Below are 121,334 nucleotides of genomic sequence, written 5' to 3'. Positions count from 1 at the left end.
CTCTAGCAAACCTCTGAGGTCTTTAGAAAGTAGCTGTATTTTTTATTGAGATTAAAGCAAACATATCTCTGTTAACTGATGAGGTGAAGCGTGATTATGTTTATGGATAAGACTAGAATATAAATACCTGCAGCACATCTTAGATTTTTTATTATTTTTCTAAAGGAAACAATGTGTTGCATATCAAGTTGGTGGCTATAATGTGACAAAATATGAAAACAGTTAAGAGGTGTGGTTCATTTTGAAAGGATCTGTACATGTGGTAAAAGTAAATAAAAACAGAATTTCTGTTCTCAAGTTAAAAACTGCTACATTTTGTGTTTTTCCACCTTGGAAAAGGGTTAACAGCATCCATCAGGGCCCGAATGTGATCCACATCATGTGTGTCTTCCAACATTGGACACAGTGACATTAAGAAATTGGTTAAGGACAGATGGGTATGATGTCACCCTGATGCTGTCGTCATTCAATTAATTTCAGATGAGAAATGTGGAACTAAGTCTGTTCTTGAAGAAAGCAGCCTGGAGCGATGGGTGTTGTATGACACACTTCTTTGTTTCCAACTGTGCCTGACTTTAAAAGGGTGAAAAGAAATCAAGACTTTTCTTCACACAACAGATTCCCACAAAATAGTTTTTTTTTAATATTGTTATTCTAGTGGTGCACTGATTATCTCTAAATGAGACACACCTTTCTTTCTATTTGCATTGTGGTGAATAATTAACTGAAAATCAATTACCTTCCAGATGCTTTGAAAGAGTAAAGAAAATGTAAAACGGAGTAGAAACTCTCTGAAATTGTCCCCATTTTTCTAAATAAATTTGAAAAAATCAAGACCTTCTGTTCAAAGAAAGGCTTTGAACAGAAACATAGCAGAAAATGCAGAATCAACAGGGTTGTGACAGGAGAGCTTTCTTTCTCCAGAGGGGAAGATGGCAGCAGGGTTGCAGAGGGTGGCGTTATCGATTATGCTTTCTAATCTGGTTAATTGCCTTACAAATATAAAGGCTGACTGCAGAACAAGGGCACGCTCAGCACAATTATCTCAGTCACACGGCCTGTCCTTGTCAAGTCTGATCTTCACCTGAACATGCAGGAAAGATTTAATAAAAAAAGATTTCAATAAGAAATTGAGCCTGTGGACTTGATAAGAGACTATTATTTGGATATCTATGCTTTATTTCAGGACAGAACATAAGCACTGGAGGTGAAAAAGCATGAGAAGTGAAAAAAATACATTTTGTTCTTTGTTTCCAGTTCCTTTTTTTTTCTCTTCACTTGTTTTTTTCAGGGTCATTGGTGTTGAAAGGGTGGGGGGTGGGGTGATGAAGACTTTCCCAGCATGCACTGGCAGGAAGGTGGGAAAGTCATTAGGCTCTTAGAGTTGCCGTCCAAACGCTTTTTCATACCTGCAGGCCATTTAGAGTCCCCAGCCCACCATAGTGTAGGTGAGAACAAGCCTGCCTGACACAAACCAATCTGCGTTCTTTGTGTTTTCAGGGAAACAAACCACAGAGACACATTTACTTAATGACAATCTGTTCTTTTTAACTGATCCTGATTTTGAGCAAGCACACAAAGCAACCAACAGTTTTCAAGTAATTGTACTAGAGCACTCGCTTCAACATTCCCAGTGATTTAGTCTCTAAAGACATAAAGAATAATTTATTTCACCTAACAAACTCATGGGGCTTTTCTGAATCACATAATCACTCCCCCCATCCCTAACTTTTAAGTTTTCTCAACTTTTAAATTAGCTCCAGGATCAGTCTCAGCCTCAAGTAGATTAGACCCTCATATTTAGTAAACACAATATTGTCATGATGAAGGAAACATTAAGAAAATCCACCAAAAACGAAACCCTGGATTTACACTGCAGAGCTGCGCTGAGTGGAATCTATAGAGGTGATTCAAGTTAGTCAGAAATATACTTAAAACATTTATAATTCTGGGATAAAATGTGATTATTATAAATTAAATTATCTTTTATATGTTTACATTCAATTTTATTTAATTCCCAAAACAATCAAACTTATGTAAGTAAGTCGTACTTTACTAACTGTGTGAATTATAAGGTAAAATCTAAATTGCTGTGAGAAAAACCTCTTTTGAAAGAGTTGCATTTAAAACATATTTTAAAAATACCTTTTGTAGAATCAGTAATAGAGTTGTTTTCTGTGTAAATTTGAATAAAAAATACAGAAAAACCTGTTTGGATGAAACATGACCAAAAGCCCATACTGAATGACAGTGATCCTTTGGCTTTCAGGTGAAACTACATTAAAAACTGACATCATTCTTCAACAGAAAAAAAAAAATCCTCAGGCTCTAGACCGCCACACACACAAAAAAACAACACACACACAAACCACTTCACGGCAAATGATAAAAAAAAAACTGCCTCAGTTTCTGACTTACATTTCTGTCAAAACTGTAAAACTGAATCTGGTTCAGAAAATGCATTTATTTCATTACACTTTCTTGACATCTGTTGTATCTTTCTGTTAGTATTGTTGTTAGTAAATGCATGAAAGAAAAATTGCAAACTCTTCATGCCTCATGAAGAGTTTAAATGTATATTCAAATTTTTCTTCAAATGTGAATCAGACATTTTACAGAAAGCAAACTGTCCTTTAATCTGGACATATATTTCAATTCTTAAGTTATTTCAACAGAAACACTAAAAATACATCAGAAGAAGTAAGGATTTTTAAAAACTTTTTCAATTTCACAAATCTCAAAGTTTAATAAAAGATGCACAGAAGAAAAAAAAACCCTACTTTGTGTGTTTGTTTTACAACAAATTCTGGTTTGCAGCTTCAATAATTGTAAAAAAAAAAAAAAAAAAAAAGAGCCAATGTAGTGTTACTTTGTAGAAATGCTTTGGATAGAAAGGCACCTCGACCCTGAAAGGCACTTTACAGGAATTACAGAGGACGAGTAAGGAAGAGGGAAAGGAGACAATCCTTCAGAGTGCAGCAATAAGAGAATAAAGATGAGGAGGCGAGAGGACAAGCATCCATGAAATAATGGTGTGAAGTTAAAAAGGCAGGGACAAGTGAGGGATTTCCCCTCAGCCTTCTGAGCAAAATTTACCCTCACTGATTGAGACCATACGGTGGAATCAATCATTGTGTCACAGCTGAAGGCATCCCAAACAATCTGTTCATCTTTTTAACCTTTTGTGGACATCAGACATGTGGATCAAACTCTCCACTGAAAGCAGTGCATCAATTTTACACGTGACATCCTTGAAAGTTGACGTATCTGGGTGTTTGTTACTTACTAAGGAGTATTCTGGGCTGACAAATTCTCGCTGTCTACATGCTTGTTCTGCAGGTCATTTACCCTTTTGGTAATTTTTGTGTAGATTTGCAAAAAGAGATTTGCAATGAAAAAAAAGCAACGCCAAACTCATCCCACAATGAATGGCTCACCAGTAAGAATCTAATTACTTTTCCACCTCAACAACAACAGTTCCTCCGGGAAATCCTGAGAGGCAAATTATTTTGAGCTGAATGCGTCTCATTCAGCTCACTTTCCGTTTATTTCGCTAAAGAAACGTATCCTGTCGGCCACTCTTAGCGTCTCAGCAGTGGGTCGAGGTGAGTCCTGTTCAGCAACAGGTTATTTTCCAATCTTCACACTACCAGCTGTGCATTTTGTCTCAGAACGGGTAAATCTGTTTTGGCTGTGGTATGAAGAAGAATTGGGGTTAAAAAGATGCAAAAACTGGTGTTTGCTATTTGTATGTTTGGAAACTATTGGAAGCTGAGAATGAATCTTAACTTGAACATTTAAAAAAGCTAAAGACACTTTAGCTTTTTAATTATAATTGTGAGTTTTACAAAATCCGGCAGCCTCTGTAATGTCTAGCTCCTCTCCCCTCTTCCAACTTTAATGTCCAATTTTCTCTGATTTGTCTGTTTGATGGTCACTAGCGGCAGACTGAAGCACAGCTGCTCATTTTTATTGAAATTGTGAATAGCTGCTAAAATGATCTAATGAGAAACAAACTCCCAGCAGCTTGTTGTCTTTTGGAGAAGCAAACAGATCCCTTCATTTTGGACTGTGTGTTTCTGTAGCATTATTTTCTCTTCAAGCATCTAAAGAGTTAAAAAAAGAAGTCACAAAGTCTGTCTATTTGCACGGCTTTATGAAACATGTTCATTAAGAGGACTCTCCACAGCAGTCCAAGCTTTTCATACATCATCTAAAGCCAAGGCTTTGAAGAGGATCTTGTAGCATATTTCTCTTGATTAATCACTCTGGACTGTCGCCCGCTCCAAACCTGGAGGCGGGCCTCCTGAGTTGCAGCTCCAGGCTGTTGTGGTTCATGGGATTTCTCCTACTTTTCAAACCTGTTTATTTTCCCTGTAGTTCTCAGATCTGAAGGGAAGCCAGAGGCAAAAGGTTAAAAACAAACATTCACTTCTGTGAAATTACTTTATGTTCACGCACACTCTCTGGGCTGCATTTTATTTCTAATAAATGAGACTTGATTGTTGTCTCTTTGTCGACAGTTCACATCTTTGGCAGCTGATCATGAAACTCTTTTACTAAAAACATTCATTCTCTAATAAGAATCTATACTACTAATGTGTTTTCAAATTACTTTTCGTTTGAGCTGCAACTTGTTTTTTAGTGTCTGAGCCAAATGAAGTAGAATGTTTTGCCACTACTGATTGGATGTAAATATTTTAACTTCTCTACCCTTCTTCAGCTGTGTAGCATTAGCTAGAAGGACAAATAGAAATGCTTTGATAATCAAAATCTTTAGCAAATGAACATGTCAGAGTCAAGTGAATTAGGAAACAAAATAACTTTCTTTCTTTTGACATTTGGGAGGATACAAGAAACTGAAAGAGGCAACCTCCCTACAAGGCAAAGACTCTAAATATACGGCCAAGTCAAAGTTCAGAAATAAATATAACAGAAGCTGTAGCAAGAAAAAATAAAGTATGGTTCAAAGACAGTCTTAATCAAATCTGACTTATTTTACAAAGAATGGAGAAAAATGTTGGTGTCTGGCTTTGTAAGGCGATGAAAGGATGTTCATTTGTTATTTGTTAATTGTACATGTTGAAAATATGAGAACAAAAATATTTCTCTTCACAGTCATGCAGTTGCCTGTGTTGAAAGAAAAACAATTAAAATAGATAAAAGTTTAAGGTTTTATAGTCACAAAATGTGAAAAGGTTAAAGAAATCTCGGAAATCCTCTTTGAAAGATTCTTTGTTCCCTCAACACATTTCTTTCACTTTCATTACTTTCATATTATATAGCTGACATGTTATAAGCTGAATTGTATTACAAACATCATGGCTCTAGGTAAAAACAAAATCTAAGACGTGTTGCTTTTTAGCTTTTATAAGCTTTTTTTTTTTTTACCCATAAAAACCTCATATCATCCAAACAACACTGCTGACTGATCTGTAGTAATTTAATCTTGGTGTAATATAGATGCTTACTGATGATGCATAGTCAGAATCCCTTAAAACCTGATGGCCTGAAACACTGAGGCCTAACAGGAGTGAAGGAAATCTCTCTGCCCACAGCTCATTTATCATGATCACGGCTGCCTATAGGTTTTCTCTCACTCCATAAGGTCTCTGTGTTTCAACACTTTCCCAAATGTTTTTAATTGAGGTCTTGTGTGTGTGATCCCATTACTGTGCTTTACAGTACACACAAATAAAGTCGCACACTTGCATTTGTAAGCACACAAACACCATTTCCAAAAAGAAAGAAAAAAATTTTTGATCCAATTAAAAATTCATTCCTTTGCTTGTCGGAAAATAAAACAATTGCAAACTGAAATTTGCTAACTGAATAGAGACCAAGGGGAAAAAGTCAGTATATTAAAGCAGGTTGTGTAAAGTGTGAAAACTTCTCTGTCAGCAGACTGTCACATTCCAGCACAGACTCAAAATGTTTATATAGAAATGGTGACAAAACATATTTCTTCATCTCCCAGGGCAACGTTTGTCAGAATACATGATGCTGACATTTATTTTCTCACTATTATATAACGATGAGATAAATAATACATTACACAGACAAAATAGGCTTTACACTAAAGAGGAGAAATGCAGGTTTGGTCTGAATATAGTTGAAATATATTTTTTGGATGTAATTTTATGACTTATTCTGATGTTTTCTTTTGTGATTATTTTTGTATCTTGGTTGTTTGTTGGATTAATATTATTTTGTAATTTATCCTCACTGTTCCTCTTGTAGCCTTTGAGTTTCAATTTTCTAGGAAAATATTACATTTAAGATCACAATTATATTTGAGACCAAATAAAATTATATATAGAATCCTGGGTAAACACATTATAGTCCCTATTTGGTTTAACCTTTGGGAATGTTTTGAACTACATAAAATTTTCTTTTTTCTTTGAAATGAAATAAACATAATAAAATCATGATAGTTGATTCACATAGCATCATTTTACAGCACAATCGATTGAGGTAACTATATTAGGTAACTATGTTATACAAATGCTGTGTATATCAAAACTAACTTAGAAATAATCTAATTGCAAATTAGATTTTGTAATTTGACGCCTTGAAATTGGTCCTCCGTCTTTTTAAGAGGCTCCACACACTACCTTCAGAACATCATGATAACTTTTCTCCATTTTGTCGTTTCCAGTCATTCTTAGGAGCGTTGGACTGAGAAGTAAATTACACATTAAGCTCAACAAACTCGTAGCTCCACCAGGTGTTTGCTAATTGCTTCTCCAGCTGCTAGTCTTAAGGAGCTAAGAGTGAACAGTGAGGATGCTCTGTGAGGCAGAAACCCAGCTGGAGACTGCAGCTTCTAGCTTTATTAGGAAATAGCTTTAAAAAGTTTACTTTGCATAATACCCCCCCCTTAAAATAGAAGAACACTTATAAAGCTCCGTTCACTAGTTGAATCTTCAATAAACAATTAAACCATGTTTTCACATCTCAGGTTGGACTTTAACAAGATGTAAACCGTGTTTGCTTGAAGGCAGATGTTTAAGATTTTTGTTCTGCTGACAAATATCACATTCATCCCAATTGACCATAATGAGATTACAGTTTCTGTCTTCTTCTAATGGCTTGACTGTTTCAGTTCTGCCTCAATGAGCTCCAGCAGTGAGGAATCAGAGCGATCAGCAGGGCTGTTTTCATTCTCTGCCACAAAGCAGCATTTTACTACCACCAGCATGGTGATCAGAGCTCAGATCGACAGCTCTTCCTGCCTCATCACCGGAGCAAACCTTTTCTCTTCCCTCCTGGATGCAACGTGGAGGCCAGAGACATTTTCAATGACAGGAGTGATGACTAATCACTTTATTAGCAACAGATGAGCTGCTATCTGTGGCAGCTGATGCCTTATTGTATAAAAACATGAAAGTGGATCTAATTGGACACATATGCATATCAGTGCAGAAGCTAATTGGAACTTGCTTGATATAATTCATGAATAAATAAGATAAGTGACTAACTTTGGCTCAGTCATTATGCTTGACTGGGATACAGGCACAGCAGCATCCTGATACATCTGCATAATAAAGGTGAAGAAGATCCCAGACTGTTTTCTGGTTTCATAATAACAAGGTCAAACATGAGTCAATACATAATAGCTCAGTCAGGGAGAAAATATCTACAATATTTAAGAAAAAAAGAACAATCTTACGGAAATTGTTCCTGTTTTTAGCTTATATTTAACTAGCTTGTTTAATTCAGTAAATTTTATTTTTTGGTTGTTGTGTGTATTTGTGATCTTGTTTGTTTCATTAATTCAGTTCGCTCTTGTAAATGATATCTTGGATCTCAATGAGACAACCAGAAAAATAAGTAGAAATGTTTAAAACATTTGAATGTTTTGGTTTTCCCTCTTCAACGTTTGAGATTGCTTAGAGTTTCCTGTTGCCCTTAAAGTCCTGAGAGTACAAGAAATCCATCAGTATTGCTCATGTTTAAAACATTTAAAGCCTTAAATTTATGTTTTAAAAGTCACTATTTAAAGCTAAATCAACCTTTTTTTCTGCTTTACTTTGAGCTGAGAGAACAGTTTATGCACAGTGCAACTGTTTGCAAATAGATCAGTGAGTTATTGCTCATTTTCAGTGACTGCAAGTGAACGTAACATTAAACTTGCAATCTCCCTACTGATGCGTGCATCCATATGGACACGACTGCAAAAGAAATGAGCAAGTTGCAGAAATAATTCCCTTATTATTCATTATGGTCTCTTTATAAAACACAAAAGGACATCCTTGGATAATATGGCTTCTCGTTTAATAGCTTAACGCTGCAGCTCCATAAATGTATGTTTTACATTTTGTTGGCGCAAAGGATAATGGGGTGAAACTGGTGAAATGATTTATACATTGCAAGGCTTCCTCATGTCTGTGATTTGATTTATGAGAAGGTTGCATAAAAAACATCCATTTTACTGTGCACGACAAGATACTTTGTTGCTCATTACGTTAACATACAATTTGGGATAAATGGTTTTCAAAGATTACAAATGTTTTTGGTTTGTGAAAATGTATTTATAACCTGTAAATTTCATTTCTAAAACATTGCCTAGGAATCAGACTTTGAAGTTAATCTCCATGTTGAGAGCTACAGAGCATAACTGCACTTAATCTATCTAAAAAGCCAGACATGGAAACTAAACATTAAAAGCACCAAAAAGATAAAAATATAAAACTATCTTTGATTTAGTCACTCTCAAAAGCTTTCTGGTGATTTAAAAACAGCTACTAAAATTCTGATGAAACTCTTTTTGTTTATTAATTAATGCAGTTTATTTAAGTCATGAGTGATATGTAGTGATTACAGCCTTAAATGAGATTACAGACAGATTGTGCTGTGAAACATACTTGTGTTTTTATAACTTTTTTTTTTACCGAATAAATTGAAATAAACTCTAAAGAGGTTTGAAAATAGACATAAGTTATATAGGAAGTTGTGTAAATCTGAGAATTTATGTGCATGGTAGATGCTATGAGGTGCTAAAAAGCAAAAGCAAGATGAGATAATGGATAAATAAAAATACTGGGAGCAGCGTATACTCAAACCCTCAATGCTAAATATTATCGAGGTAGAAAAACTATCATTTAGACACCTGTAAGAGCAATATGGATACTTTTCTAAGTCAAAGGTTAAGGGAACAGAAAAATGTGAAAACTCAGCTGTTACCCAGTGTTTTAAGATAAAAGCAGCTAACTGGGTCAGACCTGACAGGATGGGTCAGATAAGACACTCCAGCCAGCTTGTTAGTTCTTACTGTCACACAGGCGTGAACACTAAGAGTATGGTTCCCTGGCTGAATATTGTTAGTAACATTATTAGTTAATGCAGTTTATTTAAGTCTGGATGAACATAATTAACATGAAGTGGTGTATGTATTCGGGACATGGATCGGTTATGTCATGTTATTGTTGCATGTATTGCATCACTTATGTATATATATAGGACAAAATATTGTGTCTGCTTTGACTTGATTCTTCAAATAAATCATCTGGACAGGAATCGGCTGATTTTTATTTTCCATAATTAAATTAATGTGAAAAATTTACAAAGTCTTAACATTTTATATTGTTTTATTTTTATAAACTGTCCTTTAAAATTTTCAGTCACCTGCTCACTTAGATCATTCCCATCACACCTCACAAAATTCAAACGCATGGAGATTAAAAACTGTTCTTTTAAACGCTATATGTTCAAGTTTTATTTTTGCAAAAAGTAATGTCGGTGCCTCCAAGAAGCTAGGTCAATTTTATTCTTCTTCACACTTCCCTTATGTAAAATGATGATATATTGGTGTTGATGAAACAAAAGGAACTGAGAAAAGAAACAACAATGATGTCTCTGGGGTGACTGAACAGCTCTGAGTGAACCCAGCGCTGCAATGTTATGCCTGATAATAACTTTACTACAGTTTAACTCTTTACCGTTGCATTCTCTCAGCTTCTATGCATCATCACAAGAGACTCTGGCTTGCATGCAGCAATGCAAATTGTTGCCACAGACTTACACAGAAGAAATCTGGGAGACACTAGTGTGATCTTGACATAAAGCTCCACCATTAAACTCAGATTTCATAAATGTGAGTTGAAGATTGAACTCTTACACAAAGTAATCTAGAAAGAAAACAGTGTGGAAAGACGTGGCCAAAGGTAATTTGCCACACAGTACAGTTCAGGATTCATTAATTAATTCATTATGCTACATGATGAGCAGAATAGTTGCTAGTGCTGCCAAAATTGTGAAAAGCTATTAATAAACTCATATATAGCTACAAGCTTAACTCAAGCGTCCCACTTCTGCGGCAACCATTTTGGTGCTCTCTACACTGTTTATTGTAGGTTAGAAAAGATCTACCAACTTCCATGACAATAAATTAAACAACTATGTATTTGTCATCAGGTTTTAATTGTTAGGAAAACAGTCTTGTTTTTGCTCTGTGTTTCTTTCCTCTATTCCTCCTCTGCCATCAGCTGATTCACACACACCTGTTCCTAATTAACAGGAAGTGCTCTTTAGCCACCGCTGTTTTACAAACCAAGTAGATGGATTGGACATGACACCATGAGGCTGCTGCACAGTCCCAGGACCTTTGTTAGCATATAAAGAAAAAACATCTTCATTTTTTTTAAACTAGGAAAGGGCCTGCTGTGAAAATTGTACAATTTGTTTCACAGCTGCGACTCATCTGTTCAGTTTAATGGAGGAGTGCCATTTATTCCTGTCTTCCCTGCGCTTTTCTCCACTTTCACTTGAGACTTATTTCAGGTGGGGGTTAAAATATTCCACAGAGAAATGGGACACTCCTGTGAGAAGCTGATATGTTTTCATTAATTCCATGTATGTGGACTAACAGTCTGTGGTTTATAGCTCATGTGTGTTTTGTAAACAAAATTCAGTCCTGCAGTAAAACTGCAATCATCTCTTTGCCTGGAAGAGCAAAATATTGGAGATAATAACATGCTGTCTTCTCGTTCTTCTGACAACTTACTTTTAAACTAAGAAAAATTGTTTTCTTTTGTTTTGTTTGCTTAGAAGACGTTAAAATATTAAGAAAATTAAGCTAGTGATGGCTGTAAAATATTTCAAACCAAGGTGTATGTTTTTACTGTCTTTTTATACTTGGAATCAGCATGAAAGTAATTATTGTAACATTAGATTAACCTAGAAAATTCTTCTAACGCTGCCCTTTTAGTGAAGAAAGGTCTGTAATGGTTCATGCAAAATGTACATTTCTGCAGAAGCAGCTCAGTTTCTTATTGTCCAGTAAGACCAGCAGATCTGCACAATTTCTTTCTTGTTTTATTCTTTTAAAACATGGTGCAAAATCTTTTTCAGTGTGTCAAAAATACAGCTGTTTTAGGATGCAGGGGACACTCCAGTTCAAAAGCTTCATACCTGTTGAAAAATCAGTCTGGACATATTCTTGGAAGTATGTATATCTGTTTCTTTTTAGATGGTTCAAACCTCACAAAATTGTATTATTATTATTATGAATGTTTCAGGCCACATAGCTTTAACTGACCGACTTGTGTTTAGAGGAAACCTATACATTCGGAGCATTCTGTAGCAGATTTTGGGAATCAAATTGTTTTGTGTGAAAAACCTTACATGTATTACTTTTGTTTCTGAGTTACTTTATTTTTCATAAATACAAAAGTTTCTGTTTAATAAAATGCAATAATTCTCTTTTTGTAATTATGTAATGGATTTCTGTCATAAAAACCCCAGAAATTGAAATGAAATTGTGATTTAATCATCTATCCATTCATTTTCTGCAGCTCCTTATTTCTGCAGAGTTGCAGGGAGGCTGGTGTCTATCTCCAGCAGTCCCTGACCGAGAGACCTTGGACAGATCGCAAAGCCATCCCAGGTGGCATCATATTTATATATATTCTATATAAAATAAGGAAAAATTTTTTTTTTCTTTTTTTTCATTTTTTACATAAACAGTTTTTTTTTTGGGGGGGGGGGAAAGGCTATGTGGGTTTGACAGTTCATAGAAAAAATTATCGGAAGTCTTTGTATTATAAAGCTAATTGACGGCTGATTTAAACATAATTTCTTGAGTTGTTTTCAGTCGTATTTCTATTCAACCTCTTCACTTCTGCAGCTAGATCAGTCAGATGCTCTTGAAAACTATATAGGTTGCTGCTTTCAGCTGGTTATCAAAATGCATGGTTCTTCTCCATATGCCAATGACAGACACATGGCCAGAAACTACTTCTGAAATAGGCTCTCATAGCTGGCACAGCCTTGTAGTGACAGGATGTAGAAGCACAGAACAACCAGATGATTACACCATGGGAGATGGGAAAAGCTGAGCAGGAGCTACCAGTCTACCAGCCTTTATCCTTACATCCATCTGTTTTTTAAAGACTCCATGACCTCCATAACCTTAGTTCATGATTGGCAGCTTTTCACTTCAGTACAAAATAAGGAAAAAGAAATGTGAGTGGTAGCAGGGAAAAAAAGGAAATATATGTGCCTAAGGACAGAGAATAAAGCAAGCAACAACAGGGATGGTATACATAAATGTTTAATCAGTGTGGTTCCCTAAAGAGATACAATTAGGCATGAAGCGATATAATGAGGCTATGCAGGGTTTTGGGTCCAAAAACAGGAAATGTAAGATTGGACTTCTGTTCTGGATTTTGACTACACACCTATTGTATCAGTAAAAGCCTTCATCCTGTTCAGATCCTGCTGTCTGTAGCCGCTATCATAGCATGTTCAAATGAAATGCCTCTGGGAAAATACTTCTAAAAATGAATAACAAATTAATTGTTTCATTTGCAATTTTGACTTTGACATGCTTCAGTTCTTGGCACTACCCAAAAAATGCATCCTTGCTAAATGTCCCAGGTGAATACAGTTAAGAAGTTAGTTTACAGCAAATGTATTTTCATATTTATATTCTACTTTATCTTGATCTTTTGCATGTAAAATCAATTTTGCAAAACACAAAAAGGAATCAAAAAGTGCCAAGAGTTTTTGTTAATTACAAACTACATTTTACTTACTGCTCTGGCTGATTCAATAAGAAGAGAAGTTGTAGCAGATCCTTAGTCAACTATACACCACTCAGAACACATTTTAAAAAATCTAACATTTTCACTGTTTGATGTTCCAGAGAAATGCCAGGAGAACTTCAATATCTGACTCTTCTCCTTTGACTTCATATCCCATCCTGAGCTGAATGCCAGAGTCTGAAGCATTAGCTGCTGCACAGTAAAGGGGAGTGGCATCATGTTGCCGTTCACCACCCATCGTTTGCACTCACTGTACCAGCCGGCAGTCAGAGATCAACCCCACTCTCTGATGGGTGGCTGCTGAGTCACCCTGCTGAGTGGAAAGCCTTAGATTCAAAACATTAGAATGTAAATCACGTTGTCATTTTCTTTTGTAAAGGAATTGCAGCTTAAGATTGCAAGACTCATATTCCCTCCAAAGCTGGAAGACAAGTGTGACTCAGAGACTCAGATATCTCCACATGGCCAGATCCCAGAAGAGGGAAAATACCACCTATTTAAACCGTGACTCATGCCTACAATGTGATCTTCTCCATCAACTTCTCTGTCTGTTGCTGTTTTCATTGCATTACCCGAGGACACTATGACTCAGGAGAGCAAGATGCATGCTCTATTTTTAGATGTGCATCGATATGAGATTAATATGACCCATCAGAGTGCTGAGACTTCAGCACAGATCATATACATAACAAAAGCTTTTTGATGTGTGTGCACTGTAACAAAAAGGTGAAGATAGATTATAACATAAAGATGCTATTAATCATAAGTTGAGTGTGGTTATCTCTTCATAAAATAACATTTGTGTAGTTTTCGGTGATTTAATTAATATTAATTAATTTAATGTTGCATATTTGCATTTGTAAGACCTAGCATTTGAAATAGTCTCTGTTTTTATGTAATTTTCTTCTTAAAAATATAGCAGTACACTGTTGGATTTTTGATATCATTAAATTTGCTTTCCATTGCACTAAATCTTCTTTGTGCTCAGCAAAAACTGTGAAAAAAGGAAGAATGGGAAGAGATACTTTGGTTCTTAAGATGCTATCATTTGCACCTCTTTCAACAGCTTTGCAGTGGAAAAACTGGCACTAATGCAAATAATGAGGAAAAGAGGCATTAATTATCGCACAGTAAGCTGCAAAGGTTGTAACACTGAGTAACGCTGTAGATTTCTTAATGCAATATTCATTTTGAGTGATAAAAAAACCATTAAGGGTCGATCATAAAGAAAACAAAGGTAACCATAAATTTAGGTAGCGTTTGCAAGATAAAGGAAATTTTGTTGGATGTGCTTTCAGCTGGCCTGAAGAAAAATCTCAGCATTGTATAATTAAGCAGCGCCCTCTTCTGGACAAACGAGACTGCAGTATGAATCTTCTTTTTTGTGTTTGTATCAACTTCTTACTTATTATGCTGATATATTGTGTACAAAAATAGAAAAATAGACAAACGCACATCTTAAATACTTACTTACTTTTTTATATGTAAATATATGAAAAAGTCAGGTGATTCTCCACCACAGTCTCAGGTCTTTTGAGGTCTCTGATGGGTTTTCTTTCAGGACTGAACAGTATTCAGCTCCATCCAACTTCCCAGAAACTCTGATCAGTGTCCCTGCCAAAGAAAAGTGTGACTATTGAATGTCCAGTATTATGTGCTGTGGTGCTTTTTCTACCACACATAGCATTTTGTGCACAGACCAAATATTTACTTTTGGTGTAATCTGATCAGAGCACCATCTTCCAACTTTTGCTAAGTCCCCCAATGACATTTGGCAAACTGCAGCCAAAATTTATATGGCTTTCTTATGGGAAGAAGTGTTTTTTTTCCCCCCACCACTCTTAAATAAATTATGTATTTCTGGAGTGCATGACAAGTACATCCACTTGTCATCCACCTCACCTCTGGATCACGATAGCTCACCCAGGCCTCTTGTTTTTTTTTTTGTGTCATTAATTTTACTCTGGACTTATTTATAGATACACATACTTGTTTTTATTTTTATTTTATCTTATATTTTTAGTTAGGTCCTATTTAAATTGCCTATACAATTATGTATATTTTTATAATTATTTTTACACTTATATTTTGGATCTTCCTTTAGGGTTGAATAAAGTATTGACATAACTGAACAATGCTGTGTGAGGTGTTCAAAGCTTAGGATACTGTTTAATAATCTCACTCTATTTTATCTTTGCTGTGGATTTATCCACAACGCTGACCTTTCATTGGTCTTTCTGATGCTGTACATCCGAAGGGAATTTAAGGCGCACTGGGCCTTTAAATCTGGACATTCAGTTTTCCTCCACGTTGGCCGCACATGCGCAGAGATCTTTGTCACCTGCTGAGAATCACAAACGAACAGGGAAGTCAGGCCCTCAGGACTGGATGTTGGGCTGAAAATATAAAACCAAGCAGTTCACTGGGATAGTTGACGTGTCCAGTTGCTCTCGGCGAGCCAAGATGTTTAAAAAACTTAAGCAGAAGATAAACGAGGAGCAGTCGCCGCAGAGGAATGCGCAGACACCACAGCAGCAGGCCCAGGTTAGTTGAGCTAACTTGGCTAATATCTGTTTATGTTACGGCTTGGTTGTCAGCTCAGAAACTACCTTTAGTGGTTTCTGATTTGAAGGAAGTCCTCTGTGATGTTCCAGTTAAATAACTTAATAAGCAGTCAACTTTACCGAACTTAAAATGTTAACGTTAGCATCCTGCTAAGACAGTGATTGAGATTAGCTGCTGAAGAGGTTGTTTAAACAAAACTTGAACTGGTAATTTTTGTTGTCCCGGGTGGAGAAAAATCCTTTAAAGAGTGAACCAGAGCTTGTTCTAGGAGAACGTACCAGCTTTTAGTTTCATAACACGTTGACAGGTTGGGCGTGTGGTGTTTGTTTTGGTTGCAGCCTGAACTCCGCTGGTCACTCCGGCTGACCCTCAGTAATCCTGCTGCTGTCAGACGCCCCCATTGTCTGATTATGCAGGCTGGCACATTGTCCTGCGTGCAATATTTTATTTAAAGACTCATCTTTAAATAAATAACATGACAAGTGGATGTACTTGTCATGCACTTCTGATGATTCACTATTTGAGCAATCATGTTCAATAGGGAGGATCTTCAAGGTGAGACACTTCCTTACTGCTAATCACTTTTTATGCCTAAAGTCTTTTGGGTCAAATGATCTTTCTAATCTGTCTTCATAAAATATCTAAAATCCAGAATTTAGTATTAAAAAATATATTTGCAAATTCCAAGAATGCATGATACATCTGCATTGACTGTTTTTGTTGGTCTAATATGAAAAGCTGATGTTTGTTGCAGTTTTTGTGTTTTGGGAAGGGACTGATTTGGACATGTAGTGATGCTGTTCAGGATTGTCGAGTGTTTAAATTCTATCAAAAGGGTAGAGAAGTATATAATACTGACAAATATTGGTTATTGGCCATTATAGTAATATTGTTACCTGTTATTAAATAGCCAAAACCTATTTTGTTCAACTAAGATGCCTTTTTAAGAAGAATATAATAACATTTTAGTAAACTTTAAAATTATTCTTACCTTCCTACTATGAGCTGTTATTGATTGTTTATGTTACTATTATCTCATAGCTAAGAGAAAATTAAGTGAGGTTACATTTCAAATGTTTTTCACCATTTTATATTAGCCATTAGTCCAGCGAACATCACGACTCCATGTATTGTGTAGAGAATATATACCCCTAATTTTAAGATTTCTGTATGGATTCCAACATCTTTTATGTCATTTTTAATGTACATGTGCAACTGGGTAAAAAAATGTTGTGTGATGGCTGTCATTTAATTCATGTGGGTTTGACATAAAACCCAAACCCTAACCTCAGCCTTTCTTTCACTACCTCAAAGATTGACTGATTGTTTCACCTTCTTGTAGGCAATATGATAGCTAAATGTAAGTAACAACATCCACGGGGTACAGCTGATACAGAGCTGTTTTTCCTCTGATGCCCCTCAGGGTTTCAATGATAATCCACGATCCATTAGCAAGTGGTATACACTATTATGTTACAAAGCAAAGACAGAAGCTGAAGCTCATTCTGGAATAACAACCACACATTATCACTTCATGATCCTTTAGTGTCCATCTGATCTGGAAAAAACGCTGATCCACATTGAATCTGACGCAGATAAATGAAAATTTGTCATAGCATATTTGCATACTTACAATATTATATTTAATACAAGTGGGGCTCATGGATTCCCTGTTCTTGCATTTCCCATTTTGTGTGACAGATTACTGGGTTACCTTGTTTTTTTTTTTGTTTTTTGTGGCTTATAAAGCAAAGAAATAGATATTTGTGCAACCGATTTCTTTTTCGGTGTGTTTTGCCACTTGTAACGCCCACTGCATGTCTGTAAAACCAGAGTGTCTGGATTATAGGATTTGAAGGTGAACACACTTGAGGTCGATGATGATTAAGAGTGCACTCAGTGCACAGCAGCAGTAGCATATTGATAATATATCACATCTCTGATCAATAACTTGTTTTTAAAATTAAAGATCCTAAAAACTGATCAATCTGTCCTAACAGATGGGCAGCGGAGAGCGGCGCAGCAGCCAGACACCGCCTGTCCATCATGACGGTTTGCCATCTCCCAGTGACAGACAGGTGAGTATGGAGCTGCTGTGTGACAGATCTGTTTGTCTGCAGTAAATGCACATCGTTTGTGCTTGAGTGGAAACAGCCAGCTTGACCCAGCTTATATACTGATTTTCTTTCTAGTGTCCCTAAAAGTCTGTCATTGGTTTTGCTTGTTGCTACCCCAGTAATGCACCGAGCTCTGCCCATTACTTTGCCAAGAGATAGAGAACAAAACAGCATATTATTATTACTATTATTATTATTATTATGAATAAATGTAGAACAACATAACCAACATACGGTTTCATTTAGGACTGCAGCCTGTATTTCACAGTGCTCATGAATAATGTATGTTCCTTGCTTTCAGGGTTTTTCTGTTTCTGGTGACTGCTTGTTTTGCTCCAGCAGATATGGGCTAGTCTGTGCAAGTATTTTTAGATAAATCTGAAGCGCTTTTGGATGCAGAGGCATCCTGACCATGAACGCAAGATGATGCAGCATATGTTTTGCGTGCCTCCTGACCAGATAATATGTGAATGTTTGCTGTCTAAAAATTTATCTTTTTTGCTTGTTCTTTAAAAAAAAGATGTGACTACTTATTAATGACACACACGCCACATGATAGGATAATAACATTGCCTTTTTAGTTAATATTCTGTGCATTAGTTTTCATAATTTCATGGAAAGTACAGTATGTTTTTTGCACTGTCATGTCAGCGTAGCACAGAAAGTTTTGGGAAGCAGCGCAACATTTTTTTTTCCATCTCACGTTTCTGTAACACTTTGACATCTTTGTCTCTTTTTGATTGTTTTATTTGGTTACTGGAAACCGAGTTGTCCAATATTCATGAAATTTTAAAGAGATGTCAAACTGTTGTTCATGACGTTGATGTTAATTAAATCTTTCACTTTTCAGCATTTCAAATTTTTTTTCTAGTTCACATTGTGTCTCTCCCTCTATCTCACTCTGTTCTCTCTCTTCCATCCATCCTTCCCTCTCTTGACCAGCTTACTTTGGATAGACCGGCTAAAATCCCCCCCTCCCAGTCCTCCCTCAGTGCTACTTCACTTTCATGGTGTTGTTTTTCTCATTGCTCTCTGTGTTCCTCTCCTTTCCCTACCTTTCGTTCCGTTTCTGCACTGACGGGGTCAGATGCTGGCCGGGATGATAGCAGAGCCCGCTTTTCTCTCTGAGTATACTATCTTTGCTCTGGACCATTCAAACCGACCCAAAACGGCCCAGGTAGCCAGTGTGGTGAGTCCGTCCTCACTTCCTGCCTCCTCCTCCTGCTCCTCCTTCTCCTCCTCGTCCTGTCCCGTTCCTTCCTCCCGTTTTCTGCGCGTTTGGGGAACCGTTAGAGGACTGTGGCTCGAGTAGGGACAGCTTGTTCCCTGGTCCTGTTTGCTTTGGATTTAGCATTAAGAAGGCATCTCACACAATAACATGACCCTACATCTAATGGGAGATGTGGTTTATATTGTGAGTTAGATTCTTCTGTGCGTTGTGCCCTGTGTTTGTTCATTGCCCAATCGTTGAGTTATCTTAACCTGGTGAAACATGAAATACTCCCCCAGTGTCTTTTAGTAGGCTTAGTTGCTTGTCTTTTAGGCTTCTTAACATCCTGCTATTTTGCCTTGTGGCCTTTGTCCCTTCTTTCTACAGGTCTGTTTATTTGGAGAATTGACATTTTCTGTAGAGGTATGAATGTTAAATTGAACAGAACTCTTCCAAATAAACAAACCCAGAGCAATATATTTATCACTTTTATTTAGTGTCAATACTTTGTTTTGTTCTTGTGTATGATCTTAGGAGGAATATAAGTAATTTAATCATCAGAAAACCTTTACCAGAACTCATGAGTTTGTTTGAAAAGTTGCGACTAAAATTGAAGGGTGCCTTACTTGTAAGATGACCCTCTTCTGTCTGAGTGACTCACAATATGTCAGTGTTTAATATTACATGCTAAGTTGGTCGACAAACAGTGCCTGGGATGTGTAAATGTGTATGAAGGGCAAATAATGAGCCAGCAGAAAGTTTAGTGTCAGCTGCTAGAGAGGACTGCAGTCCAATTAGAAGATAAGTTTTAAAAATGTCGCTTTAAAGTGGAATTATCTAAGATAAATGCCTGTTTTAAATAATGACCAGCATAGCAAACACCTGCTGTAAGTTACTCAAACTTATGCTGAATTTGAAAAATGACATTTTTCAAACTTGTCGATTTATGTGCTGCAGCAAATTGAGGACAGTTTTTTTTTAATCTGGCTTTGATTTGGTAATTCTGACTTTCATCTGATTACAATTTCTCTTTAATAATATATTTGACAGCAGTCAAAGTGAAAAAAAACAAAAACAAAACGTTGCACTCATCCTGCCCTAAACTGAGTTGAAATGTTCAGTGGTTGTTTTAGATATTTAGCTCTCCAAACTCTGGGATTTTAGTTGTGTTGATAACATTGTGACTTGTTGGAGTAAACAGAAAAATAGTCTGATTTCAGACTTGATTGATTTCGTGGTGCATTTCTACTTGACCTGGACAGTTCTTTCAGGGAATCAGATTAATTATGCAGCAATCGGGCTTTTGCTGAACAACACAAATTTGAAGCCTCGCCTAAAGACTTTTTTTTAAAGGGATTATTATATATAAAAAACATTTATGCAATCATTAACAGTTCAACCAAAGGCTGTACATCTGATGGGGATTTACTTTGTATTGTGTAGTTTGAAGCCTAGAGGTTTGATGCTCTGCAGTGACAGACATTACCTTCAGTTCATCTCATTGTTTCTGTCATATTACAACAACATTATGTTCCTACATAATGTTGACTTCTAAATCGCTTGCAGTTTACCATGAAATTATTTCACAAGATTTGGTTTTCTACCTTTTTTTTTAAGTTTGCTCTTACAAACCACACTTTGCAACTATGTTAGATATAGCCTCTCTATTAATAAGGATTTCAGCATTTTCCTACCTGATATGACGATGTGGTGATTTTTATTTTTGTTATTTTTGCTGAAGAAATGAGCTAGTGGAGTCTTTATGTATACACTACTTTTTGATGAGTCATTTTCTAGATTTTAACATGAACAGAAATGGGGAGCAAAAGACTAAAGAGAGATACATGAACATTACAAAACTATCTCCAAGAAAACATGAGTAAATATTTTTTTGTTCCTCTGTTTGACATATTAAAACTTTGTGTTTCATTTACTAGTTTACATGAGTTTTGTTGTCCTTGTTTTGCACCAAATTATTTCTCATAAAGTTCAGACCTGGATTGTTTACATCTTTAAGTCCCACAAAGTCTGATCTTCCAACTGGGACAGAAACCTTAAATAAAATAGATATATCTGGAGTCTTGTTATATTATGGTGGAACAGAAAAACATGTGTTTTGTTGTATTTCTAAAACATTTCAGTCACAAATTACTGACCATCACATGAGAAAAAGACTAAAACTAAGTAGGAATCAGGAACAAATGCATTTGTTTGCTCTGTAACCCAGAAGTGAGGGTATTTTGGAGCTGGACAAGTGAGGAGAAGACTTGCTTTTCTCTGAAGCTGCTGGTAACAAGTCGACCAAACCAACTCAGCTGCTAAATATTCACCTACTTCTGTTGTGCGATGTGCTCTTCTAATACAGCTTCACACAGCTCCGCTTTGCATCTTTGATTCAAATACTGGCCCGACTACTTGACTTTAACTGTGCGTTTGTCCTGAGCTCTTGGCTGTTCTCTATAGTAATGTTTTAACCGTTTTTTTAGTTTCTTGTACAGTAGAGATGCCTTCTTTTGTGTATTTAACCCCTCTGTTTTTCCAAATTGCATGAGGGTACCCATTGCCCCTGCATTGCTCCCAGCAATACTAATATTGCTCTCTTCAGAGTAATCAGGGAGAGCCCTGCTGGGTGTGGATGACTAATTGGCCCAGGATCATCACCATCACTTCTTCTCTGACTGTATCTTTATATTCTGCAGAATGCCTCCAGAGGAGTTGCAAGATCTCCCAGAGGCAGCATCAATGGAGATGGAAGTGTTTCTCCTCAGGTATGTTTATGCATCCAGTAAGACAAGGGAGTCCAAAGTGTGGCCCGAGGGTCATTTTTGGGGCGTGAAGTGGTTTTGTGCGGCCTTATTCAGGATTGATTAACATTTGACTGGTGGTTAAAGGTGATACCAACTTTTCCTTTTTAATCAATGTTCATAACATAATTTTATTATAATGGAAAATGTAAATTTCTTTACATAAATAAGCTTTTATAGTAAGTAAAACCGTGTCTATTCATGGATTTTTACTGAAAAGCCTACTGCTGTGGCTTTTATTTAATTTACCAAACTTGCCTAAATATAGCAAGTGTTTTGAAAGAAAGTGACCTAAATATTTTTCTTATAACAGAATACATTTGTTCTATCAAGTCCAAACAAATGTAAAAACTAAATGAGCTTTGTTTTAATACAAAAAACATGCAAAATCCTTTATAAGTTTTGCATTTCAACTACAACAGCAAAATTGGACTACTACTTGATTTTGTCTATTTGCTTTTGATTAATCTATTTTGGCTCATGTAGCAAAGTATGGACTTCCACCTCTAAGACTATCAGCTTATTTCAGAGAATTTGAGGCACGCTCCCTAATGTTTTCCCACGTACAGAAGGAGGAGTCGCAGTCATTTGCACAGAAGTTACAGCTGAAAGTTCCCTCAATGGAGTCGCTGATTCGTGGCGGTGCCACTCGAGCGGAAAGTCTGTTCCGCTCCTCATCTAAAGAAAACCTGGTTCGGAGCTCCTCCCGCGAATCGTTGACGCCTTTAGGAGAAAACGAGCCGTCTGGGCCCCCCGCGTACGATCCTCCCTCGGACATTGAGAGCGAAGCTGAGGAGCTGCCAGGAAACGCGGAGGCTCTTTCTAAAGAGCAGCTGGTGCATCGATTGCTTCAGGTGGAGAGGAGTTTGGGAAAGTACAGAGGGAAATACTCAGAGGTGAGAAACAGGAATGACTCCTAGGAGATTAAAACTCCTACACCGGAAAAACACAATGTCTTACTAAGGATTTATTTACAGTTTCTTGTACAAATATCTTAGTTTTGTCTTATTTCAAGTATACTAACACACAACTAACCTTATAGCACAATATGGGTTTTTAATTTAAGTAAATAATTTACGTATATTGATGAAAAAGTACCAGATATACAGTAAGTTAAAAAAAACTGCCAAAATGACTTGCTCCACTGGCGGATTATTTCACTTAAAACTAGTACTTTTTTCATCAAAGTTAGTGAATTACTGACTTAAAACAAGCTCCTCTATAGTGCTGAAAAGGTGGTTGTAATTTAGTTTAGTCTTACTCCAAGTGTACTAAGATATTTGCACTAAAAACAAACGAGAAACACTTTGCTAAGTTTTTGTAAGATCAGCAAATCTAACATTTTATGCTAATTTCTTTGTAGCTTGTTACTGCATATCGCACAGTGCAGCGAGAAAAAGAGAAAACACAGGTATTTCCAACTGAGACTATAATAATGGCTAATTTTTTTGTTTAGACACTAATCTGATGTTTTGTGTGTTTTTTTTCAGGCCATCCTCAGTCAGAGTCAAGATAAATCTCTGCGCAGAATAGGAGAGCTTCGTGAGGTAGCCTCTGTTATGAAGAATAGCTGATATCTGTTTGTTAGTATGAGCTTGTATGTGATATTTAACTTTATGGTTTATTTCTAGGAGCTTCAAATGGACCAGCAGGCCAAGAAACACCTGCAAGATGAGTTTGATGCTACGCTGGAGGAGAAGGACCAGATGATCACTGTCCTTCAAACACAAGTCAGTAACCTGTGAAAAACATCCAGATTAGAATAAATATTTTTATGTTGGGATAAAACTTCAAAACATGCCAAAATATAGCAGATAGTTTTCTTTTAAAAACATTTATTCTTCTGAACAACAGTCTATATGGAAACAACTTGATCAATATGTGAAATAAACTTTTTTTGTATAAGTAAATGCCTAATTCACACAAAGTTTCTATGAAAAAGAGTGAAAATAAAATATTTTGATGTCCTGGGAGAATTTTAATGACATTATTTTCCTTCCCTTTAAAAGGTTGCCTTGTTGAAAAAGCGAGTAAAGGGAGTTTCTGATGGTGTACTGCCCGCTGAGGGTGAAGCCCTTCATCCTGAAGCGTCTTCAGATTCTACTGCTGCTGCTCAGAGTCCATCAAAAGAACAAGAACTGGAACCAGAGACACCTGAGGGTCCGCAGAGCCTTGATTAATCATATCATGAGTTGTGTAGACAATGTTTGTTTTTGCCATTGATTCACTTCTGTTGCTAGCACATATGAGCCAACAATATCCCCCAGTGAGCATCTATATTTACAGTTTTTTTTTTCAGTCTAAAATTTCATTCAAGCGAGCATTAAAAAGTCTGACTTGAATCCTACAGACACCTTGCAGCAACATAAGAAGACAGCAAACATCTAGAAGACCTGGTTAGATGAGATCTAAATATTTAGACCAAAACATGTTGTGGGTTTGGTTCTCTTTAGCAGGTATTGTGAAGCTTCTCATATGAGACTTCCAGAGCAATCTAGAGCGACAACAATCTAGAGCGACAACACAATCATTTATCTACTTTATGATTGTAACATAATGAAATGTGACGTGGTTCTACGGGTATGAATGCTCATGCAGTGTCCTGCAGATTTTTCTGTGATTTTGACTGTGCGTTTGGTTTCTCTGGGCAGTAGAGGGCAACAATGATCCAACCAAACTCATGGAGGCTCTCCAGAAGAGGGTAAAGAGGCAAGAAAACCTGCTGCAGAAGTGCAAAGAAGTGATGCGCACACACAAGGAACGGAGTGTGCAGCTGAGCAGCGAGAACGAAGCTCTGCAGGAGCAGCTCCAGGAGAGACTTCAGGAGCTGGAGAAAATGAAGGTGCTCACACTGGGTTTTAAAGTGGTCTGATGAGTGAGAGACTAAATCACGTTGCAGTTAGTCAAACAGTTTTATAAAGTTATTATTATTATATACTGTACGGTTTTATACTTTAAGTCTGAACCCTGATAATTTAAAATGCGTTTTTGGAAACAGCTTACATTGGATTTTTATTTCTCTATAAAATGCTGTTTGGATTTAAATGAGGATTTAGCTGCAAACGACTGAGCTGTGTATAAATGTGTGTGTGTGCTTGAGTAATGAACGTCTGCCAGAGTCTTTTCGGTTCACTGATAATGTGACTCCATTATCTCAGTGACACAGCGGACAGCCGCTGCACTCTGTGTCCAAACATCCAAATTCCCTGGCCAAGCTCCATAGTGAGAGGTCGCATCATGTCAGCTTGACACAACTGAACTATTGTTTTCATTAAACTCAAAAACATTTTGTTTCAGTGGTATGTTTGGCTTCTGCAGCTTGTCCATATCTGCTACGATGCTTTGCTGCATCTGTTTGAAGCTGATGAGCAAATCTTAGAGACAGACAGCTAGTCAGTGATTGCATGTTGGTTGAATCTCATTTATTTAAACGATTTTTCCGTTTTCCAGAAAAGCAAAAGTTAACAGGTGCGAAGTTCTCTAAGGCAGCAGAGAAACAGGTCATAAAATAGAACATCTATTTCAGATTAAGCAGTTTTAGACTTGTTTTTCTCAGACCTTTAAAATGAATGCCTTTTCCAGCTTCAGTCAGTCCGCCTACCTCTGCAGCAGCCTCTGGTAAATCTGTGGTGATTGCTACATGTGGATACTGGGCTGTAATTTGGGTTTATTTTTTGGGTTTGCTGGGTTTATGTTAGGTGGTTTGTGGGCGAGCCAACCTGGGAGGTGAAGAAAACATCTTACTTTGACATTCTCTGACTAAAACCTGTACAGGAATTGAGCCAGAATATCAAATTTGCTATAAAGACAGGAATGTTATTCAAGTTATGCATGTGCAATGTATTTATCTGGAAATCTGTCGAATGGTTTGTGTTCTCAGGACCTGCACACGACAGAAAAGACGAAGTTGATCACTCAGCTGCGGGATGCCAAGAATCTCATTGAGCAACTGGAGCAGGACAAGGTGGCTTAGAAGCTTTTATAGCATCTGTCACATCTTGATTAAAGGCTCTGTGGGATGTGTTTCTCTGCCCTTGGCTAAAGAGGCAGGACACGGTGAAGCACCACGTTGTTTCTCTTAATCTTTGACTCTAGCTCCACGGGATGAAGAGCCACTTAGAAGTTCACTGTGATGGATGAAAGACAAATGCTATTAACAGCTTAAAATAGGTGTAAAATGCAGACACACTCAATGCATTACAGGTTTCGTATGGATGCTTGAAATCTTTGAAAATGCTTGAATTTCAATTGAGTGCTTTCAAGATTTGGAAAATTATTGATATCTATATGCAGTTATGGTTATTAAAAGTGCTTTATATTCAAACTGCACAAGTGCAATAGAATGTTTGATTGGAATCCTAAATTTGGAAAGCAGATATTTAAAAATAGTAAAAAGACATTTACACAATTTGATCATTGTCTCAAGTTAAATCAGTCCAAACCTCTTGTTTTAAGACAAATTTACAATAAATATTTATATTTGCGAAATCCCAGACATCTTACATTTGTTAGACTTTTTATAACTTTCTTTGACCAGTCTATAGGTTGTGTGTAAGAAACGTTTCAAACGTAAAATTTTGTTATATTTTACTTTACCTTTTTACCATTTTGTTGAACATAGATACTGTCACAAGATATTATTAAATTGTATAATAGCGGACAGCCGCTGCACTCTGTGTCCAAACATCCAAATTCAGGTTGATTGGACACAAATTCCTGTGTTCAGGTTTTTCCTGAATGCTGATTTTTAAAATCAATCAACTAATTCTGATTTTCACCAATGCAGATTCTTAATTCGTTTGTTTATTTTCTTCTTTCTTTTTTGAGTTGTAAGACATTTTTGCAATACAGACCCATTCAATGAACTTGAATATTATTGGAACTTCTATTAATTCATCACATTATATAGGTTAATTTCACATAGATGGATGTTTGAAAGCCTTTATTTCTGTTAATTATGATGATCTTATGCTTACAGTTAATGAAAGCGTGACATATAACGTTAGTGTTTTATGTCAGAAAATAAAAAAATTAAATACAGAAATGTAGCATTAGTAAAAAAAAAAAAGTTAATGTAATAGCTTCGTAAGAGTTTTCAACATTCAAAAGATCTGACAAACTAGCCTCATCAGATATTCTAATTTATTGAATGTGACTGTATTTGGTCTGCCGATGACCAGTCAAGGCAAATTTGGCTGACTTAATAATGGTGGTGCATCTTTACATATTTTTAATTAGTTTTGCATTTTTCTCAGGGAATGGTCATTGCTGAAACCAAGCGGCAGATGCATGAGACTCTTGAAATGAAAGAAGAGGAAGTCGCACAGTTACGCTCCAGACTCCAGCAGGCTGTCGCCCAGAAGGAAGAATTACAAGAGCAGAAAGAAAAGGCTGAGAAATCAGGTGAGTTCAAATCAAGTTTGAAGTCCTGCAGCAAGAAAAAAAATCCCACTTCACCTTCAGTGAAGGATAACAGACTTTGTTCCTGTCTTGCAGCGTTTGAAGAGCTTGAACGCGCTCTGGGTGTGGCGCAGAGGGCCGAGGAGGCCAGAAAACAGCTGCAGGTCCAGCTGGAGCAGCGAGTAGCAGAAGTGGAGAGAGCGAGTGAGGAGGAGAGGAAGAGTCTTCAGCAGGAGCTCACAAGAGTGAAACAGGAAGTCGTTACCATCATGAAGGTCAGAAAGTAACTCATTGATTTTATGTTCATACAAAGGAAGTCATTATACCACTAATGCTACCACTTTTATGCTCATCAATTGTCAATATTTGAACTATTCCAATATTTTTGGGAAATACTTTGCCAAATACATGTTTGTTTTTGTTGCTGTTGGTTTCAGAAATCATCAGAAGAAACTGTGGCTAATTTGGAAAAAGCCCACAGTGAAGCTTTAGCTGCTAAAGAAGAAGAAATGAAGGAAAGAATCAGCAAAGCAGTGGTCGGTGCCACCCTCTTCAATCATTCTTATAGAATATTGTCATAAATGGTCCAAATACAGATCTGATTTTTAAAATTCTTCTATTTTCCAGGAGCAATGCAAAGATGAGTTTCAGCAGTTGGCAAAGGAACGAGAGCAGCAGGCGTCTCTAGCTCTGGAGGACTCAGAGTTACAGAAGACGGCGATAAGGACAGAAGCTGACAATAAAGTGAAAGACATGCAGCTGGAGCTGGAGGCTGCAAGAACAGTGAGTTATGGTTTTCCTCTCTTTTCAAGCAATTAATTTACCTGATAAGTATAAGACACTGAATTTGATTTGCCAAAATCAAGTAAAACATAGAGATAAAAGTAAAATCTTAGACTTTAAAAATATGATTTATTTGACTCAAGGTTAAATTTACAAAAAAGTTTATATTTTCTTTATTTTATCTATCAGAGAAAATATTTTTAGATGTCTCATAAAATAACCAATAGTTAAATTGATCCTGTTTTTTAAATTTTGTTAGACTTTAGCGTTCACATTTCTAGTCTTAACAAGCAATAGTTCATTTTTCCTCCTTTTTTTTTTTCAATCCTCACATTTTACTATTCGATCAAAAATTTAAGACTTACCTAAAATTGTTTTCTTTCAAGTCTTTTTTTTCTTTCATTTTATTTATCATCTTGAAATATAATGACCTACAAGGTTTGATTACATTTAAACTTTATTGTCAGGCATTAGTAATATAGTTAAATGAATTAAAAACAATGCAAGTAGTATAAACCATAAACTAATATGTAAAATATGAAACCACAATATCAATAAATGCAAAATCTATATTTAAAAATGACAAAAGACAAATACTAAATGAAAAAAGTGCATAGAAATTAAATGGAATGAAATATATCTACTTAAAGTGCTCAGACTCTTTGTTACATTTGTCACTTTTCATGTGATTTCAGAGGATTTTGGAGATGGAGAGCTCTGTGAACAAGACCTCACAAGATGAATCCAGTTTATCTCAAGGTCTTTCCAGTCAGCTGCAGGAGCTGAAGAATAACCACAAAGAGCATATCGCTGCACTAGAAGCAAAACACCAAGAGGAGATGGAAAAGGACAAGGCGGCTCTGATCCATCAGCATGATGCTGCTTTAGAGGAAGTCAAGGAGAAACACAGATTGGAAATGGAGACTCTGCTGAAAGAAAAAGAGCTGCAGTTCCAGAGTCACGTTGAAGACATGAACCAGAAAACGCTGGAGAAACTGGATGGGAAGCAGGCAGAGCTGGAGGCACTTTCTGCTGAACTTTCAGAGGTTTTAAGCAGCAGGCAGACTCTGGAGGAGAAACTGGCAGCAGCTGAGGAGACTGCAAAGGCAACTCAACAAGAATGTGAGCAAAAGCTGCAGGATCAGGTATCAAAGCACAGAGTTGAGCTTGAAAATATCAAACTTGCGCATGAACAGTCTCTTGGAGGTGTAGAAAAAACGTTGAAGCAGGAGCTTAATGCACTAAAAATTGTTCTGAGGGAAAAGGAAAAAGAACTTGAAGACGTTCTTTTCAAAGAGAAAACCATACAGGAGAAAGCACATTCCACTGCACAAAACCTGGAAATCAAGATTAGAGAGGTTGAAGAGCTGCAGCAGAGTTTATTGCAAACTCGGCAAGAAATTATGAGCTTAAAGGAATCTAACACTCAGTTCAACACAACATCAGAGGATCTGGATCAATGTAGGAAAAGTTTGACAGATCTGAACAATCAGCTGGAAGTAGCAAACAACCAATGTGAGGAAAAAGAGAAGATGCTCCAAGCAATGAGGACTCAGTTAGAAAAAACCAAACAGGAGCTCCTAGAAAAGGAGAAGGCTTATGTAGCAGAACAGAAAAAAAATCAAGAGGAGCAAAAGTGCCTTAAGAAACAGCTGGATGATGAAAAAGCAGCTCATGAAATCAAACTAAAGAATACTATATCCGAGATGGAAGCAAAGGTGAAAAAACAGGAAACAAAGATGGAAAAGTTCAAGCAGAAGGCCAAAGAAATGCAGGAGAGCTTTAAGAAAAAGCTACAAGAGAATGAAGAAAATATAAAAAAGGAACTTGCAAAAAAAGAGGCGGAGCTTCAGCAGAAAGAGCAGCAAGTCCAAGAAAAAATTGTAGAGATGGCTCAGAAGAGTTCGCAGGGCCTCAGTAGTGCTGTGTCAGAACTGCAGGAAAACCATAAGAAGGAGCTAGAGAAGCTGCTCACAACCCGAGCAGAAGAGATGGAGGTGGTGGAGCGTCGCTGGCAGGAGAAACTGGCACAACAGGAGGAAGAACTCACAGAGAAACATTCAGCCATCCTCCAGGAGAAAGCTCAGGAATTGGAGGAAACATCTCAGCAGCTCAGCAGAAGCCGGGACGAGAACCAGCAATCGTCTCAGGAATTAAAGGACCTAAAAGAGGACCTGGCAATCCGGGAAACCACTGTGCAGAAGCTGCAGGAAGAACTGAACGAAGCAGCCGTTAAACTCGAAGGTTTGTCTCAGGGAGAAGCGTTGCTGAAGGAGCAAATGGAGTCGACGGAGAAGAACCTGAACCAGGCTCTAAATGAGAGAAACGTCCTTCAAGACCAGCTAAAGACGGCAGAAGAAGAAAGCAGAGCAAGCATAAAGACTCTGTCAGAAAAGTTGAACGAAGCAGAGAAGCAGCTTGAAGCATTGGAAAGCTCCAGATTGACAAACACTAAAGATCTGGAGAGTAAAATTGAGCAAACATCCACACAACTACAAGCCAAGGAAGCTGAATTCCAGCAGCAATTAGATATAATCCTCGACAAAATGGAGCGCTACTGTAAGGAGGTTAAGTCTAAAGTGGAGTCTTCCTCTGATGAACTCCAACAACGCGTTGAATGTCGCGTGAAAGAGCTGAACGGTAGACTGCTGTGCAGTCAGGAGAATGTGGGGCGCTTACAGAGCATTTTCCACACCAAGTTGGACAGAATTTGCACTTTAGAGGAGAATGTCCTCCACCACACACAGGAGAACAAGAATCTATGCATTTCATTAGAACAGGCGACTGCTCAGGTAGATGTTCACATGGAGCATATCAAAGCCTTAACACAAGAGAGGGAGAACAGCTCTCTTTCAATCAGCGAACAGCTTCAGAAAATACAGGAGCTGAACGAAACCAACAGAATCATGTCGGAAAGTCTGAAAGCCAATGAGCTTCTTGTCGCCGACTTGAAAAATCAGCTTGTACGTAATGTGGAAGACAAGGAGGAAGCCATAAATACACTGAAGCAGCAACATGAAGAGGAGAGACGAGAAGGAATGGAGAGGCTAGAGCAGGAGAGGAAGAGGGCGGAGGCAAAGGTCAACCAGGACGACGACACGATTAAATCTCTGCAGATGAGGCTAGAAGAGTTGGAGAAAGAAATCTCAGAGAAGAACGAATCTCTGCAGAAATTGGCAGCGAGCGTCGACAATCAGTCCATCAGCAAGTCTGAGATGGACCAGGTGTTGAGTGAAAAAGAGCAGAAAGTCAGCGACCTCGCCTCAGAGCTCGACGGCTGCATCGGCCGACTCTCGGAGCTGCAGGAGCGCTTCGAGGGGAAGACGAAAGAGTGCGAGCGTCTCGCCTCGGAGCTGAAACAGCAGCACATCAGCAGCGAGGACCAAAAGAAAGAGCTGGTGGAGCAGCTGCAGCAGATCCAGATGCAGCGCGATCAGAGTGGTCACATGGAACAAGAGCTGGGAGAAAAGCTGAGCTCCCTCCAGGAGGAGAACACGAAGTGTAAACTTGCGCTTGAAAGTCAAAGGGAGGAATTTGAAAGGATGAAAGACGAGATTAACAAGAGCAAAGAGGAGAGTCTCAAAGCGACTGAAGAGAGGTTATCTGCAGAGAGCACTCGGAAGATATCAGAGCTGAAGAAGAAAGCTGAGCAGAAAATTAGTCAGATTAGAAAACAGCTGACGGCTCAGCTCGAGGAAAAAGAGGAGACGGTTAAATCTCTCCAGAATAGCCTGGAGGAAAACAGAAGCAGCGAAACTTTGTGCAAAAAGCAAATAGAAACATTGGAGGAGAAAACAAAATCACTCGAAGAAGCTCTTGTGAAGCTTAAAGAAGAGCAGGAGAACAAGCTGGAGCAGATTGTGAGTAATGAGAGGCTAGAGAAAGAAAGATGTTTAGAAGAGCAGAAAGTCGCATATGAAGACAAGCTGATTTCTCTCCAGAAGGAGGCGGCACAACAGGTGGAGCTCCGAGAAACTGAAACAACGCTGCAACAACTCCAGGCAAGGCTAAAGGAAGTAGAGGAGCAAAATGAAAACCTCCTCTCAGAAATAAACTGTCTGAAAGCAGAAATCATTGAAAAAGATGCCCAGCTCACTCAGAGATCAATGACTCCTCCTTACAATGTCCATCGTTCGTCAGAAATGGAGGTGAAGGTGGAGTGTAGCAGTGTGCAGCAAACTATGAATGTGATGGGAAACGAGGTGGCAAATCATTCTCCTATGCACAAAGAAGAGGACGTCGATGGTGATTCTTTGCAAACTCTTAAAGACAAAGTGAGCCAGATGAAGAACGAGAAGGAGAAGATCCAGAAGGATTTCGCCAGGCTGCAGAAAGACATGAGGCAGCTGAGGAAGGAGCATGAACACGACCTGGAGTATGTGAAGAAAGAGCTGCTGGAGGAGAACGAGAAAAGGCTAAAGTAAGATTTTACTTCATCATTATAAACAATATGTTCAGTATTTTATTATGCTAATCTGGATTCATTTTTATATAGACTGGAGCTTGAAGACGTGGAAATGAAGCACAACTCTGCTATAAAGCAACTAATGAGAGAGTTCAACACACAAATGGCTCTGAAAGAGAGAGAGCTTGACTCCTCTGTGAAAGAGACAATAGGTGAGATAAAATAAATGGCCAGTTTAAGATCAGACCTAAAGAAATATTTTTGAAATAGAAATCAAAAACACAATGTTTCATTGAGCATGGGGGAAATGTTTTCATTTCATTTGCATTCCCTCGCAGTAAATTAGCAAATACACCCCTGCTCTATTTCGTAACCAGTCACAGTGATTACAAATTTCTGTTTAAAATTACATATAAGTAATTTGCTCCTTTAAGGATCCTCTGTGAAAGCGTGTTTATATGTTTAACTCCTTGGTGGAGAAACACGTTTAAAATTGATCCATTAATTTATGTTTGTTTTTGTGAGATGGAGATGGGACTCTGGATGAAACACTTTATTATTGCACAGTTAAAATAACTCAGAAATAGTCCAAATAGTTTTGTTGTATTTGCTTTCTTTCCTTCTTATGAATGTCTTATAAGGGATGGGAAGCCCATGTTTTGCTCTTTGCACGTTTGTGGTGAATTTATATCCTAAAGAGAACGATGTACAACTTGAAATATTAGATAAGATATTAACATACATGGGAAATCCTTTCAAAAACCTAATGTTGTACCAGGAAGACGTTCAATATTCAAGATGCCTCATGAACTGACTACTACATCATTGGGAGAGAATGCAAAAACTTTGCCAGTGAATGTAAAAGAAAATATTTCTCCCTGGTCTTCTAGAGGGGTTCCTACAGACTAAAGCTAAAGTTAGAAGGTAATTCTCTCTTACTTCTTCTGCTGTTTCCTCAGCCAAGGCCCAGGCTGTCGAGACTGAACTCATCAGCAGCCATCGAGATGAAGCCAGCCAGCTGAAGAAGCTCATTTCCCAGAAGGAAGACGATTTGCAAAGAACTGTGCAGAAATATGAGCAGGTTATACAGGTGAGTTGGATCCAAATGTTTGTGTTTCTTAAAGGCCACATTTTATTTATTTATTTATTTTTATTTTATTTTTTTCATTCATTTACAGTTTAAAATTGAACATAAAGCACATTACCATAAACAAATACAATCTTGTACAGTTTACTAAAGAAGTAACTATTAGGTGGGCTGATACAGTTAAGATGACACAGGAAGTGCTTCATTTATTTATTTATGTCATTGTTTTTAGAATCGCGAGGAGGAGATGGGAGACAGAGTGTGGCAGGTTCAGAAACAGCTGGAAGAGCTCCAGGCACGCTGTGAGATCGCCTCAGAGGTAAAGCTCTGCCTCAAGCAGCTGTGTCATAGTCCGCTGCTGCATTTGGGGCATTTTTAGTTTCACAGAAACGTTCGTAGCTGCAGCCAATATGCTGGATTATATATACACCTCTGGGAGTTCAGGCAGAGATAAAATTTCTATAGTAATGCTGTTCAAGTCATAAGTCACTCCTCTTGGCTCCCATAAACAGCAGAGGTCATATGAAGTTCTCGTATTCTCAGCTTTCCTTTGGGATAAGACCAGAGTCTGAAATAAGCATTGGCAGTTCTGAGTGACGGACGAAGCACCCATCTAGGTTAACGTGCAATTCAGTCGTCCCTGTTTTTCTTTGGGTTAAAACTTGATGTCAGGGACAACTGTGTTGGATAGTTTTCTTTGAGCAGCGTCTTGTGGCCGCTCTCCAAAGGGGGCCGGATGCTGCGAGACTGCGTTCGAGTCACCCAGGAATGCTCTCCTCACGAAACGGACCCTGGAAGGCAGCAGTCCCTGTTCTCAATTATCACAAGAGCTGCTTCCACAGCTTTACATTTATACTGCAGTGGTGCTCAGATACTCAAATTGGAAGGAGTCCAGTTATGGTTCCGCAGAGATTTCTCCAGGTGCTTTTGGAGGATTTTCTTTCTTTCACAAATGTTTGTTGAAAAATAAACAGAGTGTTTTACTGCTCTGACTGCTGCATTTTTCCCAGATGAGGTAATAACTTTATGGGGGACTCTGAGCCATTATCCCCATACAAACCTTGCTTTCTCCTTTTTTCACCAGACATCCATTATGCATCCATAATTTGTTCTCCAATTAACAAATGATGGATGATTAGTGTGTATTAATTATTTTTTCCACTCAACCATTCATCCATTTATATTCCCACAAAACTATTTATCCATCTGTATTTCTATTGTTGAATGATTTCCTTGCCTTTATTGGTGTTTGTATCCTTCTTGCCTACATTAAAGAAAGTTAACCAAGTTCTGATTATCTATTTTTGAATACTCTTCTGAACAATAAAACCCACCTTTTGGTTTTATTTTGGAATTGTGCTAAATATTTTCTGTGTTATCAGCATTTATTTTGTGTCTAGTTCACGTGTAGCTGGATATCTGGGAAAATTAATATTTTTTTATGTGTCTAATGTCACTAAAAGTGACTTACAAACTGACTAAAGTGGAGATATGAGGAAACTTTGTGTTTGCATGTCTACATGGAAAGTCAGAGTTCATCAGTCTGAGAGAAATAACATCCCATTATATCCACACACTTGCTTAGAAAATATTCCTAATTAGCATCTTCTTTGTGTTTTTAATAACTTTATATCCATTTATGTTGTTTAAAAGTAGTTCAACTTATCTTATTTGTCCATACAAATGAACATTCTGCTGCCATGTTTAAGTCCTAACAGGAAGTTGTAGTTGTTTTGCAGCAATTTTATTGGCTGTCTGGTTGTACCTTTCCGCTACGCTGCCCCCTATGGGTGTGGCATGTTTAAAACAACAATCAGTTGCATATTTGTGAGGGTTCATGTGGGTGAAAGATATTTGTTTTTATAAATGTGTGTACACAAAGGTTCAAAATAGGAAAAAAACTCACCAAAATCTTTTTGTATTTATCAATACAGGCAACCCCTGAGGACCTGAAGGTACGTATGTTGCTTTAATAATTCAAAAGAATTATTAAAACCAATATTACTGTAATACAAATCTTAAGTGTCTTATTTCTTTCCTCACGTACAAGTCCGGACATTTGTCTTCTGTCCCTTTGATTGCAGGCTCAGCTCGCTGAGAAGACGACTCTTCTGAGCGAGGCGAGGCTGAAGGAGCAGGAGTTCGTTGAGAGAGTAAGTGACAGAGCCTCTGTTTAATAACCGAAGAGCAGTGCGTGTTCCCAGAAACCTGTTGCCTCTGGCAGAAACAGTCACTGCCCTCCTGCTGCATCCATTCTAATTGCGCAACACATCTGTTTACATTTGGTTTAACCTTATAAACTGTCAGAGCACCACCTCCCACAGGTTTCATTTTTCAGCAAACCACCCCTAAGGATGGCATATGGGCATTTAATCCATGTATCCCATTTAACGGTAAAAGTGCAACAACTTCACCCACGGATATCAGAAAGTAATGCGTCCATGTCTGTGTCTTTATGCTTGTTAGATTCACTCACTTGAAGACAAGATCAAATTTCTCCACCGCAGCCCTGTTGTAACTCATCTTGGTGGGACATACAAAGGTAATCTTTGCATTAACATTTTGTTCTCCTTCCACAAGTTTACATTCACTCAACTTTAGCATGAATGTCATATTCATTTTGTCTTTTAAGGATGCATTTAATCTTTCCCAGGGTAAATCAATGACATCAGTCAACTTGAATAAATTTTAGATCCATGCTACTGAATAAAAGGCTACCACATATGTCATGCTTCATGTCAAACTTCTGACATTTAGGTGCTTTCCTGTGAATCATATTGTTAAAATCTTAAAATTAACTTGAACAAAGCTTGTAGGTATCTGCAAAATATTTTTAACAACATGTCAACAAGATAAGCAGAAACAGTAGAACAACAAAATCCAATTTCTGCTTTTTTTTCCCTAAATAAAATGCAAAAACACAGAAAATTAATACATTTTTTGAAGGTAGAGTCGGGAAACTACAACACAAAAACAGAAGAGAAGCTAAAATATCAATCTACCATGCTATTAATCCAATACCACTAATGACTTAGACCAATTAGACACAAATTTAAGACCTGTGATTAACATATTTTAAGGCCTTAATGAGTAAATTTAAGTCTTTTTAAGGACACGCAGACATCCTGCCAAGGTTGTTGTAATTGTGCCACAAAACAAGTCTCTTTGTGAGATATCTGATGGTTGTTGGTAACACAGTTGTAAATGAGGTTTAAACCTCCATTTCAATGAGGTTTAATTGCAAATGAGGTTTCGATCCCGTTCAGAATTGCAGCCGAGAAGTCCATATTAGCGTTGATGTGAAACCTCTGTGGGACCACAGTGTTCTTATCATGGACCCAATTGTATTTGCAGACATTGAGTCAGGTCTTCTGGTGCAATAAAGAAAATCGGCTGTCAGGGATTTTAGGGGTGATGAAGAAGCCACCTTTTTACCGTAATGGGTTTTGCAGACTCTGCTCAACATTACTGCTATTCACTCACTGACTTCTTAAATCCTCCCTTCTTGGAAAAGAAGTTTTATCTAACATACTTTAGTTTATGTGTGGGAGAATTACATCTGTGAAGCTTGCTTTTATTCTGCTAGGTTTCTGTTTAGCTTATTTAAAGCACCTAAAGTTGTGGTTGTAGGTTGACGATGTGAAAGCTGTTGATGGCTGGTTTCAAGTAGATGTGATTGGCCGGGTAGTCGCCTCACTGAGGGCAAGAAAAGGTCAGGAGGACAAAGGCTACAGGATTTATTGGTGACCCTTTAATCCATGTCAGAGATCAAAGAGATGTTTGGATGCCTCCTTCTCATTGACTCTTGTTTCAGAAAAGCAGCGGCATTTATTAAACTGAATGATAATTACGCTTAAGCACAAAGCATGTGAGTTATTCTCATCTAGCTTTTGGTGAGAAAAGCTGCAACCTAAGTGCTACCAGCTCCATCCAGATTGTAAGCATAGCTGTTCCCATACTGTTTGTAGCTTTGGGCAGAGAATTACAATGGTGACTGCTCTCATCATATGGTTTTAAAGTTCTCATGCTGAGACTCAATTATTTCCTGTTCTTGAGCTAAAGTTGAACCAGTACCTGCCCGTGCTCTGGTTCTGTCTGCAGGTATTGTTGCTAAATAAATACAGAAATGACCACCACTTTAAAATCTAGATGAAAATAGAAACTGCACACCAATGCTCTGTTACTCTGCTGCCGTTTTTCTTTTTTATATATATGGTGCAATAACTTAATGGAAAGCAAATAAAAAATGTGTTTAATTGATAAAGCTTATTGTTATAACTTCAGTGGTGTTTACAAAAGAGGAAACTTTTTTTTCTTGCGACAGATCCTGGGATAAATACCTCAGATTCTCTGTCGGAGTCTACAGAGATGGAGTACCTGAGGAAGGTGCTGTTTGAATACATGATGGGACGGGAAACAAAAGTAAGCTTTTCTTTATTTCATTAGTTATTTTACTCCCACAGTTAATAAAAAAAAAAAGAAAAAAAAGAGTTGAACGTTCAGACTGACTTAAATCATACAGATGGAAAAAGATGTGATCATATTTAAGTCGCTGCAGTGAATCAAACAGGGATTCATTGCTGCAGCTGTTGTGACTGGTTGTTAAGATCTAGCTGATTGAATTGATGTGTGGGTCAACAAATTAAAATTTATGCACAAAAATGAAAACAAATCGCAAAACAGCTTAAAATCAGAGACACTGGTTGATAGAATCACATTGCATGTTTAATATTTGCCTTTCTGTTTTGCCATATCCACCAGCTTTAATGCATTTTAAGGGATTTTATGTGAAGTTGAATGAAAATTATGTGATTTTCAACTTTTCTCACTAAACATTTTAAGTGTGTTGTGCACTTTTTAGTTCTTATAAAAGATTGGCATTTCATTCATGTCTGCATGTATTCAGCACCACATTTTTGCTCGTCTTGAGTCTGACATTTCTGCTTATTCTACTTTGAGCTCAAGTCCAGTTGGAAGGAGATGTAACAACTCTAGGTGTAGGTTTAGGGTCACTGTCATGCTAAAAGACAAAACTCTTCCCCCAGGTCCAAGTCTTTTGCCTTTCAGTAGATTTACTTCCATCCATCTTCTCACCTTTCAGTGATAAGAGAGTCACCATGACACGATCACTGTTCATTTTCCACCACAGCATTTTGCATCTCCTTTTGAAGCACATTAGTTCCACTGGATTTCACTTAGGGGTACCACAGTAAAAGGGGATAAATATATGCACTCTACATTTTTCAGAAAATGTATTTGTAAAACATGGGGTATGAATATGGAAAATGATGTGATCATATTTAAATCGCTGCAGTGAATCAATTCTTTTTCATTCTTTTGCATCCGTGAACATGCTTGCAAAGGTCACAAGTGACTCACATTAAGTTTGTATTTAACTTTTTATGTCAGATCCTGAATAATAATCATTGGTTTCTTGTTTTTTTTTTATTTTCTGGTTGACTGTTTTTAACACTTCCAAGGATTTCATTTAAATTACAAAATTTAATTGGTTTTAGGGCTAAAACCGGCAGCAGTGACTCAGGGATATTACTGCGTCACTGCTGTCTAAGGCCATTAACAACACGTCACACATGAACTTGTTTTGCTTTTAATCTATTTGCTGATGATTAACAGTGATCTCTTTAACCATCAGATCTGTTAACAGGGTCCTAAACTCGGCAGAATTTTCTCTGCTTCTCAACAAACACATTTTATAGGAACATGGCAGACCTCCCTGTGAGGAGGATGTCCTGCAGGCAGCCTGCAAGCACATGCATCCTGCATGACGCAGATTTGCCATTTAAAGCCATGCTGGCCTTGTTTAGAGCTGGTGGAGTGGTTGGGTTCAGGCACCGCTGTTACTGATTATCGCCTGCGTTTATAGGGAGACGCACGCTCTGTGGCAGATGGACCTGAAGTTGATTATAGAGATTATTTTCATTCTTCTTCCTTTGCCTTATTAGGATTTAATTGTTTCAGAGGAACTATAATCTGTTTTGTGATGTGTCAAAGGTAGCAGTGACTACAATGTGGTGTTTTTAGTTTATAAAAGATTTTTGTCGCTCTTTTCGTCTGCAGACGATGGCCAAAGTGATTACCTCCATGCTCAAGTTTCCTCCAGACCAAGCGCAAAAGGTTTTGGATAAAGAAGACTCCAAACCAATTGTAAGTATCCCATCAGTGTAACCTGATTCTGTAGCTCTAATCTGCATTTTTATCGATAATTAATTTCATATTTGCTCCTCCACAGCCATGGCTACGATGAGATTCTGTTTGAATTGGGAACTTCATGATGAACATCTGCTGCTGAAGGGGAAGTCTGCCATGGATTATTTGAAGTCCTTCCCAATGAATAATGTCTTTTTATGTGTACGTGTGTGTAAGGTTGTGTATCTGCGTGCACACTGTAGGACATCAGTGTGTGTGGGCGTGTGCGTGTGTGTGTGAAAATCTATAAATTTATGAGGGAATAGAAACACAAATCTTCCATAATCCAGTTCTACTTCAAGATTAAGTTAAATTTATGTTTTAAATAATGTTTTTGGGTTATTTTAGGATGTGTTTATATAAAAAAAAGGCTTGTGCAATAAATAATATCAAACACTAATGCTGACAGTCACTTGATTTATATGTTCCTGTGTAGTTCCTTCGTCTGATTGGCTTCCTCTGTAAAGCTGCAAACGACCCTTTAACTGTGCACTTGTACCACATGAAGACACTGACTGGTCTTTGGACCCGGTTTGTTCAATGCAGCATTTTTTACACTTTCTATTTTGACACTAACTGAGACGCTTCAAAACTCCACAAAATGTAAATTGTAAAGAAATAAAACAATGTAACATAGAGCCATGACTTTGCTTTACATTTTGAGGCTAACAAATTAAATCTTCTCTTCAAATCAGATTTTGTCCCTTTTTTTTCATGTTTTCTAATGTACAGTAGTAGAAATTGTTAATATTAGTGTCTGTTCATATATTTTTAAAGGATTCTGACAAAGTAGTATTTAAAAGAAAAAGACAGCTGGAACATGGAGATTGCAAAAATTCTGGGTTTATTCAGTTTTTCCCCTTCTTCAGCTAAATTGTTGAAAAGTTTGCACATGAGCTCACACCAAGAAGATGAAGTCACTATTGAATATAATTCCTCTTATTTATTTGAGATTCAGTAAGTCAGCAGGTGCAGTTTTTTGCTAACTATATTGGAGAAGCAGGGAGTTTCTTCAACCAGATGTTTTTCCAAGAACTTGTCAAAACTAACAGAAGCAGAAGCTGAAAATATTCTACAGTATTAAACGGGTTTTGACAGAATTACATTTTACTCCAGGTCTGCTAGAGGCTAATATATTAGGTCTGGACTTTAATTAGACCATTCTAACGCATACATTTGATTTGAAACATGTCATAATATCTTTGAGTTTTTATGATTGTGGTTTTGGCGAAAGGTGAGCTTTGAAACTCCGGAACAACTTTTTCCTTGTGTTCCTGCTTTGTTCATTGTCTTCCATGATGCTGTTTGTTCACTAACGTTCTCTAATAAACATCTGAGGTGGTCACTGAACATCTGGATTTATACTCGGATTAAAATACGGTCCTTAAAGATGTCATCTTAAGTGGTTGAAAATATTTAGGATTATGGCAGTGAATATGGCTGTAAAAGGGGACTGTACACATACAATGCTTTGCAGATCTATCTATATATGTGTGTGTGTGTGTGTGTGTGTGTGTGTATAATTTTCCTTCACAATAATCTGCTACTTTATGTTGGTCCATCACATTAAATGAAAAATCCTTTTAAAGTTTTTGGCTGTAATATGACAATCTATAAAAAATGTGTAGCGGATTTCATAAATTCAAGCATAAAGAACAGTAGAAACTGAACATTTTTCATATTTACTCAAGACATTTTCTTAATATGCCTGCTAAAAATTGAATGCACTTGATATTATCAGATAAGCTCTTGAACAAACGCCACTGGGTGCAAAGTGAAGAATGTTTGTGTTTTTGGCCTATAGGGGGCGCCAGTAAGCGCTCGTTTTTTTTTTCTCTTGAGCTTGAACCCCAATAAAGCTCATGGGTGTAATGTGACGCTGTGCGCCTCAAAACCATTCACTTCTTTGTATGACTCCCTCCACAATTAAAAAAAAAAAAACACATTATTTCCCGTCGACACCTTCACAATAAAGTACCGCATTCATATTAGCAGTTTGGCCAATCAGTTGAGAAACTCTGACGCTTTTACTTTGAGAATTCAAAAACGCCTCTTTATTTCCAGGCTACTTCCTACGGACATGACTGCTGCATTTATCAGATCGACAGGGAGCAACAACTTCCCCAGACTGACACAGAATGGAGAGAAGCTGACGCACGTTATTTACCGGACCGTTAACTTCCCTCCTCTGGACTTTGCTTGCGCTACCGCAGAATAAATGAGGCGCTAAACGAAGCGAGATCATCTTAAAGTTCATTTGCAAAACTTGGAACCAGTGGAGATCTAAGGATATATTCATACTTTGTGTATTTTCGTAGCTTTTGGACACGTTTACCGCGTTATTACGCACGACGCGCAAAGGGATGGCTCCTCCGCTAAAACACAGAACGAGCGTGCAGCAAAGTTTTTATGTCTTTCTCTCTATTTCGCTGGCTTGCTCTTACAATATTGACTTAGAACATCCTTTGGTGTTTCAAGGACCAAGTTCTAGCTTTTTTGGCTACTCTGTGTTGGAGCATTTTCATGACAACACACGCTGGTGAGTCCCAGAGTTCCTGGAAAATATATGTATTCTATCTTAATTATGCATTGGTTTTTTTTTGATATCAAGACATGTCTTTTAAACCTTATAAATGTGAACGTCGAAGACATTTTGATGTGCTCCATGTTCCGTTTTCTTTCATCCTTTTTGGAGACGAAGTTTCGCGATGCTCTCCCCTCTCTTTATGTGTGCAGGCTCATAGTGGGCGCACCGAAGGCAAACTCTACCTACAGCAGCTCGGTGCGCTCTCCCGGAGCTGTGTTCAAGTGCCGGGTCCACAGTAACCCCGAGCGGCGCTGCACAGAGATGGACCTGGGAAGAGGTCAGTCACCGCGACGCGACCGCTGCTGCGTTTTAGCGCAACTTCTCACATCCCCACTGCCGTATCTCTGCAACGCTTGATCCTAAATGTATTTCAAGTAAAAACTGCATCTGGTGCCACACAGTCCACATATCTCTCTCTCTCTCTCTCTTCTTTATTCTTTGCATGCACTCCCCTCTCAACCATCTGCTTTGTTTTATCAGAATAAAGCCGCCTTATATTCTGCTCTTAACGACCCTCAAGTTTTGTTTTTTAGCTCTCAAAACAAAGGAGTCATGTGTGGAGAACTTCATAAATATTTTGATTTATATGATTTATGGTCTTACTAATATTTTTCAAGCACATGAGCCAAGAAAGTTGCTATTTAGCACTCCCTTCTCCTTATAAAGCCCCCATCATGCTCTATTCTTCTGGTCAAGCCGCAGAGGGTGCACGCATGGCTTTAATATTTGCTCTGCTCTCTGCCAACGTGTAACTAAAACAAAACACAGCAGACAAGCAAAAACAGTCCCAGGGAAACACTAATATGTCATAACTCTGACCTTCGTGGAAATATCGCAGAAATGACTTAACTGCTATTCTCATTGTTTCTGAAACATTTACTCAACAATGGCAGTAAAGTATAAAAAAGGGACGCATACTGTGTTGAAAAGGGGCTTAGGTTCATTTAAAATACACACGTTTGTAGTTTAAATGATAGATGAGATTGCTCCAATATTAGTTAATACTTTAGAGAACCACTTTTCACTGTAATCACAGTTGTTTGGGGTTTTAACCAGCTTTGCATTTCAAAACCTTGCTGTAATTACTTGTTAATCATTTCGGATTTAGGTCTTGACTTTGACTACACCATTCAAATACTTGAATATACTTTGTTCTAAATCAGTCCTCGGTAATTGTGGCTATACATTTTGGGTTGTTTTTCTGCTTTTAACCTACCAACCCAATCTAAAGTTTTCAGTGGTCTCTAACAATTTTTCTTCTATTTTCATGTAATTAGCGCCCTATCAATCTAGTAAGAAGGCACAAGGTATAGAGATGGTAATGTCCAGATTGTAGGCCAAAAAAATTTACTTTGGCTTCTAAACAAAAATAATAATAATAATAATTAAAAAAAAAGAAAGTAGATAACAAATACATTCTGGTGCTCCATGTGTTTTTCAGTCTGTTTGATGGACTCTGATGTTCGTCCTTCGGAAGGAAGTAGTGAGAACAGATGAAGCCCAAGATGAGAGTGATTCCTCAGAATACATATTTCCTTTCTGGTTTGTCAGAGCAGATTTCTTTGCTGGACAGTCGTGGTGTGTCATTTATCTCTCCTCCGCACCACCCACTTCAGTTCAACTAGAAAACCACTTTGTGCAGCAGCAGGTCAAAAGTTTTCCGATTACAGATACAGATCCAGGGGGTGGATAAGATTACTTTAACTTCCTGAGGAAGAAAGGAAGAAGTATGCTGGTCTTTCCTCTCCAACTGAAACATGTTTGTGCTCTTATCAGATCAATTCGAGATGAAATACCACTTATTATTTCCTTGCTTTTGGAGATATTTAATTTCTGATTACATAATAATGACACAATTTTCTTAAGTACTGAACCTCTTCCATGTTGTCCATTACCAGACCTACTATGGTGCAATATTTTTTTAGTCCTGTTACATGGTGGGTCAGTCATGAACACGTCCTTGAGGTCCGCTTCTGTTCAAAACAAGGACGAAGTTCATTCTCACTCTGTGGTCTCCAACTCTTCAAGAGCTGCAGCAATGAAAGTTTCAGACACTTCCCTGCTCCATCACAGTTTAATCAAATGATTGAATCCCCTCTTCAATGTGACATCAAATTTATTTTCACCACTGTTTGCTTGATTCAGGCATGCTGAAGCAGCGATTTAACTAAAACCTGCAGGACGAGCTCTGGTCGACTGGAGTCGGAGAGTTGGAGAGCAATCTGTCCTCAAGAACAGATTAATACTCCATTTTAGTCGAGGTCTATTGGGAATAATTGATTTGAAGGCAGAACTAAAATCAACAATTCAAATTCTAATAAAGCTTTTTCTCTGCTATACATGAATTTGTCTGTGCCTGTTATTTAGGACTTTATTTTCACAGAAAATGAAATTGAAGCCTGAGTTTTCATGCATTTGTTTCTAATATGCATTTTAACATTCTGCATATTGTTACACTTCTATTTAAATATACGTTTCTTATTGGAGATACATCACTTGTCAGTATTTCTGAAGTTTGTTTTCAGTGTCAGTGTCTCATCATCACAAGACCTCAGGTCTGACTCAGTGGTGATCTGGGGATCATGTCCTTTCTGCTTTTCTTCTCAATGCAGTTCTTCATGAGTTTGTAGCCATTCTCACGCTTTAAAATGAATGACTTATCTGATGGGAATTGGATAATGGATAAGATAGAGAAAAATCTAAACATGTGAAGCGCCCACAGCACTTTCACCAGACTTAACAATTATGGGAGCAGTTATTACTTTTAATGCTAAAGGTAATAACTGATAAGTGTTTCAAGTTTTAGGAATACAATGCATGTTATTATCTAGGGCTGGTTTTGCTTTGCAAATGTGTTTATATTTCTTCAACTTTTTCACGTTTTGTCACATTGCAACAACAGATTTCATGATATCAGATTTGTTAGATCATTTTAATCAGTCATGTTGAGGCAATTCTTTGCAGCTATAGTTTTATGAGGGGTGAATTTCTATCAGCTTCTCACATACTGGAATACTGCATCCATCTTTCCCACACATCTGACCAGCTTTCCTCTCAATCCTGAAGAAAAGCATTCCCACAGAATGATGCTGCTACCACCATGTTTCACTGATGTTGTATGCAGCGTTAGTTTTTCACTTACTGTGTTTGGCACATAGACCAAAATGATACATTTTGGTTTCATTTGATTTTCTAACATCAGTGCTCTGCTGTCCTTCATGTTCTAGAATAATTCAAATTATAATTTCTGTCTGCATGACTGATTGCATTTTCTCTTCTCTCTCTCTTTTTCTACCAAAGACTGGATGACAAAAGTCTTCACTCTGCTGCATTGGTCTCAGCCAAGCCCTTTCCTGATGGGCAGTTTTGTTTAGAGAGACTTCAGTGACCTTTTTATTTGTTGTTTTTGTTGTGCTGTTTATGTATTTTAGATATATAAAAGGTTTTCCAGTTTCAGTCTTTAGAAATTAAAGTTAATTAAACTTTGAGAGGGCATATTTGCATTATTGTACCATCACCATTAAGTTACCTGGAAATGGTCTCAACATATGAACAACATTTAGCAAACTGGACTTCGTATTGTTCTCTTTCAGTGACTTTCTTCTTGCCGCTCTTCCATAAATTCAAAATTAGTGCAGTGTATGTGAAATAGTTTTCTTATCAGTAGAATTTTTTACCTCAGCGGTGGATATTTGCAGCTCCTGCAGATCTATTCTGGGCCTCTTCATTGCTTCTGGATTTAAAACTTGACTACATGAAGGTTGATGATTATGTCCTGATTGATTGAATAGAGCTCTGAGTGATGCCTAAAGCCTGTGATGTTATTTTTTATCATAACTCTCTTGTTTGTGTTTTAATGTTTTCTAAAACCTCTGACACCTTCACAGAACAGCTGGTTTTATACTGACATTACATTACACATACATGGTTGCACTGGGCTTGTTTAGCGGAACAAGATATCTTAAGGTGACAATTTTGTATGCTTCCTTCCATTTTAATATTGTTGAGTAATGTTTGGCTAGTTTGTCGCATAAGTCACCAATTAAAACAGTAAAGTTTGTGTTTGTAATGTGAAGAATCACAGAAAATGCGTTCATATTTTTTGGAAGGCACTGTATTCAGAATGATGTTGATCTGAAAGTTAAGTATTGCTGTGTTATGGTGAATTTGACATCGTTGTTTATGGATTTGGCTGGAAGATTCGATGGAAACATCTGTGCAGAGTAGCATTAGTTATTTATGATCGTCTCAAACCGTGAGTTGTGTAAAATCACTTCTACAATCAGAGTTGGCTTCTCCCTCCGTCCTGATGCCTCAACGTCTGAAAACTGCTCTCTTTGTCTTTCAGGAAACAAACCCAGAGAGTCGTGTGGGAAGACGTGCCAAGGAGACAGGGATGACGAGTGGATGGGGGTCAGTCTGGCCCGCCAGGACCGAGCCAGCGGCAAAATACTGGTGGGGCAAAGTTTCTTCTTCTGCAGCTTATTCAATAGGAACCATGTCTACTCGTAAAGCACAGACCAGATTATGCCCACATCATTGTTACAAATGTTTTACCCCGAACCGCACTGTTAAACCACAGCTGGCCCCAGCATTACTCCCTAGCTTTGGGTAAAAACGCCTCTCTTTCCATCCTCTCAAGCTCCGCCTGGCACAGATAATAAGAGCGAAGGATTTAAAACAAGTTTTCTCTGTGCTTCCTTGAGTCAGGGAATGTGGAATGATGCCTGGAAATGACTTTTACGTAATTTTGCAAAACCTTCAGCTTTTGTTTGGAGTGTTTAAGTCGGTTGTTACTGGCTTGGATGAGGTCAGAGTGGCGTAGATTCGGGACGTGCTCGTTTGCACACGGATCTATAGCGGCTGGCAGAGTTTGTTTAGGCTTCAGCCCCCACAGCAGAGGTCCCACGCAAGGGGCAGCCTTTCATTAAATATTAACCCCTGTCCTGCTGCTAAGAGCAGTCAGCAGAAACTGGGGTTTCTTATTAGTACCACCAATGTGGAAGCTTTCCTGACAGGTGAATACTTTGGAAAAACTTGTTGCTGGATGATTTGAACAGAAATCAAAAACAAATCCTGTCAGAGACAGAGCTCAGTTTGCTTTTGATCTCTAGAGCCTCCATTGTTTGGTACAGTTTATAGAGGAATGCTCTGGTTTCGAACCTTCGCTTCGCCAGCCTGTCAGTCAAAAACTCGACAGGTCTTGGACGTGGGACTCGCGTTGTGTAACTGAAAAATCCCTTTTAGGCGCACTCTCTCGCAGTTCTGACAGCAATGCGATGAAACAGAGGAGGCGGCTCTGTAAAAGCCACGTGTTGCCGTGCCTCTCCAAAAGCACGGACGCTTTTCTTTTTTTTTTTTTTTAATCTCACCCGAGCACACTCAGCAGAGAAAAAAAAAAAAACGGCTGCTTGGCAGATGTGTACAGCGGTGATTTCATCCGGGCGAGCTTTCAGTGAAAGCTTTGTTTGTGATGATGGAGTTTTTTTAAAACAGGAACATCGCAACCCTCATATTACTTGTCCCAAAAGTGAGCTGAGTTATCTCTGTTTTTACTAAAAAAGGACAGAAATGCTACATTTTGCCACCGGTGAAGTTGTACTTTAAAAGTTTAAAGCATGTTTCTCAACATTGCATCTTGTTTCCAGAGAGTCATCTGATGCTGTGTTTATGTCTGCAGGCTGCAGAGCTCTGGTGTCTGAATAACTGTGTGTGTGTTTCTGTGGGGAAGCGAGGAAGGGATGTTGGTTTCTCTTTATTGGGAGAAGGGGAATTAAACGTACTTTGTCTGCACAGAGGTTTCCAGGACTGTCCCCAGGAGCCCAACATCGATCCCCAGGAGGACTAAATTATTACCACATTTGTGCATGCATGCAGCCATTTTCCAAAATCCAGACACGATTATCCCGTTTGGTTATGAATCTGTGGAATGTCTCATTTTGGAAAAAGAACAACAAAATATTATTTCAATATTGCTCAAATGTCACCCAGCAAAACAAGCTCCCTATTTGGAAGTCGTCTAAGTCTCGTCTGTCTTTTGATCTGGTTCTTGTTCCTGCCTGCTTGGCCTCATGGTTTCTCCGGTTTGCTGTTTTGCAATAAAAGCACAAATGTTGATGAGAAAATACATCTTGGCAAACACAGATCTCGGTCTGCAGCAGAGATATTCACACCACAGACCATGGCTGTTACAGCATGGTCGGGTCTTATGGACGGCCTTTAATTTCCCCTCCCTCTCATTGACGATCATCGGATGGCCGCAGAGACGCGTTGACTCCAGCTCAGCGAGAAGGAAGCTGCTGAGGCGATTAGCGCGGTGGAAGGAGGCCTGAAGTGCTCGTGTTGTTGCTGAATGAGATTATCTCTCTTTCCCCTCGCAGGCTTGTGCTCACCGCTGGAAAAACGTCTACTACGACTCAGAGCACATCCTTCCACACGGGTATTGCTCCATCATCCCCCCGACACTGCAGGGAAGAACAAAGCCGCTCATCCCTTGCTATGAAGGTACACAAAGCAGAGCTTCACAATATTTACAAATGAAAATGGGTGAAGAGAAAATCTGAAAAGTGTGGTGTGCATCAGCACCACTATGTTTGGTAATAGGGTCAAACAAATTATCACAGAGCACCTGTAGATTGAATTGGATGCCTTCTGGGGTTTAGATTGGGCCTAAAAAGTGTCTGACCTGATTAATTAGGTTTAAATCAAACCCGAAATATTATTTTAAGTAAGATTTCTTCTACTTTTGTTATTAGAGTACTGTTTCAATGAGCATTTTTTAAACTCTATCCTGGTTGTTATTAAGGAGTATTAGACAAAAATGTGTTGCATAAATATGTCACATCACACTTTTCATATTTTATCTGTGAAAAATCAGAAAAGTGTCTATAATTTTTCTCACTTTGCTCTACTTTGTGTTGGTTTTTCATGTTAAATCTCAATAAAATACGTCACAGTTTTTGGTTTTATTGTGACAGAATGGAGTATGAATGTTTTTACAAGACACTGAAAGCTTGGACTGTCTGATAGAGATGTGTCAAGTTCATTTTCATTTCAGGGCAAGTTAAGATGTCCTGATAAAAATAATAAATGAAACTGAAGCACTTTTAACATTGTTGCAATTTGGCACTATGCAAATAACACATTTGATTTTAGTCATAAAACAATATTTAAGCATGCAACCGTTATCTTGACAGTTTTATTTATGTGGCCTTCTAGTTTCCAAATGGCCACGTAAATGACTAAGGCGGACCAGATGTTGCCTGCGGACCTTCAGTTTGACATGTGGTCAAAAAAGTTTCTCTTTAAAAACAGAAACAAATTGCCTGGATAATTAAAAATGCTAAGCCTGATTGTACATGGCTGCCGCCCACGTATTTCTGAGATCTCCTGACCTCGCTAACTTTTCTTGGGATACCTCAGGTCCCGCTTCGGCTCACTGTTATTCATCACGGTGCGTTATCTCAACAGCCAGCCTCATCACCCGGGAGGCCGATCTCTCCCTCCGGCCCGTAATTGGTGTTCTGGCTGGAGCAGCTGGTTGGGAGCGAGCATCAATCTGTCTCCCTTCAGTCTAAAAAGACTTTTACTCTCTGAAACGCTTCTCGGCAAAGGTGCAACACAAGCAATGACTTCGGCTTGGTTTCCCAGAAGCTCTGTAAATTTGAAAAAAAAAATGTTGATTATAATAAATCAAATCTATTTTCTCCCTGATTGTTCTTTTTTTACACGTGTGGTAAAAAAGGAATGTCCACCCTTGAATAACTTGAATTAAGTCATGCCAAAATGTTGCTTGTATAATTTCGTAGGTGATGTATTGAGATATATACCAAATTCCGCTTTGCACCGTAATTGTGCTCTCAGGTCAGAATTATACTTCCTTTCCTTCTTTTCACTGCCAGCAGTTTGACACACAGAGCATGCAACTGTATTTACAATGCATTTTCCTTAAATCCAAGCTCAATATTTTTGTAACCTAAGAGCAAGGCCCCCTTCTCCCTTTCCAAGTAAGAGGTCGTTTTGTTGAAAGTGAAGCTGCAGCCCTTCCTTCAGTCTGTTTTGTGCCGCTGGATTCCTCTTGGATTGGTCTTTGACTAGCTCCATATGGAATGCAGGAGAAAAACAGCAGTAAGCGCTGGCTCGAGCAAACAGCAAAATAATTTGTGGTTTGTTTTTTCTTGCAGACTATAAGCAGAAGTATGGGGAAGAGCACGGCTCGTGCCAAGCTGGGATAGCGGGAGTTTTCACAGAGGTCAGTGGCAGTTCTTCTTCGTCCTCATATTTAATCCCTTGTTTCTGCTCATGTGATAGAAAGATGTCATTGCCTTCCTGCTTCTGAAACGTCATCAGTCAGCTGATTCTTTGATAAAGTTTAAGATGGACTTTCCAGATAGAAACAGAACATCAAAATGTCGGATTGTCATATCAAATGTGACCTTTGTCTTAAATCACATTAAGAAATAGTTCAAATGAATCAAAAGTTCAACTTTTCTTCAGACTGGTTTCATTTGTAAATGTATACATCTCGACTCTTCAGTTTAATATTCCAAGTCGTAAAATGTTTTCCAAGGAGTCAGATCCACACATGAGTGTAAGTATACTTCCTATACAAAACTAAAACCTCAGTTGTTTCACAATATGATGTGATAAGTGATGTTTGGTGATGATAGAGATAATTTATCATCACATGCTCAGTCTCAGTAAAGTATAACTTTTCAGATTTATGCTTTATAGTCGATCTTTTCCCTTAAAAATGAGCAAGACTACTTCTGCAGGTCCAGTTTTATAGCTATCATTTTGATTTTCAGCATCAAGTTATTTTGCTTCACTCAAAGTGAAGTCTGAGTCAAACAAAATACCTTCTACCAGTCAAGAGCAACAACAGAAGCATTAAATACTGCCTTCTTCTTCTTCTTCTTCTTCTTCTTGATCTTTCACACACAAAAATGATACAAATTCATCTGACTTATATTTACCATGTCCAGCTCATATAGTCTGGATTTGATTTTGGTCTCAATGTGCAGACCTGGTTTTAAGTTACCAGTTAAAGACAATGTGTTAGATTTACAGTTTTGACATGAAAGTTCATTGCAGGTTAACTGGTTTGTTAGTCAGGCTACCTGCTCTGATCGTTCAGGCTGCAATCCGTAACCACCTGTACTTTTGGGGCCGATCCTTTTGTTTCCACTAAAATATTAACATAAAGCTCAATTTGTATTAAATTTAAGCTTGAAAAAAATTGTAGTAACTGCCGTTCCATGATACTGTCCAGAGCCAGAGAAAAGTCCAATCAAGTTGTCATTTCTCTAACGTCTCACTAAAACTACTTTGAATTCCAGGGAGAACATTTTTGTGGATTTGAAGCCATAACTTTTTAAAACATTGTTATACTTTATTACTCTGAACTGTTCCATACATAATTCACAAAATAAACTCTGTTTTGTAATTAAATACTCTTCATAGCCCTCATGTGAAATACGATTGGTATTTGGATAACTGATCTCTTTTAATATTTTGACATTTTAATTTATGCACCAGATTGCTCCTCGTGATCATCCTTACTGTGCATTTTTTCTTTTCAAAGGAGTCTTTTCATAGCAAAAACTTCAAGGCATCTTTATTCTTCCTGTGCTCTTTGTTGACTTTAACTCTGGTATTCCAAGGATAGTTATCAGGAACGTCCTCCATGGTGAACAGAACGGGATCTTTTTTCACATTTGTTTAAGAAGTCAAATGATGTGGAAAATACGAATTCTCCAGTTGCATTTGCACGAATGTTTACATCAAAGCAACAGACGCTGAACTGATTAACTGCTGATAAGTGTTAGCTTATGTTTCCACGTGCAGCGTTGGTAGGAAAGGCTGTGACTGGTGTGCTTCCACGAGATAAATGGTTAAAAAAGCAGGACCATCCTTTGAAGCTTACATGACATCATCCCTGGATGCGGAGAAGCATTTTGTATACATCTGGTGTCAAAAACATTTTCTCTGTTTGGTCAGTGAAATTCAACAGTAAACAGAGAAATTAAGTTTTGAAAAGTTTTTAGAAAATACATTTACTGGCAAAATTAGGTTTACAGCTTGTATATGCAACAAGTTCAAACTTGTTTGTTTTCTGTACAATCACATAAAAATACTTTCCTGATGTTAGCATGTGTGCCATATTTCTCAGGTTACATCGAACCTCTAAACTTTAGACCCACAGTAATATGCTGTGGACTTTAAGTAACCTGAATATGTCCTCTAAACAGAAATGACTTAGTGGGAGGTTTGAGAAGACATGCAAGACATTTCATAATAAGAAATTTTATATTTTACGTTACATCTTGATATTTCAAATGAATAATTAAAAAAATTGGCTTGGAAATTAGAAGAGAAAAAGATTGCCATGCCTATTTGTGCACGCTGATGTTTAATTCTACTTAGTAATGATAAAATACAGAGAAATACAAGTAACCTGTTTGACATTTTGTTTAAAATGTCAAATAAGCAAAGTACCACAGTTAGCTGAAGGATTAATAGAGAAATGAAAAATGTTAAGAGTGCATGTGGAACGGGAGAAAAAATTTAAAAACAGATATAGGAGCAAACATGAGTTAAAAGTTTGTACTGGTTTAAGCCAGTTTAAGGTAGTATTTTGTGCTAAAATTTTGTGCCAGAAGTTTTGTGCTAAAAATAAAAATCTTTAATTTGTTGTGGGAGATGTTCTAAATTGCCTCTTGCGAAAGCTGTACACAGACCCGAGCTAGAGACGTAGAGAAACAAAGATGGAAACTCGAGACATTGTTAGGCCACCTTTTTTTCCATGGTTGGAGACTGTCAGAGAGGATCTGGTAAACCATTTGAACACCCCCCCTACCTTCGAAAGAATGTGAAGAATTGAAAGAAAAGGCATCCAACTGTTCAGGTTTTATCCTTGTCTGAACTTTTGCTCCGTGTGCCTGGTGGTTCCCAGATGTTTGACGCCACAGCACAGGGACGGCATACTGCTGAGTAAGGTCCTGACTGTGTTGTTTAGTGTGTTTGTTCAAAGGAAGCGTTCCTGGTGCTAAATCCACATTCCCCGGTGTAACTGACAGGCATAATAACCAAGGGATGCAGCATTTTTCCTGGAGTGTTTTTAATCAGAGGGAGTGTCTCAACTGATGCCCCAATCATTTAACAAGTTTCTCTTACTCCTTAATTCCACCAATTAACGGCTTCTCTTGGCACGTGATGTGTTTATAAGCAGATAGCACAAACCAGTCTGTGGTCACTGGTTAACCAGACATCCACCCGGCAGTGTTTTTCCTTTCCTTTCCCTGTTTTTATAGTAGGTTTCCGCAGTTACATGTATTGTTTTATGCTCAGGAGCTGGTGGTGATGGGGGCGCCGGGGTCGTACTACTGGACCGGGACGGTTAAGGTGTACAACATGACTTCTGACACCTACTACAGCCCGAACAAAGACAGCATTGACTCACACAGATACAGCTACCTTGGTGAGAACCACTTGCGCAAATGATTTAATGGTATTTTTAGCCATTGCATTTGAATTGTTTTTTTTGTTGTTGTTGTGTTTTGTTTTGTTTTTTATGTATAATGACTTCTCAGCAAGCCACTTCACTAACAAATGAATAATGTTTAAAAGTTAGAATTTATTGCACAGATTGAAGTTTATAGTGTTTTGTTTTTGGTCATCCACATAGAATGAAAATTATATTAAAAAAACATGCTCAGATATGTCTAGACCCCACTTATACTTGGACAATTGTCCCTGAGCAAGGTTTATTAAAGCCACACAATTTTCTATGTGGTTCTGGTTTTATTTCATCTTGTCAGATGAGCTCATTTAAATGTATTTGTTTACTGAAGCACAAACCATATATTTTCAATAGAAGCTCAATGTTTGTCTGTTTACCAATCTCTAAAACCAGTTTTCATGTGTGTTTGGGATTACACAAAACTGAGTCTACATGTTGTTATTGTGTCTTTGCTCTTTGTCTCTTCTGACAATTCAACTTTCCTCCAGAAGGTATTTTGGTTTTCCTCATGCATTCCAGCATCTTGTAACTTATGGTATTAAACCTTGGTGGTTCTTGGGTTGTTCTTGAAGATTCTGACCAATAACTTCCATCTAACAAATGGTTAAAACCTGGTCATGACTGGGTGTTCCAGTTGGACTTTAATCCCAAACACACATCAAAACTAGTTTAGGAATGAATAAGTCAGGGTTATTTTGAATGTATTTTTATAATATCGAAGGCCTAAAAGTCGAGTCTGTTTGAGGTGCTGTTCCAAATTTAATAGGAAAAGTGGTCAAATGTTCCTCCAAAAAAATTGTAGAGCCTTATGGATGGCTTCTTAAAGTGTGTGGTTTCACTGTGAGCTGCTCGTGTTTAGCATGAACTCCTCACAGCTACCATAAAATGATTAATTCATTGTCTGTGTCTCCAGGCTATGCTGTGACTGCTGGACACTTCTCCTCTCCTAATGCGATAGATGTAGCTACTGGGGCACCACAGCACAACGGTGTTGGAAAGGTATGGACTTTACATCACCACCTTTGTGCTCGAGTCTCATTTTGCTGATAAGTTAATTGTGTTTCACTCACGCACAGGTTTACATTTTCAAACTTGAAGCTGGGTCCTTGGTGAAGAGTTTTCAAGCCTCAGGGAAAATGGTATGTATCTAGATCTGTTTTAAAGATTTCAGAACAAATTTTTCGTATTCATTGTGCATATTTTTTAAGTTGTACATTTGTTGTGTTCCCCTGTTTCCTCACAACAGAAACAATGTAAACAGATTTGTTTAACTGCTTTAGGATCTTGTAACTAGCTTTTGAGATACAATGCAGAGCCACTACTATAATTGCTTTGTTGTTAGAGCCACATTGTTTATGTCTGTGTTAGTGTTTAGGCAGAAACACGCTGGCCACAAGCCAAAACTTGGGAGGTTTTTATACAGAGTTACATCAAAATCATGATCACTGTAAAAGCATTTGTTTGCAGATGATTGGTATGTGAGTTATAGAGATATAAAAGCAAAAGTTATAGAGAGTATGATGTGTTTCATTTATATGCACTGAGGAACTGCCTGTGATCTGACCCATTGCTCTGTGGCTCAACTTGGTTCCAGATGGGCTCTTACTTTGGCTCCTCATTGTGTGCAGTTGATCTGAACCAGGACGGCCTGTCGGACCTGCTGGTGGGGGCACCCATGCACAGCCAGCTCCGGGACGAGGGCCAGGTGTCTGTGTACCTCAGCAGGGGCAATGTAAGCGGGATATGGCTCAGCAGAAATGAACACAGTGCTGTCACTAGCAAGCTGGTCTCACTGGAACATGACTTATTTTTGCCTTTAATCCAAATGTTTGGATTTATTTTTGTTCTTGCAGTGGGGTAGTTTAATTTTATTACGGGGTTTGGATAAGAGTGTGATCTACTTTGGTTGCTACATCTTTCAGGGGGCGATGGAGGAGAATGCAGTTTTGACTGGCGACAGTGCTTTCAATGCACACTTCGGCGAGGCCATTGCAGCAATTGGAGACATTGATGATGATGGTTATCAAGGTTTGTCCAAAAGTTTCATTAAATCCTGCCATATGTCCCATGTTAAATCGTGCCATATGTCCCATGTTAAATCGTCCCATATGTCCCATGTTAAATTGTCCCATATGTCCCATACTCTGTGCTCTTTTCAAGGCGCTAGACCATCGAATTGGTTTTGGAGCTTCAACCCAACTGCTTCATATTCAGTTACAGAATGCTGGAAATCAGGGCCTGACCTGACCCTGAGGCCACCAAAATAGATCCCCTCAACACCTAGAAATTCTGTCCATAAAGGTTATGATCAGAATTGGTGACAACCTTGATAGAATCCAAATTTCACCAGAAACAAGCAAGACTTACTGAAACGTAGACCAAACTCTGGTGCCGGTCATGTATTTGGACAAAATAAACACCAAAATATAATCTATTGTGTCTTCTAGAAATAGTTGTACTTATACGTGAACTTCTACTGAACTTTTTTGCATTTTGTCATGTGGCAACCACAAGCTTGTATTTTATTGGTATTTTATTATTTTACACTTTGCCATGACCTCCAACTCAACATTTACACTAGTACATAAAAATAGCTGCAAATAGTTGCTCAACTATACAATGATACATCTTTGAAAAGCAAAAGTAGAGTTTGCTGCACAATCAACAAGAATACAGCAAGTGGTTTTAAAATTGAAAGTCAATTTTCCAGTAACATTGCACCTGTCATTGCCAATGTTTTTTTTTTTTTTTTTTTTTTTTTTTTTTTTTTTGCTGTGATTTAGTGCTATATAAACAAAATAAATTGAATTGAATTGTACAAATCAGCTGACCAAATGTGTTGGAGCATTTGGACAATTGGGAAGGCTTTGAAATGTCTTTTTTTCCTCACACCAAAAATTCATGAACTCATTGCTAAACTCATTGGGAGGATTTTGAAGCAATTGAGACCCAAATGAGAGCGAGCACAAAAACATGAAATGTGTGAATCTATGTGTGAAATGTGTGTATCTATTTTCTAATGATAATGTCAATGTCAAATTTATTTATATAGCACTTTAAAACAGGTATAAAACTGCACCAAAGTGCTGCATGAGGAAATGTAATTCTTTAGGTATGAAAAGCTGACATAGATAGACCCAATAAGACTTGTAACTTTCACTGTAGTAAAGATGGCTCGAAAATAAGTGTCATTTTCATTCCTCTTTACAATTATTGAGTTGTTTTTGTTGGTCTATTACACAAAATCTCAATAAAACAGATGATGTTCATGTTAATCCTTTGACAAAATTAACAATAGTTCAAGTGGAATGCTTTGGTGAGACTCAGCAATGTCTAATCTTCAGGTCATCATTAATTGCTTTTAAAAGCCATCCACCATTGCAACCCCTTGATTTCAGCTCAGAGTGACATTACTCTGTAGTTCATTATCACAGCGTTGTTGGTTGACATGTTAAGTAGGTGCAGTAAAACCAGTCATTTTCACAGATATTTTGTCTAAATTACCCCGAACGTTTTCAGTCCGCTGACTTTTCTCACCCTTCTGTGCACTCATCCACGCAGACGCAAAGCCAGTTCTCCGCTAACACTTAGCCACATACCGTTACGCTGTTTGTTTTCTTGGCACTTGCTCGGTCGAGCTACAAAAGAATTCTGCTTGGCATCCAGCGCTTGCTCACGGCTGGAAGCTTCTGCCTGGTTTCATCTCTGTGTGAGATATGCCTCAAGGCTTGCAGCCTGGCACCAGCGGGTGTGTTTGTGCACAGCGAAAGATGGCAGCTGGGAATTATAACTCATCCTGTAACTCATCATTCTCGCATTGTGGGAAAGAGCCAGATGTGCTTGTTGACTGACAGATAATTATTTACAACTTAACTGCTGCCATTTAATTTTAAAGAGCTACCGTAAAACCATTGCCAACAGGGTTTAATTTCGTCTCCATACACTAAATTAGCTTTTGTGTAATTCTCTTCTTCCATTTCTGCCTGGTACGCAGCACCAATTTGTGTGGAAGTGTTTTGGTTTATAAGAGGAACTCAAAATATGGACTTTCTGCTAAAATAAGCTGATGAGAGCATTTCAGTGAATTTGCCAGAACTTAATAGCCTTGTTTCCACGTTCTCAGGGGTCGCACAAGTTTTATAGTCCCTAACAGTGCTTAATTATCTATTACGAGTTTGACTTTTTTAGAGCTTGTTTCCCCTGCACATGCCAGCTAAACGTAAACAAGGGGTTAATGAAATATTTTTACATTCATCAAGCCCCAATTACAAGTGTCAACTTTTAACATTCTCCTTATTTGTCTCCTCAGATGTTGCCATAGGAGCACCTAAAGAGGATGACTATGGTGGAGCTCTGTATATCTACCACGGAGATGCCACAGGAATCACCAGAAAATACTCAATGGTAAATAGATTTGATTCTCACATGACGTAATACTATCATCTAATCAGTTTTTTCTTGTTTCCACATTTCTGTGTTTTTATGGCTTTAGTCATGCACACTTTGAACTATTCTGATTAGGACCATATGGCTGCCTTTGATTGCTTGTTAGTAGCTGAGTGATGAATAGTGACTTTGCAGGTGGTAGTTTAGCCTCAGGATTACATGTTAGACCCACACAGCTCCTGAAAAATGAGGAGGACTCATTCCTTTTGACCACATTCATTTTTAAAACAAGATTTTTGTCTTTTTGTCCACTCTGTACACCACTGCCTCCCCTGTAGAGGCAATGGTGTGTTTTTTGTGCTTTCAAGACATAAGGTGTAATTCTTTTACTATTTCAGGGTCTTTGTTTTAAAAGAATCCCTCCTGCCCCCCGCCGCCTCCTTAAAAATGCTTCCTGAAGTACCTCCTCTGCCTATTTTAATTACAAGAACAATCTGGGTTTCTAAAACTTTTCACCCAACCACTTACACATCTTTTCCACCTTCGCAACTTGATTATTTCAAATTGTGCAATGCTCCTCAAAACTATCAACGTCAAGATTATTCCCATATAAACACAAACTTTAATGTTTTTTATTTAATAGACCAAAACAAAGTAATGGATATTTGTTAAATTGCAGGAAAATAAAAAGCTGAACAGCTTGGCATGCGTTTGTTTGTTATGTATTCCCTCAGGTTAAATTCATTCATCCAACTCCAGTTTCAGTAAACCGACTACCTTTTTTATTTTGATGTCAGCATAAATTAATTCTCTTAAGATTTCATATGTTTATTAGAGAACATTAAAACAGCCAACATAATTCTCAAGGACTTGCAGAGCTCTCAGGTAATTATTAGTTGATCCCTTTACAAATCAAGTAATGAAAGCTATGACGCTATCCATTTCCTGTTTCTTCCAAGCCATGTAGATCACACAGCAAACATGTGAAAACAGTTTCATTGGTCAGATGAGACCAAAATGGACCTTTACATGTTTCTCTCAGGCACACCGATGAAGAAGAAAACCTGCTACAGGCTTTACACTGGAGTGGATTTTCATCTTCCAGTTGGACAAAGAGCTTAAACATATAACCAGAGTTTCAAAACAATGGTTCATGCTGATGTTTCTCAACGATTGTCCCCACTGCTCCACATGATTTAGATGGTTCCCTGCTTCAACACATCCAATTCAGATGACCACAGTTCAGAACAAAACATTAAGATCAGGTGTACTGAAGCAATGAGACACCTTGTATGTTTGGGAAACAATGATTTTTAGATTAAAGCATATTCATGTGTTATGAAGACTTAGTCAAATCCAGACTTATAAATTACTCAATTGAGCTTTGTCCAATCAGAGCTATTTTGCAAAGAGGAATAAAAAAAAGTTCAGACTCTAAATGTGGAAAGAGAAATGTGCCAGGTTCTACAAACTGTTGACACAAGTGGACTAAATCCAAATAAACACCGAATCTTCACTGTTGTTTGGAAAAATCATGTGTGTTGGTCATAAATTCTCAATAAAACATATGAACTTTTCTTCTGTGCATAGATACAATTGCATCTGTCGCAATCTTTTTCTTTCTTTGTTTCTTAAACATTAATGTGTGAGCTTTCATTTCTGAAAAACCTACTGAAAACATATGAAACCCAGTCTCTTTAAGTATGTTGGTTCATATGTTGTTATTTAAAGGCTGGCATAATTTGTTTCAGAAACTTTCTGGGCGCAGCATCAGCCCCGGGCTGCAGATGTTCGGCCAGTCCATCTCTGGTAAAGTGGACATGGATGGAAATGGATATGCAGGTACAGCTTCCCCATCTTCAGATGCAAAAATAAAAATGAAACGGATCAGTTTCTTGTTTTCCCGTTTAACAGTTGTAGTTTCTTGGACTCAACAATAGCATATTTCTGCCCCGTGACTGACAGAAGCATGTTGTTTGCTACATTCCATTGCTAGATAGACTGAGCCTGCATGATGTTGGACGGCCTTGGTTTGTGCATTGTTTTGGAATTTGCAGGTGTAAACACTGCTGATGTTGCATTAGTGTTGTGTCTTCTTAATGGCTATTCAAAATCTGTCACGTCTTTGCTGCAGATGTCACCGTCGGAGCTTTCATGGCAGACAGTGTGGTTCTGTTGAGGTGAGTTCTTTACCTATGAAAGCCTAAATAGTGATTCTTTCTCTTCCTCACAGTGGCTTAAATGAAGGGTTTCTCCCACATGGTGTTTTTGTCTGGGTTTGTGTGGTCGCAGGTCGCGGCCTGTCATTACAGTGGATGTCTCCATCTTCCTGCCCGTCTCCATCAACATCTCTGTGCCGCAGTGCCACGAAAGTCACCAGAACCTGAACTGCTTCAACATCACCGTCTGCATGCGCTTCAGGGGGAGAGAGGTACCTGGAGAAATAGGTGAATAACTCTGACGAGAGAGAAAAGATGGAAAAAGTTTTAAAATGAGTTAAAATGAGCTGATTGTAATATGATGTTTACGTTAGATACAGCAGGCCACAAGAGGTTAAAGAAACCAATCCATCCATCCATCCATCCATCCATCCATCCATCCATCCATCCATCCATCCATCCATCCATCCATCCATCCATCCATCCATCCATCCATCCATCCATCCATCCATCCATCCATCCATCCATCCATCCATCAGATCATCCATCCATCAACATCTGATTAATTAAATCTGGAGTATTTAAGTTTTATAGAAAAATATATTTTTATACATATTTGTTCAATCTTTCTCTATGTTGTGAAGTATGGCATGAAACACATAATCTATAAAAAAAAACAAACAAAAAAAACCTAGTTCTTCTGATTTCTCCCAGTGCGGCCTAGAAACAACCAATCAGACTAGGAGACAGTGTTTGTCAATCACCCTCCATGTGGCGTTCCTCATGCTCTGTGCCACACTGTATCTTGCGTAGATTATCGTAAATTCAGGTTAGTTAGCAGAGCCGCTGATGACAGCGGACAAACTGTTTTCCTCTAAAGGTAAGTTGTTTCTCCGCCATTAGCACGTTTTAGGAGTGAGTTGATTGAAAGCCCTAAGATATTTATCCTGGCTCTGATCGGTTGTTTTTGATCCAGAACATTTGTTCATTTCTTCAGACAGCAATAGGGAGAAGGTGGAGGAGACTCTTTTTTTTTTTTTTCAGAATTATATTTAAGACTTATTCATCTGGCTTAATTACAATAATTATTGTTAGCTTTTCAAATGCTTTGAAAAGTCATCATTAAATATGAAATTCAATGTTATATAACAAACATAAAGTAACTGTTACTTTATGTATGAAAATGTTTTACTATTTGTAAAATTTGGTTACGTAAATGTAACGAAATGTAACATTGTAACAAAATCTGTTTCGTAAGATGCAGCCAAAAGGGAAATTTGCCTTGAAAATCACTTCCTTTAAGACTAAGTTACTTGCCTCTGGCTGACTTTGACTTTGCCCAGTGTTTGTACCGATCAACCTTTTGCTTACATGTTCTTGGGTGTGCCTGATGACAGCTAAGATGCAGTGGTGTTCTAGTGTTTGGGTGTGGTCACTCACAGCCTCCCCTAAGGGGAGCAGCAGGCCTTTGGTTGCATAATGACACTGTCCTGGCTGGACAGGAGAAAGAAAGCCTCTCTGTTTACCCATCTGGCCGTCACCATGGAAAGTGAAGCACTGTGTGCTTGGTGACTCCCAGAGTGAAACCTTCCTGCACCTCCTCTGGAATGAGCTCATGGCATTCGCTCTGTTGGATAACGGAAACAGAAAGCTTAGTTTGGTCCAAATTGGGTGTGTTTACTACCCCTCCCACTGTTTTACCAGTATGACACCCCCATGGGAAAATTACTGCAGAATGAGGCTTATTCATTCAGAGAAACAGTTTCTAAAAGGCCAAAGGTCCATATATGGTTTTCCCAGAAAAAATTTGCAAAGTTTTACATCATCTTCATGACTTCAACCCTTCAAATAGATCTCATGTTGCTCCTCCTGTATGCAAGGGATGGAAACAGCATCCTGCAAAAGTATAAAAAATAGCTCAAAATTGTAAAGCTGAATGGAAATATCCCTAGATAAAATCTAGAGTGATGTTATTTGAAAAGTATGAGTATTTTTAAAGAACAATAGTCAACAAACAGCATCATGAAGACCATAGGTCACAGCAGGCAGGTCAGGAATAAAGTTGTTGAGGAGTTTAAAGAATTGCATTAAATACATTAAAATTACATTAAATATTCCACCTAATAAAAAAAAGTGCATAGCACAACAACAACTCCCTCCCCTTTCCACTCCCCTGCCCAAAAAATCATCTTCACTCCAAGCTGACAGCCTGAGCAAGGAAGCATGGTTACTTTGGAGAAGTTGCCCTAAAAACATTTAAGATAGGAAAATTACTGGCCTTGCACCTGCCAAATTTTGTTTTTATGGAATAGTCTCAGAAAGGAGAGAATTGTTAAGAGAAAGCCACAAAATGTCCTATTTGCAGTTAGTAAGGGACACAGAAAACCTGAGGAAAACCACAAAAATCTTGCCAAGTATTTTTGGTCTAGTTTCTGGTGCAAATATCTGTACACTTAAATTAGGACAAAACTAAATTACAAGGTCATTTTCAGCAAAATACAGGAGTTTGTCTTAAGTAAATAATGCTTTAACATTGATTTAAAAAGTATTAGTTTCATCGAAAGATTATTTCACTAAAGGAAAACATTTTTTGTAATACATGAAATAGTATGTCAGTGGAACTAGTACTTTTTTATAAATCAATTTTAATTCATTATTTACTTCTAACAAGCTGAGAAGTTAATTTTGTCTTATTTAAGCAGTACTAAAATATTTGAACAAAGTTTAGTTTTGTGTTTTTGCAGTGACTCTCATGATGAAACTAAAATCAAACTTTTTGGTTCATATGGATTGACCTTGCATATTGGAGAAAACTTACTCTGTGCATCACCCTGAACACACCATCTTTGCTGTGAAACATGGTTGTGGCAGCATCATGATGTGGGTTGTAGCCTGTATTTGTAATGTAACAAGACGTGGAAGAGGATATCAATCCATTCATCTTCACTATAAGAACATTTCACTGGAGAATCGCTGTCCTGAACTATTTCTCATAAAAACTGTAACTTGGCTGTAATTCATATTTTTATCTGCCGTGTTAATTAAAGAACTATGATAAACTACTTTGAACATACTGAAATATTGCTCCTGTTTTTATTTTGCGAGCAGCAGTCATCTTCTTACATTAAAGCTCTACATGATGATTTGACCAAAAATGTTTCCATCTTCCTCTGTTTTGTTTAATTTCCTTCCAATAAGCAATAATTTACTTTCTCCCTTATTCTGCTGGCAACGAGCAGAAAACCAAACCATGCATATTTAAAGTGTTTCCCAGGACTGTACTCAATGTACTCAACTAGCAAGTTTTTGAAGCTAATGTTTTGTGTGACTGTGCTTCTGCCATTTCTCAGAGTTGTTGTACAACCTGACCGCTGATGTGGACAAGCGACAGAAAAGCCAGCCTTCCAGGATTTATTTCACTCAAGCTGGATCTCAGATCAGCCAAATGAACCAGCAGCTGAGCCTGGAAATCAACAAAGCGAAGTGCCAGCACTACATTGCCTACGTTAAGGTACGCTTAGGTTGTGTTTAACCTTTACCCAGCTGATCTCTCACCTGCTCCTACTTTACCCTGATAGCTCCCCTGGAATAGAATTGGAATATGAGAGTGTTTATTTAATTAAGCATTTTTTTTTTTTTGGATTAAGTTTTCAGAGCTGTTGGTTATATCCAGATGTTTCTTGTGAGTGAAACAGGGTAAAATACACGCACAAAGTGGGAGAAACAGCATTACTCATGGTGTTTGGAGAATTTACTGCCGCATCGAAGCAGTCATGTGCTGAGAAGCTATTTGTGTCGCCCTGCTGGGTTGGGTTAAAGGTAGCAGTCAGGAGCTTGATGATCCCTGAAACCATGCAGCTCAAGTGTGTGACTGGAGAAACAGGAAACAGACTCTCCTTTGTCATTGCATAGTCTTACTATTGTGTTTTTCTATGACTTAGTCTTGTGGCTACAGGGAGAGTCCGCATCCTAAGGGCATCATCCATGTATCAGCTCCTCTGGTAGGAGGCCTGTAAATTTCACTGCTGTTTCTAATGGGGGTCTTCAGGCAGAGCCCCCAGCTGAGCGGGGCTGTCATTACTGCTCTCTCATCTCATTCTTCAACCGTTCCGGCTGCTTAAACCAGCTCCAGCAAAAGATGTTTATTCTGTGAGGCTGTTCATAGTTTGTGTCCAAATCATGAACCATGGTGCTTAACTTCAAAATCTGACATTTCACATTGAAATATATATTTTTTCCACCTCTAAAACTAATTATTTAAAAATTTTGTGTTTTTGTATTTGTTCACACCACAAATATAGAATGTATTTCATTGAGACTTTCGTCCTATGGGCCAGCACAAAGTAGTGCATGGATAAATGTTTTTCACATTTTGTACAAATAAACAGCCTACCTGGTAGTGAGAGTTTGCACACCTAAAGCTTTTCCTTTGCCTACATTCCCCAGAATGCTGTGCGATTCCAGATTGTAAAATTGAAAATCTTTTCTGAGTTGGATGCATTTTCTATTGATATTCTGGGTGTTCATCACGATATATAAATATATATTATTGATTTAGTACCCAACCCTACACATAAATAGGATCCAATTTCAACCAACTACTTTTAGAGACTACAGGTCTTTCTGTATGGAGTTTGAATGTTCTTCCACTGCCTACGTTGGTTCTCTTTGAGTACTTCCACCAGTCCAGAAACATTAATGTTAATTTAGAATGTTTGGCTAAGCATGCCCTGATTGTCTATGATTGTCTTATTCCATTTGTGTTTCCGTGTTCTCTTGTGATGGACTAGCCAAAGATAGTTATTCAAATTATCCAGAGTGACGAATGCATGTCAGTTATCAATATTAATTTATTGTTTTCCTGCCACTTCTGTGTTGGTTAAACATGTAAACCGACATAGTAAGCCATGTTTGTTCGTCGTGTAATATCTCAACAAAGTAGATTGTAGTTTTTTATTGTATTGCCTGAAAATGTAGAAAAATGTGCACAGGTGTAAATACTTTTGTGAGCCCCAGCAAACTTAGTTTTAACAATATATATACAGCTGTAAGTGTCTTTCGCCACAAAGTAAGCCTCTCATTTCAACACTTAAACCAAATATCTTCAGGTTTTTGGGTGGCCAAGCAAAGTATGGCTGAGTAATCGCTTGAAGCTGCCACATATCTGTGGCATCTCTCTCACTGTGTGAGATAAACACGCTTCTGCTTTAAAGAGCAGCCCCTCCGGGCGCATATTACTCTTGGGATGGACTTCATTTTGCTTTTCTTTTTGGTTAGTTTCAGCTCCACAGTTGCCTGATGAAAATAGAGTCTGATGCTGGTAATGAAAAGCAGGGCTACTCATACCTTAAAAACAGCTATAGCACTTTCTTGAGGTGCAGGTAGGCAGATTTTATTACACCTAAGAAGTGCAAAGCTAAGTGTTTCCTTCTGTTTGTCAGTCTTCATGCTAAACTTCATCGGGCACCTGCCTCATATGGAGGCTGAGTGGTTTTGATTTTCTTGTTTACCTGGAGAAGAAAGCAGATAAGAGCATCCTCAGGAATGTTAAGCTATTTCTGTCACGCTAAGTTGATATTTAGATTTGCAGATGATACATTCTCTATAGCATGTCAAAATCTGGAGTAGTTTTGACATGCTTTGCTGATGTTTAAATTGAGCATGAATTTATGATATAGTTGTTTTATGCTAGATTGCCCACTGATTCCACCAAAGCTGAGGAACACAGACATAACAACAGGCATAACAAAAACTGTGAAACCACAGAAAGCTGAAGGTGTGGTACAAAGATTGCAACTTTAACCGACGACTTACACAATACATGTGCACAGACAAGACCGAAAATTACATCTCAGCATGATAATTTTCTTGACATGAATTTTTCTGTCTTTAAACTGTATGGGTTTAGTCCTAATCTTTAAATGAAAGCTAAAAATTCACCATAATCATAGATGGTGCAGTGCCGCTCTGAAAGACGGTCAGTATCATCTGCCTCCTCTCACTCCTGCCCACATGAGCCAGACCTGCCATTCCTCAGAAGAGTTATGCTAATGGAAACCAGCTGGTAGCCGGACTGCATCCTCCAGGATCGGGGCAGGGGGATCGCGCTCCCACCTCATCCTGCTCTCAAACAAAAACATACACGAAACTCACTAGGCTGAGCCTGCCGTTCTCAGCAGGGTGCCCGGCTGCTGTTGTGTCAACTGTAACAGTACGCTGGCGCCGCCGATGGAAAACTCAAGTCAGGGTTGATTGCTCGAGCGCTGATATGTGAGGAACGCTGCTGGGCCGACCGTCAGCTCTTCTATCCATTTGGCCACCCACACCTTTATATTACCTGTGAAGATTCACAGAAGCTACAGGATTTTTGAAGAAAATATGAATGAATATTAATGAGCTTTGCTGCATTTTTAAACAAAGTAAAGACAACACCTTACTCTTTGGCCTATGATTATATATAGTAGCATATTTAGCTGCTTTGTCAGGAACACTGCAACCTTCTACAAAGATGTATCACTACCAAAAAAAGGTGAAAAGGGTCATTACGCTTACCAGTAGGTGACAAAGATGGCCGCTCACACAGAAGAGATCTGAAGATTGAAAATTAATAATCTTTTAGGTATTTTTTTTATCTAACTCTATTAAGAGTATCAATAATTATAAAGTGTACATGGAGGATTTGAGTCACTCAAAACAAGTTTTCAGAATTTCACCTAATAATTGTTGAAAACATTTTGGGTTTTTTCAGGCCATTCAGACACAACCGCCTCCACAACTAATAGGCAGTTAGCAAACGCTGTGTGCTGATGCTTGATAGGCCCACAGAGGTTAGTTTATCAGATTAAAGCCACCTATCAGAGAGGTGTGCTGTAAAGGAACAGGGTAAAACACCTTATGAAAAAGACCAGTAAAAGATAAGTTTAGTCAATTACCAGACATAATTTCTCGAGAAAAGTCTTTAGCATAAAGTACTAGAAATATGTTTAACAGCCAGAACCCAAACTTCATGAGTCAAAGTTGTGTGCATGCTTTAGATATTCTCATTTCATCTGAAATGATGCAAAATCCTGGATCTGCGCGTCAGTAAATTATGCTGAGAAGTTCAGGCCAGGACCAGACTTACTCAGAGCACAGATAATGCATTTAGCGTCCAACATTTTTCAGGAGTCATTCTTCCTAATACACCAGTCTTTCATGTTGATTACTTTAAATATGTTTTCTTTGGCAATGACTAACAGCACACTAGCCCTCCAGATGGCCTTTGTTTGGTTATTTTTAGCTGAATCAACTACATGCAGACTTTCACAAAGGCTGTAAAAAACAGTCAAGGAATATGAGACGTTCAGACAGCCAGAAGTGTTGTTCATGAGATGGATAAAATAATAATTTAAAAGCAAATCTCTGGATTTAGGCTGGATTTTTGTTGTTTGAAGTATGTTTAGTAATTTTGTACCACAGGCTTGTTATAAGTTTCAGGTATTGTGTCTCGTTTTATTGAGGCAAAGTCCATCTTTGTAAAATAGTGGAATGTTTGTTGCATGAATAGAATTAAAATGAAAACTGGAGCTAAATATATAATAACATAACATGTATGAGACATGCCTCTAACATTTTGCAGAGGAGAGAAGTTCCCAGAAATTGTTAATTAAGTTAAACATTTTATTTTCTCTTTGGAATTAATGAAATATTTTTGAATTTAATGTAACTAAACACGAAGTAATTCAGAGTATCAATATTTATGACGTTATCTTTAGAGAAAGTGTGATCAGCTCATTGCTTCAGTTGTTAGAATAGTTTGTGCAAAGCTACTTTACAAAATTTTAGGTCCATATTTTGAGCAGGCATTTACGAGAGCTGCGTTATGCTTTCAAAAAGGTGAACAAATATTAGGCTCGAAAATAATTTTCTTATTCTTTGCGGTGCTCATTTAACTCAGTGGGTTCTTTGGCTGCAAAACAAGCTCAACACCACAATACTTCATTGTTGGAATAAGTTATCTCTACTTTTACATTTCTTTATGTGGTGTTTGCAAACCTTAGCAGTATGTGGAAAGACTGAAACCACCCCACGATTCAGTAGCTTGAAGAGCCTTTTTAATTGTGTAAAGATAAAGTAATTCTCATATGTGTTTTGTTATCTTGTACGGCTTCGGAGGAGGTTCGGCCTGTTCTTCGTTTTCTGTTTGCTTGCTTCAGTTTGTCAATGTTAGTGAGTTGTCATTTATGCTGAGCTCTTAAGATTCCTCTGCAACATTTTTATCAGCTTTGCTTATTTAACTTAAGCAAATCTGTCAGTTAAATAGCACTTCCTAAACAAGTTTAGTATTTGTTTTTGTAATTGTCCTGCATGTATGTATAAAATAAGCCCTTTGGAGAGAGAGAGATTTAGCTCTTTGGGGTTTTGCAACTTTTCTAAGCCTCTGAATTAACATGATGGAATATCTAGCTCTTTTTCTTTTACAAATAAATCTTAATTTTCATTTTTCTGTAGATTGAGGAACTTCACTCTATCTAAAAATTCCATGATAATTAATGAACCACAGTTGCTTCCCTTAGTCTTTGGTAACAACTATTATTTAGCAGTAGTGTGTTAAACCACCCTCAAATAGTTCAGACTCACAAAACATGTCATGTCATGTGTTGACTTAATTTTTAAATCTGACATAATTTTCAGCTTTTGTGAAGAAAACCAGAGCAGCAGGCAGATATTTACCTTTTATACTGACTGTAATTGAATTAGCTGGCAGCAAGCTGAATGAATTTAGGAAAGTATTCAGTTTATGCTCTATATTTAACCTTTTCATGCATGCAAAGTCCAGTAAAAATGTCGAGTGCAGGGCGTACATGTCCACAGATTTAAAGTGTAACAGGTGTTATGTCAACATTACATTGTGATATATATTTAACTAGAACCTGTAAAGGATTCATGATTCCTTGCGTCAGGTAGAGTTTGGTTTCAGTTCGCTTGGTCTTGATCTATTGCTCATCTTAGCAAATAGCTTGTAAGCAGTGCTTTGTTAAATGTTCTGTTCGTCTTTGCGTTTTTGATTGTTCATCCGTCATCATGTGTTTCTTACTCCAGTAGACCCATTACAGCCAAGCCCACGTGAGCCTTGAAATCCTGCCAGGAGCCAGCTCCATTTGTGGTCAGGAGAAGTTTAGCGCCACACTGTAGATGCATTGCAGCCTCTGAAGAGGAGTTAAAATAAGCAGTTGGAGCCCTCCCTCTAACAGTTGTCTGTTTTATTTAGCTGGAAAGGCATCCTACCCCACTTTCCACTGACCTACATTACACCAGTGTCCAGCATGCATATCTCATGTCCTCCTAACATTTGTTATGGCATTACTTGAGTATTTAAAAGTCCAGTAAACTTTGTTCGAATGACCGCGGCTGCTCCAGAGGCCTTGATGGGGATGGGATGTCCTTTCTGCTCTCATACAGATGAAAATCTTTTTTGCAGTTTAGTGCATGAGATTTAAAAAAACAGAGATAGTAGTTCATTTATCTTTTATGAAATAACATTCACCTTTAAAATAGCCCTAAATGTATTTACTGAGAGACTTTTGCTTATCTGTTAGTAATATAAACTATATGACTTTGATGCAAAGATAACTATCCCAACTTCCCGTTTCAGTGAGTTTTTATTATTGATTCAAATTTTATTTTAGAGTTTTGTGCAAAATAATAGTATTAAAGGATGTGAAATTTAAATGTAGGAGATCCAAACCTTTTGTATGGTCTTTGTATTGAAGTAGAGTGCGCATTTATTTTAATTTCAAACTTATTTTATGTGTTTATTCACATAACGACAGTGAACACAGAGCCACTTAAGGGCTTGGTTGTCTGAACCTGCAGTTCAACCAGCAAAAAATAATAACTCATTTAATAATTTCTGAATCATTATTTCTTGAAGACTATGTAATGCAGCTGTTGTCTTTGACAATACAAGGACACTCATGACAAACAATGTACCTCCCCTGTGTTCAACACCCATTTATGTGCAATTTAGAGGGCCCAGTTGATCCAACCCAAAGACAACCCATATGTCAAAAGGAAGAACATAAAAAAACCCTTGCAGAAAAGACACAGCTTGGACTCAAACTCAAACTCAGCTACTTGTCTCTGCAAGGCAACATTCCTACCAACTATAGCAACGTGCTGCCAAACTTAGTGGATCAGAGAAATTAATACTAGAACAAGTAAATAAATTTACCCACAAAGCCACCCAATCCGCTATGTTGTATTCAGTTTCAAACTATATTGGGAATCGCAATGAATGAATCAACAGATCACAACAATGTTGGCTAGTTGCACTCGCACTTTATGTGAAACTTATATGTTTATTGAATAAATTAATAAACATGTAATGAGTACTATCTAAGAACCTCTCCAGAGCTTTGGAGAGGTTGGTGTGGGTATGCACACTTTTTCAATTTCAGCTACTCAGCAGAGTCAACTCAACATATGTGTGGAAAAGAACATAAAACACATTTTTTTGCACATAGTCAGCCTGTTCACGAGGCCCCTGGACTCCTGCACGTTTCTGTGGTTGACAGATCACTGTATTGTATTTGACCTGCAATCTCACATAAAATCCACAAACCCGCTCATCAAAGTAAGCTGAAGTTAATGTGGAATATCAGCTACATTCACCGTTTGACCTCAGTCTGCAGTCTACAGACAAACAGGAAACTCAGGAGAGAAACATAAAGGAGGAGTTCCTGTCGCCGCTTCCCAAACGCTCTCCAGTGGCACCAAACAGTCACAGAGCCTCTGCACTTTTTGACATCCCTGAGCGACGGTCACACTGCTCTTTTTGTTTTCATCTTTAACTCGAACGTGCAATTCCCTTGATGCTACCCCCCTCCTTGTTTCATTCAGCTCAGGCCAAGAGAGCCAATCCAGTAAAAGTATATAACAGAAAGGTAATCAAATCCAGCTGTCCTCTGTTTCACATGGCAGCAAGTCAAGCAACTCTTTATGAAGAATGGATTGAAAAATGTGAAAAACAGCACTAGAGCTCGTCACTGTGACAATAAATCAAGCAGAGGATATCATTAACACTGACAAAAATAGGTTCAACTAAGTGTTTTGGCTGCAGGTTTTAATGTTTGTAATATATTCAGGATACTAAAGAGGCACCGTTTGGGTTAATTTTAGCACAGCTAACATTTTCATCAGGATTTCCTTACATGGTCGTGCCAGCAAGAACATGAGACTCTTCTTCTTCTTCAGGGCAGAGCATAGGCTTTAGCAACAAGTTAGATGTCTCATTATTTTGGGGTGCATACAAGCTATAAGTCAGGTTTTTACCTCTGTTGAAGCAGCTCATTAAACAAACTGTATTTTGTTGCCATGGCAAATCCATTATTCTGTTTCCTGAACCTGATCAGAGGTTGTGCAGATTTGATGAATTGTTGATTTTGGCAGCTTGCTAGGCAGAATGTTTCTGCAGCCTGTTGGCCACAGTGCTGCCACATGATGCCACCGCAAGGCAACTTAATGGGTGGCCAATTCTGACCACAATGAAAGAGTCTCCCTGGCCATGATTTCCTCTTCCACTGCTGAGGAAACACAGACAGTGTTGCTGAGTGTTTCTTAGTGTCTGACAGTTGCACCGTGATATCAGTCTGATCAACTTTACTACACAATCAGGTGTTAATATTTACAGCTGAACCCAGGACTGCAAGTGTATTGTATAAAAAGACACATAACCTTTTTTTTTCTCACTGGCTGACATTAAATTAGATTCAATTTTCCCCACTTTAATTAGTCAGGATTGCCAAAGTGGTCATAAATCCAGAAAAAATCATGAATTTACATACATTTTCTCAAGTATTTGGAAAACCAACCATTCAAAGTGGGTCAAACATCCTTTCTCAAGCTTCTCACAATACTTTGCTTTAATTCCTCACTGGGCTGACGTAACTGTGTCAGGTTTGTGGGCGGCCTTGCTGGAATACACCATTCCAGTCCTGCCCATAAATTTTCTATGTGAGATCGGGGATTTAGGATGTCTGCTCTGAAACATTCATTTTATTAACCACTTCCTAGATAATTTGGGGTTAATATCCAGCTGTAATTCCCACTTGAGTCAAACCTTCCTGGCTAATATCTCAAGGTGTTGCCTTGATAATTCCTTGTGTTTCCATTTGTTTTGTCGTAGAAATATTTTTTGTAGTCCTTACTGATTTCAAACATGAAACATTTAGTCTGATTTAATGTCAGATAGTGAGAAGTAAGAGTTGTTTGTCTTTTTATACAGTGCTTAAAGACCTGGATTTAACTCTGTGTTGGTACTGTTATCAAATTATACTTCCTTTAGAATCAAACTAAATTTGTCACAAAAGAAATTCGATAGCTTGCATTATTCCATTGTATGAGTTCTGCAAAAACTACATCGCACAGGACCTTCAATGGGCAGATTACACAAAATTTATCTTTGCAAGATGCAGTTTTTATCACAACCCGTTCTAGAAAACAATAACATAAAGGTAAAAGTGTCCCAGATTCACTCGAAGAAAGAAAATCAGCTGCAGGAAGCATCTGGAGACCTCCTCTATCACCAGGATGGAGTCGATTCAAACTCACTGACAAACACACTGACCTCTGTTTAACAAACTGCACATTTTAAGACGCTCCCTGCCAACATCCCATTCAGCAGCAGAATGTTTTCTCTTGAGACTGAAATAGCCATTTCATAATAAGTGTCTCTTGTCACATCATTGCAGCATATTTCTTAGAGGACCTCTAAGAAGATTTGGCACTTTCTTGTGTAATAATGTGAATCACTTGCTTCCTGTTTATTCTCAGGAAAGATTTAGCAGGATGCTCCGGGAACTTTGTCTCTCAAGCACAGGAAGTTTTCTGACGCTTGTTGTTCTTTCCAAACAACAACATTCAGAAATAAAACTTATGACGCTATTAGCAGGATGGATTTGGTTAATCTCCATAAAACATCAGCGAAGCACAGCATATTTGCTCTCCTCCCTGTGATCTAAATCTCAGGAAGTACTGCTATAAAACTGATGCATTATATAAAAGTAATGGTTTTTTTTTATTCTCTCTTGATAACTCTGCTATGTGCTTTATGAACACTTTGCAACAGTATCTGATTAAACCAAAGAAAGTTTTAACACAGTTTTCAGAAAATAATAGTGGCTCTTTGAGAAACAAGACTAAGCACTCTGGATACAGCTACAAAGGTTGACCACTAGCAAATGCTGTCTCATTTTTCGCACCTTATATAACAGATTGAATTCATCCCAACAAACCAAAACAAATTTAGTTTGAATTCAATTCAGATAGATCTGTGTTATATTCCTAAACAATTAAAAAACATATCGACCGATTTAGATCCAATTGCATCAAGGCTAATTCAATACAGATTCTAACACAATATAGTCAAATTTGGTAATTATGTGACGCCATTTGGTAAAAGGTTAAAGGGAACTTGTCTGATTGTATTGAATCATCAACTTGGCAGAGAACATGTCGACAGTAAAGGAAAACCCGCTACTTTTACAGGAAGAGACGTCTAGGAGAACATACGTAGTGTGAATGTTTTTCTATTGCAACTCAAAATTAAGAGTACTTTCCATGTTAAAAAAAAGGAGAGAAAAGAAAGCCAATGCCAGCAATAGCTTCATCAATGTCTCTATTCAAGAAGGAGACACTGTTAAATAGAGACCATAGAGAACTTTTACTGGTAGAAAACCAAAGAGGAGACATGAGGCAGCAGCAGCTTTATCAATGTCTCCCTCCATGAAAGAGAGACTGTTAAACTTAAAAGCACTTGGAGAACAATTTTATAACTAAGAAAAGTAGAGAGTGAACTTGGTAGCTTTAACAGGATTTGTTCTGTGGAAAGACCAGAAATAAACCTCAAAGTTAATGACAATTAAAATGGTAAAGAGAATCGCTTGAAATTTAGGGTACCTAGTTATAATAATTGCTTTGTGTTGTAGGCTGTTTATTGTCTAAACCTTATGGCAAACTCAAAATCATTTGAATTTTTTGATTCCTTGTTGTGAAAACTCCCATTTTAAAAAATACTCTTTAAAATCTCCCTTTGTCTCTCATCTTTAAGAGGAAAGATTATTTTGCTGATTCCACATCTAATTATTTATTCTAACAGAAATCAGATAAAAATAACTGCCTTCACTTCTTCCCCTTTTCTCCTGCTATGGCCTTGGTTTCTTTTATTGCTTTTAGTGTGATTTTGCTTTTTAAGTCAAATGTCATTGAGACACTGAAAATGGAACAGAAAGCAAATAGCGTGTTGAAAACATCACAATGAGAGGCGCTGAGTGAGGAGGAACTGAGATATGCAGGAACACATCTGCGCAGTTATTAGAGACTTAACCGAATTCCACGTGCAGATCGTCCAAAGAAGCAGTTATAGTTATTAGCGTTGGCGCTGAATCAAGTCGTTGTTGAGAGAACGTAGTAAAAGAAAAAAACTTGCTGATGAATTTTCTGTGTTCGGGGAGTTAACCAGTTCCATCTGGAACGCTGCACTGGGGGAAGAGAGGCACCTTTCTCAGCTCCTTTATAAATCCCAGCTGTGTCTGTAGCTGTCCAACCGTCAGATGTTGAATGCTTTCTTCATGATGCGGACGAGGCTGTAAAAGTTTCCTGTAATTTCTACTTATGTGAGCATTGTTTTTCAAACCAGTAAAACCAGCATAACCTAGTTCTTGGGTAGAACGGGCGTGTTTCCATATGCCCACCCTTACAATCTGAAATTATTACATTATGTTTGACAAAATCTTTCTTTGTTCTTTTTGTTTGAGTTTTCTGTGAGAAAAGCAATTGTGAAAACATACATTATCTTTGTCTACGCCTTGCTAAAAGCAGCACAATATTTATCAGCCTTCTTTGTGATGTGGCTTCATCCATGACGCTACAGATGGTACACGTTTCCTGTCACTGAAGTGATGTGCTTGTCTGTGTATTCAGGAGGAAATGTATGTTTGCTCATGGGAGGCATTGCGACACACTATCCTTTCTAACAGCACGTTATTCTGTGAAAGGTTAGGCTCCAGTGTGTTCTCATGAAAACAGAGGACTCTCAGGTCTTGAAACAATACAACAGTGCAGTTTATCAATTGTCATAAAGAAAAATAAGAAACATAAAACAGGTAGGAGAAAGTTGAGCAGTTTTCCTTGGTGGTAATGCTGAGCATTAATTCAAAAACCAGAAGGATGTGCCAGTTTTTGTACTAAATGAGTATCCTCATCAGTATTACCACTTCAAGCCAATATTCATGGCTGTCTGAAATAATGCATTCAAACAGTAACAGAAATATGTTTATAAATTACGATTGTTAACTTTTTTTCTGTGGTGATTACCACGTTTGAAATGCACATCATTCATGTTTGATTTTGAAACAAGTGTGTGAGAAAAATCAGATTTCTCTTTTTTTTTCTTGAGAAAACCCCCAAAAAAGAAAATGGGCAATTCCCACTGCAATACCTGACTGTCTTTACGATGTTGTGTCACTGAGAAAAATTTGTGGTAAGGGAGGTGGTACTTTCTATGAAAACTTTAGGGATCACTGCTCTAAAACCTTTCACTCTTATTCTGACTCATTTCATTACAACCTACCGTCCTTTTTATTGATTTCTTTGACTAATCACATTTTTCCTTGGACTTGGCCAGACATCTGCTTCAATTACTGACATCGGGCAGAGTAAAATGTTTCTCCTCTGAGTTGGATTAAAAAGCTCTCAAATTGCATATGTTTAGTGTGACTAGTTGTCTGGTGTTTTCGCATTTCTCAGAATTGGTTTGGACAGAATCAGGGTGATAAAGTTCAAAAAAGTTTGTTTTTCCACTGACTCATGTAATAGATTCAAAAAATGTTGCATGACGACATGTAAACGGCATATAAACGGAGTTTGTTTTAGTGATCTCTGAGAAATATTTATTTTACATCAAACTCTGATAATACATGCTACGTTTGGGTTGGTAGGTGAGGGGCTGGTCTAGGCTTGGGCTGCCAGGTAACGGGGCAATGATCACCAATTTTAATTTAGTAATCGGGAGGTTTTTGAAAAGGGTGATTTTCCAGACACCGAAAAAGATCAACTTATTGCCAGAAGAAGGCTGGTTGTTTTTATTTTTCATTTTTGGAAGCATTTGGATTGTTTTTAGATGCAGTAGAGTCCCAAAAAGAAAGTATAAAAATGTGCTTTGCAAACTTTTTCCCTTTTAAGCACAACAGTCAAAAGAAAGCAATTGTGTGCTTTAGTCAAAGATAAACAAGAGGAAACCCAGGTTTATGACTGGCAGTGATCATTGTCACAACAAGTCCTTGACTGTGTCCTTGAAGGAAGTTATTTAGATTGAAAAAATAAATTTCCTGCCACTGACAACAACAGTCTGATCTGAGGAGGTGAACCCCGGGGAACTTCAACAGGATGTGGGGGCCGGCTGTTAGATTCGATTGAAGGTTGTTCTAGATAAGTGACGCCAGAGGGGTTCGAATGAAAGGCAGAATTTTGTGACAGATGTTATTTTTCATGATTTAAAGCTTTTGTGGACGATAAACCAGGACTGGTTTGATTTTCTGAAGCATTGTTAGATCAGAAGGGGGAATATTTCTGAAAATATACAGGCTTTGTATGGCTTTGTGCTAAAGATATACATTTTTAGACAATTCCATTAAATAAGAAGATATAGGAGAGCATTAAAAAATTATATTTTAGCACATGCAGTGGCCACAGCAATAACTCACTAAATCCAGATCTAATTTATTTATAATGCATCCTGGAAAAACAGCAAGTGTTTTTGCAAAAACCAAATGAAGCAAAGAAATAAAAACTGAGACATAAAACAAATATCATACTCATAAAATAGAACGGACTAGATATAAAAGGCATTGTACTCCAAAGTTTGAGAGCCACTACAGAAAAAGCTGGCTTGTTTTTGGGACAACTAAATATAGCTGATCTAAGGGCCCATGAAGGAAGATAAATCAGGGAGGTACGGAGGAGTAAGACCATTTAGGCATTTATGAGCCAACATTAAGATTTGCACTGGAAGCCAATGAAGGGAAGACCGGATGAGTGAGATGTGCTCATGTCTGCCTACCAGTTTAAAGATGAACAAGCTGAAAATGAATGCTTGAATGATGTCGGATCACATCAAATCCCATCTGTAGTTTTCAGCAGGAGTGACTCTTTTACCTAAGCTTGCAGTTTGTCATCCCAAACCTCTTAACATTCTTTGATAATCCGCTGTAACTAACAGTTTAATGCTGCAAATTGTACACATTACACCCAATATAAGATAAGCACATTATCTACTTGACTACAATATGCTGCACACATTGCTCTAAATTTGCTACATCTCACATTATCTCCTTTTATCCCACTGTACACTCTTGTTGTTGACAAGCTGGATCGTTTCATCACTAAAAAAGCTTTTTTCCATTTAGACAAAGATTCCTCAGCACTTAGCTCTTGAATAAAATGGCTTCAACCTGTAAATCATCTAAACATCCTTTGCCCTTACAAGGAGTTCTTTGAGTAAAGACGAAGCTGGACACTTTTGAGGGAGTGGTTTGGCTGAGAGTGAAGCTCTTATGTGTTTCAGCCAAGCATGAGGCGTTTAAATTGAGCATCACAGCATTTGGGAGCTCGACGTCAGCCTCCCCACACCCACCGTGGTGAAGCTGCTCTGTGTGCAGGAAGAGGGCAGTTTGGTGAGTTACCGTTAGTACTTTAGCACCAGAGATAACATTTTATAACATTTTATCCTGTCTAGCATAGAAGTTCATGGGTGCTGAAGTTCATGGGTATGTCTCGACCAGCTTTGTAATTCTAAAGCTGAAATATTTGCCAATTCTCTTTAACAATATTAACAGGAGAAGGAATGGACAAAAAAATCAATAACAATATTCACTGCAACAGACACAATGTCAATATCAATAGATTATAGATCTGATGGAATATTCAACATATAGACTAGTCACTGAAATTCAATCCAGAACCACAGATCATTCTGGGGGATGTAGGCATAGGAAAGGTTTTATCCGCTCAACCTCTCATGAATCATGTTCAGAGGGATTAAAGTCATTTATAAATAAATGTATATGTAAATAAAAGATAGTGATAAATACATATTAATATATACACATGTAGATCCCTGCATCTCCTTCAGAGTTATCTTGGACTTCTAGTTGCTTCTCTGATTAATGCTCTCCTCTCCAGACTGTCAGTTCAGGTGGATGCACATGTCCACATTACCTCATCCCTCTTTACACTAAGCACCAAACTTGCAATTTATTTAAACTAAAATCAAATTATTTCTACGCAGTGGCGGTGTTAGATTTCTACAGGCATACACTGCAACTTTATGGATGTGAAAGAGTTGCAGAGGCAGCAGAAAGGTGTAAGTCATGCACTGTTGTGTCAAATAAAAGGGGTTTAAGTGAAAGCAGTCAGGAACGTTTTCCAAGCTGAGAGCAACATATGTTAAATATTGTTTCATTTAAAACATGTAGAAATGCAGGCTGACGTGCGTCAAGTGAATGAAAAACATTTCTATTTTCAGACGAGAAGCCGCTGTGCCAAACGTGTCGTAAAACAACGAAACTGCTGGAGCTTGCAGATTTTCTTTATACTGTGGCAGAAAAATTTATGGCTGAAAAGTAAAGCTGCTGCTTCTTGCCGGAGTTTTCTGGCAGCTCAGCTCTGTACAACAAGAACCTTAACAAACTGTTTTGTCCACAAAAGGGCTGAAAAGTGTCAGGAATATTTTTAATGAACCATACACACTTTTAATCGCATCATTCCTCTAAATCGCAAGCCAGATTGTAACATGTTGGATTTCTAAATGTTAGCTTTCCTTCCACCCACTTGGAAACAATCATGAAGTTCACACAACTAATGGTTATAACAGCGACCATATCAGTCAAGTGATTTTAGCATTTTGATGATTTTTCTACAGTTCCTTGCAAAAGAAAAAAAAAACAATGAAAACCACATATTATTTTCTTTCCAGTTTCTAATTATGCACTACTCTGTGTTGTAAAATACACTGAAATTTGCTGTTGTAATGTGACAAAATGTGAAAAGCTTTAAGAGCTAGTAACCTTTTTGTATTGTGCTCTAAATTGCTATTTCTCCATAAATGCGTTGAGATAATAAGTTTGGTTATTTTAAGGTTCATATTGAAAGTTCACTGTTAGATTGTTTCTGAATAAAACAAGCAACAAATCATAAGCACAAAGGATGTTTGACTCTCTGGACGAACATGGACACACCCAGCAGAGCATGTGTATGTAGGAGCATTCAACACAGTAAATGCCTGTTAACTACAGAATAGCCGTCTCTTAGAGGACTCCACTAGCATGTGAGGAGCAGTTGTGGTGGTGCCTTTCATAAAATAATTCGTAATGGCCAGTAAACGCTGGCCAGTGTCTCCGTCTTGGCTGCAGCTCAGGAACTCCTCTGTTCCATAAACGCAGCACCATGAGTGGGGAAATGACCCCACCGGGGGTGTGAGTTTGGGTGGGGTAATTGGCAACACCGATCAAGGGATATTAAAAGCTCAAGCCTGAAGTTACCGAACAGCCTCTCTGGCACTTATAATGCACACTGTTTGGCCTGGGAGCTCTCCAGTTCACTCTCAGTTCTCCTTCCTGTTTAAAACAGGAAGAAAAAAAAAAGATTTTCTGTTTAGAAATTCAGGTAAAATTTCCTCCACTGTAAATTCAGATCAGGTCCTGTTTACTTGTGCGTTAAATAAAATATCGGATTGTATAAAAACAGCCCGTTCTATTTTAAGCCATTTTGTCCGCAGTGTCCCCTATGGCATGTGAAAATGTGCGATAAGCAGGGGGAACTTCAGAGATTGAGACTGAAGCAGTCTTCTCTGAGGAGGTCAGTTCAGTTGGAGGACAAAGGACAAGGGCCATTTCAAGCATCCTGTTTTAATTGCCACTGAAGCTGAAGGCGTTGCCAGCATTTAACACAGTGCACCACCACTAAATAACCGTGTCATGTTACCAAGAGAATAAGCCGACATACGGCTGGAACAACAGCGCTTCTGTACTTTCAAATGAGGCGTGAAGTTGTGACAGATGGACTGTGAATGTCCCGTGTCTCAATCAGTCACTCATCCTGGAACCATTTGTTGATCCCTCATTGAAGTAATGTGAGACCTTTTTTAAAAAAATTTATGTGTTTTTCTACATAATAACAACTAATTGTGGCAATTTGGGCCTGATTATTTGATTCATTAAGTTAATTTAGCGTGTTTTACATTAAAGATCAAAATGCCGCTCTGCAAAGTAACTAAAGTAGCTAAAGGCCTGCACAGAATTAACAACTTTGGTTTAGCTGTAAATAATTAGTGAAAAGCCTTTGTGAAAAGAAAACTACATCAATGTTAAATACCTGGGTTTCAAATAGAGTACCACAATATTTCAAGCTGCTCTTCACACCTGACACATTTGGTCTGCTTTAAATGGACCAGAGTTCATTTCCCCCATCAGTCCACACCTTTTGTCCAGGTGTGAATACACTCAAGCAAACTCTGGTGTGGATCAGAAATCCGGACCGAGACTCACGTTTTCAGCTGGTGTCAGTTTGCTTTCAAACAAACTCTGGTGTGAATACACTGGACTAAACCAGCTAAAGGAAATGTATATCTGGTTGGACTTCATGGTAAAAATGAGCCAAATGTGCACAACAGAAATGCAGCTCCAAACTTCCATGATGTTTTTATCCGGTTCTGTGCTCTGTCCCACAACCAGTGGAAACAATGATTGTCACTGGCATGGCTTTATTTGCAAATCATAGTCCTTTTGCAAAAACAAAAAAAACACAATGTGAAGGCAAACCACAACAAAAAGGTCCCATTTTTGATCCAGACCAACCAAAGGAATAGACATTATATTTCAAGTTCTATCCATTTACTCTTTGTGTGGATCTAACACCAGCAAGTTCTCCAACAATCTCGCTGATGTTCTAGAGCCCACGTGTCAAACTCAAGGCCCGGGGGCCAAATCCGGCCCGCCAAAGCTTTTTATGTGGCCCTCCACAGTGTAGACTACATTATTTAATTACACTAAGTGTAATTAAATATTATATTATCAATCATATCAATGCAGTTTTTATTTGTTTACTGCCAATTTACATCAATCAATCCCTCCTGTTTCTTGAGAATTTAGTTGATGTATGATTATAGTTCATGATTTATACAGCGAGTAAATAAACAGTCACATTTATTATTAGTTCCTGAAGGGACTGAAAAGATCTTCAATAATATTATGTAATTTTAAGAATTTATTGACATATTGACCGTTTCTGAACAGGTTTTATCAACACATTCTGGCACAACCGGCCCTTTAAGAGCCTTCATGATCTTGATTTGGCCCAAAACTTAATTGAGTTTGACACACCTGTTCTAGAGTTTGAATAGGATATGATTGAAAAGTTTAGCACTTTAACTGTGTTGGTCTTTTATATTTGAATATTTTGTGCACAGTTTTCAAATTGTTGAAGTCAAACCATTTGAACATCAACAAGATGTTGCATGTAGAGCTAACATTACCATCAAAGCTGTGCTCTTATCTATGTGTGGCACCGTTTCCCAAATGTACCTCAAATAATTTAGTTTTTGTCTGTTCATGTCCTGCTAACAACGACTCCTTCCTGTCATAAATCTCTCAGCGTTGATGTGTTCGGGTGTGCTTGACACCGGTGATGTGCTCCAAGCCCAGACTGACCCTGCTCCTAACCGTGGACAGAGGATGTGTGGGTGGTCAGTGTGAAGCGCAGTGATAAAGAACAAAACGTTGAAAGCGATACAGACTGACCGGCTATGACGGCCACCGGAAGATGAAAGGAAGAGCTTTCTATTGACATTGTGGGCTTGGCTCTGTGTTGGTCGCCATCAGGTTCAGAGTCTGAGGTCAGTGTTAATGTTGTTGCTGCAGCTTTCAGATTGCGAATCCAAAATAAAGCCTATCCAGCTCCTTTCAAAGAGCGGAGGGTTGCTTTGATCGACGAAAACTCCTCATCACCATCCGCTTTTCCCATGTGTGTCTTCCAGCATTGTCGTCTCTTAGAGATTAAAGATCTGATCACGTTAAGCCCCTGTTTTCATTCTGTCTGCATTATTTCCAAACTCGACGCCAAATCAAACAGTCCTTGTTGGGGTCTCAGATGGAGCAGCCAAAGCCAAGCGATATCTCCCAGAGGCAGTGCCAGCAGGTTTAAAAAAAGATCAACTCTGCCTGGAACTCACAGAGGTTCTGCTTTTATTGCTTTCATCAAGTAAAAGGCAAAAAAGAATGTAAAAATAAAAAATGGAGCCATTGATGAGAGGTGTCACTCATCCATTTAAACTGTTTCACATGATCTGCACTTCAGCCTTGTGAGATATTATCACATCACATCCAGACTGTGTGATCTTATCAAAATCTGTTGTGTTCAATTTTTGCACCACGTTAATTGGAAAAAGTAATTAAATGACTATAATCACCCAGACACTTACTTATTACTGTTACTTCTCTGAAGTTGTATTCAGTTTTTACAGTTTTTTGTGTGTGTTTTGTGCACACCGTGGTACAGATTCCTAGCATTCGTCTGCTTGTTTGTGCTCCCTGCAGAAAGAAGTGAAGGATGTGTTTACAGCCATCACATTCGAGGTGGCCTACAGCCTGGGGAAGCATGTGACGACGGGACACCAGGACCGAGAACTGCCCGCCCTCACACCAGTGCTGCGATGGAGGAAAGGAAACAAGATTGCTGTAAAGAATGAGGTACAAAACTGAAACATAATGGTAATATGGATTCATGAATTGTGTAAAGCTTCAAATAATTTTCAATAAAGCCCAGACTGCAAAATCACAAAACCTCCCAGTGCTTTCAGACATCAAATAATACAAAGACATCAAATAATACAAAGAATTATTAACATTCGTATTGTTATCAATTAACAGTACGAATGTTTTAACTCAAGGAGAGTTCAGAAATCAATATTTGGTGGAATAACCACGAGGTTTCAAAAGGAGTTCAGTGCAGTGGTCTCGTCATTTTTCCAGACTTGATTACAGTTTTTTTTTTTTTTTTTTTTTTCATTTATAACATTGAGGAGAAAAAAAAATCTTCCAGTAGAACTGGGACTTTTTACTAATATTTAGGAGGAACTACTGCCTTATAAGACTCATGTACCTCACAGAAACATTATTTGTGAAGTAGTTTTGTGTTATTTCCTGTGTCCCAATGTATTTGCACTAGAAACTAGACAAAATTACTTGGTAAGATTTTGTGTTTTGGCTGTTTTTACTTCTGAAATAAAATTAAAAATGTATTCTGACAAAGATTTAACTCAGTTACTATTCTATCAGATGTCACAGAGTACAGAAAAAATGTAGTGTAAAATATTTTTGCTTGTTTTTAACAGACCAGCAAATCACATTTTAACAGTTTTTTGTTTGTTTTATTGTTTCAGCAAAAATATGTCAGCCTTTTAAGATGACCTCATTTCCCTCATCACCTTGACTCTATAGTAGATTATATTCACACCTGTTTCTTTATAGTTATGTTTCCCTGTTGGCCATCACAGGAATGTAGAAAATATGTCAACCATAGTTTAAAATGGTTTGGTTTTAGTTCCTTATCATTATCTTTTAAGGGTTTTTTTTTATCTGAGAGGAATCCAGAGAGACCGATTTATTTTCTTTCCAACCCCCTGTAACGTTCCCCACATGTTTCTCCTCTCTCTGCAGTGTTTTTTTTTTACTAGATAATAAATGATTTTTTTTCTTTAAGTATCTACAGTCCCCATGTGTCGGAACGTAGTCAAAATAAACCACTCGTCTTAAATTTCCTTTCATCATTTAGCCTCATACCACAATAATTAAAATCAAGAAATTAGATCAACTTTCCTGGAATAAAATTGTCTCAGTGTCTTCTGCAGCGACACAACACTGCCCCCTGTCAAACCACTGAGGCTTTGTGTTTAGTTCATGAACAGCGTGAGGTCATTTGAACTGTGTGCTTTGCGTTTCCTCTTCAGACCTGGTTTGAGAAGAACTGCCTGTCAGACGACTGCGCTGCAGACCTCAGGCTTCATGGGAAGCTGCTGCTCTCCGGGTGAAAAAAACCTTCTGCTTTGTAGCTGAGCTTCAATCTGTGTGTCTCTGCTTTCAGTTCAGAGACACTGAACTGATGTAATAAGCCTTGTGGGTGTGGGTAGGGGAACCATGACGCATGTCTGGAGAACATCCATATGTTTTTCCATAGACAGGGAGGTGCCTTTCCACATTTTTGAATCTTTTGCGTTCTGTTTTATGAAAAACCCTTGATATGTTTCTCAATCTATCAAGACGTTTTTCTACAAAAATCACAAATTTAAAGGAGACTTTAAACATTGCTCATTGCTTCAAAGTCTAAATTTAGTTAGCTTAGCTTATTTATTTCAATCATATTCACATTCAAATATTGTGTTATGTATTTAGATAACTGCTTGTTTAAAAAAGAGATAGGCAGAAGTATAAACTTATTTAACACTGCCCCCTTTCTTCTAAATTTAAAATGTTATTTTTTTATTTAAAGAAAAGAAAAGGTAGATATTTAAAATACAAAAAACAATTTGTGAACAATTTCTTTCACAAGAGAGAAATAACATCCCTAAGGAAGTCCTTTCAATCAAACATACATCCACAAAAAAGCATTCTTTATGAGACTGAATTTGTTCTAATTGTACATTTAAAGTAACAATAGTTTACCAAAGTCCTGTGTAAAATATAAAATCACCTCTAACTTAATCAAAATATATATATTGTAAAACAATAACAAAAAACAAAACCAGATAAAACAACTAATAAAGTTATTAAAAATACAATAGGATGAAAAATAAAATCCAAAATTTTCTGCTCAACTAATGCTAAGTGATTAAGATTTTACTAAATCAAATGCTTACTAATCTACTAATAATATATTTTAACACTTCTCCTGTTTCTCTAATATTCCTGCCAGACTTCATGTCAGACCGCATTTGGCTCTTGGCGCGGTGCGTAACGTCTCCTTGAACGTGACAATTTCCAACTCTGGAGACGATGCCTACGACACCAACATCTACTTTAACTTCTCCAGAGAAGTTTTCTACATCAACTTCTGGCAGAAGGTTTGTAGGTCTCTGTGTACATCTCGTTTATTTACTGTTGCCCATGTATGTTCTGTAAACCATGCAGTTCTCTCTCCGATGTTTCGCATATAATGGTGAATAACTGTGAAGCAGAAGAAAATGAATGGTATTTAATAATCTCAAAAGTGTGGATTGCATTTGTGTCCACCACCTTGGGTCATTACTTTTGTAGAAATTTTGCTGCAATACCAGCATTACACAACTTGAGACTGGAAGTGTTTGCGTATTCTTCTTTGCCAGATTAGATGAAAATTGTTAATGAAAAGTAATAAACTCTGGTTAACAAATGCTGTATTTTGATCTACAACATTCCAAAGTAGTTCTGGCTGAATGTTTGGGTACATGTTCCTGCTTTGTCCCAGTCTGAAGTCTTTTGCAGCCTCCAGCAGCTTTTCTCTGAACCTGCTCCATGCTCCATCCGTGGAGCTAAATGGATGGAGCTCCATCCATCTTCATGTCAACTGTTACTGCCTTTCCTGTCTCTCCAGAAGAGTACCATAATATTACCATCACTGTGCAGCGTTGACTTATATTCACTTTATTTAGGGTTAGTAAATTAAGGAAAGTGGAGAATTTATAGATTTTTACTATTAAAAATATGAAAAACATCCATATTTTTTCTTCCATTTCAGTTCGTTGGGCTGTGTTCCTCCATGCGAGAGGTGCATTTTCTCATAGCTTCTGTGCAAAGCTTATCTAGGGTTATACAAGAGAAGTGTAGTCTAAATAGTAAAGCACATAAAAGAAATGTTTATGTTTGAGGATCTAGGATTTAGACTTTCTGAGCTGCGTAGGTAGATGAGAAGATGAAAGGACAAGAAGCAGGCCAGCCGCACCAGGAGCAGCAACAGCTGTCCTGTCTCTGAGGGCAGCTCCTTCAGCCAACCTGTCATACATTCACCTCTGTGACTCATTCAACACAGACGTCTCAAGTCAACAATGCATGAATTATATGTGTGGGAACATGGCAGAACAGATATTATCCAAGTTCCCACAACAAGTTTGGCTCCTGGACTTTTTAAACCACCTTATTCATGTCTACAAATCTCTAATACTTTAAAGATATTCCTTGAACAAGTTAGGATAGGTCTATGGCTGATACAAAACAAGCTAATTACATTTTTTACTCAAAATTCTTCCTCGATAATTAGATTTTGGTTTGTTCAGTTCGGCCCATTTTTAGTTCCTGTTTTAGGGCCGCTAGTCACTTTGAACTCAAATAAGCTTCTGCTGGCCACACCCCCCAATTCAATGTTTACATAAAAATAGCTGCGAACAGATACGCAATTATACACCCATACATCTTTAAAAAAGTAGAAGCAGAGCCTCCTGCACAGCTAATAAGAAAGCAGCAAGCGGGTTTTGGATGATAGGTCAACAAAAAAACCAGCCATTGTACAGCAAATACAGCGGTAAAACCAGCTGACCAAACATGCTTCTAGGTAAGGGCACAGCATCCATCAAATGTGACTTAACAATCAGGAGGTTTTGTTAAATGGCTTGTTTTTCAGACACTAAAAAACATTAACTTATTGGCAATAAATAGCCTAGTGATTTTTTTATGCACTTTTTCAAAACCCAGCCACTTTACTATATTTTCATGCTGTAGTTTTTACAGTCATTTGTTACAGTGTACTAACTGTAAGAGAAATATCTGCCCACTTCCACCTCACAGTCATAGAGTCAATAGATTTAATAGTAACTGTCTCTGCTAGCATCTCTGTGCTCACTTGATGCACGGATCTGCTCACATCTCAGAGATTCAGCAGGTCAGACGGCACGCTCTGACAACATTCATCAGGAAGGCTCTTCTTCTTTCATAATGGGCCTCATGTTTTCCCTTCAGCTGCCTTTTTTCACCTCTGCAATACAGGAGATTGACTCCACAAAACACCAAGCGTGGGGTGGAATTGAAAGCTCCACACAAAGGCGAAATTGAATTTAAACAGAATACACACTGCAAGGAAGTATTAAAACAACAGTGAGAGTGTCTCAGTTTCATAGCAAATCTAATGAGCACAGCTGACATTTGGAGTCAGTTTACCAGGTTGCCCCAAAGCCTCATGTTGCTAGGGAAGATGATAAGTCAGGGTGGTCTGCTGCAGAAAGGAAACAGGAAGTGAACAGTAGGAAATGATTACAAAGAGGCCACACAGCAGATTTATTACCGAATGCTCTAAGCAGAATTGTAATTACAACCTTACAAGTCTGAAGTGATGATGTGACCCTCTTTTCCTGAGCTAAAGTCAGCAAACCCTCTCAGCCTTTTTCTGCACTTGGCAAAGCAGCAGTGAGACACGTGTCTCCTCTCAGATTTAAGGTTGGAGTGAATCATTTTTCTCATGTTCCTGCACCACAAGGTGCCAGTAGCCTGTGGAGATGAAGAGGCTTAAGGAGAAAAAGAAAATCCTACTCTAGGTTAGAGTTTTAGCAATTCTTTCCTTCAGATATAAGTTTATTTTTTCTTCAAATCTTCTGTTTTCTTCTATGTTTTTGTATAGAACAGCAGATGTTTTATGCCACTAAATTATCTTCCAAGGTTTATGAAACTTGTGCTAAATTAATAAATGGGTGCTCTAGATAAAATAAATAGAATTACAACCAGCTGGGTCCAGTCAGTGGTGGGTGGGGTACTCAAAACTTGTATTTAAGTAATAGTAGCACTACTTCAAAATATTTTAGCAGTTGTAAAGTAGCTGTCCAGGAAATTACTAAAGTAAGAGTAATTGTTAAAAAGACTACTCAAGAACTGAGTTACTGATCAAAATTTAAAACTTTTAATATTAAAATTAACCAAAGAATAATGTTATGTGGACTTTTTATTTTAATGACTAAAAGGAAAATAATTACAGAACAATTACATAACAAATAACCAAATCAGGCAAGAGAAATGTTTTTTTTCCAAATCAATTTCTTTCAGTATAAAACTCTTTTGTCTATGTTCTGTGAAATTTTGATTAAAATATGCTTGCTATTTGTTCAGTGAAACTACTCACAGTGGGTAGAATACCCAGAAATATTATTCAAGTAACATCATAGTTTTTAATAATAATACTTAAGTGAAAGAAAAAAGTATAAAAATACTTCTAGTCTACATCTTTTTCCCAAAAGTAACTCATGTAATTTTGCTAGTTATTACAAATCTCTTACTACAAATGCCATTCCAAGTTGATCTCTATGTATGAAAGAATCTCGATATTCCTGTATTATTTATCGCATAACTCTCATTACCCCAGAGTAGTGACAGGACTTGATGTTTCATAAAATCTCCTTCACTTTCTCATGTTTATACCCACATCTTTTAGTACATCGGCATACATGGTGAGATAGGAAACAGTATGACAGCAGCTTTCATGTTGCTGAATGCTTCGACATTTGGAGCATATTAACATTGTGGTAAAAAGCCCAGAGGTTCGGAATGTGATTGAGGAAAGTGTAAACCAAAGAATATTTGACTCACTGATTTTCTTGGCTATATAAAGTGACATTTTTCATAGTTAAGGCGTTGAAAACATTCATCTGCATACCTACCAAGAATAGTATTAAGTAGGTGATGACTATGGCTTGGACTGCAAAGACCGAAGCCAAGCCAAATGTCTAAATACTCTGATTGATGGAGACATTAAAACACTGGGAAGTCATGCAGAAAAACAGGCCTCCTGTGTATTGTCATTCACATTGACACAGCGCTCCACAAGATGCCTCCGTATTCTCCAGAGCAGCATAAACAGAGCTGGCGATATTTAATAGCTACTTGTGACAGTCCCAATCCTGACTGAGAAAGAGCAGAGAGAGAAAGTGAAGAAGTGCTGAACAAACAGACCTTGTCTCTCCCGTCACTGCAGAGGCATATTGTGCCACATGTCAGCGCACTCTGCTCTTTCTCAACCAGCCAGGTGGTTGATGGATAAATAAGTTGACTTTGCTAATCTCAATCCTGCCCGTCCCCTTGGGATCAACACTGTTTGCACAGCAGCATGCAGAAATACAGGAAATAGAGGAAATTCCATTATTGCCAGCTTTGCCTTGGGACCTTCAACGCTCTACCGGCCTTCGTCTGGAGGACTCGCCATGGTCTCCATTACGGGTTTATTTGAAGGTGACCTATTAGGCTTTCTTCAACAGATTAGGATGGGCTATGCACATGTTCATTACATTTTTGCACAAAATAATTCTTAGATAATTATATTTTAGTCTGCTCAGTTCTGCCTATTTTGAGGTCCTTTCAGAATGAGCTGTTTTAGAGCCTCTGTGACAACAAAATGTTTACACTTGTGCATGAAAATGTACATCTTTGAAAAGCAGAAGTAGAACATCCAACACAACCAACAAGATTCAGGCACGGAAGTCAAGCATAAAACACTCGTCTTTTCCAGCAGCCATTGTACCGCGCAAACATTAAAACCAGCTAACGAAACGTTATGAATCTCAGCTGTCATTGGTAGGTAACAGACTGGACTTCATTGGAGTTGCTGTGTGAGGGGCAATACCTGTTTATTCAACATTATATTCAGAAGTTTTCAATTCAATTCAAAAATACTTAATTGATCCAGAAGAAAAACTTAATATAACTCATTTAATTACAGAGTTGATGTAGACGGCTGTGGGCAGAAAATATCTTGTGTAGAGGTATTGGAATAGTTTTTAAAATGACACAAAAAAACATATTTTAATTTAGAGAAAACATCTGGGTATTTTTCTTAAGCACTTGGGCAGTTTTTAGAAGCAGCTGAGGCCCAAATGAAAGTACAAAAATGTGCAAAATGTGAATTTTGCATTATAGGACCCCTTTAAGATGACTCATTGAAGCTGGGGGGAACTACTAAGCAGGAGGTAGCTGGATGATAATGCAAGTGGATGTCTGCCTTTAAATATGTCAACAGAGACTCTCACCACCTCTTCCACTGGCCTCTTCTTCAATATTCCAAAAGTGTGCAGCCTCCCTTTTTCTTTTTTCTTTTTTTTTACCCCTGCTGTTGTGAGGCATCTCTGCTCCCAGACCTGAGCTCAGCTTAAAGCCTCTCAGTGAACTCTCACTAAAAGAATTCTTACTCCTCATGGGGTCAAGTCCTCAGTGTTTACACAGCGCAGCCTGCGAAGCTCTATACTGTTTAGACAAGCTTCCAAACACACAGTCTGGCTGTTGTCCAATTACCCACCCGCTACGACATGTGTGCCATCATTGCTTTGTGCATTCTTTGTTCAAACCTGGTTTAGAACTCCATGAAAAACTCAAAATCTATTCCTTCAGCTTGGAAACATGATATTCTCTGATCGTACTGTAAATATTAGGAGGGATTTGGACCTGATGGTTCTCTCTTGCAGCTAATTTGTTTATTTAGTCTGCCATTCAAAGCCACTGCATTTTCTTTCCCCCAAACTTATCAGAGCTGATTTCTTTCTGCTGCAGTCTACATCTTGCCTACTGGTTCTTCCTCTTGCTGTCATCCGTCTCCATGCCTATCACCCAGCCTGTCTCCACTTTGTCTGTTCTCATCGCCTCCTCTTACTCTCTGTCTATCTTTCTTTTTGCAGGAAGAAAAGGGTATTTCCTGTGTACTCGTCGATTTGGACTTCCTCAAATGCAGTGTGGGATTTCCCTTCATGAGAGCTCAAACAAAGGTAGTTAGGTCTAACCTGAGGCTTCTAGCTCTAGTTGAGTATGCACTTTATTGAAAACTGCTCATTTTTGTTCTGGGTTTGCTCTCTGCAGTACCATTTTGCAGTCATTTTTGACACAAGTCAGGTTTCTGGGGACAACGACACATTGCAGTTCTTGGTTCACGCAAAAAGGTATGGCTGTTACAAAGAAGTTACCTTTTTTGAAATTTGTTGACTAAAATACAGAGTTAATATTTTTAGATCTTATGTTTTTTAACCTTACAATCAAAAATATATTTAATTTGGGATTTAACGAGATAGTCCAGCTGATTCATAGTTGCAAAGCTGAAGAAAAATAAAACAAGTGCAAATAAACTTAAAAAAATAGTGCCGTGCAAATGTGTTCAGCCAACTTTTGCTAAGACTTGTTTGTAGTTTGCCACAAGTAAGTTAAGGTGACAAGAAATATGGTGGTAGCAGCATGGTGCTATGGAGATTATTTCATTCAGAAGTTACAGAGAAGTTAAGTAGAGTTGATGTCAAAATAGATGGAATAAACACAAAACAATATTTGAAGAAAATTTGTCTGAGTCTGCAAAAGACTTGAGACTGGAGCGGAGGTTTACTTTCTGGCAGGACAACCTTGCGCATCCAGCCCGAGTTTAGTTTAGATTCAAGTTTATTTTTTCTAGCGTGACCCAGTCAAAAGTCCAGACATAAATTCAACTGAGAACCTGTCTTACAAATTTATGTCCACAAAAGCTGTTCATCCAGTCTAGCTGAGAAAAAAAGAATGGGCATAAAATACAGTCCCTGGATGTGCAAATCTGGCAGAACAATATGTGCATACCACAGTTTGTACACTTGTACACAACTGGAACATTTTTCCTCCCCTTCAAAATTATGCACCACTTTTTAATGGTCTGTCCCATAAAATCCCAATAAAATACATGGAAGTTCTAGTTTTAAACTATGAAAAATGTGAACATGATAAATAGACTGCAACCTTATTGCTCTTTGTATTTTCAGTGCCAACCCGGAGCACAAACTTTCTGACAACAGTTTAGACCTTTCCATCCCTCTGATCCATGAGACAGACACCACAATTACTGGGTAAGAACGAACCGGATTAGCCATGATGCTACAGTCCCTGCTTTACAAACCTGAAGCTGTCTAACAGACATTTGAGTCACACATGGTCTGGATTTCCATCTGTTCAGGAAGAGAGGGAGTGTTTTCCTCCCTGTGGAGGATATCAGCTCTGAAACCCTTATCTTTGATTACTTTATCATAGCTCTGCTTCACAGAGGAAGAAGAAAGATGTAAAACAGCCCATATTTGCCAGAACTCTGACATGTGATAAGGCAGCTGTGGTTGGTGTTGAAGGAGGCTTCAGACTAAAACTGGACACATTTTTCAGTTGCTAAAGAAAACCCCTCTGAACATTTCTGAACCAAACTGTCTGTAATCATCCAGAGTCTCAGTTTTAGAACTTTACATATTGGAAAAGAGAAAAAGGAAATCAGGAAATGTATTTTTTATTTTAGACTTGTTACCTCTCCATCTGCTTACAAGTTGTTTTTATCCAATCTGTGTCCCTTTACTGACCATCCATTTAACTATTTATCCATCCATCCATCATTTCTGTTCATATGTCTGTTAAATTTTGAAGTTTGATCTCACAAATATTTCCTGAAAATGTACAGTTCATTCGCTTTGGAAAATGTCTGTGAATCCTAGTTGGAGTAAATGTTCACATGCATTAATGAACCAATCTTGCAGTGTGGTGACACCAGGCTCCTTCTCATATGGAAACTCCATCGATGCCTCTCGTTTCATCCAGTTGGAAGACATGAAATGCAACTTTCAGCCTCTCAATCTGACTTTCCAGGTGCTTCAAGTTTCTATTTTTAAATATTTCCTCATATTATATCTATTTCATTTTCTCTTTTCTTCTTCTCTTGTTTCTTCTTGGTGGCTCCAGGCCATAAACAAGGGGCCCAGCAGGCTGCCTGGCTCCACTGTGGACATCAGGATACCCAACCGACTTGCTGGCAACGGACCTGACATGTTCCATGTGGTGGAAACCCAAGTGGGTACCAACAGCTGTCCATCTACATTATTTATTCAGCAGGAGACATTATTCAATGTTTAGTTTACCAGCAGAAAACAACAAGTTTTCTATTTTCCTTACCCATATCTTTTGACCGCGCTTGATGGGATCAGGAGCTCGAAGCCAAAATGTTGGTGTTGCCACTGAGACTACCGTCCATTTTGTTTCACAATATTTCTCATTTAGATGAAGAAACACAATCCTCCCTGTGTGTTTAGGTGTTTTTCTAACCTTTACACAGCTTCTTTTCTATATAGCTAGATCATGGAGGAGCTTACGCTGTTAATTGTACTTGCTGTGAATGGGCAGAGAGTGATGGTATGTCCCACCTTTTCCAGTCCATCTGGAATCACTTTCATGGGATCAAGCAGCTTGAAAGGATCAGGAACCTGCAGAGCGGGCTACTGAGTCGTACCACCCCAAGCCTGGAACCACATATCATAAGCTGTAACATATACCAGCTCCCAACTCACTGGGCAGTCACACCTTTGTATTTTATAGCCAGGTATCTTTCCATTTAATACATCATTAAAGACAGTGTTTACATTTCTGGCTTTTACCCCATATGTTTCCGTTTTTAGGCCCCCAATCCCCAAATGTCTAATAAAAAAGTCCCTAAAGTTAGTGCAGCCACAAAAAAAAGAGCATGAATCTTCACTTTAGCCAATTGCTGGCAGACATACAGTCATGTTGGGAAGCAGCAGGGTGGACAATAAGGAAGAACTGAGGAGAGGCTTCAGATCTGTCAGAGGAGAGGGGCAACAGGGCAGTAAAACATACACCTCCTAAATCACTCCATATGGGACATCTGTGGGAGGGGTGCCAACTTGTTGCAGGGAGAACTTCCTGTGAGTCCTGGAGACTCATAACAACAGTAGAAATGGGCCCTTTGTGGTAGCAGAGGTACTGTGCAGACATTCTGGGGTTAAACTCGTATATAAAACTGTAAACATTTCAAACCTGCTTTTCACCTGGGTCAGAGATGCTTCTTTGAGCTGTATTTTGTCCTCAACAGCCCGAAAGGTGCTTGAAATCACGACAAACTAAAAACAAATTCAAAAGCAGGATTATGCCGCCTTTTTTTCTTGCAGATTTAGTTACATCCTTCAACTAGAGTCCATTTCTTAGAGAGTAGAGTAAATCCCACCTCCAGATCTTTAACTCGCAGTTTTAACATCTTTGCACACAGCATCTTTTCTTGTTTTGAGTTTTTAGAGTTTCACAGTTAGGTGAAAAAATTAGGACACCTGATGAAAGGCTGTGCGTTATATATTTACATATATGGATATTAAATATTTGTGTCAACAAAACTGAAAGTCTCAACAATTAGAACTGAAGACTTTTTTGAAAATATTTGCAAAATATGATGGAAAAAAAATAATTTTGTTTGTTTCCTCCTCAGATCTCAAACTTTCTGAGTTTTTGGGCAGAAATGTACTCTTGTTTTTTGTCCCCTTCCATCTACAATTTCCCCAACACGTCGTCATACTGTATGGACTATGCAAGGCACCACAGGAGAAAGAGAGGACTCTATAAAGAGAGGAAACGGACTTAAAAAAAAAACATGGTCAAAATGTCCGTACAGAGACATTTGTTTCTATCTAACAGTCATTGTGAGCACAATGGAAAGATCCAAAGAGCTGATGCTCAATATTGTCGCAGCCTAACAAATTTCAAAGCTTATTGTATTGTAATGTGACTGAATTTGGTCAAAATATGTCACATAGTTAATTCAGAGATTCAGTGCTAGAGATGTAAATTTCCAACTAACTATATTGAACTTCTTAATGAATAGTTCGATTATTTTGATTAAAATATTTAATAATTATCATTTGGGTTTTCGGTTATGGGATCAATCTGAGCAGCTAAGCTTTGTGCTCTGACCAAAACGTTCTTTATTTACACTCCCCAGCTAAACTCAACCTTTTACCTAAACAAACTCCAAAGGGCAACACTGACCCGACACAGCAAGTCAAGTTACCAAATAAACAGCAACATAAACCAAAAACAACTGGAGAATATGGACCCAAAGATGAGAGGATCAATGAACATGAAACCGAAGAGACAGAAGAAGCTTATGTTAGCGATCAACATGCTATGCCTAACAAATTAATTCGCTGAAAATTTATTTTTTTCACACAGTGCCAAGAAATTATAGCATCAAATAATTATAATTCAATTCTTGCGTTATGTAATGTGTTTAGGTGTCAGATGGTCGAGGGAACTGCACCCCCCACAGGAACCCGACGCCCTGCACCATCCCCCAGGACAAAGAAAACATCTTCCTCTCCATATTCTCTTTCTTCACCAAATCTGGACGCAAAGTCTTGGTAAGTAAGCAACTCAAAATGTTCTTTGTATTTATCACACATTTTCTCACTGCTTGTCAAATCCACATAAGCTTTTTTTTTCCACCCAGGATTGTGATCGGCCTGGAAGAGCATGTATGGTCATCTCCTGCAGTCTGGGCCCACAATTAAAAGAGGAAGCTTTGAACATAGACATAAAACTTTTGCTGAACACGGAAATTTTAAAAATAGTAAGATGCGCTTTAATGCGTCAGTAAATTTGACTGAATGTTATGTAAATTAGAAGCATAATGGTGACCTTTATGCCTACAGGATAGTTCCTCTGTGATCCAGTTTGTGACAAGAGGCAGCGTCCAAGTTAATCACAGGGCAATAGAGGTGCCAAACGGGCTGCCAGAAGACATTTCAGTAAGTATTGTGTTCTTCTCAGAATATTTGAAAAAAAAATTCATTTTTCCTTAAATATGCATAAACAGATGTTTTTTTCATCTAGATTTAAAATAGACAACTGTTCCATGCTGCTAGCTGGAAATAACCAATATTTTCCAAAATAATCTTTATCACTTTGAAGCAGCATTACATTGAGATCTTGCAGCACTCTTTAGTTAAAAAGGTGATGTATTTAATGCATATTTCATTATTCTTTTTTAATTGGAGTCATCAATAATTGATGACTCTAATTAAAACTCATCTAATTAAACGGGATTCAAATTTTGCCTTTGGAAATAGAACTAGCAGCTGAATGCAAAAGGATCAGTGATTCTCAAACTTTTTGGAACAAATGCTCTTTCACTAAATCCTAATGTTTCCATGTACGACTGTATTGACAAGCATTTTGAAAGTAATACATCAGGAAATGATTCATCTGTATATTTCTACACTACATGTAGTTCATTACATTTTAGCTCAAACTTTTATATTCTAAGTTGTAAAAATAAAGGAAAAGGTCTCTTGTAGTCTTAATTTTGAGGGGAAAAATTAGAAGTTTCTAATGAATGCTCATGTTCAAAACCTAGCTTTTGCATTAATAAATACTTATTTGCTCGTTTAGATGTTTAAATATCCTTAGAGCTTTCATACATGTTGGTGTAAAATTCAAAGAAACATTTGTTAGATTAAATGTTTTACTTATCTGGTCACTGAGGCAGCCTTTGGATTTCTGACCTATAACTGGAACACGGATCGGTTGGCTTTGATTTTATTCACATGTTCTGCCTTCATATTTAGCCAGCAGAACTTGTTCTCGGTTCTCTGATATCCCCTTCAGCTTAAGCTTGGAGAGTTTCTCCTTGCACATCTTTTTAGATTAGTTTCTGCTTGGCTGAGTACGACCAAAGGCAATCCAAGGTCAATTTATTTGTTCCACAGTTTGAGTATGTTGCGATGAAAACAGTAATCTTCCTTTGATGTCAGTTTGAAAGAGTTGGCCTTTCAAACCGTGTTTGTTCTGGCTGAGAATAGAAGCCAACTACCAAAATTAAAATCAGTAATGATGAGTCGCAGTGCTTTATTATCATAATATATACGGTTAATCAGGTTGTGATTAGGCATTCTTTAAACCACAAAAGAGCTTGAATGTGGATCAGCTAAATAAAGAAAATAAGAACAAGAACCAGCTGCTATACTGTGCTCTGCCATGAATCGACTCCTTCGAGGATCTTCAGCTGCACTCAGGGCGCCTCCCTCCCCCGCTGCTGTTTGCTGAGTGATTAAATGGCTCAGCAGATTAAATTTGACAATTACGCCGAGGATGGAGGTGGCTCACATGGGGATCACTTGAGAGATTGGTGTGCTGACTGGGTTGCCACCAGGTTGACCCTGAGCTATGATGCTGCTAGGAAAATTCAGACCCGGTATTAATATGTCCATACCACACAGCTCTTTCAGCACTTAGAGTGTGCGCTCTGTCCCCTGACCATTGCTCTTAAGGCCTTTGGTAAACACTCATGCTCTCTCCCCTGGGATCACAGCGAGCCAGAGTACACAGTGGTCTCTGATCCCAGGATGTCCTGAAATCCCTGGTTTTTATCAGGAGCTGCTAGCAAACCCTCATACCATTAGTCCGGTGAATAGCAATGTGCTTTCTTACGCATTCCTTCAGTTTTCAATTTTCTGCTATGCTTGTATGTTTCACCTTGAACAAAGAATAAACACTAAAATCATGTTTTGAAATTATTTAATTTATTAAAAGTGACCAAGTGACCTATTAAGCATCCTTCAACAGGTTAAGATATAGTGTATGTTCTATACAAAACATGTTCTTTAGATTTTGTACATAAAATAATTCTTAGTAATATATTTTAGCTGGTTCTGCCTGTTTTGAGCTCCTCTACTTTAAGACCTCTTGTCACTTTAAATAGAAATAAACTGCGGCTGGCCACGCCTCCCAGCTCAACGTGTACATTCCCACATCTGCACATAACTGCAGATGCTCAATTATACAATTATACATCTTTGTAAATCAGAAGTAGAACCTCCTGCACTACCATCAAGAATACAGCAAGTGGTTTATGGATGGAAAGTCAACAACAAAAGACTTGTATTTATCCAGCAGCCATTGTACAGCAGTAAAACCAGCTGATCAAATGTCCTGGAGCTCTGCTTCGATTGCTAGGTGACTGGCTAGGTTTTGCTCAACAATCTGGAGGTTTTTCTAGCGGCTTACTTTCCAGACACAAAAAAAATATTAACTTATCACCAGAAAACCTCTTGGTTGGTTTGTTAAAGTACTTGGGCTGTTCTTAAAAGCAGCAAAAACCAAAATGGAAGAACACAAACATGCAAAATGTGAATTTTGCATAAAAGGTCCCTTTTAAGGGGTAAATTCAATTCACTGTCCATATTTAGAAATATATAAGTGAGTTCAGCTGTTGAACTGAGGTGTTTACAGTTGAGACCAATGACCAATTGACCAGTTTAATCTCTTCTGTTCACATAAATATCTTGGTATGCGTAACAACAATTCAATTCCAGGAATCTGGATCCAGTGATTGGAGTGTTAGCATGGGAAAATATTTAGAAGAAATATTCATCACCCCTTTTGCATTTTGCATTGGTTTTGTCTTGACACACACTTGGCGTCTCCAGCTACATTTCAGTTCACAGGGAGACTCGTGTTCATCTGTCTCTTTTGTAACTCTGCTGCCTCTTTTGTCTAAAGCATATTATGCAGAGCTTTGATGTTTTCGAGAGAACATTGTTTCGATTTGTATAAGATATTTAGAAAAGACTTAAACGAAGGCCGCTTCAACACAGTGTTAAGCGGCCTTCGTTTTCATTAATTAATTCACAAAATTCACCATAAATTCAACTTTCATTTTAATAAATCAAAGTCATTGGACAGAAATTGATTTCATGTCAACTGGGTTTGAACATGGTCACTGAAACACATAAATCAGAGAAATGTGAGGTTTGAATTACAGATTGTAAAAGTATTAAAGCAACAGTTTAAGAAATTATTAAAACCATTTGAATAGTTTCCATAATTGTAGCCACATTTATTATACAGCTAATCTTCCTTCCACTGTTTTTATGTCTCACTTAAATCAGAGAGCACTTTTTTAGGTCGACCAACTCTGCTGTCAGTGATTCATTATCCAGCAGGCAGTGTTCACTGGAGTCATGGGAAACTTGTTCAAATTGCTCCTATTTATGGCACAGCTTAGATATCTTTAATAGCTGCCAGATTTTAAAATAATTAATGATTCTAAATCCAAAGAACTCCCTTACCATCACGTCAAATCAAAAATGGGAGAGGTGATGTAATGTTATTAATTGTTCTAACCTAAATGCCTGCTTTTCTCAAGAAATCAAACCTAGTTTTGGAGCTGTTGTCCAAAACATGTTTTATATAGGCCTGTACTCTAGAATATTAAATGCATTTTGAGACACATTAGGTCTTCTCACATCAATAAACAAAAACGGTTTGTTGTGTTTCTGTGTGTGTTTTAGTGTAGCTTGTGCTTTAGGACCAAAGTTTATGATTGCCTAACAAGTGACTAATTAGTTATTAGCTTAATTCATTAGAAAGTAGTTCACTCTACCATTGAAGTCACTTTGGCAAATTGAGCTGAATGTATCTTCAGAAATGCAAAGTAAACAGAGCGTAGATGTGACATTGCATGAGCTCATGTTCATGTTTTTTCCTTGAATTCTTAAAGCAACATCTCTGGCTTATTGCTTTGTTTCATGCGACCACATACTGTGAAGTGGTTCAGTGTTTTGCATGGGACATTTACACTTTGTTTTGCACTGAGTACGTCTGTAGAAGATGGAGTACAGTAAGTGGAAAAACATGGAGATGTCAAACAAAAGGGAAGTAAACCTGCTCAACAGTAAACTGGATTCGCTTAGCAAATTAGCACAATGTCAATAATAGCTTCTGATTCCTGAAACAGCATTGTTCATGGCTGTAGCCAGTCTTTACTAATGGAGCAGATGCAGCATACTGAATAATCACATGCTAAATAGAGTATAGAAATTGATTAGAAAGATGTGAAGTTAAGCAGCTCTGAGTGTGCAGCATATATGTGTCAATTATATAATAATGGCTGGAAAGATATGCTGGTTCATATCTCATTATTCAATTAATCGTGGGGTTATTTGATGTTGAATTACTAAAAACATTTTAGAGGTGGTGCCATTATATTATTGTTATGTCATTGTTGTAACATATTTTGAGCAACAGTTCCATTGTAATTGTGCACATGTGCAGTATATTTTGCATCTCATGCCAAGAAACTTTTGATGTGGAAAACAAATAGATGAATTTTTCACAAATAATTTGGGGTTATATAATACAGAAAAAAAATCTGTCAACAGATGTATCTTCAAATACTGAACAAATATTAAAATATGGTATTTTTCTGCAATTTCTATGTATATTTTAGAGGGTTTTTTGTTGTTGTGGATTTGGTAAACATAACTTCACATGAAAACTGAGAATCCTCTGAGAAAAAAACTCTTGTGTAGTGTCAAGGACAAGGTATCAACAAGCCAAACACTATTTTATCAAAAAATATATATTTTTCGCAGGAAAGTATTTCATGTAAAGTCATTAAGGGTTGTAGCAGATACTAGTTTGTAGTAGTAAACTAAGACAGATAAATATCTTAAGATAAATGTTCTAAAACTACCACCATCTCAGTTTAGTTAGAATGATGATTCTGCAAAGTAGCACAAAAATGGGTTTAGGAGAGATGCAACTTTCAAAAGAAGTGAGAAAAGATTAAAATAAGAAACATTTTTAGTATCTCAGTATATTACCCTGCCAGTTGTTTCCAGTTGGTGCTGCAAACAGCTGGTGTAGCGTGAAATCCAAAGGCCACTTAGATTTACCCTGACTCTACACTCACTAAAACATATAGCCTGGAAATCAGTGATTATTAATTATGTCAAATTAAGTTGCATGAATTTTCAAGTTAGATTGTAATACGTCTGCTCTTCGGTCCCAGAGTTACATGTAGCTCTTCCTGAATTAAGCCGATGTTCTGGACCAGAGCTTTTTTTTAATACACAATATTACTTCGTCATCAGCACGTGACTTTATGTGCATTCTTTTGTGCATGTGTTTTGTATTCGAGTGTGACTCCCTAAATCTTGCTGTGTTTCAGCTGGTGTTCGAGGCTCTCCACAGTCAGGAGCCGAGGGGTTACGTCGTCGGCTGGATCATCGCCATCAGCCTCCTGGTGGGAATCCTCATCTTTCTGCTGTTGGCTGTGCTACTCTGGAAGGTAAACACACACAGAAACTGATATTTAGATATTTTTCAACATGTAGTGTGCAAAAACTGATAAATAGTGTGTGTGACAGTCAGTTGTACACTGGTCAGATGTCAGTACGGGATCCAGTTGACTGGAGGCAGCTGGAGGTCAGGGAAAGGAGGCGGGGGTCAAAGCTTTCTTAAGGGTTTTGACAACCATGAAAAGGACAAATCATAGACTAGCAGTAATTCACACCATACCCCCTGCATGAAAAAACGAATTTCAAAAGGAAATGACAATTACACTGATACCCAAAGACCCTGTTAGCACAAAACTCTTTTTCACTGCTTCATCTTCCGTTGGGAATACCACAACGAAACTTTGGAATGTCGGTCCAGGACCACATTATCTGACCTATTCCCAAAGTGCTCAGATCCTGCCAAAACAAACCCTGCTTACAAGACTGGTGCATGTCCTGCATTGCTTTTATCAGGAAATGCCTGAGAGGACTGCAGCTCTATATCAGTAGAGGTTAGTTGTGAAATGTATGGATGGCAGAATTTTGTATCACTTTTCTGCTTGACCTGGTAATGTTAAATAAAAGCTGCTGCGCAGTATAGCTTCCCTAAATAAACAATACATTTCAATAAAAGAAATAGTTGCTTTGGAGCTGTACATCCCATGGTTTTATATTTGATTCTAATTTATGGATGCTTGTGGACAGCATGGCCGACTCTGAAGTGCAAACTGATTTCCTGTCCCCACGATATCTGTCTTCCATCTGTTCTCAGTGGGAGTAGTCTCAGCTTTCGGATGTTTCACTGATATAATCAATCACCATTCACTTGGGGTAATACATGTTTTGCAGTTAACATGGTGTTATTTTTGGAATGATGCAGCTGAAAAAGAAGGCTGTTGTAGATAAGCGTCCACTGGTGGTGTTTTTAAAGAAACTCAGCTGCTCTGATTCAGCTGGAGAAGTTTGCCAAATAAAAAATAAACTCAAATACCAGCAGCAATGAACATAATCTTTTTTGTTGTTGCTACTTAAACTTAGTTGATCACTTTGGGTTTTAGAGGTCACTTGAATACTGTTTAGTGAAAATCTCTTTTACAAGCCAAAAACATAATTTTTGACATAGTTTTTTACAAAACTATGTTAAGGGACTAAATGAATATTTTTTGTATAAACAAAAAAAATTTCCCAATTCAGATTTGATTTGCAGCAAAGTGATAGAAACAAAAAGTCACTGCAAAAACAAAATAAATTGTTTTGTATTTTTGTTTAGTTTCTACTGTAAATATCTTTGTTGGGGTTCACCCGGACCTCATTTGGAGGCCTCAGTCCTCGATGCGGATGTCGCGGGTTCGACTCCTGGTCCCGGCGACCCTTGCCACATGTCTCCCCCCCGTCTTCCTGCCTGCCTACTGTCGAAAATACAAGCCACTAGCGGCACAAAAACTCTTCGGAGAAAAAAATGATTAAGAAAAATAATAAATCCTGAATATTGATTTTTCTTTTAATTAATAACAAGACATTCCTCTTTTATTATAAGTGAAAAAAACTGCTTGGATCGAGCACTTAAAAAAACAATATTCAGTAATTATTGACAGAAACAAGCTCCTGTATTTTACTGAAGAGATACTTGTAAGTTATTTTAGTCTTACTTCAAATGTACAAAGATATTTGCACTAGAAACTAGACCAAAATACTGATTTTGTGTTTCTGCAGTCAGTTGTGACCACCTCTCTAAAAACGGATCTTCTCGCTCTCTCTCTCTCTCTTAACAGATGGGTTTCTTCCGTCGACACTACAGAGAGATCATTGAAGCTGAAAAGAACCGGAAGGACAGTGATGAAAGCTGGGATTGGATGGACAAGGACCACTGAGACATTCAACTGGAGCCCAAGTGGAGTCAGTGAGATTAGGCTCAAGATGGATCCAATAGCACTAGGAGAGCAGCCGCCCCAGTGGCACCAGATTCTTCAAAGTCTTTCATATGTGGAAGAGAAGATTATTCTCCATATTTTCTGGAGACTCTGTATTATTTGGGGTGTTTGTGGTGGGGTCCAGGGAAGGGGCTTTTGAGGTAAATACGGGGCTCACAGGAGGATACTTGCTGTGGAAATTGACTATTCTGTGATGAGGGAACTCCACGCCGGTGGAGCCGAGCTGTGGATGTAGAGGGCATGAATACTGGTGGACAACAAAACCCTCAGGGCTGTGATAAATAGCAAATTTATTTTTATACATACGCTTTCAAGCCATATAAAAAAGGAAGGTTACTAATGCCATTAGAAACATTCTGTATCTGCAATTTGTTGATTTTTTTTCTCCTAAAAGCACTGATGTTTGAAGAGAATGAATGCATTTTGCTCCAAAGCTTTTAATTTGTAACATATGAGTGGAGTCGTCCGTTTTTTCAGCTCATCTCTAAAAGTTTGTTCAGATGCTTTTCAGGGATTTAGAATATAATAGAAAAGCTCCATTTATTTCAGTATTTAAGTTAAACTGAAACGCCTTTTAATTATGTACACACAAGGCGACATATCTGAAGCATTATTGTCTATTTGTTTTCATCATTTGAAGCTCAAATTTAATAAATCTTCAGTGTGTCGTATCAGAATTGCAGGAGACCAACAAAAAGAGGAATTTGATCAAGAAATTATGCAAAATTGTTAAGTTGTCGTCTAGACTGGACAGCTTCTGACAACCTCCGCAAAGAGACTAAACCATGAAATTGCGAAAGAAAGTTTAATGGAAGGAAAACATGCTACAAAGAATCATGCACAAATAATAGGAATAATCATAGACTCAAGGGATATTCCAGTCAGTGTCACACAATCCCTTTTAAGACTTCCACATTTTAATTGGAATTACTGAAATAAATAAACTTCTTCCTGATATTCTAATTAATTGAGATGCAACTGTATCTCTTTTGTACCTTTCTCTGTGTAATTTTATTTCTACACGTCTGACTCTGCATCCCTTTTAGAAATAATTCAAAATTGCCCTTTAACGACGATGGGAGCATTGTTCAATCTTATGTCATCAAGCACTGTAGAGATATCAGTTATAACTTTATTTCTTTAGTGTATTTTCTTTTATGTGTAAAATACAAAGTATTGTTCAATCTTAGCATTCAAATTTCAAGTTTTTTCAGTGTGACCAGCCCTTTGCTCATACCTGAATTTTTGAATTTTGACATATTTAAAATCAAACCAAGCTGTTTCAAAAGTATGCATCAGATTTTTCAGGTTCATTTGCTTTTTTGAAACCTATTCTAGACTCCATTTTTTATTTTTAAATGTTGGGTTTTGGAGTCAAATAGGAACAGTAGGAATAGTCAGGAACATTTTTACACTTAGAGTTGTTTACAGGGCTTGACGGCATGAGTAATGTCCTAAAAACAAATGGAACTTGGCTGCACTCAGCAGCTACACAAAAACAAGCTCTTTATGGGATCATGGGAATAACTCATTTTAAGATAAAGGGATCAAAAGGATAGATTATCTTTAATATTCACAGATTGAGAATAAAAACTTTAAATCAAGCTTTAAAATCAGGATGCTTAGCGAACCTATTGCAACTGGCCCCACATTCCCACTTTTAAATTATGAACAATTAAAAGAAAAATGACCATGCAATATGTATTAGATTTACAGTGAAAGTGCAATTCTTAAGAGCTCAAATATTTCCTGACTTAGACTTAAACTTTATGCCACTTTATAGCTACTAACGGCTGCTTCAATCTTTATTGTGTAGAATATTTTGTCACTATTGAATTTCACTGGCATCACAGCAGCATATACTGTACACCTTCATTTCCTTCCTCTGCACCAAAGTCAAAGATGCTAAAATTTCATTTATGAATTCATTTAGGAAACCAACACTTGACTTTTGTTTTGTTCTGTTTGTTTTTGTAAAAGTCTAACTGTGATGATTCAGTGTTGGATGCCTTCGTTAATCACGGCGATGTTTGGACTTTTGTTCTGAGTGTACTACTGTCAGTGAGTTTCATTTCCATTATAGTGTGCTGTACCTTTGATGTTTAAAGTCATGACTGAGCTGTATATTTATCTGTTGATAAATTTCAGAGTGAAATATCCAAACTCTGTGCTTGTTTACTTTTTTGGTTAAGTGTTTTGTCTGTCATGGAGTTTTGCGCCACCTGCTGGGAGCATCACTGCTTTTAAATTGAGAAAATGTTGAGGAATTAAACAGTATCGGCATTTCAGAATATGAAGGAATTTTGTTATAACTATCTTCTAGTTCCAGATAAATTTGATGTCCGGTCATTAATTTTTGGTGTGGTTTATTACTTTCTTTTTTTTCTTTTTTTTTAGTTTCTTACAGTTTCCTTTTATGATCATAATATTTAACCACTCAAAACATTCAACTACTTACATTTAAAATTGTGAAATTTAAATAGTTACAAAAATGTAACTTCTTGTTTTCCGAATTCAGCACTCCACCCCCCAACATGAAATGCAAAAACATATGTTTCATACTTTATTATTTCTATTTTTCTAACCTGGCTAAATAGTCAATTTAAAAACAATAATGCAGTAAATTAATTTAAAATACCTTTATTTTATATTAAAAAATGTTTTTATCTTTTGTCAACTTGTTGATACGGATGAGTTTATATATATATATATATATATATATATATATATATATATGTTTTTGTAAAAGTCTAACTGTGAAGTCTAACTGATATATATATATATATATATATATATATATATATATATATATGTATATATATTATATATATATATATATATATATATATATATATATATATATATATATATATATATATATATATATATATATATATATATATATATAGTAAGCTTCATTAAATTTTCCCACTTCTTCTTACTGCTAACATCTCAAGTGGTTTTTGTGCCATTCAAAATATTTGAACCTAAAAATTACTATCACCAAAAAATATATTTTAACATCAATTTTGTTATGCTAGTATCAATGGAAAAACACCACTAATTTATAATCAGACATGTTTATTTAAAGGTTTTTAAGCCATCATTTATTCGGTGACATGTACAGTATTTTATAAATGTATACTGGCAAGTGGAGTTTTTCACAAAAATCTTTGAAATAGTTGATTATTCCTTCACCGTCACACCTTGACCCCTGTGGCATTTCTTAAATGCATACAAAATTTATCCTAAAGAAGAATTATTCATACCTTATCACTTGTCAATGTTGTGTAAAGTTGATAAGGCGACAACAGTTGCTATGAAACACTGAAACCTATCACCTGCTGAATTATTAAAACAGCTCCAGCACTGACTCGAGCTGAAGCATCACAGGTAAGAGCTACAACCAGAGCCATGTCCTCGTTACTGGAGCACAGCTTTGTCAGGACTGTAGCTTTGGAGAGGGTGGTGGCTCCCTTTGCAACTCATTTATGTTACCTGGTGCTGCTGTGTGACAATACGGATGACGAGTACGAGCAGTTCAGCCAGCTGGAGGCAGCAGCTCTGGAGGTAGTTAAAGCCACTGACGACATGGCAGCAGTGGTCTCCAGGTATGTATCGTCTAGTCAGCTGGTTTCTGCAGCTGTGTAGTCAGATTAATGCAGACCCTTCAACTTTCAGGCTGATTAGTAGTACAGAAGAAGCAGTTCTGCATTTGGAGATGTCGTCATTGCTGGAGCCGCTCAGTGTGTCCGGGCGCCACGTCCTGCTGGCAGCGCAGAAACTCAGCATCCAGCCTAACCTGGCTGAGCACAGAGAGGAACTCATCACCGCAACTCAAAATGTTTTCCTGGGAGTTCTCAAAGTAAAGTGTTTAATTTGGCAAATTTTGGTGAATAGATATTTTGTCCTTATTTTTTTAAACATTTTCTATCTGGGCTTTGTTGGAAAGAGACGAGAAAAAAGTTGTTGACAGACGTGAAATCACCCTATAGCGTTAAAGAGCTCTGGCCAGATGAGATCAGGCTGACATGCTATGTGTGACAAAAAGTTGACAATTTACATCACTGAACACATCATTCCCTCTATACAACTTTGTGGTGGCAGCACAACAAAGTGTTTTAGGGATGCATTTCTTTAACGTGGATGGGCAATCTGGTTAGAGTTGATTAGAGGTTACAGAGCTGCAAAGAATTTGACATTCATCTGTCAGCACAGCAATGACCCTGTCAGATGTCCCAGACAGAAAATAAAATCAGATTTTTTAAATTTGAGTTTTGTTTGTGAGAAGTTTTGAAAACCACTCATCTGCACTTTGCAAAGATCACAGAAAATCCTAATAAAATGCAGTGAAGGTTTTAACTATAACTAAGGATTTGCATATAACTTTTTAACTTAATCTTCAAAGCAGTGAATTAAATAAATGTCTGAATGTGATCTGAGCATTAAACAATAGAAATATTGATTTATGTGCATATTGCTCACATTTGAGTTCACCTGCAGGATTACAGATAAATCAAAACAGAAACTCTTCTATGGTGATGTTACTTTGGCTCATATTTGAATTCTCTCTCATAACTGGAGAGATTTTCTTGCTCCAAGTGCTTCTATAAATTGAGATGCAATAATTCTTCTGAATCACATTGTACTGTTTTATACCAGTAAGCAGTCTCATCTCTTCCATCACTAAGCAAAAATTACCTTCTTTTTATGACTCTTTCTATGCCCACACATTACAATAAATGATAAAAAAAGGAAATAAAATAGAAGTACATAGACTTTCTTGCTCATGTCTTTGTTTGTTTTGGGTTATGTGTCAAATTTCTGTTACAATATGTTGCTTTTGGCTGACAGTGATCTGTCTGCTTGTAGGTCCTTTTGGTGGCAGACAGTGCGGCTGTGAGGAAAGTTCTGGCTGCAGCTGATCGAGTTCTAGAGTCCCTCTCTGAGCTCGGCGCCTCTTTGGATATTAAATCTCTCCTCAGGTCCTTTAAAGATTTTTCTGAATCTTTGCTCACCCTTAATGACCTCACAGTGGACAGGGCCAACTCCTTACTGGATCCCAGACAAACAAAGCAACTTCTTGACTCCTTAGAAACACTGAGGAGGTGCATCTCCATGCTGCACACAGCAATGTGTACCACCATCAAACACCCTAGAAGTGACCAGGCCCAAGCTGCCAAGAGGTTCATTCTGGACAAGGTCCAAACCACGGTTAGAGACATCAGTGTAACTCTCAAGAGCGACGGCCACAAAGGACCACTGGGTCCCTACGGGTTCTACACTGCGAGGCATCACAGCTTGTTGCATCTACTTGATAATTACTCTAGTGCAGTGATTCAGGACAGTGGCTTTGACAGTATGGTGAGAGACGTCGTCTTCTATGCCATGGTTGTAGCCAACTCTTCACGAAGAGAGTGTCAGCAAAGAATAGTGAGCCACTGCCGTCACATTCTGCACTTCTGGTCTGACATAAAACAGATCTTAAAATCCTCAGAAGAAAGCGATGACACTGAACTGAGATCAAATAAGATGTGCCTTTTGTTAATCCAACAAATAAAAATACTGGATAAAGTACTAAAAAATGCAGTTCTTCATCAAGTCTTGGACACGTTTCTTGATGCCCCTTGTACAGACAATGATCTTTTAGGCACAATAAAACGGCTCTTGGACACCGAACCTGCTGAAATCATGGATCTGACGTTTCTCCAACCAGCAGTTGAGGATTTCATATCGTCCACTGATTGCATAATCCAAGTAGCGACCTTTGTCTCAGCTGTTGCTGAAGATGCAAAGAGCTTGGAGAGTGTGGAGAACTCACAGGCATGCCTTGTAAGACTAAGAGCTCAGATTGCCCTTCTTTCCCTGGAGCTGGGAGATAATTCATGGCAAACCCTTCCAAAGCTTCATGATGTGTGCCTGAAATGGGAGGAGGAGACAAGTGAGCTACGGGATGCTCTAAGTGATGTGATGGATTTAAGAGAGTTCGTAAGTCTTGCGGTCGATGAAATGATCAAAAATCGGTATGGATGTGATGAAGCATACAGAGAACAAAGCTATAAGGTATTTGAGGAACATGCAAATAACCTAATTTTCTACATGAAGCTGGTGATTCGGTCAGTGAGAAGGCATCTGGACAAAAGCGATAACCCAATCTACAGGAACGGTTTGCTGGTCCTCCTCAAACAGGCTCAGTCCTCTCAAACCAAAATGGGTGAATCGGTCAGACACATGCTCCATTTTGCATCCACTCTGAATGTGGAGATGTATTCCACATTTACAAACAATGTTTCAGCAGCAATTCAGCATTTTAAGGTGCTGAGAGAAGGATTGGATGGACACAAGCACCCACATCTCCTCAGCCCGCTGAGAGAGGCAGCACGCAAGCCAGAAGTCTCACAGTTTTGTTCAAAATTAGAGGACGGGATGAGCCTGGATCATGTGGCAAGAAACTCTCCTCTTTCTGAAGTGATGCAAATGGATTCTCTCACAAAACATGATGAACCCTCAGATACGGAAACTGTAGAAGCAGAAGCAGCTCATAAATATGACAGCAATGATTTAAAGAAGGCAGCTGTCCAAGATGAACCTAAACTGATCCACGTTGACCTTTTACCCCTTCTGTATGAAGTTTTGACTGTGACTAAGGGGAAAGACATGTCCACTCTCAACCAGATCTGCACTGCAGTTCTTGAGCTGTCGAACTGCTATGTCCAGGCCGTGAAGGACGGCTCAGCGATTGTCGACACCATTGATTCACAGACGCTGGAAAGCTTTAGATCAGAACTGGTGTCGCTGACACCACTGCTGGTCCAGACAGCACAAGAGATGGCAATGAGTTCATCAATGAGCACTGAGGCTCTCCGCAAACACAGTGTGCAGTTCTCTGACCTCATTAGCAACATCCGAAAGATTTTACTGCCTGTCGCTGGAACATGGTATCATGTTGCATATGATGAACTGCAAAGAAACCTCCAAACCACCACATCCAGTACTACACAGAATCTAAATGACGTGATGAGTTTATGCACGCGTGTGGTCCAGTTCCTGACATCGTCTGATTTGAAATCCGCTGACTCCCAGGAAACATTTAGCATTTTGAATAACAAGCTGAGCAAAACCCAGAACAACACAAAGTTTCTCATAGAGCTTTCCTCTTTCGCTGAAAGACAGGTGGATCATCTTGAGGGGCTCTGTCTCCTTTGGGGTCTCTCTGTTCAGATTTTACTGAATTCCTTGGATAAGATTTTAGGCACATCAGCTGCAATACATCAGCTGAACCCTCAGAAGCGACTGTCGGCTCTGACGGAGAACTCTTTAAGGATCCAAGAGGCTGCAAGACTCACTAGCCTGAACTGCAAAAGTGCTTACAAGTCAAAACATCTGACGATCTGCCAGAATGAGCTTAAAACACTGACTGATGCTTATCTTGAAGCTACAGAAGAACTTGAAGCAATCCCAAATCTGACCCAACTTACAAAATCAGAATTCCTACAGAGACGACTCTTTGTTGAAATTAGAGTGCTTTCTAAACAGCTAGGCAAAGAGAACAGATACTTTGTCTCTGCTTTTCAAAACATTGTTGACATTACTCATTCTGCATCTAAACATTCAGAAGAAGCAGAACAAGAATTTGAAAAGGCTGCAGAGAAACTTGTTGAAAATGTTCAGTTAGCAGCCAGAAGAGTGGAGGATTGCTTGAACTACATCCGTGACCCACGGGCCCGTTCTAACCTGAGGTCCATCAACGATCACTTGTGCTTTCAGATCTCAGATATAATCAGCAGGACAAGGCTCATTGTGGAAACTCATTATTTCTATGACACCCTGAGTTTAGATGTGCAGATCCAGTGCTGGTCAGCAAAAGCTCATTATCTCGTGGCAGAGATTATGAAACAAGATGGGATTCAACAAGAAGTTAAGGAGATCATTAAGGCTGGTTTACAGGGAAAATTATATGAGGAGTTCGACAAAGAGTTGGCAATGACGCCATCTAGAGTCAAAGATGTGGAATATGTTGACAAAATGCCACCACTGCAGAGAGGCAATGCAGAAATAGTAAATGCAGCCGAAACTAATGTGTTCCTCACAGCTGCTGTGACGCATGAACCCAAAGATGAAAAAAATGACGTAAGAATTTCAATATTGGCATGAATTAAGAGTTTAAACTTCATTTAGTGTCACAATAAAATCTAAATCTGGCGTTTCTTTGCAGTTTGGGGCCACATCTACTGCATACAGGGAAGATTTTCCTCTGAGTTACACCTCCATTTTTCTGAAGCAACAAAGTGACAGCTGGGATCCAAAGGACAACAAAATAGTCCAGGTGACGAGAAAGATGGCCGACACAATAAGTCACATGACACAGTACTTAAAGAAGAAAGGCCCGATACTGGTAATGACCAGTAGAAGTTACTTCATTCATCAGTGTATCAGGCATCACTAATTCATTTATTTTATTTTTTTGCAGAACAAAGATGCGTTTGTCAATGCAGCCAAAGAGGTGATCTCAAACTGTCAGACAGTAACTCAGTTTATTAGAGTTATCGCCAAACACAGCCTGGACGAACACTGCACAGTTGAACTGTCCCTCATCATTGAGCAGATTCTGACCATCACTAATCAGCTTAGCATCATTTCCAGGTTAGGAATCTTTAAGCGTAGGGTCCTTGTTGGCATATAGAGATCTTCTGTTTTGGCTTCTGTTTAAACTTCACATCATCAAACAAATTTTATTACAGACTGGGCTAAATTGATTAAATTATATATATATATATATATATATATATAATATATATATATTATATATATATATATATATATATATATAAAATTCCCTTCTCACCCACCGCGGGTGGTTGTTATCCTCTGAGCTCGGGTCCTCTACCAGAGGCCTGGGAGCTTGAGGGTCCTGCGCAGTATCTTGGCTGTGCCAAGGACTGCACATTTCTGGACTGAGATGTCTGATGTTGTTCCTGGGATCTGTTGTAGCCACTGCTCCAGTTTGGGGGTTACTGCCCCGAGGGCCCCGATGACCACAGGCACCACTGTGGTCTTCACCTTCCAGGCCCTCTCCAGTTCCTCCCTGAGGCCCTGGTATTTCTCTAGTTTCTCGTGCTCCTTTTCCTGATGTTGCAATCACTTGGTATTGCTACATCTACCACAACGGCTTTCCTCTGATGTTTATCCACTACGACAATGTCTGGTTGGTTCGCCATTACCATTTTGTCTGTCTGGATCTGGAAGTCCCACAGGATCTTAGCTCTGGCGTTCTCCACCACCTTTGGGGGTGTTTCCCACTTTGATCTTGGGGTTTCCAGTCCATATTCTGCACAGATGTTTCTGTACACTATGCCTGCCACTTGGTTATGTCGCTCCATGTACGCTTTCCCTGCCAGTATCTTGCACCCTGCTGTGATGTGCTGGACTGTCTCAGGGGCCTCCTTGCACAACCTACACCTTGGGTCTTGTCTGGTGTGGTAGATCTGGGCCTCTATTGCTCTGGTGTTTAGGGCCTGTTCCTGGGCTGCCAGGATGAGGGCCTCTGTGCTGTCCTTGAGTCCAGCTTTTTCCAGCCATTGGTAGGATTTACTGATATCAGCCACTTGGCTGATATCAGTATTTGCTGGTGGTACATCCCATGTAGGGGTTTGTCCTCCCATGATGGTATCTCTGGCACCTCAACCTCCGTTCCCTGTTGTCTGAGACATTCACTGAGCACATTGTCTGTTGAGGCTTTGTCCCTGATGTATTTTATGGATCTTAGTTGTTTCGTCCTGGACAGTGGTTCTCACACTCACTAGTCCTCTGCCTCCTTCCTTGCGGCTCGTGTACAGTCTCAGGGTGCTGGATTTGGGATGGAACCCTCCATGCATGGTTAGTAGCTTTCTGGTCTTAATATCTGTGGCTTTTATCTCCTCCTTTGGCCAGCTAATTATTCCAGCAGGGTATCTGATTACTGGCAAGGCATAGCTGTTTATCGCACGGATTTTGTTCTTGCCATTGAGCTGGCTTCTCAGGACTTGCCTTATTCGTTGGAGGTATTTAGCTGTGGCTCCTTTCCTTGTGACCTCATCGAGGTTGCCATTTGCTTGTGGTATACCTAGGTACTTGTAACTGTCCTCTATGTCTGCTATTGTTCCTTCTGGGAGTGAGACTCCTTCTGTGTGGATGACCTTCCCCCTCTTTGTGACCAGCCGACCACATTTCTCTAGTCCGAATGACATCCCAATGTCAGTGCTGTAGATCCTGGTGGTGTGGATCAGTGAGTCGATGTCTCGCTCACACTTGGCGTACAGCTTGATGTCATCCATGTAGAGTAGGTGACTGATATTGGCCCCATTTTTGAGTCTGTATCCGTAGCCAGTCTTGTTGATAACTTGGCTGAGGGGGTTCAGGCCTATGCAGAACAGTAGCGGGGACAGAGCATCTCCTTGGTATATGCCACATTTGATGGACACTTGTGCAAGTGGTTTGCAGTTGGCTTCAAGGGTGGTTTTCCACAGCCTCATCGAGTTTGCAATGAAGGCTCTCAGAGTCCTGTTGATGTTATACATCTCTAAGCATTCAATGATCCAAGTATGCGGCATTGAGTCATAGGCTTTCTTGTAATCAATCCAAGCCATGCACAGGTTGGTGTGTCGGGTTTTGCAGTCTCGGGCAACTGTGCGGTCTACGAGGAGTTGGTGTTTGGCTCCTCTGCTATTTACACCGATACCCTTCTGTGCCGTGCTCATGTGTTTATCCATGTGTTTGCTTATCTTGGCTGCTATGATGCCTGACATGAGCTTCCAGGTTGTGGAGAGGCAGGTTATTGGTCGGTAGTTGGGTGGGACTGGACCCTTTGATGGATCCTTCTGGATTAGGATTGTCCGCCCTTCAGTTAACCATTCAGGGTGAGTCCCACTTTGTAGCAGCTGGTTCATTTGGGCTGCCATTCGCTCATGGAGAGCAGTGAGTTTTTTAGCCAGTAGGCATGGATCATGTCAGGCCCTGGTGCTGTCCAGTTTTTCATACCTGAGACTCTTTCTTGGACATCTGTCACAGTGATGGTTACCGGGGCTTGCTCAGGGAGGTTGCTGTGGTCCTCTCGTAGAGAGATCAGCCACTGTGCATTGCTGTTGTGGGACGCCTCCCTTTCCCATATGCCTTTCCAGTATTGTTCCGTCTCCAGCCTTGGTGGGTCTGCTCTGTTGTTATTGTTACCCTGCCATTGAGAGTACACCTTAGCTGGTTGAGTGGAGAAGAGCCGGTTAATCCTTCTGGATTCATTCTCCCTTGTGTATCTCTTTAGGCGGCTGGACAAGGCTTGGAGCCTCTGTTTGGCAGTCTCGAGTGCTTCAGGTATGGGCATCTTGCTGTACTTTCTGGGTACTGGTCTTTTCATTGTACCCTTGTGGAGCTCTGACAGTTGGCTCACTTCCCTCCTTGTTACCTTGATTTTAGCCTCTAACCGTCTTTTCCATGGTGGGTATTGGGTCTCATGGTTGCTCTTATAGCCAAGTATCTCAAGGATCACTGATGCTGAGTTGTAGATCAGCTCATTGGTTTCTGTTATGGTGTTGGTAGGGATCGTTCTCAATGCTGCATTCACATTCTCAATGAGACTTTCAGATGGTACTTCACTCAGCCGTTGTAATTGGCGCCGAGGAGGCCTGGTTGTCATTCGGGTCATGATTCTCTCTCTCAGGTCAGCAGCTGTCTCGTTCAGCTCTGTTTCGCTCATTGGGGCCGTGTATCCCCTCACTGGGTGGGGACTTGTAGTTAAGTCCCCACAGTCCTGACATCCGGGTTCCTCCCTTTTGCCGTAGCATTTGTGTTGTATCTCGTCAATCTCAAGTTGTGATAGCAGTTGCCGTTTGCGGATGTTGGAACACTGAGCTACTAGTTGTTTAGCGCTTAGTGTTGACTGGGGATGTCGAAGTAACCATTCCTTCCCCAGTCTTTGCATGTAACCTCTCTCACTAGGGTTACTTGAGTAGTAGCATTCCAACAGATCCACATTTTCATCTCTCGCCCATTTCCGTCTTGTTCCAGTAGCCCATTTGTCATCAAGGTGCTCTGGTTCCCCAACACCTGACGCAGACCTTGTTTGGCCGGGCGACGTCTGAGCCGGCATGTTATGCAACTTAGTATCTCTCATGGTATGAGGTAGGCAGTAGCTTGAAGGGTCTTGCCTAAGGACCCAGACTGGATTTGAACCCTGCCCTCTCGGGTGATATACTGATGCCTTATGTATTGAGCTATCCAGTTTATCTCTATATGATACCAAAATGTTTCCATAACAAAAAAAAAAAGGCAAAAACTGAAGAAATCTGTCATGGAGAAGAGTAAAACAAGCTAGCTTACACAATAAATGCCTCTGTCACCGTATTTACTAAGGTTATTTTTTACATAGTGTGAACGCTGTAACACCTGGCTGCAAATCGTCTGATGAGATTCTGGTGAAGAACGCACAAAATCTTCTTCAGACTGTTCTGAGAGGGGTTCACGCTGCAGAAACAGCCTGCATCACGGTCAATATAAAACCAAACATCAACACAGTCACACTGATATATCATTTTGCTCAGGTCTTTTAGGAAGTCAAATTATCCGATGTTACAAAATTAACATAATTTTCATCATTCCAGGGTTTGAAGCAGCCAGAGCCAAACTCAGATGGTGCAGAAGCAACAGCCTTGTGCTTCCAGTGGAAGAAAAACTTGGAAATCTATCGAGCCCAGCAGACGACTAACCCAGAAACTGATGATCTTGGTTTAAGAAAAACATCCTCACACACTTTAGCTCCCAGTCTCGCCCCCCGGGTTAATGTAAGAACGACCTTCAAGTAAATAGCTTTGTATTTTCAAAACTAAATGTAATGTGGTCAAAATAGGCTTGGAAAAAAAAAACAATTAAAGGATGAACTCTTTTCTTTCCCGTCAAACGATCTTGAAATTTAAAGAAGCAATAACGTTTCTGTTTCTTTCTCAGATAAAGATTCCAAGAATAATTTAGGATCTTCTAGAGACGACAAGAATAACAAGTGAGAGTTAGCTATTAAGGTAATCAATGATTATTCTTGATCACACTAAGATTTACTTTATTTTCTGTTGTTTTAATAAAGTTAAACGAAACATAAGTGAGAAGACACTATTTGCAAAAAGGATAAGAGGGAAAGCTCAAAGCTAGCAAATTGCACGTTAAAAATACAAATGGCAAATTTAAAAAAAAATTGTCAAAGATTTATTGTTGTAACCCTTTTGGATGCCATAAACATATTTTTGAGCGTTTGAAACGCCAGTCGCCTCATATAAGATCTGAAAGAATATTTTGGAGAAAAATTGCTGCTTTTGTATATCACAAACAGCACTTTCTGCTTGTAAAATAAACACAAAATTTTATTTACAACATATTACTAAAGAAGGTCAATGAAAGTCTCACATATTAAAATTGAACTAATATGACAGGAACAGACATTAAAGCTCCAATGTGACTTTGTTTCATTCTTTTATTCAATATATTCATAATAAAACCACTTAAACGATGAGCATGTGTAGTTAAAACCAAAAAGCTGGTGTCACCATACAAACAGGAATAAAAATCTGTTTATACATGAAGCACTCAGTAAAACACACTGTACACATAATATAAAATGCACATTTACAGTGAAAAATATGAGAGAAAATAAAAAAGGGAACATTTCACGTTTTAGGAAAACAAAAAGCAGCACACGTTACTGAGAAAAGCTGCTACTGAAATGCCTCATTCTATAACATTCTCACTTTATGAATACAGGCTGAAATGCAGTGCTCTACAAACGCCAAACAGATAGAAACTGGGTCACATTTGTTACATATATGTACATTTACTTGTAATGCCTTTCAGATAATATTTCTGTACAGAAAATACACGGAAAAATGTTTTCATCCATTTTTCATTTTCATTTTGTTTCTCATTTTTAGGACATAAAATAAACATTTACCTGCTACCTCCAAGCTGGTCAGTGTTTTTCTTTTGTAAAATGGCACATGTACAGTGGATTAAAGAGTGAGTGTAATCCATGAAATGATACACATTTTGCCACCTTATAACCAATGGGATTATAGACCAACAACTCTAAATAACTCTAAAAGAGACAGAGAAAAGAAACATCATTTAATAAAAATAAAATTCAGAAGTGTGGTGTGTATTTGCATTCAGCTCCTTTGATTGATTAATCCAAATATTAATCAGATAATCATGTTAGAAGTATGTTGTTTTAATCCTTTGTTCCGATTTACTGATTATCAGAACAACTGGTTACCAAAATAATTGCTAGGTGTAGCACTAAAAGCAACAATGGGACAGTTTGTGTCATGTGTTAGAACGGCCCAGTCAAAGTTCAAAGCAAAGTAATGACAACATACAGTCTTCATTGAGTCCAACACAGTTTAAACTGCTTTACAGTGAAGAATGGGCAACATTCTCAGTCTCCAGATGTACAATAGTGTTAGTCATACATCAAACAACTAGAAATGAGTTCCTGGCTCATAGGTGCTGAATTCAAACACATACAATCTACATTTTTTCCCACATTAAATCCCAGTAATAAGTTTGTAACGTGACAAAATGTGAAAACGATACAAATACATTTGCAAGGTCCTCCAAGTCAAATTGAGTTCCCAATGTCTGATATAAACAACAAAAAGAAGAAACTATAGCAAGCTCATCTAAAATGACGCAGTGCAAACATTTCAGCAAAACGCATCAACTGTACAGAAATCTTAAAAAGTGTAGCAGCATGGAAATACATCTGAAATGCAATTTCATGATGCATATGATAAAAGGACTCTTGATTTTCTAAAAAGCTAAAGTCATTGACAAATTAAAAGCTAATGTCTGGTTCAGGTAAAAAATGCAAAGATAAAAGTAAGGACACATAATTATCTCTCAGTGGAAAGCAATAAATACTGTCATAGTAGTGAGTACACTCAAAATAGTCGGTCTGCATGAAGAGAATCAAAACATAACACCTCAACTTTCCCATACTCCTGTTTTCATGTGCAGCTGTGATAACCTGTACATGATTATTTACAGAAATAAATAGAGCCATGTATTGCTAAATAAAGATAAGTGACAATGTTTTACGAAACATAAAACTGCAGTATGTAATTTTTGTAAAAAATATATATATATTTTTACAAATTTGTTGAAACAGTCACTATGTCATAACAGCACGTCAGATAATTTATGGAAAAAATCTAGCTCCTCTGCCATCTCCAGGTACTCCGAGTGCTAATTAGAAACAACCAATCAGAACCAGGAGGAGGGTTTTAGTGCTGTCAATCACACTCATTGAGGTGCTGCTCATCCTCCTTCTCTCAGGCTTGTTACCATAGCCATTGATGATGGCGGATAAATGGTTTTCCTGTAACAGTAAGTTGTCTGTCCGCCAACACCACATTGAGCAGCAGTTATTACCATGAAAATAACTGACAGCACTAAGACCCTCCTCCTGGCTCTGATTGGTTGTCTTTGGTTGGAGCAGTGCATTTCTTCAGACAGAAAAGAGCAGCTCAGGAAGGAGGCGGAGGAGATTGATATTTTCAGACATTATCTATCTCAAACTGTCACAACATGGTGACAGTTTTAACAAATATGTAAAAAAAACCATTTTATAAGAGTTACATTCTGCAGCTTTACTTGTTTTAAATTTTCACGCTGAAGAATTTACTGACAGAAAGGAGAAGCAGTGGGATCAAAAGTCTTGAATACGTCTTTCAGTGTCCTGTCATCCGTCTCATCTGAATCTTTCTGCTCTGCTTCTTCTTCCATAACTTCTTCCTCTTCCTTGTCCTTGTCCATATTTCCCTCCTGATCCTTGCTGACCTCTGTCTCTTCCTGCGGTCCTGCAGTCCCCTGTGCTCCTTGTTTAGCCTGCCTTGGGTCGACGTACTGTGGCCGGATCAGTCCGGCTAGCGTTGGGATGGGGAGGTTATGAACCGCTGGGGGTTTGACTGGTGAGGCAGGTGGAGCTCCATTGGAGGAAGTAGCAGAAGGAATCTGTTGGGAGGCGACTTCTGTGCTTTTTACCTCCTCAATCGAGCCACTTCGCTGGGTTGGTGAGAGAGATGGCGCCAGAGAGTTCTCCGTTTTCGATGACTGTTTCAAAATTCCTGGTTTTTTAGGAGGATCAAGCGGCTCCCGGCGAGACGGGTCAGTTTGAGAGCGGGGGTCGTACAAGCTGATACCCCCGAGGATCGTGGTGGGACTCTCCAGCCCTCCATCAGACGACGCCAACCGGGGAGCATACGGCGGCAGTTTCTCAGGGTCCGGCTTGCCTTGGGCAGCTGGGGGAGACGAGTTGGCACCGGCCTTCTGGAGTCTGGGGTCCACCAATCCTCCTGCTGAGGGGGGTTCCTTCTGACCGAGCACCTTGGAGTCGAGGCTCCCTCTCCGCTTGATTCTGGGGTCCAGAGATTTCTGTTGCCGTGGGTCTACAGGCCTCTCCGTGGAGGATCGAGTCTCCAGGGATACTCCGGGTATCCGGCCCAAACGTTCCTTTAAACGGGCAGCCGCGAGTCTGGGGTCGGACGGTGGCGGGCTGGAGACTATCGAATGGTCGGGCTGGTTGGTTCTGTTCATCTGTGCGTCGGCTATCAGCGGGGGGAGCGGCAAGTTGATGGAGTGCTCCTGTTTGGGGACAAGTGAAGGGATGAGGTCCTCCGGCGCCCACACCACGGTCTGAGCAAAGGCAGGACGCTGGAGCAGAATGTCAACCCGAATGTGACTGAACTGCTTCAGCTGACAGCGAGGGTCCCGCAACACGATGCCAGGGCTGGACTCCAGAGGGATAAGAACCGCTCTGTCCTTCAGTTCCCGCTCTCCTTCCTCATCCTCCTCTGCTGTTGGAGCCTTTTGAGGAGCAGGATGATTCAGCTGGCGGCCAACATCGCTGGGTCTCGTCTTCCTGGGATCCCTGGGGAGTCTTGAATCCGCTGCTCCATCCAGCTCCTTACTGGGATCCTGGAGTCGCTGTCTAGGGTCGATCTTGACCCTGGGGTCGCTGGGAGGGGCTCGTTCCTTCATGAGCCTGGGGTCGCCCAGAGCTAGGGTGGCTGACACAGCATGGAAGGGCTTGGACTGACTCTGCTGCATTTCATTCTGCTTCTTCAGAGATTTCAAGATGGAGGAGACACAAGAGGCCCCATCCTCATCATCGCTTGAGTACCAGTTTGTTGTTTCATCTGCAGAAAAAAAATTTCATAAACAAAAAAGCTGCCATTTCATTCCATCACCATTGCTATTTCAATATAATCACTGTTTTTGTTCATTAATTCATTTCATATTGTATGGGACCGACAAGAAAAAACTAGTACTTAAATGTGAAGTGGAAAGAAAAATTATACTTGGTTGTATTTTTTTATGTTAATAAATTCACAAAAATTAAGTGAGCATTTAAATTGAGTCTCATTTTCTTTGATACTTTTACACAGGGCTGCAACTAATTATTTTAGTACTTGAGTATTTCATTAATTATTTTAACGATTAAAAAAATTGGCAAATTCTGCAGATTTTTTCACTTAACCTCTCTCTACAGCTTATTTTGTACAATTTTAAAAATATATTAGAAATTTACAAATTATCAAATGTTCTACAAAGAAATAGTGTATGTTCTTTTGGTAATAAAATGTTTATTTTCTTATTTTAAAAAAGGAATTGAATTATTTGATTATTTGCGTTTTTAATGTATTGCAAATATTGTGTAAAAAAGACTTAAGTGGTTAAATGATCAATCTGCAGAATGTGCCAATTTATTTACTTGATTGTCAGATTAATAGATAGAAAAACCATTCACTAAAACAATTGTTTGTTGCAGCCTTACAGTCAGACACAAGTTCATGTTAGCCTGCCCCTTTAAATGCTAGTTAAATAATGCTAAGTTTTAGTCTATAACATGGCACAATGTAGAAAACATTGAAGGGGCATGAATATTTAATTGGCAAGACGCTTTAATTGTCACCATGGTTTGTCTTATTGTACTGAATTTTCTTCAATTACTAAGTAAATGGAAGATGATGTGATTTGATGTTATTTACCATCAGTACATCTTCCAGTCAGTAAATAAACACATACCCTCACCTCTGTTGTCATTCTTATCAGGTTGTACATCTGCTCTGTGTGGCTCTTTGCTCTGGGCTTCCTGCTGCTGCTGTGTCAGGTGTAACAGGATGGCCTTCTGCACCGCTGG

At 38.4% G+C, this 121,334-nt stretch overlaps 3 protein-coding genes across 6 annotated transcripts in view; 2 read left to right on the top strand and 1 right to left on the bottom strand.

Moving 5' to 3' along the window:
- Window positions 1-15,388: 15,388 nt before the first annotated feature.
- golga4 (golgin A4) lies at window positions 15,389-40,320 on the top strand. Of its 3 annotated transcripts, none has more exons than XM_055029574.1 (25): window positions 15,389-15,590; window positions 17,612-17,689; window positions 18,816-18,917; window positions 21,638-21,706; window positions 22,312-22,638; window positions 23,106-23,153; window positions 23,233-23,289; window positions 23,374-23,472; window positions 23,752-23,902; window positions 24,397-24,584; window positions 25,623-25,706; window positions 26,998-27,145; window positions 27,239-27,417; window positions 27,580-27,678; window positions 27,770-27,925; window positions 28,621-32,345; window positions 32,421-32,542; window positions 33,290-33,420; window positions 33,650-33,736; window positions 35,352-35,372; window positions 35,502-35,570; window positions 35,884-35,959; window positions 37,742-37,839; window positions 39,496-39,582; window positions 39,668-40,320. In XM_055029574.1, exons 1-25 carry the CDS (start codon window positions 15,510-15,512, stop codon window positions 39,680-39,682), a joined length of 6,297 nt encoding a protein of 2,098 aa, XP_054885549.1. In that variant the 5' UTR covers window positions 15,389-15,509; the 3' UTR covers window positions 39,683-40,320. The 3 variants fall into 3 exon arrangements, with proteins under 3 accessions (XP_054885549.1, XP_054885548.1, XP_054885552.1); XM_055029573.1 differs by having other exon boundaries at window positions 24,394-24,584; XM_055029577.1 differs by lacking the exon at window positions 18,816-18,917 and having other exon boundaries at window positions 24,394-24,584.
- Window positions 40,321-41,742: 1,422 nt separating this feature from the next.
- On the top strand, window positions 41,743-105,462 carry itga9 (integrin, alpha 9). The gene is made up of 28 exons (XM_055029581.1): window positions 41,743-42,163; window positions 42,361-42,488; window positions 46,560-46,666; window positions 48,592-48,715; window positions 50,395-50,462; window positions 53,561-53,690; window positions 54,646-54,731; window positions 54,809-54,871; window positions 55,327-55,464; window positions 55,655-55,760; window positions 58,042-58,136; window positions 59,870-59,960; window positions 60,253-60,298; window positions 60,411-60,565; window positions 63,628-63,788; window positions 82,906-83,058; window positions 84,318-84,394; window positions 85,280-85,427; window positions 90,984-91,070; window positions 91,162-91,241; window positions 92,079-92,162; window positions 92,832-92,940; window positions 93,034-93,141; window positions 95,367-95,492; window positions 95,582-95,701; window positions 95,784-95,879; window positions 101,084-101,203; window positions 102,965-105,462. Exons 1-28 carry the CDS (start codon window positions 41,988-41,990, stop codon window positions 103,061-103,063), a joined length of 3,081 nt encoding a protein of 1,026 aa, XP_054885556.1. The 5' UTR covers window positions 41,743-41,987; the 3' UTR covers window positions 103,064-105,462.
- An 11,132-nt stretch (window positions 105,463-116,594) lies between these two features.
- The window catches only part of LOC129359730 (zinc finger CCCH domain-containing protein 6), a 12,209-nt gene continuing 7,469 nt past the window's right edge, over window positions 116,595-121,334 (bottom strand). For both annotated transcript variants that reach the window (XM_055029578.1, XM_055029579.1), the window contains exons 11-12: window positions 121,226-121,334; window positions 116,595-120,330 (exon numbers count right to left, since the gene is read on the bottom strand). The exon at window positions 121,226-121,334 is cut by the window's right edge and continues 74 nt beyond it. In XM_055029578.1, coding sequence (XP_054885553.1) covers window positions 118,814-120,330; window positions 121,226-121,334 — 1,626 coding nt within the window. In that variant the 3' untranslated portion in view covers window positions 116,595-118,813. The remainder of the gene's footprint in view (window positions 120,331-121,225) is intronic.

Source organism: Poeciliopsis prolifica, unplaced genomic scaffold (assembly GCF_027474105.1).
Source record: "Poeciliopsis prolifica strain line A6 unplaced genomic scaffold, Auburn_PproV2 SCAFFOLD005, whole genome shotgun sequence".
Classification (NCBI taxonomy): Eukaryota; Metazoa; Chordata; class Actinopteri; order Cyprinodontiformes; family Poeciliidae; genus Poeciliopsis; species Poeciliopsis prolifica.
The sequence above is the reverse complement of the archived record's forward strand: the minus strand, read 5'-3'. Positions and strand labels throughout refer to the sequence as shown.

Bases quoted from the DNA above. Each gene is read 5' to 3' on its own strand.
- golga4 (XM_055029573.1), top strand. From the start codon at position 15,510: ATGTTTAAAAAACTTAAGCAGAAGATAAACGAGGAGCAGTCGCCGCAG. The intron at 23,903-24,393 runs GTCCGCAGAGCC...TTCTCTGGGCAG, and splicing joins GGAACCAGAGACACCTGAGG to TAGAGGGCAACAATGATCCA. The intron at 27,679-27,769 runs GTCGGTGCCACC...TCTATTTTCCAG, and splicing joins AAAGAATCAGCAAAGCAGTG to GAGCAATGCAAAGATGAGTT.
- itga9 (XM_055029581.1), top strand. From the start codon at position 41,988: ATGGCTCCTCCGCTAAAACACAGAACGAGCGTGCAGCAAAGTTTTTAT. The intron at 63,789-82,905 runs GTACGCTTAGGT...TGCTCCCTGCAG, and splicing joins ACTACATTGCCTACGTTAAG to AAAGAAGTGAAGGATGTGTT. The intron at 83,059-84,317 runs GTACAAAACTGA...TTTCCTCTTCAG, and splicing joins AGATTGCTGTAAAGAATGAG to ACCTGGTTTGAGAAGAACTG.